This window comes from Parasteatoda tepidariorum, chromosome 8 (genome assembly GCF_982258835.1).
Source record: "Parasteatoda tepidariorum strain Cologne lab strain chromosome 8, Ptep-v5.0, whole genome shotgun sequence".
In the NCBI taxonomy this organism is placed as follows: Eukaryota; Metazoa; Arthropoda; class Arachnida; order Araneae; family Theridiidae; genus Parasteatoda; species Parasteatoda tepidariorum.
Window position 1 is genome coordinate 25235417 of NC_141762.1, and position 116479 is coordinate 25351895.

At 30.5% G+C, this 116479-nt stretch overlaps 3 protein-coding genes across 5 annotated transcripts; 2 read left to right on the top strand and 1 right to left on the bottom strand.

The window, feature by feature from the left end:
* The first annotated feature begins 2066 nt into the window (after positions 1-2066).
* On the top strand, positions 2067-22480 carry LOC107447178 (uncharacterized). Its single transcript, XM_043040698.3, has 6 exons — positions 2067-2355; positions 6245-6398; positions 11807-11980; positions 13470-13661; positions 15783-15982; positions 22290-22480. Exons 1-6 carry the CDS (start codon positions 2348-2350, stop codon positions 22435-22437), a joined length of 876 nt encoding a protein of 291 aa, XP_042896632.1. The 5' UTR covers positions 2067-2347; the 3' UTR covers positions 22438-22480.
* Positions 22481-31182: 8702 nt separating this feature from the next.
* Positions 31183-65874, top strand: LOC107447184 (uncharacterized). Of its 3 annotated transcripts, XM_043040699.3 has the most exons (6): positions 31183-31373; positions 47012-47106; positions 49239-49314; positions 54464-54529; positions 56500-56562; positions 62182-65874. In XM_043040699.3, exons 2-6 carry the CDS (start codon positions 47017-47019, stop codon positions 63297-63299), a joined length of 1413 nt encoding a protein of 470 aa, XP_042896633.2. In that variant the 5' UTR covers positions 31183-31373; positions 47012-47016; the 3' UTR covers positions 63300-65874. The 3 variants fall into 3 exon arrangements, with proteins under 3 accessions (XP_042896633.2, XP_042896635.2, XP_071036686.1); XM_043040701.3 differs by lacking the exons at positions 31183-31373; positions 47012-47106 and adding an exon at positions 48386-48529; XM_071180585.2 differs by lacking the exons at positions 31183-31373; positions 47012-47106 and adding an exon at positions 48386-48529 and having other exon boundaries at positions 56504-56562.
* An 8541-nt stretch (positions 65875-74415) lies between these two features.
* Positions 74416-76153, bottom strand: LOC147805948 (uncharacterized). Its single transcript, XM_087149498.1, has 2 exons — positions 75025-76153; positions 74416-74948 (listed from the first exon to the last, which is right to left on the bottom strand). The coding sequence occupies exons 1-2, from the start codon at positions 76151-76153 to the stop codon at positions 74416-74418; spliced, it is 1662 nt and encodes a 553-aa protein (XP_087005624.1).
* Between the last annotated feature and the right edge of the window lie 40326 nt (positions 76154-116479).

The window sequence follows — 116479 nt, forward strand, 5'->3', positions numbered from 1 at the left end:
TTTTTAACTACGAGGATTGAATAGAAATGGTCATTTATCTGAAACATTCATCCATTAATTTCATCCAATTAATTTAAATCATGAAAAAAAAACAATTTCTTATATTTTAACATTTTAAAACCTGCCATTATTATTGTAATCATGACTTTCGTGCTAATTCATATTTTTTTCTTTTAGGTTCCAATACTTCCAAGTTTCAACTGGTAGACGAAATCAATATTTAAAATAATTTCGTTGCATTGTAAAAAAATGAAATTTCAGTTTTACATAAAAGTAATTTGAATTTCAACTGAGTCAATATTTAAATTTGAAGCCTTATAGCTTTAAAAATTCAAGCACTTTAGACAACTATCTTCTAAAAATATGAGTTCCCACAAATCATTTTTTCAACTGTAGAACTCGGATAAGTGTCATAGCAAGAGGATTTAATTCAATCGATTAAAATTACAGAAGAATTTTGTATTTGAAACTTTTTTTTTATAACTTAAAAAAGGAAGCAATTACTGCCGAAGGTTTAATATTAAAAACTTCAGGTTGATAAATGAAGAACTCTACTAGAGAAAAAATGAAATGATATACATTATTCTTCATATAATATATATAATATCATTATATAATATCTTTATATAATAGTGAGGTTTAAAATTAATAAACTAGGTGGACCACATAACACCTCAAGATTGGGAATTATTACCTTCGTAAGTATTCAAAGAACAGCTTTAGGTTGAGCTATATCAGCCTGAAGTGTAAAATGTCGCATTTTAGGTTGATAAATTAATACTTCTAAAAATACAAAAATATATACTGGAGGTTACAAAATAATAACCTAAGATAGAACGTGGAACACCTCACGTTAATAAAAAATAATCTTTCCAAGTGTCAAAAAATACACTTGTGGTTCATTTATAATAACCAGAAGTGGAAAATGGCACACCTTAGCTATAAAAATATATACCTCAACAACTATATAAATCTATACCTGAGGTTGAAAAATAATTATTTGAGGTTGAAAATAATACACCTCACATTAGTAGAATATTACCTTTCCAACTGTTAAAAAAATACACCTGAGGTAGATTTATAATAATTTGAAGTGTGGAGCCTCGCTTGCCGAGCTGTGCAAAGCGCAGAGTTAGCGGGTACGAATCCCGCTGTTACCCTGGATGTATCTTCGTGCGGTCCTTATTATGCTGTCTTTCTACGACAAAGGTTTATTAGCCTAAGTTGAGCACATGAGCCTGCAAATACAATAAACTTGAAGTCTAAAACGACACACCATAGATTGATAATTAAATACTCCAACAAGCATAAAATTTGATACCTGAGGTTGAAAAATAATTAGCTGAGGTAGAACATAATACACCTCACGTTAGTCAAAAATTACTTTTCCAACTGTCAAAAAATACACCTGAGGTATATTTATAATAATCGGAAGTGTTAAATGAAACACCTTTGGTTGTTGAATAAATATTTCCACAAGTGTTAAAAAATATACTTGATAAGTAATAACCTAAGGTTGAAAGTGAAACACCTTAAAGTAGCAACTATCTACCTCTCCACAAATGTAAAATTAAACACCTCAGGTTGATACATTTATACCTCTGGAGGTATATTTAAGGTATATTTGAGGTTAATTTTGAGTTATTAATTTGCACTCTTTTCAACATAACGACGTATTTAAATAACAACCTCCCTTATACCTTTGAAAATACCTTATTTATACCTCGATTTTTTTCGTAAAGATAACGACCCTTTGTGACAAATAAGAGGAATAACTTTGTGATAAATAAAGAAGAATAAGTAAAAACTGTTGCGTAAAATTATTTGTGGATGTTCCCTTAGAGACAACAATATTCTTTCTGTATCTGAAAACAAATAACTACCCCAATTATTTGTTTAAGGAATATGATTGTTCTTTTTTATTATCATTATTCTGCATCAATTTGACTTTCAATATGTTTCTATTTACGAGTAAATTCTTCTATTTATAAGTACAAATATTAAGCTTTAAGACAAAAAAATAGATTAGATTTTCTTATTAAAAAAAAATGTGTGCTATGTATTCCGGTCTAGTGTAGACATTTCTTTTGCAAAGAGGAGCATAAGTTATTCAATGAAAAAAAACTATCTTTCCTACTATTAAAAACCACAAGTATTATTCCAATCTATTTTGAATATTTACTTTTAATCAATACTAAAAATTGAGAGTTACTATTAGTCTATGAATAATAAAAAAAGTAATTACTGTTTACAACAGTCGTTTCTGCTTTATAACTTCTTTAATCTTACTCATTCGATTTAAGGATTTATTCGTTTCGTATTTGATTATAGTACTAAGCATATTGGAATGGACAAGTAAGTCAATTAGTTTCGTTACTATGAAATAATTGCGGTGTTACTTTTTTAATTAATAGTTAGTAAAGAAAAAATTATTTTATAAAAGGCTATTATAAAAATGTTTCTGATAAATTTCTTTTTCCGATCTATTTTCATTGAAATAATAAACATATGAAAATAGTGTTTCTTAGTGAAACGTTCATGTTATAACTGTAAACAAGTATTAATATAAGTATTATAATATGCAAGCAAGTATTTATTCCTCTCAATCTGTGTTGATGAATCTCTGATATTAGGGCATCCTATTTTTAGGACTTTACCCTAGAATTATACACCAATATTAAAAGTACATCTTATACACGCATACAACATACCAACGTAACACTGTTATCAATTTATCAAATAAAGTTTGTCTTCCCAAGTCTGAGAAAAAAAATTTTAGTCTGACTAAATTTAATCTAAATAGTTATTCATATGCAAATTTAGTCATTATCCAACATACATTTTGCAAATTTTTAAATAATGATATAAAATTATTTTGTTTTGACTAATTGTTTAGAATAACTGCTGTTAGTTACAGGGATTATATAATAATTACCTTGTATAATTGTTGCGTAAAAAACTTACGCGTCAATTACATTAATTGTAATAAATAATAACTAATCATTACTTCTAATCAATTGCCTGTAATCAAGATTACAAGTAATCACGATAAAAAAATAATCATAATTACTCATTAAAAACGCTTATGATAAGTTGCAATCACAAGAAACGAGCACACGTCATCAAAATATATGATTACTACAAGCAATCGGGATTATAACGATGCTTACAAGTAATACTACTGTGTTCATGATTAGAAAGACATGATTAAAAAAGTAGCACATTTAAAATTTTATTTCTCAGTAACTATTCCACTGATTTTTTCTCAATTTTTTTATTTTCCCATATAAAATTACATTCCTTAACGGTGTGAAGATTTATGTATTTTACAGTTTAAAATTCTCTCTACGATTATTGAATAAAATTGTGAAAAGAAATAAATAATTGTTAAAAACTATTTTTTGTATGATGTTATCTTTGAATAAGTGAATTTTATAATTGTATGCAAAAATGTTTTGATCTGCGTGAGAAGTCCTCGAAATATGGCAAAATATTAAAAAAAAAAAAGCAAAAGTAAAATTAAGGGTCCTAACATCCAATCCCTCTGCTGACCAAACTATTGGGACCCATATTTCTCAAATTGTGTCTTACTATACATTAAAATCTAATGATGGTGTCGTAGTTTCTCAATGTTGAAGGTGAATTTTTATTGGCTGGAAAATCACATGGTAGGATCCAGTTTTCCGACATTAATTTTCATTATGGTTTGGTTGTCATCAGCATAAAACTGATATAAGTCATAAAGGCATTCCTTTCTTATAAATATTTTTGCATCCCTGATGCTGTTATTATTACGTTTTTGATTTTGTTTGTGGGAAAAATATACTTGAGGGTGCCCCTTGGCGAAATTGGCGATTTATGTTTGGCTCTATTCCTGTTTGCGCGGAACACCGTGGTAACAGGAATAGCAGCCAAAACATAATGATATTTCAATAAAACATTGAAAAATTTCAACAAACAAAACTTGCAATGAACCGAATATAAGCAAAATTAATAAGCCCAATAAAAAGGATTTTGAATTGAAGCAAAAATTAATGGAGTAGGCGCAGAAAGAAAAGGAAAAAAACAACACACTTCTTCATTAAGCGTGAATATTCTCAGATTTAGGTTAACAGAATTATCTAATAACAGTTAGATACTGTCTAAATTTATCATGAATAGAATGTGTGTACTTCCATCGCCACATAAATTCGACGAAATACGAATCGAAAATGGCGTCTGTAATACTGGACTAGCGGTGACATTTTTTTCTTAAATCCCTTTTTATGACTGCCCACATACCTTCGATCTTATTGACCAGATTCAAAAGTAACCTTACCAGCCGGTATCCAACGTAGAACTAACGGATCTCTGAAATTACATATACCGTTCAACATTTAAAAATAACGCTAAAATCTAAACCAATCAGAATCACGATTGGGTTTCAACATTGCCCAACTTGGCGAGAACCAAGGGGCACCCTCAAATATAGTCTACCCTTGTTTGTTTTCGAAATTAAGAGTTTAAGAGGATTGTTACTATTATTATTTTTGTTAGCATAACGTAATTCTATGTTACATTTTAAGATAAAGTTATTTAAATATGTATTTCTATATCTTATTAACCGTTTTACAATTATTATTCTTTGGAATAAATTACATTAATATACTATGATAGATTACGGTTTAAGTGATTCGTTAAATGAGTTAGAGCTTAACTTTGACCATCATGCACGAAGTAATGAATGCAAAATATGTTTTTTTTTAAAATATACATCCCTTTATTTGGGAAACACAAATATTAAATTACAGTTGTAAACTCGCCAAGTTTGTTATAACAACATACTTTCAATTTTAAATGTTATTTCAAAAAATGATTACTTAGAAAAATGATTTATGTTCACTGATAGATCTTAATAGTATCATAAAGGTGGGAAATATTTGGACACGGGAAGTGTCGGGACAAGTCTTTTTAGTACATATATTTTTAGTTGAATAATTTCAAATGTTTCATATCAAGAAACGGCAATTTTTACGAAGCAATCGTCGGAGTTGGTGAAAGTCAGGGCACAGAGGGTTTAGCCCTCTAGTATACAATATAATTTACGTACGTATATACATACTATATACGTTTATATGCATGCACCATTCAATAACAATGTACGACCAAATGTACATTTAATATCCGGACGTGTGTTCATACAATTTATGTTGTATGCATACAATATAGTAAAGTTGTATACATACTTATAAACAGTTGTATGCGTATGTATGCCTGCAACAATACATGTAAGTAAAGTACGAATGTAAAAAGAATTTATGTATGCATGTTCAGTGAGCAGAGAAAAAGATATCACCCTGAATAACTTTCGTTTATAACTAATTGAGCAATTTCATAAGAAATTGAACCACCTCATGAAATCCATTACCCAAACATAATTTCAAGCAACAATAATTTTTTATAATTATTTATTATTTTTTATCATTTAATTTAATTGGAGATAATAAAAAAATTTGAATTATGTTGCATAAATTTTTATACCATTTAACTTTAAGTATTTTTCTATTGCAACTAACTTTCAACAGCTTTCATTTAGTAGAAGCCGAGAAAAATAAAATTAATTTTAAAAAAAATTATTTGATGATATTGTAGAAATATTTCAATGGGACATTATTAATGTGATTAATAATAATAATGGGACATTAATAAATATTGTAGGGGCATTAATTGGATAGCTTTGCATTATTTAACATAAATCTAAAAATCTAAAAACAGACACATGTATACACATGTGTCTGTATTTAGATTTTTTTACATTTAATTTTAACTAATGAAACAAAACTAATTTAACTAATGAAAAACAATTTGAATGAAAATTAGCAGAAATTATGTGAAAAAACAAAAATAAAAAATGAGAAAATGTATAATTGTAAATTTATTTTTGCGAAAATACTAATTGCGGAATCGTATTCATGTAATTTTATCCGGAAAAAAATGAATAGCGAACCTAAAATACCAGATGCCTTATATCCCAAGATGATAGCGACACATATTGCTGGATAGAGTAAATATCCTCCATCAGTTTATTTCGGAAAATTAAATAAAAATGATTAAAAACCTATTTAAAATTTTCCTTCGACATTTTGAATCGAGCTAGAGGGAAAAAGCTTCTTAAAGGAGAAAAAATAAGCTTCCTTGAATATGACTTTCATTTTTGGATACTCAGAGGCTCTTAGTTCGTAAAACTCTTTTTTTTTCTTTATAGCTACGTTCCAGTTAACTTGGCCTATGACTTGTATGAATCCACTGAAGGCAGTAACCCTAACTTAACACCTGTTGTTCTTGTTCACGGGCTTGCATCGGACAGAAAAACATGGAAATATGTTGCTCCAATTATTGCCGAAGAAACAAAGAGAAAGGTTAGAATATGTGAATATATTTTAAAACCGATTGTAACTAAAACCGAAGAATATGTGAATATATTTTAAACCCGATTGTATAATACATATTATTGTTGTTTTTTTTAATCATAGAGCATATTTCGTATCGGGTAATCTTGTTAATTGTAGCGCAAGCACTATGAGCCCATAAATAAAAATGGCATTTATATGCTGAACTTATGCATGTAATATTCTATAAGGGAATAATGATTAATGAATTAATGGGAAGTTTATTGAAAAAAGTTTAAACAATCACCACTAGAGGGAGATCATCAGCAATCATTTCTATACATGAGTCTCCTAGAGCTCTAACTTTGAATTCTTACGATTTTTGGTTGTGGGGATTGAGAAAGACTTTCTCTGCTACGATTCAATCATATCAATCTCGGAACCTACCAATAGCAGAGTATGCCATGTACGGATTATATCTTCAAGCATATGTCACTTTCAACATTTGAGTATAGACTGTCATTCTTTCAGATGGTAGAGAACAATGGTTGACATCATATAGAGTTCTTTTTCTGAAGGCTGAACTAGATAAATAACTTGGCAATTACTGGCCAAACTGTCTCAATGTACACTGATGGAAAATTACTAAGGACGTATGATATTAGCAAAAATAGCAACCACAAAATTGAAGGTAGGAAAAGCGTAAAAATTACCATAAGTGCGAGTAATAATAAGACGTGTTTTGTGAATGCAAATTTTGGGTTGTCGAACTAGCTTGTCACATGACAGCGCTGGTATGAAATATAAAAGGTTTGACGCGTATTGAACGTTATTGTTCAAAATCAGAGTTTGAAGGGAAATAATCAATTGACGAACTTGATAAGTTTTCCGGACGTCCTTTAGTTGATTTTAAGCTTGGCTGTATTAGCGGCAAGATTAAAGAAGACCGAAAAGTAACAGATGTTGCCAAGGAGTTCGACGTCAGCCACAGTGTTGTTGCAAGGCTTTGAAAATCATTTCAAACAACTGAAATGTGTAGCAGTCGTCACGGGGCAGCTCGTGTTCTGTGTACGACGCCAGAAGAAAACAGGTACATAGTGCGTAGACAAAAGGGTACCGGCGCAGTACAGCCAGTCAGATACAAAATTAGTTTCATGCTGCTACTGGCAAGATAGTCTTCCGAAAAACTGTATCCAGACGCTTGCAAGCAGATGGACTCCTCGCCCACTCACCTATTGTGTGCATACCACTGTAAAGACTTCACCGTAGCGCCCATTTGCTATGGTGTCTTCATCTCAGTTGGAGTGAAAAGGACTAAGCTAGCGAACTAATCTCAGATGAGATACTACATGTAGTGTCATGGTGTGCGCTGGCATTAAGATTAATGGACACACATCCCTCTATGTGCTTCCAACTGGAACTATAACCGATCAACTCTGCATTACTGATATTCTGCTGTCTCATGTTTTCTTGTTCCGTGGTACTGTCGGTGATAAATTTCAACAACATGTCATCGAACAGTCACTGTCAAGGAGTGTGTGTAGAGCGATGATATGATGATATTAAACGCCACGTATTGCCATCACGTTCTCCAGATATGAATCCCATTGAAAATTTATGAGATGCTTTGGGAAGGAGTGTTACTCGTCGAGAATGCCTTGCAATAAACAAAGACATTTTGACATAGGAATTGAATAAATTGCCCCAACAGCTGCTGAATACTATAGTCCAAAGCATACCGCGAAGTCTGGGAACTTGCATCATCCTCCATGGTGCTCATATCTCCTATTGACACCTTTTGGCCTATCTCCTATTGGTGTTTGCTTTTTTTTCTTCATTTTCACGTTTTCGGAACAGAATCCTTGAACATATCTGGGTTTCAAAGCACAATAAATTATATATTTTTTTAAGTCCTAACATTCTCGCGTTCTTTTATTTCACTTAGTATTTAATTACGCTTAATTTTTCATGATTTAATTTTTATGCTCAATACAGCCATTTGAGATCAGCTCCTAGCAATTGTCCAGCTGTGTACTCAAATGAACTGTCACAAAAGCAATGTTGCATCTGCTATGTTGACAACGCCAACTATGTAAACAATAATTGAAGCTGTCTGCTATGTAATCAATACTTCTGGATATATCAGGACAAAGCCAATTTATGAAATGAGATAGTTGCTACAAAATATAACCCATTGTTCGTATAATAGAATAAATAGTTTTTTTTCCTTCACAAAATGACATCCCAAACCGAAATATAGCAAGGAGAAGAAGCTCAACTCTCCTAATATGTAACTAACGTGGGGAACTGTTCTGCTATACCACAGAAAAAATACTTACAGGGAGTGTAACATACTCGGATACATAAGAGCATTATTTGTACTAAGATCCTAAGCGTGAGCATACGAAACAAAGTAATAGTCCGGAGGTACGTCTCCTGTGAACCGGTTGGACAACTTGACATGTATAGTAGCGTATGCTGCTTCCCACCAAATGCTATTTTATTCTTTTTTTCTATTTCAAAGTATGTTGGCATATTTAATCAACATAAATAATGTATGGTAAAGTGCTGTTCTGTCGTACAAAAAAAAAATAAACGTAAGTGACAAAAAATTCTAAATTTATATATATTTGTCATCCCTGTATGATAAACTACATGCTGCAAAAAAAAAAAATTTCAAAAATAAGTTTTGCTTTATCTGTTCTCTGAAATTCTATTTCAGCGTTCATAGCGTTAGCAATAGAAAGAAAAAAGTTGTCAAGCTACTTTTCTTAGAATCTATCGAGAAGCACTTTCATTGTTTTTCAATTGCACTACAGTGTTTGTAAATAGTGCAAAAATGCAGAAAAAATTAACAAAAACTAAAGAGAAAGAACTTTTTATCTCCTTTACAATCCTTCCCCAACCCAGTAATGGGTTGGAGGAGGGTGAAAACCCGTTTCAAAGCACCTCTGCTTCTGGGCCCCTAAGTGTTGCTTTATCCTTTATGCACAAAGAACTGCACCAAGCCATGTTTAGATTATGTCTACCGAAGCTAACATTCTTCCCCTATTTATATTATTTGTCCAAAAATACAGTAAATTATCAGTTGATTACTTGCAACTCGAGAAGTGAAGTGTGTCTAATTACATGATTCAAATTAGATTTAATTATTTACCTACCTCTATGTCACGTCACGTTACCTGCGTTGGTTACGTCACACGTGTCTGTCGAACCTGATTAGCTTCTGAATCAACGAAAGACCAGCCATGACTTATCTACCATGATTGTTAAAGATAGTAATATGTTGTACAGTTGGTGTCACATGACTGTGACTGCTGCTGCTTTCATTTAATTTTTATTGTTTCACTTTGGTTTTTATGATGGCAACCTTCTTAAAATGTTTTGTGTTGATTTTTTAGTGTTCGAATTCATTAGGTTTTGTAAATATCACTAAATTTAGATTGCTTTAGAATTAATAAATGCTTGTTAAGTTTTAATTCGTATCTGTTTATTCATCTGTAGAGCTTGTAGTTCATTTGAATAACATTAAAAAGGCGTCCGTGAAATTTATCTGTTTGCTGCAATTTACAATGATCTTGCAAGCATCCAATTAAATTAAATTCATAAATATGATTACTCTTATTCTTTTGTTGCCATGGCAACTAGGACACGTTTCTTGCTGTCTAAATTTAATATCTAATGTAATGGATTAGATATCTTAATAGCTTCCTCTAGAACACTAAAAATGAGATGATACAAGATGTTGTTGTTAAATTTAGGAAATGAGCAAACCTGTTTACAGTTGGTTACATTCAAGTTCATTCATTGTAAACGGGAGATTGATAAATTTTGTATTTTAATTATGGACACCCTGTATTTTTTATTGTTTTCTAAAAAAAGTTCCCTCTCTTTTAAAGGACATTTTTCATGTATAACAAACTGCTTAGATCTATATAAGGATTTGTGACTTAATAGTTGGCAATGTAAATAAAATTACTTAAAATTTCAAAGGGTTACTCAAAATTTTAAGAGCTTTTTTTTTAGTAATGGAATTTTAAATGATTACTTGAGAGCATCGTATTCAAAGTTGTAATTAGCTATAAGTATTACGATATCTAGACGAAAATCTTTAACGAAGGCGATTTTTAAATTTTTTTTTTAAATAAAAGCTTTGTTAGAATCTCGATGTTTTAATTTTCTAAATTTCACTAAAATGTTACTTTGCGTTGATTTAAAAAAGGCACTTCAGTTTTTAAATCATTAATTTGTTTGTGATTCCCCTTTTTTGCATAATTACTCTTTAATTGTACAATGTTAAAAAAAAAAAAAGGTTTTTGCGTCTTTTTTTTTTTTTTTTTTTTTTTACCAACCAGCAATTTTTGTTGAGTGAAATTACTTTAAATCAAAATTTGAAGGACCGCATTTGATGGTGTGTTAAAATGAAAAATTCATATGTATAATTCTTACTAGACGAACGAATAAAATGTAAGACAGATCACTGTAATGCACGTTTTAAAAAGAGTTCTGTGTTATAGGGGTCATACAGTATGTACTAATAACCCTACGAGAAAATAATTTCTGTTTTTCGGTTGACTGTGGGGAACTGCACCAATGCAACCAGAATATGAACATTAGGCGCTACTATGCTATATAATGAGAAATTGTGTCGGGTAGATTTCGAAGGACGAGTGGGTGGTTTTTAAGTTCATAACTTTTAATGTTTGTCACCTGTTTTCACTATAAATGACTATCTATCTATATTATGAACTTCTTTTTCTATGAATGAATTTTCAAGAATGTACAAAACTAAGTCAAACCTCACGACATGAGTGCGGTTTTATTCGTTATGAAAAATTTTCAGTTCACTGATATTATACGAGTTACGCAAACTTTTAAAGTAATTAATAAAGCTCTAAAATTATCAAAGGCAGTAATGCCTCGAAATAATATTGAACATCTAATTACCAATGATAAATAAAAGATCTGAATCGATATTGTTTAATGAATTTATTTGAGTCCGTTGACTGAACAACTTGAATCATTCGTTTCTATTCAATTTTATTATTTATTTATTTATTTTCTTTTGCTTTTTGGTCTTTATATTTGGTGCAGTTTTCTTTATTTTTTCATGTTGAGTATCTGTTGAAAATGACTGATAAATAAAAAGATGTGGTTCTGCTTCATACCATGCTGTAATCCATTGAAATATCTATAGTAAAATAAATATTTAACTACGAAAAACATAGGGTTCATCCAATCCCCGATGCTTACACCTGCTATGACACGCCCAAACTTTATTTTCTTGTCAATCTGTAGCAAAGAATCGATGGACAAGTCAACCAATAAAAACATTCCAATTTAAATGTATTTATTTTAAATTAAACTTATCTATGTGGTCTCAGTACCGATATAACTGAAATATTTTATTATACTTATTGTTGTTCCATTTTTTTTAGGTCTATGCATATGATGCCAGAAACTATGGTGACAGTGAATATACTGATGATTTTAGCTTCTCCTTAAACGTCGATGATCTGTTTCATTTTATGAATATTATAAATGCGCATAAAGCTGTATTATTTGGACATAGCATGGGTGCCTACACTGTAATTAACGCAGCTCTTCGGAAGGTAAAGATTCATCTCATCTACAACAAACACTGTACAACATGAGAAATGTCCTTTAGATGATAATGTCTATTTTGTGAAAATTTTTGTCTGAAAATAAGGAAAGCGTTATTATTTTTTTACTCCGTACTATTTCGAAAAATTCACTTTTCAGATTTTTACGTTTGATAGCATACAATAACAACCACTAAGTGCAAAAGAACGGCGCTGTCTTTGACAGATCCTCACCAACTTTATAGTTACTTGAGTGAGATTTTTGTCAAAAAATTGTTTTTATCTTTATACTTGATGCTCTCAAAAAAATTGCACAGACTACGGAAGCATGATATGGCTTTCATGACTTTTCTTATTATCTGGTTTTCGACAGAAATATAGTAAGGGTGAAATGAATAATCAAAATGTATGGAAGAACATTATTTGCTTTAAAAGTACAGTTTATGTTCATGTAGCTTAAGAATAATGGTGGATGCATTAAACAAATATAAATTTTAATAAAAGTAATTTCTTGGTTACACATAACAAAATATTAGATAGACACACGGCCCCCGGCAACGTGCATGTCTGTGGCGAGGGCAGCGCCATCTAACGTTAAACAGTTAGAGCCATCTGTTGAGGTCTGCCACAGTAATTATGAAGTCGACAAGTTTCGAACGGCCTCCATATAAATTCTGTTTTATTCCTATTAATTCCGATTTCTTTGCCAATTGTATCAGTTCCGCATAACTCCTTCATTCTATTTGGAAATATATCTTGGCCTGATTTTTTACTCATTGTTACCACGATTATTCTTGTTTCGCTTTCCAAACTTTAGTTATTCATTGTTTCTCGTTAGCAACTTTACGTTTTATGTTTTGAATACAGCTTTGTGTTTATCATGCAGACTTGTTGGACGTTGAGAATGTTTGCCTTGTTTAGAATCTTCGAAAGACGTTGACATTTTACAACTAAGTACTTAAGTACTCTTTTTTAAATAAAGTTATTCCACTAAAAAAATCTGAGTTTAAAAGGTTTTTTTTATGTATAGAGGATTGTTTAAAACTAGAGGAACAAACTTCCATGACGAATACGGTACACTTAGGAGACACGGAATAAATTTGAAATTTCAAATAAAATCGTAAGGAGATAGAGGATTTTCAGGGGCTAACACAAGAGTACTGTCGACAGCGACGCACGCTCAAAATTATAAGGCGTATATATATATAATACTTTAAAGTAAGTCACGACTTTCCAGTTCATTAGGCTAACCAACGCTGGCAGTTTATTTGGTGCCTCGGACTTCATTCCCAGTGATTTTGAAAATGCACCATTTTCAAAACGCCCATTGTTCTTCAGTCCCCCCGAAATTTTATGAAATTTATCGATCAGTTTGTAGATTTTCTGCAGAATTTTTATATCGTCTCATTCAATTTCATAAGTAATCTACTTTTTATTCTTTGAGTGTTCTCAATTTTAAAATGATTGAAGTTATAAATTTTTATAATTTTGTTTTCAGCCAGACAGAGTAGCAATGATAATATCCGAAGACACATATGTAAAATCAGTGTCTCACAACTGCATTATCATAAGCAGAGATTACTTACAAGAACTTTCAAATTCATTTTTAAAGATTCCGAGCTATATGGATGAGAAGGAGGCGAACAAGAAAATTGTTGATGATATGTTCGCAGAATTATCCGAAGAAAATGTAAGTAGCAAAAAATGGAATATCTCTCTCTTACATCATTCATTTAGAAACTATGAATGGGTGGTCTAATGTAAACAATAACAAGCGTCCTTAAACCGGAAGAAATTTAGAAAATTTCCGGTGTATCCCTCCGCTTATGTTATGACTACGAGGCGATGTGTGAACAAGCCTAATATTCTATGCAGTTTTGTTATTGTAATTTGGGTTCAAATCTAAACATAATTGTACCATTCATAAGAGCTTTCAGAAATGTATTGATTCTCAGAGGTCGTAAGGACAAAAAAAATTTTGAAAAGTTAATATCACATTGTGAATAATTCTTAAGGTTTGCCATGTTTTGTATTTTATCCCTTACTTGGCTACATTTGAATAAAATGTCGCCAAAAATATCTTTTTTAGTTAGCCTAATTGGAAAATATTCTAATGATTATAATATTAATATGATAATGCTGAAGTTTAAAGGCTGAAAGAAAGAACTCGGTACATGTGAAATACTGCAAAAGATATGATGCAATAATATGATGGCGTGTTTTTTCAATCTGCGGCTTAAAAATATATCGGAAGCAGTAACCCGGAAGTCTTGAAAGAGCAATTTTACCACTAGCGCCACTACCCTTAGCTTTACACGATCGCCCATCCATAGTAAGTGATGTACTCGTGAGAGTTTACTTTTCTTTCCAGACTATCCTCATTGCGAAAGTGTATTAATATCAGTGCCCAGGTCGGAGACGGCGCAGTGATAACCTCTTTGAATCACAGGAAAGAGACGAGATAAGGCGTAATTCGTGCTCGCAATGATCGAATGCGCCATCTGGGGAGGAGATCGGTTCCATGTCTTGACCCTCCTCCCTTCCCTCTTCTCCTTCTCACAGTTGTTTAGGAATTGTACAGCAATATTCTTCCTTTAATTGTTTCGTAAATAATTAGCGAAAATATATTTTTTAAATTTCCACGACGCTTTTTTTATGAACTATATTCAATCTAGTTTTCCGTTCCATGTAGTTTCCTAACTTAAAAGTTTTTAATCTATTTGAAAATAAAGACAGAAACTAAAGTACTTCCTTCTTTATGACTCTCCACACGCTAATGGTAAAAGCATGCCAAGTGTTACCACCGATAGAGAGTTTTACACTACGCCACCGGTAGCTCTTTTCAATTGCCAATAGAGGCGTAATAATCTCACCGCATGTGATAAATTCGCGTATGCAAATTCAAAGATGCAAAAAAGAACTTTATTGGTGAAACGTATTTCCCAGCTGTAAGTTTGTCAATTAGGCTCTCCCTCGCATCTCCGAATGCGCATGCGGGAGTTTTTTCGCATGCAGTTAGAATAGCCCTTAAAATCTTTCTATTCTCCTATGAGGGTACATGTTCACAAGACCGATTTTTTTCAACATTAAACGTAAAATTCCACCACTAATATTTTAGATAGCTGTGATTCAAATTTTGTGGCATCATTTTTGGACAATCCCATAAGTTACTGATGGAGCACTCAGAATACAATCGACTTTTACGAGACACTACAAGAATTTAAAAGCATATTACTTTTACTTTTATCAGTATTTTGTAGTAAACACGCGATTTAAAGGGGTTAAATTTATGGTTATGTGTTAAATTGGGTTTAAATTTATAATAGTAGTAATAAATTATTTTTAAAGAAACCATTTCACCACTTTGAAATCTGAGAACTCAGAATTGATCAGTACTAGCAAATGAAGAAGAAGTTAGGTGATTATGGTTCTCAGTTCAAATCCCGGACAAGGCATGTATGGCCTTTCATTCTCTGTACAATGGGTCCTTACTGTGGGAGTAATGTGGCCCACCTAATATGGCGCCCCTGAAAGAGTGGCCAATACATCTGCCCTTATACACAGCTCTGAATTGACGAATGCCAACCCAGGTGGCTATTGGAAAAAATATTTCCTATAAAAAGTCCTGTGTAATCCCCAAATGTTTCTACAAAGTATTGACGTTCGCTTTATTTTCGTCACAACTTTTAAAATTTGTGTTAGATCCGTGGTAACCATGTATAAAGAAACTTTAATTTGCAATTTGTTTTATACTAAAATTGTTAAATTAAATTAATATGCAAATTAATATTATGTCTTTGTTCAATTAAAGAAAAAATGGACTCCTAAGGATATATTATACAAGCTACATTCTCCATTCAAAAGAGATGCTGATGGGAGATACGCGGCTAATTTTAACGAGAAGTCACTCTATCGAATCTATAGTGATCCTCCAAGTGTGCTTCTAGACCCTGTTGGCTTATACGAAGGACCTGCTGTATTTTTAATTGGAACTAAATCTGTGATGGATATGTAAGTTCATTGGTAACTTCAAGCTCAATTTACTTTTTTTTGTTGGTTCATCCATTAATAGTTTTTTTTATTATGATTTTAGTGTCAAAAGCTCTTCATAGCCTCGCCATCTCGGATTTTAGGATACAATTTTGATTTGTTCATTAGATATATATATATATATATATATATATATATATATATATATATATATATATATATATATATATATATATATATATATATATATATATATGTGTGTGTGTGTGTGTGTGTAATAACAGGGCTCCAACCCTGTTATTAGTGTTGTATTTAGCTTGAAATAATTGCAGTCATAAGCCATCAGACGTTCTAAACAGGTTTATTAAAGGTAGGCTGGCATTGCTAACAGTTGACGTCCACGCTCCCTACGAGAGGGGGAGTGGACAAGACTCCGGACAATTCCGGCACTGCTTATCAGGATCACATTATGATGAAAAGGACACGCAAAACAATGCGTTCTTAGGTTTTATACCAACATAGATTTGAAGTAAAAAGGCACATTCGTACATTCCTTGTATCCTTACGCATTAAGGAAAATCATTTCTGCTTCCTTATATGGAATTGAAAAAGGGCACGATTCTATAAATAACTCTTCCTTTGAAATATAAATCTATTTATATTTCAATGGTATGTTTTCAGCCTTGAATTCCCAAAATAGAATCTCTCTACGCTTATTCTTTAACAAAGACATTTTATGAAAACGAAAGAGTTTTAGTTCTTTTATTAATACAAAAGTATTTAATTCTTGTATTACATCCCCCCCAAAAAAAATTTTTGGTGAGCCAAAACAAAAAATTTAGAAAACTTTAAATTTAAAATTTTTAGGTTGGTACGAATGCTCCTTTTTCCCTACTACAAACAACATTTTTTCAATTATGTAAAGAAGAAAAAAATTATTTACAATGACAAAAATATTAAAAACATGATTATGCAATTTATCAATTTAGTAACTAAACAGAAAGAAAAATTAAACATTTATAAAACTAATCTACTAAAATTTTTTTTTTTAAATTTTTCACACAAAAATATACAAAATTTTTATGCAAAACAAACTGGACAACAAGTGTCATTTATTCAGAATTTAAGATTCTGTGTGGTTAAAAATATTTTTTACTTGATGAAATACAACTATTCTACTAAAAATTTCAAAAAAAATTTTTCACACAAAACATACAAAATTTTTATGGACAACATGTGTCATTTATTCAGAATTTTAGATTCTGTGTGGTTAAAAATACTTCCTAAGCTTTGATACATGTACTTTTTCAAAATTTTGTTTACTTAAATTTCTTTTTGTTTATTTTGTTTTTGTAATCAGTTTCTTGGACATTCTTCTTTTTCCTATTTTTCCTTTTGTTTTTTGGTTTTTGTTACCCTTTACATATTTTTTCGTCGATATTAACCTGATAATGAACGCATCCATTACCTAGATCTATCTTCGAATCATTTGAACTTTTTGGACATTCTTTCTTTCTATTTTTTGATGTTTACTTTTACTGAAACATCCTTAACATTCATTTTTTCGATGCTTACTTTTTTGAAGCATCATTCTTTTCTTTTTTCGATGTTTACTTTTTTTGAAACATCTTTTTCACCATTTTTAACCTTAACATTTTGAGAATTCTGCTGTTTAATGTGCAAAGATAAGTTGTCACTTTTAGACTCAGCAGAGATGATCAGTCTCTTACCAAATTGAGTAACAACTGGCCCGACACAATGAATAAACAAACAAAAATCCCTGCAAGTCTACAACCCTACTAAAGCATATGGTAAATCAGTATCAAGTATAAAAACTTTGCTGATTTAAAAATTTAGCCTATCGTAATAAGGGAGTCTCACAAATTTTGTTAAGTGTTAACTGTCCGTTTGTTTGGGTTTCACATTTTTTAAAATAGGAATATTTAGTTTTGACCAAGTCCGAAAAAGTAAAAGAATTTCAAATTTCTTTAAGTTTTTATTTATTTTTTTGAAAACTCTTCATTTTTAAGTTCAAAAGAAAGTTCTGAACAATTTAATTTTTTATGTGGTTAGATCTTGAAAAATCATTAGAAAATAAAAGTTTAAACAATGACTTAATTTTGTTTGCCGTCACTAATTTAACTGACATTTGAATCATATATTTTTTTTTCAAAAAAAACATTTTAAATGCACTAAAGAACAATATTTTATCATAATTTAAAAAAAAAATAAATAACTAAATGAACAATAGAAATGCAATCTAATCCTTAATAATATACTATTGAATTATTCATAATAAAATATTTAGATTACTACTCACATTTAATATTACTAAAATATTTAATCATAACATTAAGAAAAAAAAAATGAGAGAAAAAAATATATATCTACAGTAAATCCTTTCCATTTGACCTTCATCCATTTTTCGTTGACGAGAGGGAAAAAAAAATATCACTTTTTTTTTTCTTTTTCGCGCACTTGAATCGTAGCACTTCATGAATATTCATGATTAAAATTCGCGCACATTCACTTTTGTTTCCCCTTTTGAAGAAAACAATTCTTGTAAGAGACTAATTCATATTTGAACCAAAGTGACATTTCTTTTTGAGCACTAATGAACATCAGAACTCGATGGATGGGACACTGTAGGATCATCGGATGGGATACTTTCACTGGTTTCAGGGGACACTCTCCACGACGAGGTACAAGAAGTACGGGTGGAAGTAGTACGGGTGGAAAATCGCCATCCTTCCTTCCTTCAACGTTTTTTTCACTGCCAATTTTTTCCTCCTCCGGGGGTGATGGAAAATTTCCACGAAGCAGTCAAAATGGGTAAACTTCCTCCGCAAGAAGCAACTATCCTGTCGACTTGTAATAACAGGGCTCCAACCCTGTTATTAGTGTTGTTTTTAAATATTGCTGGTATCGACAACAATTCACGTCCCCACTCCTGAAAAGGAGGGGGAGTGGACAAGACTCCGGACAATTCCGGCACAGCTTATTTGGATCACATCATTATGAAAAGGACACGCAAAACTATGCGCTCTTACGTTTTATACCAACATAGATTTGAAGTAAAAAGGCACATTCGTACATTCCTTGTATCCTTACGCATTAAGGAAAATCATTTCTGCTTCCTTATATGGAATTGAAAAAGGGCACGATTCTATAAATAACTCTTCCTTTGAAATATAAATCTATTTATAAACTGCTGTTTGTAGAAAATGCAACACCATGAAAGAATCATCAGAATCAAATGAAATTTAATGCAGAAACGACTTGTACTGATACAAATAAATGATGAAATTTTCAAAACAAAAGAAACAAATTAAGCGTCCGAAATCAGTATTTGGTGCAGCCACCACGCGCTGCAATAAGTGCTGCTATACGACGTGGCATGGAGTCAAACAGATGTTGAATATCTGCTTGAGGAAGAGAATTCCATATCGCTTGTATGCGCAACCAAAGTTCGTCTTTGGAAACTGCAGGACGCGGATCACGAGTGAGACGCCGACCAACCATATCCCACACGTGCTCAATAGGCGACATATCCGGCGAATAAGCAGGCCAAGGAAGAAGTTGCATGCGTTGTGCTGAACAGAAGTCTCTAACAGTCCGCGCAACATGTGGGCGTGCATTATCCTGCTGAAAGATAGCTCCAGGGATGCCTTGAAGGAAAGGAACGACTTCGGGCTGTCGCACTTCACGGACGTATCTGTTGCTATTGAGATTACCCTCAATTCGTATCAAATTGGATCGTCCATGATACGAAATCGCACCCCAGACCATAACTCCGGGTGTTCGACCACTATGTCGTTCAATAATACACTCAGGAAGGCAGCGTTGACCGGCATAACGTCTAACACGAACACGGCCATCATGGGTCCACAAATTGAAGCGTGATTCATCTGAAAAGACAACTTGGTGCCAATCAGCTCGCCAGTCTCTGTGCTCAAGAGCCCACTGCCGACGCAGCCGTCGATGATCCGCCGTGAGGGGAATCCTGTATAATGGCACCCTTGCACGCAATCCACGGCGCAGCAGACGACGACGAATTGACGAAGCCGACAATTGTACACCTGTAGCAGTAGACCAATGTGCTGCCAGCTGCCTGGAGGAAGCTGTGCGATCATTCACCGCCATGCGGAGCAGGTGTCGATCATCGCGCTCTGACGTCACCTTCTGCCGTCCAGTGCCTGTTTTTCGAGTTGTTCGGTGCTCGTCGGTCCACTGCTTCCAAACTCGCATCACTGTGGAACTGTTCCGCTGCATACGAGCTGCTATTGCGCGATAGGAAAATCCTCCTTCTCGAAGGCCGATTATCCTCCCTCGTTCAAACTCCGTAAGTTGCTTGAATTTCTTATTCTTCCGTCGTGGAGGCATACTCAGGTCTCACTAAACGTTTGCCACTAACAAATAATCATAGACTATTTTCAACGTCCCGCTACAGCACTTTATTTATACGCTTTCAGCATCAATTCAGAGGGCGCTGCGCGCGCCACGCACGCGCGATGGCTCTGAAACTTTATTAATTTGCATAATATCCTATAATTGACATTTGCTGCGAATTTCATTTGATTCTGATGATTCCTTCATGGTGTTGCATTTTCTACAAACAGCAGTTTATTTCAATGGTATGTTTTCAGCCTTGAATTCCCAAAATAGAATCTCTCTACGCTTATTCTTTAACAAAGACATTTTATGAAAACGAAAGAGTTTTAGTTCTTTTATTAATACGAAAGTATTTAATTCTTGTATTACATATATATATATATATATATATATATATATATATATATATATATATATATATATATATATATATATATATATATATATATATATATATATATATATATATATATATATATATATATATATATATATATATATATATATATATATATATATATAAGCATTACCTTTATTAAATAAAAGATAAAGGTAACATTTTGTTTTATTAAATTAGAAGAAATAACGGCTTGAAATGTTTTAGAACTACTATGAAATTGTTTTTCTCTGAAATGTAAAGCAATTAAATTAGTCATTTAGTAATTGTGAATAGGTAATTTACTACTTAATTTTTGAAAAGAAGTTAGAGTTTTCGAAAACTTACTTCGGTTATTTTTTAAAATAATAAAACCAAATATGGATGATGCTCAAAAACTTTTAATTCAGAACTCAAAAATAGTTATTTATCTAAGATCTCAAAACCGACAAATGTCTCAAACCGAACTACCATCGAGAAAGGCTGATTACAAAAATGTATTAATTTTTTTCTGCAATTAGAATTTTTCCTATTCCTCTACACTCTTTTATTTGAGCTCAGTCGAAAGAAGAGAGGCCACAAAAAACAACTTCATTAAATAAGAGAACTTATTTATTATCATACAGAGAAATCCATCAAAATATGAAACAAGTTGTAACTTTAGGTATGCCACTAAAAATTTAGCCATTGTAAAGAATCAATACACACAGCATTTGATGTAAATGCAAAATAAATAAATAATTCTCCATTGCATCTGCACTCACATGTAAACAATCATCCCAAAAACAAAACAGAACAACAAAAAATTTAAATTTTTGCATTTATATATAAAAAAGCCTCTGAACTGGCTTAGAAGTTTGGTGTCCCGGGCCAGTGGTTCACTTGCCCTATCCATTTTGTCTGCTGCACTTTCGTCATTGCCCAGCACCGATAGTGTCCACCTTCAAAAATGTATGAAAAAGAAATAAATGAAAAAAATAAGAATTTGTCTCACATTATTATCTTACTAAGCTTTTCAAACATGCCTTGATTTAAACGGCCATATGAGCTAATCAAAAAGGAGAAAAAATTTCCCCCGATCATAAAAATTGGCGATCGAAATGGGCTGCAGGTGGCGTAGAGCAGAACTCTTTTCCTATGGCAACACTTCACATGCTTTCCCCATTAGCGTGTGGAAAGTCATAGAAGAAGGAAGCACGTTAGTTTCTCTCTTGATTTTCATATAGATTAAAATCTTTTAACTTGAAAAACTATATGGAACTGAAAACTACATTAAACATAGTTCTAAAGAAAAGTATCGTGGAAATTTTAAAAAATATTTTTATTAAATAAAAAGGAAAAATATTAAGAAAAGGAAAAATATCGTAGTACATTCCTATACAACTGAAAAGAGGAGGAAAGGGAAGGGAGAAGGGCTAAAGGCATGAAACCGGTCTCTCCCCAGATGGCGTATTCGAGTGTTGCGATCGCGAATACCGAAAATGTGACTCATTGTAACTAATTTACATCATTTTTTTAATGTTTCTACTTCATTAATAATTAATTTTTAGTATGTTTTAGGAGGAGCCACATGCCTCACATTAGAGGACATTTTCCAAATGCTGAATTCATTGAATTCGAAGGAGGTTACCACAGTCTGCATGCACAGTTCAGAGAGGAAACTGCCGATACAGTCGTGCAAGTTTTAAATAAATATAATATCTCATGACTTAATATGATTGTTACAATAAATAAAGTTATATTTGAAGATATTTAGTCGATCTTCTTGAATTTTTACACTATATTAATTTTTGAACTATAAACTGTGTTTCATCAAAGCGGTGGTGGAATGCAGGCCCCTCTTCCCCACTGGGCACTATGGGCACGTGCCCAGGGCCCCGCGATCGAATGGGGCCCCCTAGTTCCTGCCAGATTACCAAATGATAATCGATACATTATTACCGAAAAACATTAATTTTGAAAAATCTGATGATAATGACTTACTACAATACCTACGCTTATTATATTAGCTTTAGTTTGCCGCATGCGTATAGCTATACCTTGTACAACATAGCTTGAACTTTTTGACAGATGGGTCAGTGATGGGAAACAGAAAATATCTATTGGTGTAAAAAATGTGTTGGCTAAATATGTGGCTGTATGTATGTTTTAAACTATTCAAAATAAATAAATTCATTCGTCAATCAATTTTATTGCACTAGACATAAAAACATTGGGTAGGTAAGAAACCATTGTTTTCATTTTTTCTATTTAAATTTTACCTCGAAGCAATAAAAACCACTTAAGACTTTCGGAAAATGCTTGAGTCCTTAACAGGTACTTTTATGTTGTGTGTCTATTCTTATGATTATTATCAATTTTTAATATTATTAAAATAAGAAGATATTGTTCGTCGTTGCAAAGTTATATCGATTTCAGATTTGACATCTGTCAAAAAGAAAGATCAAACTAATAAATAAACAGGGTATAATACTCCACTCTCTCTCAAAAATGAGTTTTTCCGATATTAGTATGTTTAGGTTAATTTAAATACCTATATGTAAGTATAAGAATACAATTTTAAAAAAAATTATTAAATTAAAAAAAGAATTATTTGATGCGGTGTGGTTTATGTCTTAAAGAAACCTATTCGAACGTCATTCGTAATACCAAAGACAAAAAAGGGGAATTCCCGATTCCCGATCGTCGTTTGACTTGACGAACGGGAATTCCCTTCAAGTATTTGTCTGCGATGTTGTGGCGTTTGTTTTGTTTGTAGTTGTTAGTTTGTTACTGACTGTGCTCGAGCTCTGATAAAAAAAATAGTATTGTTTGATTAAATCGTCGTTTTGTCTGTTTTGTGTTAGCGAATATTTTCGTTATAAAATTAATTAAATAGTGAATTATAATATAAAATGTCGAAACGGTCATATCCTAGTGGATCTGAAAAAAGGAAAAAAGCTCTACATCAGAAAGAAGTAATTGAAAAGTTACCAAAATTAACATCATATTTTACTACTACTACTGGAGAAACTTCTGTAAGTAGCAATCAACTCATAAATGTTCCACATGATGACACAGCTCAATTACAAATTGCGGGAATTTCTAAACCTTCATGTTCCAATTTTGAAAAAGAGATTGAATCAGAAAGCGACTATTCCTACGACGAAAGTGCAACGACTTCAGTGACTTCACTAAAACCGACAACTCCAACTGTGTCAATTGAACAGCAGTTTTCCAACACAGAAGAATTAATATCGCACGATCCCGCCGATTATTTTCACGAAAAGTTTGTTGAAATAAATCGCGAAATTTTAATTCGTAAGGGACCAGTATATTTTCAAAATAAAGATTCTGACTTTTCCGAGGCATCCAGAACATACAAAGATGGTAATAAATTAGTAACGAGATATTTCAACAAAGCATTATTTATTCGCAAATTAAAGAACAATGAAAGCGTCGAAAGAAAATGGTTGCTGTATTCGCCTTCCAAATGCTCTGTATTTTGTTTTTCATGCTGCTTATTTAACCCAACTGATGTTAATCTTTGCTCTCGGAATGGATGTAATGATTGGAAGCATATTAATCACATAATTTTAACACATGAAAATAGCCCAGCGCATAAGCAATCTATGATGACTTATCTGGCACGAAGTAAAGCGGTTGGTAGAGTAGATATAGACTTATTATCTCAACATCAAAAGGAAGTGGATTACTGGAGAAACGTACTTAAACGGATTGTAGCTGTTGTAAAATTTTTGGCATCGAGAGGGCTTCCATTTCGCGGCGACAATGAAATCCTAGGATCTCCAAATAATGGAAATTATTTGGGTTGTGTGGAATTATTGAGTGAATTTGATCCATTTCTTGCAGATCACTTAAAAAAATTTGGGAATCCTGGAAAGGGTAACATTTCTTATTTATCAGCAAATATCTGTAATGAGTTTATTGAAGTAATGGGAAAACAGGTTCTAAAAAAAATTATAAATGAAGTTAAATCAGCAAAATATTTTTCCATAAGCGTTGACAGTACGCCCGATCTGTCTCATATTGACCAGCTAACTTTCATCATTCGATACGTAAAAGACTGTGTTCCTGTTGAAAGGTTTTTGAAATTTATACCTATTAAAGAACATAAATCTAAGTATTTAGCGGAGACCATCTTAAATTTTGTCGGGAAAGTATAGTGGTCTACAAACAAGAATCAAGGAAAAATGTGAATTTGCCACCTTTATACCATGTGCAGGACATTCACTAAACTTGGTAGGTGTCCATGCTGCTGGGTGTGTACCGGAGGCATCACAGTTTTTTGAAATAGTTCAGAAAGTGTACAACTTTTTTTCGGGCTCTACCCACAGATGGAATATGTTAACAGAACATTTAGGTTCAAAAAAAGTTGTTAAGAGTCTTTCACAAACCAGATGGTCAGCCCGAGCTGATGCAGTAAGTGCTTTGCATGGGGGTTATAAAAGAATATTAGAAGCTTTAATCACCATCGCAAACGATACTGAACAGGCACGAGAAACAAGAGACGAAGCCCTTAGTCTGTCTAGAAAAATGGGAAATCTAGAATTTATTATACTGACGGAAATCTGGAGCACTATATTGGAAAGAATAGACAAAACAAGTAATTATCTTCAGAAAGAAACAATAACACTGGACGTTGCAACCAATTTGTTGACTTCACTTTATGATTTTATTACTAACCTCAGGGATAAATTTGATAACTTCGAATCATCTGCCAAAGAAAATAACCCAGAATACAAGGATCTATCTCAAAGAACACGACGTAGAAGCTCACGGCAGAGAGTTTTTTTGATGGCTCTGCGCCATCAGTCCAATTGAATGGAAAAGAGCGATTCAACGTAGAAACCTTTCTCCCAATAATCGATACCTTGAGTGTTCATCTAAAACAGCGACAAAGTTCATATGAGATCGTCAGTCAACGTTTTAGTTTATTTTTTCACTTAAAAACTCTGAATTCCGAAGAGATACGACAAGGATGCAAAGAAGTTTCTCAAATCTATCACGAAGATGTAAATGAAAAAGAGTTAGAAATAGAATGTCAACATTTAGAAGAATACTTAATAAATGTTCAGAGTGAAAATGAAGCATCTAACAGTGTACAGGAAGTATATAATCTATTAAAGCAAAACAAAATTGAAGACACATTTCCTAACGTAGAAATTGCATTGAGAATATTTTTAAGCATGATGGTAACTAACTGCAGCGGAGAACGCTCCTTCTCCAAATTGAAACGAATAAAAAATGAATTAAGAAGTACAATGCTTCAAGAGAGATTAAATAGTTTGTCGCTGATGTCCATAGAATGTGATATTCTCAATACCATAGATTTTGAAGAAGTGATTAACGATTTTGCTCATCTTAAATCTAGAAGGGTACCTTTGCAATCAACATAGAATTAATCTAAGGATTTTAAGTTAAGCGAGTTACTTTTGTAGATTATTTTTTATATTTCCTATTTTTTTATAGCTAGTAACTAAATAAAAATAAATTTAGAACCTTGTTTGTCTTTCTTTATCTATTGTAACTAAATAGTGTTTTCTCAAGGTCATAGGGGCCCCATGATCCTAATGTGCCCAGGGCCTCAAATAGTTTAAAGACGGCCCTGGTGGAATGGTTCAGTGTGAGCTAACTCAACGGAAAGTGGGCAAACTCTACATAAAGCAAAAATATTCTTCTTCTAAATTGTTCGGTTCTGACTTCTCAAATCTTAAAGGGGCCCAATGCGACTCACTGCCTTGGTCTCACGTGTAGTTTCTAAACAATCACACGCACGTCTAGGGCAATCGCATGCAGTGCAAAGAGACCTTTCCCCTCTAATTGCCGTCGAGAGAGAAGGAGAACCTGGTTTGTGCGTTTTCCATGATAAAATATATATTTCACCAAATATGATATTTTACACAAGCATAGCAAAATAAGGGATAATACTCAAAACATGGCAAACCTTACACTTTATTTATGTTTTGATATTAATTTTCTTAAATTTTTCTTAGGTTCACAACCAGTTAGATTTTGTAAATTACGGAAAAACTCATAAAAATGGTAAAATTATGCGTAAATTTAAGAACAAATTACAACAATAAAACTTCCTGAAATATTAAGTTTAAACCTATTCACACATCTACTCGTAAGCGTAACATAAGCGGAGGGATACATGGGAGTTTTTCTGAATTTCTTCAGGATTTCGAAAGCTTGTTATTGTTTACAGTCAACTACCCATATCGTTTGTTTTAGCTAAGAACTCCTCCCGCCACAAAGTCTGAGACCGTCTGGTGCTATGGGAACAAGAACAGCGCATTTTAGGGAAGGGAGCTTCACTCTGGGTAGACCGAAGAAAGAGGTTCCCTTTCTCTCACCAAAACCACTCTAAAATTTTGATCCCGCATCCCTACTTGAAATAGTCATACTTCGTTATCAAAGTTACAGCCGCAGGTCCAGACGAATGTCTGGGGGAGTTATTATTTTAGACCTATACCTATTCGTGATCGTATTCTATACCTATTCGCGATCGTAACTCTCGAATACGCCATCTGTGGAAAACACCAGTTCCATGTCTTGAGTCTTCCCCCTTCTCTCTCCGCCTCTTCTCAGCTGTATAGGAATGCACTACGATATCTTCCTCTTTCTTAATATTTTTCGTAGTTGATTTTCCAAAGTATTTTTTTTAAATAATTAGTTTAAATGACACTTTCCTTTAGCACAATATAGTTTTCAGTTCCAAATAGCTTCCGAACTTAAAAGTTTTTAATCTATTTAAAGATCAAGAGAGAAACTGACTTACTTACTTCTCTTGTGACTATCCATACGCTAATGGTGAAACCATGCTAAGTGTTGCCATAGGTAGAGAGTTCTGCTTTACGCCACCTGCAGACCATTTCGATCGCCAATAATATTTAGTACTTAAGATGTATTTTAACTTTACATTAACAATTGTTGTGTTTTTTTTTTTAGTTTGGTAAATTTTAAAAATAATTTAATAAAAATAAATTAAATAAAATTTTATAATAAAAAATTCTAGTAGTATCTAAATACCCTAAATGAAACTAAACTGTTGCTGCTTCATATTTTATCTATCATGTTTTTATTTCATTTTATTCACATTCACTGTCAAGCAAGTCCATACGGCACTAAGAATAGAAAATGACTTACTCAAGTGGACACTTCTCCCTTTCTTGTATCAGATGGTGAGATGTCCACGTCCCCGTTATAGCCACGATGCTCTGGCTATAGGATTTTACTTTCCGTAAGCTTCCTGTTATTCTTTAAGTGCGACCGTCCTCCAAAAACTTCAGATACCTCCTACCTTTAGTAAAACAATTCTCTTCGTAAGAGAGATTCAGTAGCTAACTAACGACGAAATGCGTTCTGACAACATCGTGTATACATCTCAGATGTACTACTCGAAAGGGCTATGCTTAATATCTCCAACTTCCCTATCCAAGACAAGAACCTCAAGCAGATCACATTTGTTTCTTCTCATTCACGTCTTTTCAGTTTTGAAAATTGGTGCCTGTTTTTGAGCGCTGGAAAAATTTCGACTGCTATTTCCATTCAGTATGGATAGTTAACTGAATACAAACAATAACAAGCTTCCTAAATCTGGTAGAAATTTTGAAAACTTCCGGTGTATCCTCCGCTTATGTTATGCTTACGAGGCTATGTGGGAAGTAACTAAACATTCCAGGAAGTTTTATTAATGTGATTTATGTTTAAATTTATGCGTAATTTTACTATTCATAAGAGTTTTCCGTAATTCATAAATTCTAATTGGTTATTAACCTAAAACAAATTTAATGAAATTATAATTGCAATATAAAGTGTAAAATTCGCCATGTTTTGAGTGTTATCTCTTATTTGGTCATATTTGTGTAAAATATCACTGTTAGTCATTTTTTGCCCCGCATCTTGCAGGGCATAACATGCTTATAGAAATATATAATGAAAGAATTGAAATCTATATAAAAGAATCTTTAGCAAGAATTTAGAATGTGTCACTTAAGAAAATTGATACTTTACTGGCATGGCTAACTCGAAATAGAATGGAAAGAACTGTTGCAAACGTAAACAAATGCTTCAACAGCTAATCATGATCGATATACACACACTACGTCACTTGCAGATATTCCATTGGTTTTTAACCGCAGTTTCTACTACGGTATGGCAACAAGGACATGGTGACCACTGAGCAATTAGCTTGTGACAATTTGATTGGATTTTGCTTGTCACTCTTGGTAGCAAGAATTTGGCACGTTATCGTTTTTTATTAGCAGTACAATAAAATGAAAATTCAAATGATAACTTCGCTGTTACGATTGTTTTTATATGAATCTCATTTATTACTTGGTTATTTTATAAATCTCACTTAGTTATAAGGAGAATTGTTTTCAAAATAGTGAAAAGTAATAATATTTTTATGGATCTAAAAACATTTATAATCGACAATAACATTGAAAATGGCAAAAATTCTGGTTAGTAAAAGTTTATTGAAGACTAGTTGAATACTTTTAAATTCTTTCATGGGGATAGACTAGATCTTTGATTATAGATTATTTATAGTTGTGTTTTACTAGTTATGCCAAATGCGCGTCAAATGAGAAGTTTAAAATGTGTTTACTAATTTTTAACAAGGAACTGTTTTAATAGAAAAAATTGCAGCACTCACAATTATCTTGTGTGCGTTTACAACTACATATTTCTTTAAAGAAAAAAGTAGTATTCTCTATTTTTTTTTCTTGTATAGAATTAGCAATCAAGAAGATGATTAAAAATTTGAATTATATTCATTATAATAAATAGAAGAAAATATTAGCAAAAGAAAAATTTTATTATAATAGTGCGACAAATTTATAGACATAAGAAGGAAGACTAGAGCCTGTTAACACATGGATTAGTTGTATAGTGCAATAAATAAATAAATATATAAAAATAAAACGGACTACCCTGAATAACTTTTGATCCTAATGATTGAATCTTCACGTTCTAGGACTCAATCTTAATTGTTCAAGAGGGTGACTTCAAATATGCTATTTAATTAATGCAGACAATATTTTAAGTTTCAAAATCAGTCACAAAACGTTAAAAATCAGTCACAAAACGTCGAATATAAAATTGTATGATATACAATTTTTTACATTCTTTTAAAGAATGTAATTTTACATGGCATAATCTAAGCGAAATGGTCGAATAGCTCCTGCGAAATGTGGACTGCGCTGCATTGCAGCTTTATACAAATTGGAGGGACAGTCAAACTTAAACACTAAAATTTTCTTCGAAATGAAAATATGCTGTAGAAATGTAAGAGAACGAGAACATGTTAATTATGTTTATGTTATTTAAAAACTAAATCTTTATTTTAAAAGAAACATCTATTTCATAAAATCGAGTATTTTTAAATTTTTATGGTCGAATATAGAATAGTTAGATAAAAAACTATGTCATAGAAAATAACATTATTATTACATCTCCATCAAATAAATTAACTCTACGGTACAAATAATGATTTAAATGCACATTTTTTGTTAAAAGAAAACTTTAATTTGTATTTTTGACAGAAAAGCTGTATTTTTGACAAAAAATCTTGATTATAAATAATTTGAAGGTTTGTCATAAATAATTTGTGGCAACTCTGTGCAACATTTTCCATCATGCGATCTTTAACTTGATGATTCTTCTTTAATGTTCTAGAAGTAAAGATTTGCTGGAATTTTTTAATTCATAAAATTTTTCAATTCTCTCCTAATCAAATTGAAGAAAAATATTAATTTGTAATGGCTAAGGAGTTTTAACCTATTTAGCTAAGTGTAACTTTTTTTAAAGCTAAAATTGGAATTATTAAAATTGAAATTGTGTTCAGTTCCTTATCTTTAAAATCATTTTAATTTTATGAGCAATTTCTATTTATAAATATTTATATTACTTATTTACTTTATCTTGCGTAAATCCTATGTGTTTTTGTTGTTTAACATTGATACAGAGTAGGTAAATTCTTTAATATTTTCGAATTTGTTATTTTAAATACGTAGTCATTTAAAATATTTTAAATACGATGCAGAAAAAAGTACAAAATCAGTACATTGATCTCTTTAAAAGTGACTGTAATTAAAATTTTACTATTCTGTCCTCATAAAGGATAATTTTACATTTTTAAACTAGAAAAACAAAACTAAATTCGATAAATCATTTTTTATCTACTTTTATATAGTCTCTCTAAGTAAGGAAAATTTAAATTGTTTGTCCATTAAAAGCTAGTTTTCTATACCGAATATTCTTCAAGTTTATTTAATATAATCGTCACTACAAAGCAGCACCAGTTACAAAATTCCGTATTTTAGCGCAGTTTTTTTCATGATTCTCACTAGATGGCAGCATCATTTATCATATTTTTGTATCTAACTCTCCTCCTAACACCCTAAAAACTTTACAAGCAAGCTGTAAGCGTATTGCAGTTGGTAGCTCCAAAAATACCCGCCAAATTAACATCATCCGAGATGTAGCGGTTAAATATTTCTTGATTTCCTGTTTACTTAATAATGTTTTTAATATTAAATACATTTTATTATTATATTTAATATTATGCATTTAATATAATATATTTCATTCAACGATTTTATTCAATCACCAGATCTAGTTACATTTCTCCCGGTGAGATTCTTATTATTATAGTTTTCCTTAAGTAAAGTAATGCAATGAGTTTATTAAAAAAATAAAGTATGATATAAAAAATCTTAACGATAGTTTTCGGATAGGATTAATTAGTTGAAATCAATGCAGTTTGTATTGTAAGTTAGCAGGATTTTCAATAGGTTTTTAAGGCCCTGAATAAAACATTTTGATGTTTTTAAATCTTATGGTTGAGCTAAAATGGATCAGTAAGGGGCCGTTCAAAAAGAACGTACATCCCGAAGGGGGGGGGATTTGCTATTTTGTACGGTTTTGTACTATGTGCAGAGGGGGGGGGGTATTATACAAAGTACGTATATTATAAGCATACACCAAATTTAAATTTGACTTTTTCCTACGCATGTATTATACATCTGTTTCTTTATCTTTTTTCACACAGCGACCACTTGTTAGAATGAGTAAATCAGTTCTCAAAAAAAGTTGTCTCGCAAAATAAAAAATTTGCAACTTTCCCCGAAACTTTTTCTGGTACTGATAAAGGTGGGTGTTATTGTTTAAATAATTTAAATGACTAAATTATTTTAAATAAATATTTAATTTTATTTGAAACATAATTATTTTAATTTTTATGAAAAAGGGGGGTAGACTAATAAAATGTACATACTCTAGGGGTGGAGGTAAGACCTTATGTATGGTAATGTTCGAAGTGGGGGAAGGGGTTAAAATTTCTAAATTTTTGTGTACATACTTTTTGAACGGCCCCTAAGACAAAGTAGATCCAGTATGTACAGATTAAGCAGATCCAAATCATTCAAATATTATGATCTATATGTTAATCCACTGTAATTTAAGTGCTTATTCCTAAAACCACATGGGGTTTAAGGAATAAGCACTTTTATTTTTAACAATTACGGGTATATTTCCATATCATGATATGTCACCCCAAATACAATTGCCAAGACTCTAAATTGATTTTAAACGTGAAAATTTTTTTTAAAAAAAATGTAGAGGTTTGCCTGGGCGTGGCTTTCAGTTATACCCTACAAGTTAGCCCCTATCTGTGATTTTTTTTTTTTTTAGTTTCTTGCAGTCCACTGCCCGTAACCTGCAAAGACTTGGCGATTATTCTGGCATTAATCACTATACAGAAATCTTTCCACAAGCACAATTTATTAATAATTTAGAACATTTGAAATATAGAAGTTTAAAATTCCCGATAGGGAGGAGAAAAATCTCCGTTCACTTATGCATGCGTGATATGTTACTTCGTATTCCTAGCCTTGAACCACTGATTACAATGCATATACACAATGTCGAAAAATGACATAAAAATGTAGCTAACATTATAAATTATTTATCTAAATTAATCTTAAATACTACAAGCAATAAAGCCTAAAAAGGAGAACTAACAAAAGATTGAGAAGCATTTAAATGGTAAAATAAGCACAAGGAATCTTTTCTTGATATTGTTTTTTAATAGGTTTAATCCCTTGGAAGAAGTAGTTGTTCAATCTGTTAGTTCTTATAAGTTATGCACCTGTTTATTGCAAATTAGACAATCTGTTTCTTTTATTATCTAGCGTAGTTTGAAGAAGGTTTGTGCTCTAATCGGAAAAAGTGTTTGCAGTAGTTTTCTAATGACAAATGATCATAATTGTACTTTGGAACAAAATTTAAAATTAAAAGTGATTGCAAACGTTTTGTGTTGAATGTTAAAAACTTATGATTTTAATATCATACAGGCTGTGAAAAACATTATTAAATTTATTTAAATATGAGTTCTAAGTGGAGCAAGTGATTTTTCCCCTAATTTGAGAAATTCTGTTCATCTCAAGAAAGTCTATTCTCTTATGCAAACTGAAGATTTATAATGAGATAAAAAAAATTTCCGATTTGCATAAATCTAAAGAGAAAATTTCAATATTGTGATCTGTGGCAGAATAATCGCCAAGTCTTGCCAACTACTGGGCAGCAGCCTGCAAAAAACTAAATAGAAAAAGAAGGAAAAAAAACATCACAGAAAGGAAACAACTAGAAGGGTTTTAATTAACCCTAATGTAGCCTAATGTTAACTCGTAGATAAGATATCCCTTGATGGCAAACATACTTTTCTTATTCCTTAGCAGAAGGTGCTATTGCCAGTACTGCAGCATGTTGTGTTTATAGTTTGAGTAATTATAAATAATGGCTTAAAAAATCTTCCTTAGATTTACATAGATATTTTTTACTTCGCTATATGTAAGTGCTTATATTATCAATTTTGAATTCCTCTTTTTGACTTACATGGTATCACTGTTCTTATTTATATTTTTTGTTTTTTCTCTTGGTTATAAATTTTTCCTGGTTGCTTTTGCACATGGTTATTTGTTTGTGAGATTTTTCTTCCAAAATTTATATTAATATATTTTTTTTGCCCTCTTCTGATTCTGGTTAACACCTTGCTTCAGTTTAAGCAATACACTAATATAAGGGTGTACAACCTTTTTGAGTGAAGGGCCACATGCATAGCAGATAGACCAATGAAGGGCCGCATGACAAAGTATTTATTCAGACATATTGACAGCAATTTTTATACAAACATCATTGTTCTAGGCACTAAATTCTTTTTTTCAGTTAACCTTGTAATATCGTTGCATAAAATTAAATACTTTTAAATTTTTAAAATTAGAAACTGCGAAACTGATTATTTAGGAAAAAACAGGATCAGAAAATCAGACACAATTTATTAGAAAAAAAAAATTAGATAAATTGAAATAAACTTAAGGGAAATTCATGATTTTTTTTTTATCATAATACAAAAGCCCATTTAAACATAAATTTTAGCGTTAAAAATTTTTTTCATAGAATTAAATTTTTAAAAAAATATATATTCTAGTAATTAAAACAGGGTTGGGCTTTTGACGTCAAAAAGTGGTTTTTGACATGACAAGGGTATAATACTGGTTTAAACCGTCAAAAACTGAAGTTTGCCCAGAAAATATATAAACTTCAAAACTACCAACAGTTGCCATGCATTATATTGAAATTTAATTATGCTGTAGGTAATCAGCAGGTTTTAAAATATTTTTTAATTCAAATTAAGGTAAAATAACAGATTTAAAAATCTCAGAAATTTATATTCAAATGCATGTGCAGAAAAATTTTGCACAAAAATTGTTTAAATATTTTGAATATTTTGAAGAAAAAAAAATTTTTTTTTTTTATATTTAAGAAAATTAAAAGTTTATTACTATGCATTTTTGACATATAAGGAACATATAACTAATATTTATAAGGAACTTACAAGTTATGTTGTATAAATACAAACTTGATACAAATGTATAAAAAGAAATTTTTTAATGTTATACCGAATATCTTTATTATCCAGTATGTTAATTTGAATTTAAAAGTAGTTATATTTATGAATAATGATAAATATAATTCATATTGTTTATTATATTTATTTATAATTATTACACTTATCATTTTAAAATAATTTTTTTCTCTTAATTTTTTTTTTCTCCACTTGTATTAAGAATACAAATAATGCATATCTTGAAAGCAAGAAGTAATTATTCAACAGCTGAATATGTAGATATTCAACAAAACTATATAGTATTCAGCAAAATGAAATTCACAACTATTTGGATAAACTAAATTTTCAGCACAGTAAATGAATAGGCTGAATATACTGTAAATCGACACTAACTACTCTGTGTATTTAACAGAAAGCACTTAAATTTAAGCACTAAAACACTAAATTTGGTTATAAATAAATTTCTTAATAATATTACTGCAGATTTTCAATAACACATGAAAATGAATACATAATATTACAAAAGATGTGAGTTTTCAAAAGTACAAGAGTTTGGTTACTATTCAAAATATAAGTGTTTCTTCAAAATTTATTTTTTCTAGAACATATTTAGAAACACTATCCTTTATAAAAAATATATCAATTTTATGTATTAATTAAATTTCACATGTAAATATAGGTTTTTGACAGTGAGGTTTTTGACGTGAGGTTTTAACCATGGTTTAAACCGTCAAAAACCTGCCAACCCTGAATTAAAATAAATGCAAGTTAAAAACTTTGATTTAAAGAAAGTTTATAGGGTTAAAATTTTTTAAAATTAAAACGATTAAGATTAAAAATTATGAAAAAAAGCGATCGAAGAACTACATTGCGATTGGGTGCGGTGCGTTAAAAACTATTTAATTTCAAATTTCCGAATTTTTTTAATTTAAAACAGAATTCTTTTTTCTTTTTGTTTAGATTGGTGACGTGGGCCGCCTATCGAGGGTCGGCGGGCCGCATGTGGCTCTAGGGCCGCAGGCTGGGCAACCCTACACTAATAATTCTAATGTTAATTTTAAATGCAAGAATAATCGTTCATTAACATGAAAATCTTTTACTGTACTAATATTTTTTTAAATTTCTTCTTTTTAAAATACATATGATGAATTAATATTTAGAATTTCTTTTTAAGATTTATAGCAAACCATTCAGGGTTGGGTTTTTGACGTCAAAAAGTGGTTTTTGACATGACAAGGGTATAATACTGGTTTAAACAGTCAAAAACTGAAGTTTGCTAAGAAAATATATAAACTTCAAAACTACCAACAGTTGCCATGCATTATATTGAAATTTAATTATACTATAGGTAATCAGCAGGTTTTAAAATATTTTTTAATTAAAATTAAGGTAAAATAACAGATTTAAAATCTTAGAAATTTATATTCAAATGCACGTGCAGAAAAATTTTGCACAAAAATTGTTCAAATATTTATATTTTGAAAAAAAAAAATTTTTTTTTTTTTTTTGATATTTAAGAAAATTAAAAGTTTATTACTATGCATTTTTGACATATAAGGAGCATATAACTAATATTTATAAAGAACTTACAAGTTATATTGTATAAATACAAACTTGATACAAGTGTATAAAAAAATTTTTTTAATGTTATACCGAATATCTTTATTATCCAGTATGTTAATTTGAATTTAAAAGTAGTTATATTTATGAATAATGATAAATATAATTCATATTGTTTATTATATTTATATATAATTATTACGCTTATCATTTTAAAACAATTTTTATCTCTTAATTTTTTTTTTCTCCACTTGTATTAAGAATACAAATAATGTATATCTTGAAAGCAAGAAGTAATTATTCAACAGCTGAACATTTAGATATTCAACAAAACTATATAGTATTCAGCAAAATGAAATTCACAAGTATTTGGATAAACTAAATTTTCAGCATAGTAAATGAATAGGCTGAATATACTGTAAATCGACACTAACTCTGTGTATTTAACAGAATGCACTTAAATTTGTATTGTCTTATGTTAACGAAAGATGTGATTTTTCAATAATACAAGATTTTGGTTACTATTCAAAATATAAGTGTTTCTTCAAAATTTTAAATTTATTTTTTCTAGAACATATTTAGAATCACTATCCTTTATAAAAAATATATAAATTTTATGTATTAATTAAATTTCATATGTGAATATAGGCTTTTGACAGTGAGGTTTTTGATGTGACGGTTTAAACCGTCAAAAAATGTCACATGTCAAAAACCTGCCAACCCTGAAACCGTTATACTCCATTAGACATGTGCAAAAGTTGCAGACAAAAATTAGAGCATATATTGTATACAATATTACAAAAAGATATAAATAATAAAAAATGTTGTAATTCATCAACAGCCAACAGTACCACACATGTCAGGTTTCGTTTTAGCAATGTGGCGAATAGCAACAGCTGTAGATCATGTAATTCAGTTGCATTGGTGTGAAGGTGCTCAGAGGAATATTATTATTTCTCAAATTAATAAACTATTATTTATCAAACAAGACCAACTTAACAATGGAAGTTGAAAATTTTTAAGCTAAATATTTGCAATAATTTTCCAATTAATGTCATTAGTCACTTTTTGGCCTAATTTAAATTTTAAGTTAAAATTTACTTTGTGAGATTTACACTGCCTACAAGTGCCTAAACTATATAATGCAATATCTTCAATCCAATAGTTTGGAAAGAAGGCTGTTGATATTGTGATATTTGTGTACATAGACCTGGATAGATTCTTTTATTTCTTGGTTTTTATATTTAAATTTTTTTTATTCTTATGCTATTATTGATAGTGTAGGGTCCATCCAATGGCAAGCTTTTGCTGTTCACCAAGTTGCTATAACGAAACACCACACATCTTTCAAAGATATGTATAGTGCAGCTTTCAGAAGAACTCCAGACACTAGTCTTGCGTCGTGGTTGGTACTGTGGTTACGAGGAGAAGTCACTTCGAATAGGGGTGTGGGTGAATAGTTTTGTCTTGATCTTGGCAAAAGCCAGCTTGAGTAAACCAATCGACACCTTTATTCCTCCTTTGCGCCCGCATTAGAAATGTGCTCTCGCTTGTTACCATAGCTGCAGATAGTCCCAGACTTTTAGTCTGGAGGAGTTCTCCTCAAAGCTACACTATATTGTTGTTGGCTGCTGATGAGTGACAACACTTTTTATTTTTTATAAATTTTTGTGTTTATGGTATATTACATATCTATATTCATGTACCTACATAATTAAAGAAGATATAAATTGATATATATATATAAACTGCTGTTTGTAGAAAATGCAACACCATGAAGGAATCATCAGAATCAAATGAAATTCGCAGCAAATGTCAATTATAGGATATTATGCAAATTAATAAAGTTTCAGAGCCATCGCGCGTGCGTGGCGCGCGCAGCGCCCTCTGAATTGATGCTGAAAGCGTATAAATAAAGTGCTGTAGCGGGACGTTGAAAATAGTCTATGATTATTTGTTAGTGGCAAACGTTTAGTGAGACCTGAGTATGCCTCCACGACGGAAGAATAAGAAATTCAAGCAACTTACGGAGTTTGAACGAGGGAGGATAATCGGCCTTCGAGAAGGAGGATTTTCCTATCGCGCAATAGCAGCTCGTATGCAGCGGAACAGTTCCACAGTGATGCGAGTTTGGAAGCAGTGGACCGACGAGCACCGAACAACTCGAAAAACAGGCACTGGACGACAGAAGGTGACGTCAGAGCGCGATGATCGACACCTGCTCCGCATGGCGGTGAATGATCGACACCTGCTCCGCATGGCGGTGAATGATCGCACAGCTTCCTCCAGGCAGCTGGCAGCACATTGGTCTACTGCTACAGGTGTACAATTGTCGGCTTCGTCAATTCGTCGTCGTCTGCTGCGCCGTGGATTGCGTGCAAGGGTGCCATTATACAGGATTCCCCTCACGGCGGATCATCAACGGCTGCGTCGGCAGTGGGCTCTTGAGCACAGAGACTGGCGAGCTGATTGGCACCAAGTTGTCTTTTCAGATGAATCACGCTTCAATTTGTGGACCCATGATGGCCGTGTTCGTGTTAGACGTTATGCCGGTCAACGCTGCCTTCCTGAGTGTATTATTGAACGACATAGTGGTCGAACACCCGGAGTTATGGTCTGGGGTGCGATTTCGTATCATGGACGATCCAATTTGATACGAATTGAGGGTAATCTCAATAGCAACAGATACGTCCGTGAAGTGCTACAGCCCGAAGTCGTTCCTTTCCTTCAAGGCATCCCTGGAGCTATCTTTCAGCAGGATAATGCACGCCCACATGTTGCGCGGACTGTTAGAGACTTCTGTTCAGCACAACGCATGCAACTTCTTCCTTGGCCTGCTTATTCGCCGGATATGTCGCCTATTGAGCACGTGTGGGATATGGTTGGTCGGCGTCTCACTCGTGATCCGCGTCCTGCAGTTTCCAAAGACGAACTTTGGTTGCACATACAAGCGATATGGAATTCTCTTCCTCAAGCAGATATTCAACATCTGTTTGACTCAATGCCACGTCGTATAGCAGCACTTATTGCAGCGCGTGGTGGCTGCACCAAATACTGATTTCGGACGCTTAATTTGTTTCTTTTGTTTTGAAAATTTCATCATTTATTTGTATCAGTACAAGTCGCTTCTGCATTAAATTTCATTTGATTCTGATGATTCTTTCATGGTGTTGCATTTTCTACAAACAGCAGTTTATATATATATATATATATATATATATATATATATATATATATATATATATATATATACATATATATATATATATATATATATATATATATATATATATATATATACATATATATATATATATATATATATATATATATATATATATATATATATATATATATATATATATATATATATATGGTTTTTCAAGTTAAATACATAGTTTTTGTCATGCCATGATAAAAACCCAAACTTGTTTGTTTAGTCACTCTGTGACCCATAGAAACTGTTATTTTTGCCCTATAGCTGTCTCACAAATGGTTAACTCAAAAACTCCCGTTATGGATGACATTGTATTTGATGTTTTCTATTTAATTGTATTATTTTCAAACTTGTTTTTTTTATTATATATGGTTTCATCACTCAGGGTTCCCACGGTCCTTAAAAGTCCTTAAAAACTGCTTAACTTTTATTTTGGAAAATAAGGGCCCTTAAAAGTACTTAGTTTTGGTACAAGGTTCTTAAAAGTGCTTAATTTCTCAGCATCACTATAGTTGATAGGGACAATTTTTCAGTTCAATGTTTTAAAACAAAAAGTCATTTTTTTATCACCTAGAATTAGATCATGCACGGAGAGTAAAGCATTTTAGAGAGATAAGAAGTGATGTGTGTGAGATGGCTACTGGCAAGGAGAAGAAAACATGTCTTTTAATTAAGATATTGGTTCTTTCATTAATATATTCTGCCTTTTGCCTCTAATGATACTCTATGAAAAGAGTGCTTTTTCGGGGGGTAGTTCTAAGGTACTTAAGTAGTAGGCCCACGCTGACCTTCACAATTGACAGAATTCAAGAAATTCAGTTCTACTGGTAATGCATCTGCTAATAGGAATAAAGTAAAACCCTGAGAAAAGAAGTATGAGAAAAAATTTTTGATCTAGAATCCATAACGAAAATTATTTCCAAAAATCTTGAAAGAATTAAATAAATTTGTATAATATTTCAGTGTGTAGTAAGTAACTGTAAATTTATAAAAAGCAGCAGCATTTTTCAAAATTCATGATTGTATTAAAAATTAGACAGATATGTAATAAACAGGGTTTGAAAAATCCTATCTCACCTAGGTTTTATGTCAAAAACCTGAGATTTATTGAGTTTTTGAAGAAACACCAAGTTTTTTTTCAGAAATATTTTTAATTTTTATTTCTGAGTTCTAAATAATGTATGATTTGCTCCTAACAAGAAAGTTAAATATTAGGTAACTATTTATAACTTGTTTTGCTGCAATGTAAATTTTTTTTTTGAAGTTTTAGATTGTTACACAGCTGGATTGTTATTGTTTTTGTTTCTTAAGGATAAGCAGGATTGTTACATAAAAATTTAAATCTACTCAATTAAAAGATCACAAACTTTTTGTTATTAATGTCGATTAGAATAAAATTCTAACTTAGATTTTAATAATCATTTTTCTCAGTTAACATTGCAACTTAATATACTGTTTCTTTTTTTCTTTTTTATGTATTTTTTAAAGTTTCCATTCAACTTTTGGTTGCTTTAAAATTAGTAAATGTTTTTTGTCAGATTGTTTATTAATATTAAAGTTAATTCCTAATATCAGTTTTGGCTTGAAATAATTGTAAAGCTCATCTTAAAAGTAAATATAACACATTTGCTGTTGAGGAATAATTTCAAAATGGTTAAGTTACACTTTACTTTCAATATGTTTTTCATAAAATTTTTCAGTGGAGTTTTTCAAAACTATTAATTCACCATCAAAATAAAATATCAAATTATAATAATATTAGAGAATAATATTAAGAATTATACTGGATGATGAAGAAATATTACAAGTAAATGTTTATAAATTATGAAAAAATAAATAATTTATAAATATTTGTTAATTAAGTAACCTTACCAATTTTCTAGCCATAGGAATGCGTTGATACATTTGAAAAACAGGGTTCCCACGGTCCTTAAAAGTCCTTAAAAACTGCTTAGTTTTTATTTTGAAAATTAAGGGCCCTTAAAAGTACTTAATTTTGATTCATGGTTCTTAAAAGTCCTTAATTTCTAGTATCACTAGTTCCTTGGAACAATTTTTTTATCTTCGGAAAATATCCACAGTTAAAAAGTACGTCTTTCGCCTAGAATGAGACCCTGCATTGAGGGTAGAATATTTTGAATGTGTGTGAGGGTAGGGGTTACAAGCAAGTGGAAGAAAGCACGTCCTTATTGTTTTTTTTTTCTTTTATTAATTTTTTCATTAAAATATTTCTTTCTGGATCATTCTGAAAGAAAAAAATTTAGTGTGGGGAGAGGGGAGCGTGATACTGCAGGTGGGTAGAGGTCTTGACTTAGACAGTACTTAGATACTTTATCAACTGAAGACCTGCATTGACCTTCTTCATCCATAGGATTCGAGAAATTCAATTCTTCTGATAGCACACGTGGTAGCTTTGATACTTCATTCAAATGTGAAATTGTTAGAAATGCCCAGGAAAGTGTGTTTTTAATGATTTCTGGACACTTGATAAAAAGTATAAGGAATGGATCAGCATCTAGTGATCGTCGCAAGGCAAAGTGGATTTTTTTCATCGTATCAGATTTTCTTCTGAAATTGAATTTTATAAATGACTCATTTTTTTAATATTAGGGATATTACGAATATTCGGCGAAGTATAATTTTAATCAGGAAAATCATTTTCGTCGTTTTCTCATCGACACTGTTTTTTTAAAAAAATGTTTGCTTTCTGTTTTCACTTTCGCTGGGTTATTTTATTTTATAGCGCGACATTTTAACAGCGTTTCTGATATATTTTATCTCCACTTTTTCTTTTAAAGTTATACAGATAATTAGATAACCGGTAAAATAGAAAATTGATTTTCTACGTTGTAAGTTTTATTTTAAGAATTTAGGAAAATTTTCTGTTTCTCTTTAGCTTTTTTGATTAATTGTGTTTTTTTTTTATTTATTTTGATAGCATATTTTAAAGAGCTTCTTTTTCGTCATTTTTTCTTAAAATCCGACAATGGGAAACACTTAAAGTGTATTTTTCAACGTTAAATTTTTCTTATAAAAATTGAGAACGATTTTTTGTTTTTATTTCGTTTGACTTTCCCATTTTTTTTTTTAAAGCTCTTGTTTTTGTTATGATGCGGCAATTTTAAAGAGCGCTACTCTTAGACATTTTTAAATCGATGTATCGCGACTTATCGACTTAATGCACATATCGGCTGGCCGATATAATTACTTTTATTTAAGGCGATGCATCAGGAATCTGATTTAAGACGCTCGCGGTTTAACGTGCGAGTATTCTTGCCTAATCGATGTATTGCGAATTATCGACGTAATGCACAAATCGGCAGGCCGATATAATTACTTTTATTTTAGGCGATGCATCAGGAATCTGATTTAAGACGCTCGCGGTTTATCGTGCGAGGATTCTTGCCTATGCTAACGCTATCACCGCGCTGACGAAGACTATTTTGATATCGTCTAGCTGCGAAGATGTTGATTAAATTTTTAGCTACGAAGATGATGTTCGTTTCGTGATATTGAGTAACGGCATCAGCGTTGTAATATAGAACGCGATGCTTAGTTTCCTTATGCGCCATTTTTGACCTTGGCATTTTACGTTTCTTGAAGATTATTTTCAGCGGGACTTATCTTGCGTTCGCTGTGCGTTTTATTTTGACTTAATATAACGTTTTAAGTAAATTATTTTCAGTGAGACTTTTGCTACTTAGCGATCTTTGCAATATTTCGTCACTTTTTTTACTGTTAGGATTTAACGTTTACTATTATTTTCAGCAGACCTACTGTTACTTGGCGATCGTTGCTCAATTGCTGTTACCTTAAATTTTCGTTCTGAACTTAATATATTACTTAAACGAATTCATGAATTAAAACAAAAAATTCTTTATTGATTTTTTTAAAAGTGATACAATTTAATGTTTTATATATTTTGTATTTAAGTAATTTATATTTTGTCACAAAAAGTAAATTTTTTTAAAAATTTATTTAATTCACGTTGCACCCCAGAGCCCAAGGTTAAGAAAACTGAGATGGGCACAGTAGGCTTTGGCCCTCTATGGGCTGTCGCGCCATTGAGTTCAGTTTTTTAAATATAATAATTTGATTAGTTTTTAAACCAATAAATCTTCAGTCGCTTTTAGTTTAAAAAAATTAGAACAAATTAATTTGCTTTTATTTTTAATGAAATTGAAACAGAGTTTGCGTTCTTTTTTTTCTTTTTTTTTAATTTGGTTGTTAGTTAAAATGACTAAATTTTTTAAAATTAAATAAAAAGTTAAGCAATGTTTCAACGCTTTTCAATAATTTAACAATAGTGCTCTTAAATATAGAATATATATATATATATATTTAAAAATTCCTTTAATACATGTTCGTTTAATAATTTGTCAGATAGTGAGTATTAATTTTAAACATTTAAATCTTTAGTCTATTTCATTTTCAGAAAGGAAAATAATAATAAATAAATAGAAAAAAAACTTACATTAAAACCATTTGACCATTAGTCAATACAACTTTATTTTAAATAAGTAATTAACAAAAGCCTAACAATGTTTCAAAAGCACATTTTTTCAACAAATAATTTAAAAAATTTTTTATTCAAGTTGACATTTTCTTTTTTTTTAATTTGTAATGTATGTAAAATATTTTGTAACAGTTTTATTATTATTTTTAGAAAATCTAAGTCGTTTTTAATTTTAAAAAAAATTAAAATAAAGCTTGTGTTTGTTTTTACTTTAAGGCAAGTCAATTCTTAAGACAGTCTTAAATCAATTCATCTTTATTTTAATTGAAAAAATTAAGCAATGCTATTGATGTTATAGAATCATTTTTTTTTTAGAATTAACATTTTCTTTTGTTATAAATTTATTTTTGATTGATTTAAAGATCTCTGATTGATAAATTTCAAACATATGTTAAATTGCGATACATCGCGATGTCTGACTGACGATCTATCACGATATAAAATTTCTTACAATGCTCAGGCCTATTTTTACATAAACAATAAAAATTCTTGAGGATTTTTTTTTTTTAAAAAGTTTGATCACTTTGTAGGTGGCCGTTTTATTTGGCCATATATTTGACTATTCGACCAATTCATTATTCCCTATTTTATAATAAGTAATATATACATATATAATCCATATTTGCATCCAATTTTCATTACCTTTGATTTATTTGACAAATTATTGTTTTATAATTTCAGACAATACTTTATTACGGACAATTTTTTTTTATCGTCGATTACTTTAGTTCCGTTAATATCTATACAAGACACAATGCTTTTTAATTGAATAAATTCTAATTCCTCAGAGGTGCAGTATTCCTTATCAGTGTAAGCATACAATTTTTTATAACTAGACGCAGACTATTTTATAAAGATTTTTTATCTTTTTTTATAAATGATGTTTCTGATTCCACTATGTTTTCTTTTTTTTCTCCCTTCATTCACAATAAATTTTGTACTTAAGGAATTATTTCATTTCATTTTCTATTTTTAGATATAGAATTTTTTCATTTTTATTTCAATTGATCATTACATCCTGCCTTGTCCTGTGTTTCAATATTTATGTTAGCACTTATTTTAACTTTCATTTCTGTTTCTTAGTTCCTAATTTTAATTAATAAGTTTTCCTTGTAGTTTATTTATTTTTTTCCTGATTGTTAGGTACTCAATATATTCTGATTTTAATCATTAAATTTTTTATATTTTGTGATTTTAATAAATCTTTAGCTTATTATAATTAGATTTTACTTAGTTTAAAATAATTGTCTTAACCTCAATAAACTTATATTTGTTAGTTTCTTTTTGTCTTGGTTTAGTATTAGTCACTCAAAATAATATTTTTATTAATTTAATGAATTTACCATCTTAATTTATATATTTCTATCGGTTAACACAATTTCTTTCTATTTTTAAAATAGAAAATTTTAATGTTTAATCTGAATTCTTTGAGTTTTTCTTTATATTCTTAAAAGCTATCTGAGGTGATTAAATGCAATTTAATTTTAATTAAATACAGATTATTTGTATTAAACATTTCTTTATTCAGTTTTTTTTTAATCTATTATTATTAATCTATGATGTTTTATTTGATGATAAATAATCATTTTTAAGGTCCTTAATTTCTACAAAAAAAGTCCTTAATTTTTTTGATAAAAGTCCTTAAAAGTGCTTAATTTTTGCTTTGATAAAAGAGTGGGAACCCTGAAAAATCATTTTGAACCCTATTATTAATATGTTTCACCGAGAACTATTAAGCATATTTAGAACATTATAGTTTGAAAATTATAAATCTTAAATATAATTGTATTTTTATTCTATAAAAATTTTATGAAAATATTTATTGCAATGAATTTAAAAAATATTTATATTAAGTTAAGCCTAATGAAAAAAAATGGAATGATTCAAGGTGCTTAGATATTAGTATGACCCGTTTTTACTTAAAATAGGACTCAATTTGACGTGACCTTGTTAAGAAAACTATTCTCATTCATAACTCTAATTCAACTTCTTAGTATTAATATTTTTTAAATATATACCATTATAAATGAAACATTTTGTTAATAGAGAAAAAGAATTTTTTTGGCATAACTGAATATTTACCAAGATTGGCCCACATCTGAATATGTGATGCATGTCTAGTAGCGAAATATAAAAACTTGTAATAATTTCAATATTTTTCCAAAGTTTCTTTATTCACTCTTTTTTTAATATATTTCTGCACCTAATTTTACAATTCAATTTCAATAAATTAATTAAAAAGGGAATACAAATAATTTTCATAGATGTCGTTAATCCTTAACAATCTGAAAATTTTTTAAAAATTGTCTGGTTCCTACTTTGACGAGCCCTGAAACAATTATTGAAATAATTTTATCAGTACTTACATTATAATAAAATTGTTATTTTTTTATTTTTTATTGTTGATTTTTTTTAAGAAAGTTAAATAATTAGCATTGTCACTGGTGGTATATATTTATTCGATGATAAACAATCATACTATTTTTAAGGTCCTTAATTTTTTTTTAAAAAGTCCTTAATTTTTTCAAAAAAAGTCCTTAAAAGTGCTTAATTTTTGCTTTGTTAAAAGAGTGGGAACCCTGTCACTAAATTTTCTTTTACTAGATGGATTATATTTTATATAATTTTAATTTTATACAGTAGAAAAACTGTATTATACAAAACTTGAGATATGTGTTGTAATAGAATTTTGTGTTATGATAATTTTGCACATCATTAAACTTATCTATCAAACATCGCACTGGAGCATATTTATCTGTTTTAAAATAATTTTTGAACACAGATTGCATTAAAATGCAAAATCATGCGCTTAAATTTTTCTTATTTATTAAGAGGACTAACAACAAATTTATTATTAATTATAATCACCTATTAGCAAAATAATTTTTCTTGTAGCTTGTTAAACAGTGAATAGTTCTTGTTTGTTTCAAAAATTTTTTCATTCTGATTTTGTTTGCTTACTCTAACAAAGTTTATGTAGTTAATTGAGATTTTTGTTTTATTTGATTGCAATACATAGATCTTCTACTGTACTTTTATACTTATGAGTTTTATAACTGCATATTTTTTAGGAACAATGAACTGTGACGATGATGAGTTTATAAAGGAGAGTATAGCAAAAAGCAAACAGCGTTTTTGCAATTCACTTGATAAAATGCTGGAAAAAGTTAGTTTTCTTTCTTTATTTCTTAACATTTTTTTTTTTTTGTAAATTAATTTTATATACGAATTTTAAAGTAACTATATTAAGAGTAAAATAGATATTTTGTGATGATACAAAACCCTAATTTTGTTTAGGTTAAAGTTAAGTCCTAAAATCTTAAAGAAAAAGAAAATTTTTTTGATTTTTTTAAATTTATTTAAGTTAATATTAAAAACTATGTAAACAAAAATATTTTCACATGTTTATTATGACTAATATATAAATTCTATTTAATGTAAATTTAATTTATCTTGTTTGAACCTGTTCATGACTGTAATATGGTTATTTATCTTAAATTACTTCAGTTTTGTTAAGACTTTGGGTTTCGTTTTAATGGAAGAATAATTATCATATTAGAGAGAGAGTGGTAATATTCTGTTGTACATATGCGTTTGTGGAAAGAGGCATTATAGCATTAATAAATTATTGTCCTTTTTATGTATAATTTCATATGTTTCCACTTAAAATTAAAAAAAAAAAAAAAAAATTATGTTTAATTTCTAACTTAATAAAATTTGCAATATTAAATTTCTCTAGACATGTTATGTTTAGGTAAGCTTTATTCAGGATCCACTCTAAAAATTTCAAATTATTAGCCTGTAAATTAGCCAAATATCGAAAGTATTCGCCAATTTTCTTAAGTCTTCGACAAATGTAAATCTTAACATTTTTTATGATTAATTTTTTTCCCCATAGGGAACTATATGGCTGTACTTTGTTTCAGGCTTATTTTATTTGGACACAATTCTAATTTGTTATGCGGCACATTTACTGAGAATTACTGTAACCAGATAAAATATAAAAAAAATGATAACTTTTTTAGAAAAATTCATTTTGAAGATCAAGTTATATATATTTTTCTTTCCCGTGAGTGCATTTGCTAAAACACAATTTTATTTGCCAAGTTTACGGTTTTATCGTATTTGGTGAGGTATATATATATATAGCAAATGCTTAGGGTGGGCCCTGCTTTTTTCTTTTTTTACGACAATGATCTCCACCTGATTGAGTTTGGTTAGTTTCCGATCAAATTTTGAATTTTGTGTCAGTAAATTCTGTACTGGGTTTATACCTAGAGTAACCGCTGTGGCCAGAATGGTTCTGAGGTATTTTGTAGTATTAATGAAAAATTTCACGTTTTTCAGAGTCTCTGTAACACATCTTTATAGTAAACACATATATAGCATAACGCATATTATAGTAAAATACTAAATCATAATTTTTGATATGTTTACTATAAATGTGTCAATTTTATGAAGAACTCTCTGGAAAAAACTACCTTCCAACTATACGAAGATGTCCAGGCGTGTCATTAAAATCTGCAGTTAAAACAAACTAGTGGCGCAATGTGTAAACAGATGACAATGTTCTCAAAAAGGAATTAAATGTAAGTTAGTATTAAGAAAATCATAGATGTGATACTTGTGCCTGTATTTATGCTTCTGTTTTTCAAAAGAAGTGTATTGATTTATGTAAACTGTAAAATAATGGAAATAAATCGGGTTAGTATGTGGCGTAACTACCACTATAAATATTAAATGCCAGTTCACTAGTACAGTAGGGAACCGATTATCCGGAACGATCGCTATTCCGGATAACTGATTTTTCCGGTTTTCTGAATCTCTACAAAAAGCAGTTTTTTTTATTGTTAAACTCAACTAAAAAAAAGAAAATATTTGGAAATAATCTTAAAAAGAAGAAAAAAACGATTAAGTAATACTATAATGGTTATTCCCAAAATGATGGCAAGGTAAACAAACATCTTTAAAAAAAAGAACGGAAAATCCTGAAATCTTAGGAGGAAAAACGAATTTTTTTGAAAGAAAATGGCTGGAAAATTTATCGAATTTCGTTCCGGTTTTTTGATCTTCCGGTTTTCTGATTTCCGGATAACGGGTTCTGTACTGTATATAAGACATGTTAACTTGAATCCATCTTGAGGTACCTTTTGATAGATGATGGTTGACATAGTCGATTTATAATTCCCCTCAAGTATCAAGAATTTTCTGTTTCATAATTGAAAATTAGTTTCTTTTTGTGTATTCTAAAAGATAATTAAATTTCTATCCTTAATTCTACAAATATTTATTTTTTAGTACGTAAAAATTAGTCAAGAAGGACATTGCAATGCTGAAGTAGATCTTAATGATTTCTCTGTATATAATAATGACGGTAAGAAAATTTTGAATTCTCTTTTTCTCCTGTGTTATACTATTGAAAACTTTAAGTTGAAGTTATTTGATAATAACTTGCTTATCAGTCTTGTTGTTTTAGTATATTTTAATGTTTATCTTCACTTTTACAGCTGTTATTTTTATTTATTATTAAATAAGTTAAGCTTTGTCTATCTCTAGAAGTGCTCTTTATGCTGACTATAAAAATAATTCAAAATGTCAATATATAATAAACAGGTTTTTTTTACTTATTTATTTTTTATGAGATGTGTTTACAATCTCATTTTTTTGATATTTGAGAAGTTATTTTATCATTTTACTGCTATATTATGTGCAATACTAGAGAAATATTTGTAGATTTTAATAAATTATTCAGATGGTAGGATTCACACCAAATTAAGGAAGAGAAAAGTTAAGCTTTTTTTTAAAAAAATATTTGTCTGTTTAAGTCCATAGAGTAGAGAAAAGTCGGCATATTATCTTCGTTGAATCTTCGGAAAAGTATTTCCAAGAGAGTTTGTTTATCATCCATATTTAGTGCAATGAAGAATGTATAAAAAATATTTGCTGAACATAGTTCTTTCATTAATGAATTTTATTTCTTGATAAAAGTGAGAGGAGGGGTAATAAAATATTTTACCATCTATTCTCAATTTTAATGCAACAAAGTAATAAATTTAATATACAATGTTTTTGAATTAACAATCTATTAATTATTGTGGTGATAAGATTTTCTATTTGAGAATAACTGCTCCCCCCCCCCCTTATATTCTTGTAAAGGAGGCGGTCACCTTTTTTACATTTTACATCGCTGGAAGGTTGATTTGTTATTGACATAATGAAGAATTTAGTTCATAAATATTTTTATTTCCAAATCTTCAAGTTTGGTAAAAAAAATAGTAAGGAGATATAAATAGTGGGGAGTATTATTGGTAATATCAAATGAAGAATTTAGATAGGAGCTATCAAGGCAACTTCAATATTATATTTCAGAATTATTAATTCACTTGACAATTTGAGGATATTTAACCTTTTTTTTTTTTTTTTTTTTTTCAACTTACAACAACTCTTCATCAACAATTCCTTAAAGTTTCAACAACAACTATTGAAAAAGAAAGACATTTGTAATATCTTTGAACATTAAATAAATGTTTTTAGTTGGGATGAAAGTAACATATTTGCCACTGGGAATTTTTAACCTTCCCTTAAATTTAAGGAATAAATTAATTAACTCAATAAGTTTGGATAGATATATGTAGTGTTTTATTATGATTTTTTATTCTTCTATTAGAAATTTTCCTTATTTTAATATTTAATTAAAGTTACACAATGATAAGCATTTTTCGAAAACAAAGACTTGTTGTAAAAATTGTATTGTTCAGAAATTAAGTAAGTTTATGAAAACTGTCGCTAAAAATGAAAGTCATGTCATGTTGAAGAAATTATTGCAATGCAATTAGTTCCATTTACTACATTTAATGTAACTGAAAGAAAATATTGAAATTCAAATTTACAGCCCTTTATTAAAATTGTCTATATTTGATTTGAATGATTGTTGTGATTAAATTCAGTAAATGGTTATGAGCTCTATCATTATCAAACTTTTGTCACATTCTCTCTTCCAAACGTAACAATAGTTTAAAAAAGATATTAAATAAAAAAGCATAAATAAAGCTTTGCGCTTATTGAAAATACAGATTGATTTGACAGATGATGGCATTACTCCTTTAATTTATCTGTCGCAAGTCATAGCAGTGTTATGCGTTAAATATAATCTTTAATTATAATGCGGATATTCCTTACAATTTATTTTTAATTTCCTTCATTTTATATTCAGTTTGAATGAATAGTTTAAGATTGTTATTTATTTTTGGATTTTATGTTTAACTTCCTCTTCTTAACGAGATAATTAATAATTATTTTTATTTTATAGATATAAAGTAGGTAGCAGTGCACTATATGATCTGTGTTTTTGTTTATTTACCAGTAAGAATAACTGTCTACTCTGTGGTTGTGTTCCACCAAAATTTTCAGGAAGCAGAGATCTGTTTAGAGAAAATTTGGTTCCGTTAACAGACCCTTCACAAAATATCATTTCATAAAAATGGACCCTTTTCAAAATATTTTAACCTAAAAATGGACCCTTCACAAAGTAATTTACCTTTTAATCGGACCCTTCACAATTTTTTTTATCTTCATTATTGTTTTGTTAATCGAATAAACCCTTCCCAGGAAAGTGGGGGGAGAAAAACAAATGTAAACAAACTAGATTTTGTCTTCGGCAGACGCTTCTTCCTTTATTCGTCCGAAATGAATGTTCTGCATTGAGCAGTATAGGCTAAATACCAAATATTTATATGTTGCATCGCTAATTTAGTAGTTGCAATTGCTGTTTATTTTTTAAAATTTAATTTTTTAAATTATAATCAGGGTTGGCAGGTTTTTGACATGTGACAGTTTTTGACAGTTTAAACCGTCACGTCAAAAACCTCACTGTCAAAAATGTCCAAAACCTATATTTATATGCGAAATTTAATTAATACATAAAATTTATATATTTTTTTATAAAGGATAGTGTTTCTAAATGTTCTAGAAAAAATAAATTTAAAATTTTGAAGAAACACTTATATTTTGAATAGTAACCAAAATCTTGTACTTTTGAAAACTTACATCTTTTGTAATATTATGTATTCATTTTCATGTGTTATTGAAAATTTGCAGTGATATTATTAAGAAATTTATTTATAACCAAATTTAGTGTATAGTATAGATTATACTAAAAATTAGACATTTTTAAAGATGAACATTAGCAGTTTTGTACATTAGACATCTTCTTTTAAAGAAAAATCTTTTTAATATTCTTTTAAATCTTCTTAATAATCTTTTTAACATAAGACAATACAAATTTAAGTGCTTACTGTTAAATACACAGAGTAGTTAGTGTCGATTTACAGTATATTCAGCCTATTCATTTACTATGCTGAAAATTTAGTTTATCCAAATACTTGTGAATTTCATTTTGCTGAATACTATATAGTTTTGTTGAATATCTAAATGTTCAGCTGTTGAATAATTACTTCTTGCTTTCAAGATATACATTATTTGTATTCTTAACACAAGTGGAGAGAAAAAAATTAAGAGATAAAAAATTGTTTTAAAATGATAAGTGTAATAATTATAAATAAATATAATAAACAATATGAATTATATTTATCATTATTCATAAATATAACTACTTTTAAATTCAAATTAGCATACTGAATAATAAAGATATTCGGTAAAACATTAAAATTTTTTTGTATACACTTGTATCAAGTTTGTATTTATACAACATAACTTGTAAGTTCCTTATAAATATTAGTTATATGTTCCTTATATGTCAAAAATGCATAGTAATAAACTTTTAATTTTTCTTAAGTATCAAAAAAATTTTTTTTTTTTTTTAAATATAAATATTTCAACAATTTTTGTGCACATGCATTTGAATATAAATTTCTGAGATTTTAAATCTGTTATTTTACCTTAATTTTAATTAAAAAATATTTTAAAACCTGCTGATTACCTATAGTATAATTAAATTTCAATATAATGCATGGCAACTGTTGGTAGTTTTGAAGTTTATATATTTTCTTGGCAAACTTCAGTTTTTGACATTTTTGACGGTTTAAACCAGTATTATACCCTTGTCATGTCAAAAACCACTTTTTGACGTCAAAAACCCAACCCTGATTATAATTTTACAGTGTTGAGCATTGTATGTATGTTTGCTTGAGCATTGTATGTTTTTACAATTTAAAAGCTCATTGAAAAAGTTTTTTTGCAATAATGGACCCTATTTGCGCAAATTCTCAAAAGCAGACCCTGGTTGAAAGAATGTGACTTAACGTTTATTTTATATTCACAAATTACAAGTAATTTTTTCTCAATTTTACAAAAACTGTCCTTTCACAAAATGTCTGGGCAGACGGCTGGGAAGTTATACATGTAGTATAAATTTAAAGCTTCATTTTGCTTTTAGGACAAAAACCATTTTTAAGTAATACTTATAATGAATGTGGATAATTTACCACAAAAGATAGTCAAATATAGTGATAAATGCTCCTCTTTTAAATGTAGTATGAGTGCACTTCAACAGTCTTTGAATCAGCTTTTGCAGTTGCAAATTCTTCAAAAGATGTTTTTGAATCTCTGAAAAACTCAGTTTATTATGCAAAAAGATATGTTGTGTTTGATTTTTTAAATAGTATGCTATACCTTTTTTTTTTTTTTTTCAAAACAAAAACTTGTTTGAAAAGTTAATTTGTAATGGAATTGTTGATGTCACATTGTTAAAGGAAAATTCAAAAACTTTTATACTTTTCTTATTTAATGCATTATCAGAGTAATTATAAAATGCTCATGTAGAAAACTTCTATAGGCCGCACATAATAGAAATATTTACTTGAAAATTAATGTTAAAGAACAATAAAAATATTTATGCATTTAAATAATGAACCACCCTTGAACTCTCAATGATCTTTTCGTTTTCGGGATAATTATTGAAACCAACTCTCCTCATAATTCTTTATTATTTGATTTTGTAGATATTTACTTCTATATGTGTAGTGGATTTTTATAGCTATTACAGGTTATGATGTCACAACATTAGTAATGTATAATGCCAAACTTTTAATCCAATAATATTTTATCATAAAAACCATCATATGCTTTTCTCTGCCATGGTGCTTAAAGAATGAGCTTTATACTATGTTATCTAATCAAATTTGTGACGTCAATCCTGAAATTATGGTAGCCATGCACAGGTTTCACTTAGCCTTGGTGGTCATTACCATTTTCAATGTAAGGCAACTTCTGCGGTTGCCCTTCTAATTCTGGTGGCTTTTGTCCTATCCCATAACAAAATAAAATATTGTGGTGCAAATTCCACACAAAATCAAAGGATGGTTATAACATCATTTGATTTTATTATTTTGATAATGTTTTTTAAAGCACAATTATAAACCAGAGATCCGGAGCCGAAAAAGTTTCAATGTGTCTTTATACAGTACTGATGAGTTTTCAATTTAGGAATTTTTTGTTTATGATTGTTTTATGCATTTTCAGCTTATGTGATGTTGTTTCTTTATTTTTATGCATTCTTATTACAGATTACCTGGAACAAATGAAATCAAAAAACTTTGCTTTTGCTAATGATTATTGTTTACCCCTGCAAGGTAATTTTAAATTTTCACTTCTGAATTAAACTCTTTTAATTATATTGAAATAAAACTCACAACTATTTTTGCGACACTTAGAACACATTTCTGGAAGTGACTTTGATTAAAAAACTAAACTAAACTCAGTGGTGCCTTTTGAGGGCCAAGGCCTACTGTGCCATCCCAGTTTTCTTGACCTTGGATGGCTAGAGCAGATGTCCCGATTGAATAACCAGCCGAACGGGGACGATAATGCTTAGTTCCCAAGCTAGCTTGGTGCTCATTTTATCGACTCGCTCAAGGATTGAAAGGCGAGTCGACTTTGCTCGATCTGTGGATAGAATCCTGGACCCGTGACAGATGATCATGATGCGCTACCACTTTGATTAGATAAATATAAAATTCTCTGGTTAATTATCAATATTTATTTATTTCAAAAGTAAAGTATTAATAAAAATATTTGATCAATAAAAAATTATGAAGAAACTCAATTATTTTATTATGGTAATTTGATTTATAAAGATATGTTTTCTTCATGTTTTTTAATAATTATTTATTTTAACCAATAATAAGAAACTTGCACACAAAAATTCCTTTTGATTACACGTATTATAAAAGCAAAGAATATTTATATTTTTTGTTCAGAAGGATCTAACTTATTAACTATGTACTTCCTATTCCAAATATTTGTATGAAATTATCACCATCAAGGTTTCCGAGAATCAATATATATTTTTATTTCAATCAGATTTACTTTTAATGTCACATACGTTAATCAAAACTCTGATAAATTATATTGTTAATGTTTAAAATTGCTTAATACTTTCGCGAATTTGTTAAGCCAAAAACCAAATTTATCAGTCAGCTAATGAAACATAAACTAATTTAGATCAAAAAAGATTTTTTTTAAAAAACTAGTCATAATAATTTTTATTTCTTTTAGCACAACAATTCTCTCATCAATATTTCTTGGCGCAAATTACATTCTTACTAAGTTAAAGTACTCATATTTAAGTAATCATAAAATTAAGTTGGTATAATTGAATTTTATTTTATTTTATAACCTTTGTCGAACAGCTGACCCAATTTTTGTGTTTACGACTATCAATATTCAACTTCGTTGCCTTGTAATTTTGAACCCTATCCAGAAGACAAGGGAATTCCTAGATCAATTATTAGGAGAAATTTGCTTTTGTAGAAGACTTTTTGATAGAAGACTTTTTGATAGAACTAATCCTCATTTGCATTATATAGAGAGGAAAATCACCAAAACCTCCACGGTTAGCCTAACGGCAAGGGGTCTCTACTCTCTAACCCATGATCCACCTACCACTGAGGATATTTTACGTAAGCACTAGTTATTGCAAGCTGGGTGCGGGCTTTATAATGATCAACCATCTCTAGGGTTCGAACCTGAGTCACCATCTCATGGGAGGCAAGTGCTATATCCCCTGAGCTATCACAGCTTTATATAATTAAATTATGTTTTTCAAATAGCTACTTATTTTATATACAGTTAGTAGAAATTATTATATAGTTTCATATCCCCTGTAACTCACAATTAGCTTTTTTAATTTTTAGTTTATTTAAACTTCAAGTAATAGTTTAATGCATTACTCTCTTATTATTTCTCTGGATAAAAGCTTAAATTTCAATGAAATTGGAACTTATAAATTATTTTAAATAAAACTTTAATTTCTGTATTTAATGCTAGGTTTGTTTTTGCTATATTTAGTTTTTTCTTTTCTTTTTATTCTTTTCTAACAGCTTTGTTTAACCCTTGAAGGAATTATGTGTATGCCTGTATCTAATTTTTTTTAATTATTTATGTATTTTTACCATTATTGTTTATTAAGACTAATGATAATTGTAATAATATTCAAATTGTAATGTAATTTTGTTTTTAAAAAAGTTTTTTTTTTTTTTTTTTTAAGATTTTAATTGTTATAGAGTATTAAGATACGTTTTTTAATGAAATATTTTTATAGACAGATTGGATATTAGAAAGAAACAGAAAATGTTTAAGAAAAGGAATGGAGTGTTATATAAAGGTAATATAGTAGTTATTCAAAATTTTCTGTCATAGGGGTACTTTCAAGTTTTTAGTGCATATTGAAATTATATTTTACTGTTATTGGTGGCTGTTTCACCTAAATTTAATAGTTCCAATAATAATTAGCTACTGCATTATTAAAACAGAAACAAAGTTTCCAAGGAAAACTATTTACAGTACAGAACCAGTTATACGGAAATCAGAAAACCAAAAAACCGGAATGAAATTCGATAAATTTTCCCGCCATTTTTTTTTTTAAAAATGTTTTTTTCCTCATAAGATTTTAGGATTTTTCTTTCTTTTTTGAACAATGTTTTCCTTACCATCATTTTGGAAATAATCATTAGTGTATTACTTCATAGTTTTTTCTTCTTTTTAAAATTATTTCCAAATATTTTTTTTAAATTGGTTTAACAATAAAAAAAACGGTTTTTTGTAGCGATTCAGAAAACCGGAAAAATCAGTTATCCGGAATAGCGATGGTCCCGATCGTTCCGGATAATCTGTTCCCTACTGTATTTAAAAATATATTGAACTTGAAATAAGCAAACATATTGCACTCTGGCGGACAATGAGACAAAGGAAATATCTTTGTGGATTCTATGCTGGAAAATCAACTAAAGATCAGATATTCTGTCCCCATCAGATTTTAGAGAACTCGATGGAATTTAACATTGAAACACATCTTTTTATTGATTTCAAGGCTGCTTCTCATAGTATCAATAGAAATTATCTTCTTGAATCAGTGAAGGATTCCAAAATAAATTCAAAACTCGTTAAACTGACGAGGCATACATTGAAAGATATAAAGTGTAAGATTAGGTTTCTGGGATCTCTGTCCGAAAATTTGGGCACATTTTAGGTGTTTAACGGAGAGATTCTCTATCCTGTCTTCTTTTTAATATTGCACTTGAGAGAGCTATTCGTGATCCGAACATCAATATCAGCCGTCGTATTTTTACTAGATCAGTACTACTACTTGCATATGCTGATGATATTGATGTAGTTGCTCATTCCCTTCCTGTCTTGAAAGAGGCATTTCTTGCCCTTAGGTGACTGCAAAACAAATGGGTTTAGTTCGTAAATGTAAAGAAAACAAAATGCATTTTATTTTTAAAAAACAGAGTCCCAGATCTCTGTCTTGAAATAGATTCTTTTAGATTTGAATCAGTTAGGAGTTATACTTACTTGGGTGATATTGGTAACAGATTGTCTTTGATAACAGAATGTCTTCTAAAATAAAAAACGGACTCTATCTGGCTTAATAAATAAAAATGTAATATTATTATTTTTTTGTTAAATACTTTTAAAGATGGGTTGACTTTTCCAGCAGAAATAGTTCACTTATTTCCTCTATAGAGGACTGCACTGGTTAGCTCTGCTTATTATTGAATTCTTGTGAGTTTTTAGGGTGTATAGCATGATTTGCCTCCAGGTGGTACCACTATTATAAGTTTCATAATTGAATCATAATAGTGATATTTATCTTAAATTTTAATTGTCTTTTTAAATGAAATTTTCGATTGAATTATGTGTATTTGATTTTATTTTTATTTAATTAGTATTGTTTTATCACTTTTATTAAGTATTATTTAATTCGTGACTGTTTTTATCGCCGGACTATTTTTTTTTTTTGTGACGTTCACTGATGTTACGCTGCTGCTCGTGGGAGGGAAACGGTCAGTCTAAGATTCATTTGCTGATATGTGGATAAAAGGTGGTGGAGAATAGCGGAGAGATTTGATGAACGACAGTGGTGAGCAAAGTTAGGCTGGAGCCTCTAAATAAGAATCGGATTGCCTGTCCAAGTGGTCCCATCGCTGAAAGTATGCTGATCCGCAGGTGCTAACTGCTGTACTAAAAGGAAGCCTGAAAAGAGTTTCAGTGTGCTGTCGGATCAGAAACTGGAGTGTTGATCTGTTCCACAAGTTCTGACTGCAATACTGGTGGGAATACCGACTCAAGGGATTTGGTTCATAATCTGGTTTGAAGTTTGATTTTAGAATAGTTTTAAAAGAATGATTTACCTTTATTTTTAATTGCTTTTATCGAATTTTAAGATAAATGTGCCTTTTATTTTTAATTGCTTTTATTGAAAATATAATTTCGTATTGCTAAAATTTAAACACGAAGTAACTAATAATTTGTACACATGTGATATCTGCGTAATAGCATTTGGAAGTGATTTGAGTTTGTTTTTTTTGGAAATATTTTGTATCAATAAATTTTTTTGTAAATGTTTAATGTTGCAAATAATTTCTTGATTGGTTTTTTTTCTAACCTGGTTAATACTGTTGCCAAAGTTACTATATTGATCACTAGATAATTTAAACCTGAATTTGAGAGGTAACAGTACACTGGCAAATAAGGCCATCTGTCTATGGGCTGAGAAGATTTATTAAATCTAGGTTTCTTTCTAGAAAAGCAAAGTTCTTAATTTATATAACTCTTGTCGGTCTTGACATATACATCTGAAGCTTGGACAAAAACAAAACTGGAAGATTTTGTGGAGTATACTTGGTGGTAAATGAAAGCAATTACTGGTGAAGGAGATTAAACATTGAGCTCTATGAGATTTATAAATAACCTGATGTTATTAAATTCATAAAAATAATTGGATAACCCGCATGATTTGAATGAATGATGACAATACCATAAAAGAGATATTGCTTTTTAGACTCATTGGGACAAGAAAGCGGGGAATGCTGTGGTTGAGATGGGCTGATTCGGTGGAGTCTGATTTTCTTGCACTTATTGAAAAGAATTTAGAGGTTAAGAAGAGATCAAAGATAAAACGAAAGTCGTTAAGGAGAAATCTTCAGAGGAAGGCATTGACCCACATTGGGCTGTCTAAAAATTGTACTGAACCTTCTGTAAATCAGACTTCTTTCCTAGATTTGCTCTAGATTAACCCAATAAACAAAAACAATACCTCTTAAGTTGGAAAGTGGTGAATTTAAGAAACTTCTGTTCATGTTGTCTTTTTCCTATATTTCTATTGCATTAAAAAGTTGATTTCTATCTAAAGTCTAATTGCTCCTCATGATTTTTAAGCTGTTGTTTTAAATTGTTAACAAAAATGCAAAGTTGCTGCTCCATTTTTTCAAGATTTGCTCCATAGATTTTATCAAAACACTATCATTAATCATCACTGTAATAATTCAATACTATTTTAAAACATATATTGAAGAAAATTCTTTTAATAAAGGATGGCTTATTTTAACTAGTTTAAACCAAAAAATAAACATCAGCCTTAATTTTTTTAAATTCTAAAACATGGTAACTGAAAAATATTTTGTGTTAGAAATAAAATGTGCTTACTCACTATTCTGGTTTTTTTAAATGAAGCATTAGAACATTGTACTAGTACTCTCGACCTTCACAGATGTTCAACCTGTGAACAGTCTTCAAGTCAAATTCTTACCGTACTCGTTGCAACATGTGAGGATTAATGAGAATGTGGTTGTGACCCCTCATTGTAAATATGTTAAATCATGTGGCACCAACACATAATCTTTGAAGTAACCCCATAAAAATTTTTGGGGGGGAATTAGTCTGGAAAGTGCAGTAGACCTTGTAAGAAGTTGATTGTCGTCATCCGACCCACATTCACTCCAACGATGAGGAAGTTTGTTAATTAGTGATCCGTGAGCTAATGGAGGTGCCCATCTTGTTAAAAAAAAGAAGAGATGAATATTATCTTTCTGTAATTATATTAACCACAGTTGCAGCATATATTTTGAAAACAACATCAACAGGGTTGCCACTCCACTGGGAAAACTTGGAAAATATAGGGAATTTAAAAATCACCTCAAATAACAGGAAAAATGCAGGGAATTTTGGTTTTTCTTTACAAACTGGGAAAATACAGGGAATTTAGTTCCTTATTTTGCCACGCAAAGCGTAATCTCCAGCAATTAAAACTAATAAATATAGTAAGCCCAATATAGCTCATACAAGTGCACAGTAATTAAATTGTTGTTTCCTCTCAATATATTGCGTATAATGTGTATAGGGAATTAAAACGCACGTGGTATATTTATGTATACATTCAAACCTCTTATATATAGTCATATTATTATAGTTATTTATTTATAGCCTTATATACAGTCAAACCTCAAAATCTCAAAGGGTAGGAAGAAAATATTTGAAAGATCAAAAATTCACGTTGATTAAAATTATATATTATTAACAGTAGAGTGAAAAAAAGAAACTTTTTTCTTACCTTCTTCGAAAATAGGAAGTGTTAGTTATTAGAAAACTCCATCGTTTGCTTTAGAGAAGAGAATGATGCATGAATGTTACAATTTCTAAGTGGACAATAATTTTATGTGTTATTTCTACATATTTTTTTGAAGCACCCACCTCAAATTATGTTTTTATGCTTGTGGTTTCCTTTTTCTTTTTTGCTTATAACCAAGCTTTATTTTACTCTTCGCAAGGTATCCACGCACCTGGAAAGTCATGGATTTTGGTATTGAACAAAATTTGTCATGAAATGTCATGATTTTAACTTTTTTTTTTTTTTTTTAAAAATCATGAAAAGTGAGGGATTTTGGTTGCCGAAAAATCTAATATTTAAAATGTAATGTACCCCCTCCTCTCAATTTCAGTGTTCCGATGTTCTGAATATTTGAATTTGTAACAAAATCCCCACATACTGTGATATTTTATTAAAATATAAAACGTTTTTATCCAGTCCTTTCAAAAATGAAAGAAAGAACATAATTTCTAGAGTGAATTATCTATTAAATTTCCCTGATTTCATATTTTTCATCTATTTATTGTTATTTTTTCAATGTAAAATTATAATTTAAGCTTTTTATATCACACTTACTTTTAAGAAGAAATAAAACAGGTTTAAATAACTACATCTATCTGACTATATGTAGTTATTTGCTTTTGTATTTTTTTTAGCTATTTTATTGCTTCATCTCTTTTTTTTACTCTGCGTTTTAAATTTAAAATCAATTAATATGAAGATGCAGAATATAACAGTTTTGGTTATACCTATCATTTCACTTAATGTTATTATAATGCTTTAAGTTATAGATAGTTACGCTATTATTTTAATTTCTTAAAGATAAGCAGAGTGTTACTTAAAAATTTAAATCTTCTCAACTAAAAGATCATTAGATTTTGATAATCATTTTATTCAGTTAACATTGCAACTTAATATACTGTTTTTAATTTTGTTAAATTTTTGGTTGCTTTAAATTTAATTCATGTCATTAGAACAATTATAATAAGAAAATTTTTTTTTGCACTTTACATAGTGACTTCATAAAAAAGATTTGTGATTGTACCTGTTATAAAACCTAGAAAAATGATTCGAAGTAGTTTATGTGCTAATCTCAAATGTAATATTAAGAAAATAGATATTATTTAAAAAGCTACTTGTTATGTTAAAAAGTTGTGCAGTTAATAACAGTTATGTTTTATGTAATATTTTTCATAGCTTTTTATTTATTTTTTCGACTGTAAAATAGAAACTATCGAAACTATAACTTTTCTACAATAAAGTACTATAAACCTTTATAAGACTTTCCTTGAATCATTTTTATATTGAATTTGCAAATGGATTGTTCTTTGTATTTAGTTTTCTTTTCTTTTTTAGGATATAGAAAACGAAAGCATATTTTAAGTTCGAAATCCAAATCTTTGAGAAGGAAAAAAAAGGACTATCAAAACTCTAAACCTAGCTGCAGTAATATTTCAACTGACAATACCTACTGTAATATTAATGGAAATTTACTTAATATTGATGATTGTTTTTCTGAAAATAAATCCTTCTGTTCAAATGACAGTGTACTTAATGAAGATTTAAGTGAGGATAACTCAGAGTCTTTATGTGAAAACAGTGACGAATCCAGTTATCATTCATCTGATAATGTAAATATTAATGATTCTTTCAAAACCCAACTAAAAGTAAAAAAGGAATCTTCAAAAGGACTTGATTTTTTACCATCAACTTCAAGAGGAAGTTTTGATAAAAATCAATTAGATTCAAATGAAAGATTTGGTAGCACTGGAAGTGAGGAATCAAGTTATCATTTATCTGATAATGGAAATATTAATGATTCTTTCAAAACCCAGCTAGAAATAAATAATGAATCCTCAACGGAACTTGATTTTTTAACATCACCTTCAAGAGGAAGTTTTGATAAAAGTCAATTAGATTCAAATAAAAGATTTGGTAGCACTAGAAGTGATCGAGGTTTAAGAAACTTGAATAATAAACTGTGTGAAAGAAAAATGGATCAAATAACTCCTGTTAACACTAGATTTCGGACATTAACTGCATCTAAAAAAAGAAAGAGATCTGATGAATCAAAAAGTTCTGAAAGTAATTGTCACAATGTTAACCGCGAATTATTAAGCCCAAAGCATTCTAACATAAATTATTCTGCTGTGAAAAAGTTTAAAAATAATCAACCATCGCCACAGAAATTTAATTCTTTTAATGATGATTCTGGATCACTAAAAGGTATTGAAGCCCTTTTTTCACATCATTCACCTATTGTACTCTCACCATTTACTGTAATGAAGCAATGTAAAAAGACAATGGTAACATCGAAAGATGATTTTGCATCCACCAATTCTAAAACTGTTCTAAATGGAAAGGAATGTGATCCACTTTCAACTCCATTTCAATTTGGAAACAGCAAGGACCATACTTTAAAGCAGAGAACTTCAAAATCGAAATCCTTACTGTTAAATTGTGCATCTGAGTAACATTTAAAATAAGCAGAAGAAATGTAATGGTGATAGTTTTCTTAAAGATTAACATTCACCTCAGCTCGATCAAGACGTATCTTAAAAATGTGATCGAAAGATGATTTTGCATTCTCCAATTCTAAAATTGTTTTTAATTGAGAGGAATGTGATCTAATTTCAACTCTATCTCAATTTGGAAACAGTAAGGACCATTCTTTAGAACAGAAAACTTCAAAATTGAAATCCTTACTGTTAAATAGTGCATCTGATGCATTTAAACGCAACATTCAAAATAAGCAGAAGAAATGTAATGGTGAAAGTGTAATGGTCTCAGCCTTAAGGTACTTTTTTTAGCCAAATTAAGTAAATTTTTTTAGTTTTTGTTGTTATAAATATTGTGCCAGGGTAGGGGTGCACAACCTGGGTCCGCGGCAGCAACCTGAACAAAATGAAAATATTTTATTCATTTATTATTTTATTTTATTTTTTTTGAAAAAAAAAAAAGTTTCGGAAATTTCTAATCCAAGTTTATGGCGCACCCTATCTCAATCGATGTAGTTTTTTAATTGTTTTTTTTTTTATGGTTAACGCTATGGATTTACCCTTAGTTTTGAAAATCTAAATATTTTTGATATGCTATTATTACGATACACAAATTTTTAATTTTAGTTACCATTTTTTACGCTCTTCTTGTGTAACAATTTCATTGTAAATCCAATGACCTTTCAGTAGTAATTGCTACCCATTTTACTTAGTTTCTGAAATCGTTTTTTTTTTTTTTTTTCTTCTTCCAAATCTGTATTAACGTCTTGAAAGCGATTAAACGCTTTATTTGCGCCAACTGCAGCTCAAATCTAAATTACTTTTTTCAGCAGTTATTGCTACTCATTTCCGCTTGGTTTTTAAAATTGCTACATTTTTAGCCCAATACTATTACGAATCGCAAGTAACACCTCTCATTTCGATAACCATTTTTTTATGTGGTTTATTTGTGCCGATTTTATCGCAAATCCAATTATTTTTCAATCGTTATTTTGGCAATTATTGCTTCATATTTCTACTGCAGCTCAAATCTAAATTACTTTTTTCAGCAGTTATTGCTACTCATTTCCGCTTGGTTTTTAAAATTGCTACATTTTTAGCCCAATACTATTACGAATCGCAAGTAACACCTCTCATTTCGATAACCATTTTTTTATGTGGTTTATTTGTGCCGATTTTATCGCAAATCCAATTATTTTTCAATCGTTATTTTGGCAATTATTGCTTCATATTTCTACGAGGTTTTCAAAATCCTGATATTTTTTATACGCTATTGCAACGCTTTCATTTTGTATCCATCATTTAAATAAAATCACTTTTTTGATGTGCTTTATTTATGCCGATTTCTTTGTAAATATAAAGGGATTTTTATGATTTTTCAGTAGTTGTTACTACATGATTTAAAAAATTCTGAAGTGTTTAGTACTATACTTTCACGGCATGCGAATTTTGAATCGCGCATGAAAATAATTACTTTTTATGTGCTTTATTTAACATAAATATAAGAGGTTCTTTCAAAACAGAAAATTTATCTTCATTTTTTTTTTTTTTTTGGTGTAAATAATGTTTAATTAATTGTTAATAAAGTATTGGCCATGAAGAGTTAAAAACAAATATCTTAATAGTTTTTTTTATTATTAAGGAAAATAGTTCCTTCAAGATCAATGTTTTCTTTTTCTTTCATCTCTCAACCCCTGCCTCTTATAAATTATTTAAAATAAATGCTTTAAAGTTGAAGTATATTCCCTATGTTGAGTCTTATTTTGCTCTGAAAGTCTATAATTTTTGTTTAATCATTTTTTTCCCTATAAACTCTTTTTTTACTCAATTTCAAAAGTATTTAACTTGCATTTATTTTAATGACTAGAATATTTAATTTTATGAACATTAAAAGTTTTTAATGTTAAAATTTATGTTCAAATGTATATTTGTATTATGTAATATGATAAGAAAAACAAGAATTTTTCCATTGTTTTAATTATTTCAATTTATCTGAATTTTTTTTTCTGGTGAATTTATTCTGATTTTTTTTCTTTCTTTTTTTTAAGTAATCCGTTTTGCAGTTTCTAATTTTAAACATTGAAAAGTATTCAATTTCATGCAAACATAATACAAGGTTAAGTGATTAAAAAAAACAAGTTCCTCAAAGAGGGATGTTTAGATAACAATTACTACCAAAAGTGGCTGTCAACATGTCTAAATACTTTGGAATGTGGCCCTTCATTGGTCAATCTGCTGTGCTGCGGCCCTTCACTCAAAAAGGTTGTGCACCTCTTATGTTAGGGTATTTTAATTTTTAAACCCTTTTGAAGATGTGTCCATTAATCAATATAAAGTTGCCACTATTTACCATGGAAGGTAAGATTCTTATAAATTTGGTATTGGTCTCATTTATTGTGAGATCCATGTTTGTAGCAGCAGAATTGAGAGCCAAAACAATTTATTTGCAAATTTGCATCCCTATGTTTATTGCTGGAACAAGTTTTTAAGTGTCTACTGCTTTTATGATTTGAGAATGGTTTTTGTGCAATAAAATCTGTTTATAACCTTTCATCTGATGATATCTTAAAATATTAAAATTCAATTCATAAATTGCATCAATGAGCAACAAAGGATTTTTTTTTTCTAATTTTGTGTCAAAGCAAGCTTAACTGATGGCCAAATTTATAGCCAAAACGTAAAAATTTGCCTCATTGATCTACGAAATCAAATGAAATAGACTTAAAAATTTAAATTTTTTCCCTTAGGAACAAGCATAGCACATTACAGAATTGAACCCGTTGAACCTTTTTCCTAGCTCCGAAATTTGACACAAATTAGATAGAAGAGAAATGGTTGAGAGCCTCCGCCCACAAGTTTTTTTGTGTAAAACTTCCGATGCTAACTTGCTTCACTTTGTTGCCAAATTTGATTTAAAATCAAATTTGAATTAAAATCTCCATATCACTGATTCAAAGGTTCTCATCAAGCTCATCTTAGTTCTAGTTACCTCATTGTCAGCCTTATAAAGTGAAAAGGGAATTAACCAACTTTTTGCAAGATTTTGTTTTTAATTCTCCAGAACTTAAGAAAATATTTTGCAAAACAAGGAGCAGTTGGCATCCCTGTATAAAATTGTTTTCTACTACATCCCCGATCACTGCAGAATTTTAGAAAATGAAAGGGTCGTCAAATCTGCTAAAAAGAAATCCTCTTCTCAATAACCTGGTCATTTTCCCAACTTTTTAATTGAATTATATAAAAAAATGTTTCCACGCATGTCCATGCACAATTGATACAAAGGACTAGCCGCCTTTAGCAGCCATCTAGGTCACTTTTCAAAATTATCTTGTAAAACACATAAACTCCAATGATAACCAAGCCGAATGCACAGCACATGAACATGACTATTTAAATATCCCATTTTCTCCCTCTCCTCCAATTCTAACACCCTAATTAGTTATGAGCAATATATTAACCAGATGTTATCCACGTCTGGCTGTTGCCTGTGGCTTTGCCTGCGCGGATTCAATTCAATTTCAACTTAAACTATTTTTAAGAGATGTCCGCTATATTGTCAAAGTTTATTTGATATCGAATTTTAGTTACAATATAAAATCGTTTTGGCCGCCATTGAATTGGTAGTAGGCAACATAAGTATTAAAATTATTTCCCTCTCTGTCTTGAGATAAGATTTAAAAATAAAAACTCATTGCAATTTGGTTATTACGTTCTGTTCTAATTCCTCAAGCACTTCTCAAGCCATAACTCTAATCTCACAGAACATTTACAGGGGTGCCAGGATGGGAGGTCACTGTCGGGCTCTCTTTTATTTTTTGAAACGCAAATAAAATTTGTCAATATTACACTCTTTTTTTCAAAAGCGATGATAAAAATGTGCAATAGTATTATCTCATATATCCATTCTACAATTCGTATATCTTCCAAAAATCAAATCTCCTTGACATTGAAAGGCCTATTTTTCAATCATTTTTCATGGAGCTCCTATTTTGGAGTTCAAACGAACTAGTTTCATCAAAAATTGAAAGCATCAATTTGCTCATCTTTAAAAAACCCTTGCACATTTCATTTATGAAAAAGAAAAATTTGAAAAGTGTATCAGTGAATAGGTAAATACAGTTTGGTTAGCAATGTCGGCAGATGTTGCACGAAGTTGGGGAAAAAAATTTTCATTTGTAATTACGTACTACAAAAACTTATCGTAACATTCAAATACATAAAATTTCTATGATTTACAGATTGCATAAGTAACACAAAGTTGAACATATAACTTGTGAAAGTATTTTTACCACTTCATATTAAAAAAAAATAATAATAATCTAGCATGCTTCTCACTGTTATTATTCATGAACTTTAGATTAAATAATATGAGTTTTTGCACATTTCTCGAGAAATGAGCAATGTGATATCAAAATTTTATTTCATTTGCATAATTTTTAAGTCAAATATTTCTTTTCTGCAATGCGAACGCGCAATTCAGTTTAGTGGAAATGCAGAAACTGTCAGAAAGAAAAAATATTTTTTCAGCCACATGTTCTTATGTCTATATAAATAGTTTATACTGGCAGATTCGGCTTTTCGTATTTTTAGAAAAACTTATCGCAGTTAAAAAATCACTTTTTGCTGTTTTGTATTTTTATAATGAAAATTTAATCCCTATTTTAAAATTAGTTTCACAGTAATAAAATTTTAAAAATTTTGCATGGAGAAAAAAATATTAAATACTTTTCTGTTGAAAAAGATTCTGATTATGACAATCAAAATATACAACATTTGAATCATTCATTTGGTCTAAGTTATCCCGATAAAATTACCAAATTTCAGCAAATTTTATCACATATAATCATTTTTGTTAATTTTACTAAAATCATTACCAAAGCGCTTCGGTGAATATCGCCCAGCTACACTAGTGTGCAAAAATGGAACAACTAGCATAACTACTAAACAGGCAGTTACAACAGAGGAAAAAGTCATTGAGAAGACCAATTACGGTAAGGTAAAGTAGAAAATTTGCATATAAGCAACATGGTGTATCGGGGGAGGGGGCATCTTGTAAAGAAATAAAACGAGCTGGAAGTCGAAGCTCAATATTTATGTTGCACAGTATACATCAGTATGATTTTTAAACGAAGTGAATTTGTTGTTACGGTGTGATATGGCCAACGGCGTCACGGAAGCATTTGTGGACTCCATCACCGAATTAATATATGTAGTTTTATAAAAGTAAATAATTTGAAACTAGCGAGAATTAAAAAGAAAATTATAGAAAAGTGGTACTGATTCGCTTCAGAGAAGCGTAAAAAATCGCCATACTATTGTTGACGCCAGTAGAGTCTTAATTACTTTCGATAATATGTGCATATTGAAATAAGCTCTATGAACTAAAAAGCAAAATTAATGCAGTAAGAGGAACTCTAAAAAAATTGTCATACTATTATAGACGACTATGATGCGTAATAAGTGCTGCAAAATTGAAATTTTAAAAAAAAATTAACTCAAAAGCTAAGTTAATGGAAAAAAAGATTTTGGGGATATTATTATTCGCCATATTGCTGATACCAATGCTTAATTATTATATGCAGTATGTATTAATTGACAAAAAAAAATGAAGCTATGTGCTAAAAAGCAGAGTTTGTGGAGAGAAGGTTAATTGAAAATTCGTTTAGGGATAGCGTAGAAAACCGCCATACTCAGCTGATGCTTAATTAATTTTGGTAATAGTATGTATTATGGTAATTGGTGCAATTTTTATAAGTAGCCTGCAATTTCCGTGTTTCAAAACATATTTTTTCCAGTCATAGTTAAGATAGTGTATTAATATTTTAATGAATTATAATTAAAAGAATTTTTTCCAGCGCTATTTATAAATATTTTAAATAGTAAATCGATAATGTAATGTCGATAGAGAAATGGTCACGCTTCAAATTCCTTTTTAAGGTCTTTTAATGATTCTATTTGTTTTTAAAATTTCTGCTTTAGTTTGCGGGCATTGATAAATGTATTCCGCTCAAAACTCAAATGTTGAAGGGTTATACAATAAGCATCAAATATACTAATGTAGGTATAAACTATTAATGGTATTTACTTACTATTACGTACTATTAATGCTATATATTTTTGGTAATTATTAAAACTGCACTGATCCGCGCACCTGGAAAGTCATGAATTTCGGTATTGAACAAAATTTGTCATGATTTTAACTATTTTTTTTAACAAAATCATGGATTTAGGTTGCCAAAAAATATAATTATTAAAATGGAATTTACCCCCCCCCCCCCAATTTCACAGTTTTCCAAATATTTGAATTTGTAACAAAATCGCCACTCACAGTCATATTTTATTAAAATATAATATGTTTTTATAATATTCTTTAAAAATTGTGTTCTTTCAAAAAAATGAAAGAAAAAGCATCATTTCTGGAGCGAATCATCTTTTTAAATTCTGTAATTTCAGAATTATTATTTTTGTTTTATCAATTTAAAATTCTAGGTGAAGCTAACAAGTCATTGGTGATGTTTTTTTATTCCTTTCCGATGAACTAAGTATCTTTAGAATATAATTCTGCAGAAAAAAAATATTATTTGCTTTTGTATTTTTTTCAGCTCCAACTCTTTTTTTTTTTTTTCTATTTTTTTTAAATTTAAAATCTAAAAATATGAGATGCAGAGTATAACAGTTTTGGTTATACCTGTCATTTCAATTAATGTTATTATAATGCTTTTTTAAATTTATTGTTGTTTTTTTATTGGAGAAAATAGTAACTTCGTTAAATCATGAAAAATTCTTGGAATTAGTCATGAATTTGAAAATCTAAAATTTAGCAGATACCCTGTACTAAGCAATTTTAATACTGATACTGTGGAAATAAGCGTCTACCGCCCCCTTGAACGAAATATGTACAGAAGAAAACTACTTGATAGAGGTAAATTTTGACCATCAGGTTGGCCGCGAGCAATATCATCAACTTGAAGAAAGAAAAAAATCAAACCAAGTGATGCTAAATAAAGCTAATCTCTATTCTGATGAGATGAATAACAGAAAAGATGTTTTTCGTAATATAATAGCATAAAGCCACTGGGAAAGGTAACAAATGATAATGAATGAAAAATTAATTTATTTTAGTATTATTAATTGAAGAGCCTAGTGGAAAAACCAGGTAAGTTACATTTTCAGATGGGCCGGGTTAAAAAAAGAAGAAAAAAAAGTAATCTTTGAACTATTTTATTACCAATTTATTAGAAGACGAGACTAGTAATATTTCTTTGTCTTATTTTGTTTACCACTGCCTAATTTAAAAATAAAAAATTTTGCAAGCATACTAAATACTCACGTGGATAGATTATGTTAAGATTAAAAAGAAAGCAAAAACAATTCTGTTACATTAAATCTGCCCACATTAATGCAACCACTTTATTTTCACTGATTCATAAATACCCCTGAAAGTGTCATTTACCTGGTTCTTCCACTAAGCACTTTAATTCGGAATGTGCTTTTCAGTTTTGTGCACGATTTCGTAGTATTGTTTAGTACAATTTAATCAGTGCCGGATTACCCATTAGGCAATGGCCTGGGGCCCCCAATGATTAGGGACCCCCTTAAAATGGTTTTTTTGAAAATTTTAAAAAATTAAGAAAAATAATGATTTTTAAAAAAAAAAAAAATTTATATATGTTAATAAAATGCGATATTTTTTTTAAAAATAATGTTAATCATATTTATTTATTACTTATTAAAATTTAATTTATTATTATTTATTTTAATTTTAAATATGCTTTCTTAAATGAAAAGATATATAAATACTTTTATATTTGAATAAATAAAAAAATATACGAGAACGTATTAATTATAAATACTTAACGTATAAATAACTATTCAGTACTACTTTTATTATTATAACAACAAAAAGAATCTAAATAAATACTCAAAATACCCGAGTTTATGGGTCACGTATGAGAAATATAAATATACTAGAGGACCCGACAGACGATGTCCTGTACACACGTCATTAATTGGAAAATTTCAAATTCTTTTGAATAAGCTGTAACAACTGGATCGTTTTGATGCAAATTTTTATTAAAAAGTTATCATATTAATGTCATTTTATATATCTAATCACAATTCGACCAATCGATAGCGTGTGAGTATGTGTATACTATCAGTGAAGTTAAATGTAGAGGTTGTTTTAAATCAAAACTTAAACTTATTTTAATTAAAGGTAAAAAAAAGAAAACTTAAACTATTTTATAACAGTTATATTTTTTCAATTAAAAAAAACTTTAGTTATCGTAATGCCATTAGATGTACAATATTTTTGGTTAATCCTTCAGGAGCAAACACAAACAAATTCCAGGGTTTTCCAACTCTGGAACACGCAACATATAATTGACCGTGAGAAAAGCACGGGTTTTCTAAATCTAAGCCACAAATTGTCATTGTTTGACCTTGTGACTTATTAATAGTCATAGCAAAAGCTAAGCGGATAGGAAATTGCAAACGTTTGAATTGTATAGGCGAATCTGAAGGAATCATTGGGATCCGCGGTAGAAGTACAACTTCACCTTGAAATTTTCCACTTAAAATAGTGGCTTCCGAAATGTTACCCATGATTTTTTTTATGACCAGTCGCGTGCCATTACACAATTTCGGAGCATTCAAATTTCTAAGCAAAATTATAGGTGAACCAATCTTCAATCGCAAATTATGGGGTGCCATTCCAGGTAAATCCAGTGAATTTAAAAACTCGGCAGGATAGTTGACAACTTCATCAGGATCAACAACAGTGTCAATCGATTTGAATGTAATTTCACTACCAGGCAATGATTGTTGTACTTTAAAATTGATTGCGTCAACATCTAAATTTTTTCCGGCTAAAATAGCTCGCTCACGTAGCCATGCATGATTAGTATAATTATGTGGCAAATCTGGAAAGATACTTTTTATTAACTCCTCTTTGGTAGGCACCATGTTGCAAAAATTCTGTGGGAGTCGAATATATTGTGTATCTTCATACAATTGAATTTTACCATTGCCAATGTCTAACAGTTGTTCGGAGAATCTTGACGCTAATGGATCATTTTGAAGTTGAACACGCATATTAAGAGTAAGGCATAATTTACTGACACTTCGCCACAGATAAGATTCTTTCAAACATGCGTTCATTTCGTCCGCATATGTCGCACGTGGAATGACGGGTAATATTTGTCTGAAATCACCTGACAGCAGCAGTAGAGCACCACCAAAAAGCCGAGTATTATCTTTGATATCTTTTAGGGACCTGTCGAGAGCTTCAAGCGAATGCTTGTGGGCCATTGTACATTCATCCCAGATAATAATTTTACATTTTCTCAAAACTTGCCTGCGTGAGTGCTTCTTTATGTTACCCATTGCTTCGGGATTGGTATGAATATTCAAAGGTAATTTAAGTGCTGAATGCGCTGTCCGTCCATCATCAAGTAAGGTTGCTGCAATGCCTGATGAAGCAATTGCCAATGCAATATGATTTTGAGATCGAATGCGTGCAAGTGTCAGTGAGATGAGGAATGTTCTACCAGTGCCACCTGGTGCGTCCAGAAAAAAAAATCCACCTTGTTGTGCTTGTATTGACACGTTAATTTGATCATATATATTTCGTTGCTCAGCAGTAAGCAATCGTTCATTGTTAGCAACAAAAGTAGCCAGAGAAGTCATATCGAACTGGTGTTCACGTTGAACGTCGCTGTTGATGATATCTGCCGCTTGGCGGATTGGCGCTGGCATGCCAAAATTTATGAGCGGCATGTTCGAAATAAGAATACAAATATCCTCAATCATTATTAATGCCTCGTTATATATTTCTGCGGAGAATTCCATACTGAGATTTTGATTAGTAATTCTAATCCGATGCAAAATATCCTCACTCATTGAGTCTTTATATTTATTCCACAGAGCAGATGCTTCAGACGGAAAACACGTTGTCAATATTATTGAAAATAATTGACGAATTTGCTGTGGAGATGAGCTCAGTGCTGTATCTGCAAGTGTGAGGTCCCAATGGTTATCATCCTCCAATAAATGTAACTAACGACACGCATCAAAGAAAGTGCCGTATAAAGTACCGCTGACTTTTCGCAAGTATTGGAAGGATGTCGGTCCAGGAACGTTAACCAATAACAAACGCAGAAAAAAGCATTCGCGTTGCTTAGGATGAACTGTATATAATCGTCCTAAAGTATTTGTCATAACTATGTCGGCAAATCCTGGGACTGGAGTGCCTCGTTTCCGTGGTTCACAACTTTTTGATTGTTTATTCCATGTAAAAAATTTAGGAACATCAGTATACATTAATGTCTTTGCAAATTCACCAACAATATCTTGTCGATTACAAAGGTTGAAAAATTCAGTAAGAGTTGCTTTTGGAGCTGTTAAAGCTTATTGTAGTGCATTCTGTTCTGTGAAATAAACACGCTGTCCATTTTCAAGATGCACAGCCAAATGTACAACAGCAGGATCCCTTTCATGTATAGGAAATGTAAAAATTCGCCAAATAGCTTCATTACTAATGTATCGTCCCATTTGATAATGTGTTATTTCGTCATTCTTATTTACATTTTGAACAGCAAATAAAGCTTTATCACTGCCCTTATGAACGTACTTACAAATGTACTTGATAGACTTCACCGAACTGCATAACTCAACGTTTATGTGTGTTCTTTATAGGTTTTGCACAGCAATGGTGAGTATGGAACCACCCAGCGATTATCGATGTCAACTCTTACACCGTTTGATAGACGCAATTCATATGATTGACCGCCATTGTCTACATCTCTACGACGATAAGATGGATAACCATCGATATTGGTGATAGTGTCAGTTTGACATGGTTTAGGAAAACGTTTCGTACATTTTCCATTATCCATACATGGTGACGTCATGTTGAGAGAACCACATGGATCATATTAGTAGTCATAATGTCAAACAATTCTTGATCAACTTTCCGATTTGGAATTTCCGCTGAAATAATTTTGTCAATTTCTTCTGGGCGTACTTTGTCCACCAAGTAATCAAAATATGCGTATGAGGTAACCCTCGTTTTTGCCATTCAACAGAATTAATGTCAACATTGTGTTTCACCAAATACCGAGTGATGTGTAATCAATTTCATCAGTGATTTCAATTTTTGTTTGAACACACGTGCAATGATATCATGGCGATGCATCGATGTTTGACCTGATATCAGCAAATTTTTAATTTCATCCCAGTTTGGATTACACGTAAATGTGATAAAAAGATCTGGTCGGCCGTATGCGCGTACGTAAGTCATGGCGTCTTGAATATATTCTTGCATATGACGCGGACTACCAACGTATGATGATGGAAGAATATATGCGGTACCGATGTTGTTGATATCATTCGTTGCATCTACATTACCGATTATGGCGTCACGCAAATGAATGTACTCTTCAGAACGAAGTTTCGCTTGATTAAATTTTATATAACGCAATCTCTCACTTTCGATTTTTACATACATATCAACAATGTACTGATGAAATAGCTGTCTGCATCGGAGAATGTTATCTTCATTTTCACGAATCATCAACCGGTATGCGTAGAAGTTCATCGCACTAACTTTCTTGATTAGTTCTTCACCTGTAAATAAAACTATTTATAAGATAAACAGAAATAATTGGTTAAAAAAAATTATAAAATAATCTATAAGTTGTGCCTGTTGTTGGATTCCTTTGTTTAATATTTAAATGATATCCATCTTCTCCTTCCCAAAATATCAACGGATATTGCAGTGCGTCGTAAGAACGATGATTGTCTTGACTTATTTGTATTGTATTATCTCTGCGTTGTATGCGAATATCTCGACGTTCACATGGGTTACCAGCCATAACAACTGCAACTTCATTAACAGTTGGAACATTATATGTGCCTGCGTGCTCTCCATAGGGCACTTTGTCTGCTTTAATAACAATGGCGTAGTTGTCGTTTTGCAGTCTGCTGGAAAGAGTCTTGAACAATCGTATCAATTGGTTATGATTTTGCAAGAACGTTTCCAAATTGTCGACAATTTCTCGTTCCTCCATCTGCTCTATATGGTTGTATACGCATCGTGTATGAGTTTGTTGCCACTCATCGCCCATAAAGTAAATTTGTAAGAATTTTGGATCGACATTAGGCATTGGAAGCAATGAACCAATTTGGTGGTACACTTGACCTTGAATCTTAAATGCAGATTCAAAATTACGACCATCCTCATTATGAACAATTTTTGTTGCTCCAAATGATGTCATTTGAAAGCAAGAATTGAATTTACGAATTTTCCGCAAAAACAATTTCGATTGAGATGCGGTTCCAGCTGATAATGTTTTTAAAGGTTCCGGTGGTGGATTTAACGGTGGAAGTGAAATTTTTCCAGATGCGCAACATAAACCAGGCGAATCACCTTTGTACTTTAAAGCATGACAATATTGACACTCGTTGTCCATGCTACCGATTAAGATTAGTGCATGTGACGAATAGTCTATTTCAGGGTCATATTCAAATGCAAGACGATTAAGTGATGCTCGTATCAATGCTCGATTATCTTGCATTCGCCGTTGGTCACGTTCTCTGTTTTCGTTGATCGCTCGTTGGCGTGTCTCTCGTTGTCTTAATGCATTTGCACAAAGACGTTGATTGCGTTGCTCTGAATTTTCATTTTCACGTGAAGATGCAACTTGATTTCTTAAATTCACATTATCCGTCAAGTGTTCTTCAACTGTTCTATTCAATCGATGATCATGGACTAATTGAGCGTTTCGAGTACGTCGACCAATATTTCTTGCTCTTCCACGAAGACGTGGCATTTCTTTGTAAAACAAATTACTGTAAAATAGTACATAAAAAATATGAGTAATTTATTGAAAATGATATTTTAATTAACTAACAGGACTAAAAAGATTTATTGTACCAAATTTTAGATAAAAAATTTGTAATTTTATTTTTTTGCTTTTTTTTATTTACTGTTTCAAATAAGAAATTTTAAATAAAAACAATTGAAAAAGTTTTATATGAAATCAATTAGCTTCACAAATAAATTTATAGGTTACAGTGGTTGTTAACCAACGCACGTATAAATTCAATCTAAAATTATAAAAAATACTCACTTCAATTCCGCACTGAATTTACAAAATGTGTAGTTTTTTACATTTTTAAAATGCACACTTCAAAATTCTACAAACATAATAATAACACGAAATTACAAATTCTATTCAACGACTCTTTTTCCTGCTCCCTATTAAATTATATATCTATCAAAACAAACTAAAAAAATATTTATAGAAAAACAAAAGTTTTATGACTTTTATTATTTTTATGCTAGTGAGAACCAAAACAATATGGAAATGAATGAGGGAAAACTGGATCCTACCACGTGATTTCCCGGCCAATAAAAATGTAGCGTTAAACATTTAAAGCTTTCTTGTTGGAAGTCGCATAAGAAGTAGAATTTTTTCCCACTCAATAAAAAATTAATTAAAAAAACATTGTGAATCTAAACCATTCTCGAATCCTTCTGAAGGTACACAGAAAATTTCATTTAAATCAGTCCAGCCGTTTAGGAGGAGTTCAGTGACATACACACGAACAGACGAAATATATATATAAAGATACGTATTATTAACAAGAAGTGGTTAGTTGAGTGCCATATCGTATCAACAAATATCAGCCGCGTTAACGCAAAAATGTCATCGAAAAAAGAGTTTTTGGAACAGCAAAGCCCCTTATTCCCTGTTACCTACTCTGTTGTTACATAACCCTGTACTTCAATGAATCAATAAAATAAAAAAGAAAATCCCTTTATTTAAATAAAATACTGTCCTTTCTATCAAAATTATTCCTTGCATCAATTTGTGCTGGTTAAAGATTTAATTGAAGAGCTGCAGCAAGGGAAGATCTCTTTTTTTCGATTCAAAGTTTAGAAACTGGATTATTTAACACCGAAGGCATCGAAATTATACTGTTTTGATCCATTAGCCTATAACATTTGCATAATGTTACAGGATAATCGTGTGTAAGATGCAACCCATGTAGATCTTAGTGTCTTAAAAAGCCCGTATGATTTTATTTCTCTTATCACTTATATAGTTGGCAAAACCGCAATTACGGGATCAGTAAGAGGCGTAACCAATCATGCATAAATATCCATAAAATGGATTGGTCAAGGGAATCTTGCTTTTATCGATAATAAATAGTTATAGTTCAGCAAAAAGTGGTATCTCCTTGTACTCGTAATTACATTTTTGCAAGTTCAAGCTAAAATTGTATTCAATTAGTTAATAAAGAATTGCCTATATAAGGTTTATTTAGTCACTCATGCCGTTATCCTTTGTTTCAATTTAGGTCTGGTTAAGTTTCAGAATAGCATAAAAAGCTGTATTTTTTTTATTTATATTTTTTTTCTTTAGAAATGCTAAAAACTGGCTGAAGAACCGCGATGGCTCAAGGGAGAGAGCATTCGCCTTCCAATGAGGTGAACCGGGGTTCGATCCCAGCGATGGCTGGTCGATACGAATTCCGCATCCGGCTTGCATCGACCACAATGCTGACGTGAAATATCCTCAGTGGTAGATGAAGACGGATCATGGGTTAGAGTCCCCTTGCCGTCAGGCTAACCGTAGGAGGTTATCGTTGTCTTGCTCTCCATGTAACGCAAATGCGGGTTAGTTCCATCAAAAAGTCCTCATCGAAGGCAAATTTCTACCAATACTTGATCCAGGAGTTGCCTTGTCTTCTGGTTTGGGTTCAAAATTACAATGCTACGTAGTTGAACATTAGTAGTCGTAAATCCAAAAAATTGAGTCGGCTGTTCAACGACGGTTATAAAATAAAATAAAATACTGGCCTAAAATAAGAAATTTAAAAATATATGTTTTTCAAATTGAATGAAAAAGAAAAATATTTCCGGAAGAACAGTGATTTTTATTATAACTCTAAATAACAGGGAAAGATGACTTTTTTTTTTTTTTTTTTTTTTTTTTTTTTTTTTTTACAAAAAATTTGGAAAATTCCTATATCAAACCTAAATAACCAGCCCTAGAAAGTCAATAACAGTAATCAGTTATTGAGATTCGATTTAAATAATTTTAATATCTGTTATAATTATTTTATAAAATTCCACCTTTTTTGTGAAACTTTTCCATTCTCATTCTATTATTAGTTTTTGCTCACAAAACCTAATATTTGATTACTTAATATTGCGGTAATTCAATATTGCATTAGTGAATTTTCAATGAATATTTGCTATAATCATGAATCATTTGAAAAACAATTTTCTTTCGTTGCATCTAATCTATAGGCTGAAATGCAACGATTATTGTTGAGCTAATCACAGCTTAAAAGTCAAAATAATTAAAAATATCCGTATAAAATTTAAATATGGTGATTAAATCTGTATTAAAAATATCAATATAATATTGTCTATCATTCCTCGGATTATGTATTCTAACAATACGGTATATTAAAACGTTTAAAATTTTATAATTAAAAATTTGCTTTTCTCTCAGAGTTGTGGTTTTTGGTGTACTCCTAAAACAGCGAAAATTTCGCTTCAACATTCTGATTTGGAAACTAAACACTATTTTTCATTGAAAATTTTCAACTCTCACGGAAAATACGGTTTTTTAAAATTTCTGAACAGTGTTATTCAAGAGGGTCAAAAGTTTCGTTGAAAAAAATATCTCTAAAGTTTCGTTTTAAGGCTTTTTATTTGGAATTATAAAAAAAAAAAGAATTATCTTGGAATCCGTTAACATTTTTTTATTCTTTGTTTTAATTTTTCGACAAGATACTACGTTGCCATCCGTAAGCGTAGCGTGAAAGAAAAAATTTGCGGGGTAACACGCTTTTTGTTTCTTTCCTTATTTCAATTTTTGTAAGTTATTTTTTAGAATATATATATTAAAACTCTAAGAGAAATACACAGAGAAGATTTTATAAATGTCTTTAATTTTAAGAATCATTCTCAGTATTTAACAGAGCGAATAACTGTTATATTTATAATAATTTAAAATTTTCCTGGTCACATGACGCATTCTGTTATGTATTCAGGGCATATTGTCAAACCATGAACAGTCTGAATTTTGAAATTTTATTCAAAGGAAATGGCAAAATTTCTCATTAAAGCCACTTCCGGCCAAGGTTAAGATTGATGTACGCAATCTTATTTAAAGGGATTGCAATGTAAAAATTTGATTTTTCTCGGTTTCTAAGTTCATTTTTAAACAAATAACCACTTCGCAAAGATTTTCTAAGTTCATTTTTAAACATATAACCACTTCGCGAAGATTTCATGTACGTAACTTCCGACATTTTTGAAAATAACTCAATAAAATGATGGAGATGGAAATGAGAGTACTGTTGACGTTGGTATAGGTAAACGAGTGTATAGTTAATCCATAGTAAGGAGGAAATCTTTTTTCCCTTTCAAGTTGTTTTCTTGGAGATAAGGATTCTTTCCTCTATATGAAATTCCTCTATCCCTCAAAAACTAACTCTCGGAGAACACCTGTTCCCCACAGGTGCACATTGTTAATTATCTTTTGGGTTAAAAATCGCTTTGGTGAAAAGTGGGAGATGTGAGGAAGTTGAGTTGAAATATGAGAACTCTTGCTTTTCGGAAAGCTGATAAATTTTGTTTGAAAATGAAATAGGAACTAAATCCTGCTTGTAGCGGTCAGGAAATGATTCAAATTAGTATTGTCATCTAGCACAAAGTTCCAGTCCAGTTTGCAACACTCTTAACTTGTCAGAAAAATGTCGCATTTTTGATTGACGATAAACACTGTTTGGAGAAGATTCAACTTAGAAATTGATTTGAACCTGTATTGGTATTAGACACAGTGCTTCTGATGGGCTTTGACAATTCCAGCGAGTCGAATAGTGGTTTTGAATTCTGATGGATAGTAGAAAAAATGCCAATAAATTCTGCTTGCAAAAGACAAGAAATTATTGATACTTGCATTATCATCACGCGTAAAGCTCCAATAGAGATTTCGACGCTCCAGCTACTTGGAATTTTGATTCACAAAACTTCTTATTCTGACCATTTTCCGGAACATTTAGATTTTTATATTTAAAATGATTAACTTATGCTCTTCTATTTCATTCTTGGAGAGTTATAAGATTCATGTAGGCAGATTTTAACCATCAAGACATGTAAATTCATGTAGTAAGTAGTAAGTATGGATCAGAAGGTGAATTAACTTATCAATAAACACGAATTCACGTAATAAACAAACTTAACAAGTTTTATTATTAAATATAACAGATCTGTAAAAAATGGCAAGAAAAAGAACGATAATTGTTTTTCTTTATAAAAAGCAAGCGCGTGGCTAGATAATGATTGCACGCGACAACTGGTAAACGGTTTCAGCGCAGTGTAAGTATTTAACGATAGGTGACGGTCGCCACACCATCTCCCCTTCTGGAAAAAAAATAATTAAAGTTCAAATTCCTCAGTTAGCCTTTTTGGGAAGTGTACTACTCGTCCAAAACGAGTCTTTTTTATAGCAGCAGGAATTCGATCATTTTCAGTTGGTTGTAAAACAGGAGCATTATGTACCAATTTGGAAGGAATATCTGGCGGTTCTGCTAAATCAGAACTATCTGAGAGTAAATGGGCTGGTTTTACTCTATCAATTGACACTACACAGTTTTTACCTTTTATTCTGATAGTGAAAGTTTTGTCGTTACGACTGTAAACTTCATAGGGTCCAGTGTAGGGTGTATGAAGAGTTTTGTTTGACGTATATTCAATATCATCAAATACGGTATTGTATTTTTTGATGAGGCTATCAAGTTCAAAAGAAGATTTTAAAGTAGTTATACTAGGTAAACTGTCTGTACTTATTTTACCTCTAGTGGAAACTGATGTTAATCTGTCAATCAAACATTTTCGCTTTAAATCGACAAGTATATCGTAATTTGACAAAAAATCTGCACCCAAAATAGGTCTGGAAACATCAGCTACCGTGAAAGTCCATTTGAAAAGACGACGTAAACCTAAGTCAACAGTTAAAGAACGTTTTCCATAAACAGGAATTTTGGATCCATTAGCAGCTACTAAATTTAAAATTGACTCTTGTTTTTTGCGTTCTGCAACAGATGGTGGTAGGACGGATATATCTGCACCTGTATCTACAAGAAATTTAAGACCTAATGTCTTCGCACAGATGATTAAGCGGCATTTATTTTCTTTGCCATAAACGCCTGCCACCAACGACGTCTGGCATCCTAGTTTTCCGACTTAAAACTACAAGGAGGAATGCATTTGTTTGCCCTGTCTCTAAACCGAAAGTGATACCAACACATCCGTGTTTTGCTATTAAAGCGATCACGACGTGTGTATTCATTCCTGTTTTGGCTACGACTACGAAATCTCAAAGCTTTATCTAGTTTTTTACTCAGTTCATTAATTTGAGTTTGCATGGTAATTATAGTGTCAGATAAACCAACAATTTTGTTTTCAGAGTGCAGTGTCGATTTTACCGTAGCAGAGTAAATTTCATTTGAATTTGACACATCGGCGATTTTATCAGCCATCATTGCTAGTTTATTTAATTCGTCAGACGAAGTACTAAGTATAGCTTGCATCTGTGTTGGCAGTCTTTGCAGCCATAACGATCTCAAAAATTTGTCATCCACACTATCGCCAGCTAAATCATGCATTTGGCGAAGCAATGCAGATGGGCGTTTATCGCCTAAATCGATATCTTGAAGGAGTTTTTTAAGTCGTCTCTCTTCCGAATCACTAAATACTTCAATTAGTCTATTTTTTAATGTTTTATACTTATCATTAACTGGAGGTGAAGTAATTATATCACTTACTTGCGCCAAGATTTCAGTTTCGATTGATGCAACGACAATATGGTACTTTGTACTGTCTTGTGATATTCCACTCGTAATGAATTGCGATTCGACTTGCGAAAACCAGATGATAGGATTATCTTTCCAAAATTGTGGACATTTTACTGCAACTCGAGCCAATTCAGTAGTGCCAGTTTCACTTTCATTCGTGTTCGGCATAATTCACAGTTCGTGTCACCAATATAAATTCTCTGTCCGGGTCACCAGTGTAAATTCGTGTAGTAAGTAGTAAGTATGGATCAGAAGGTGAATTAACTTATCAATAAACACGAATTCACATAACAAACAAACTTAACAAGTTTTATTATTAAATATAACAGATCTGTAAAAAATGGCAAGAAAAAGAACGATAATTGTTTTTCTTTATAAAAAGCAAGCGCGTGGCTAGATAATGATTGCACGCGACAACTGGTAAACGGTTTCAGCGCAGTGTAAGTATTTAACGATAGGTGGCGGTCGCCACAGACATACGAAAAAAATTATATACAACAAATATATATAATAAGACAATAAAGACAAAAAGGATAGAAAAAAGAGAGAGTTTAAAGAAGAAAAGTAAGCGCATGAGCTCATGAAATAAAATCAGGTAAATCCAAGGTAACTAACAAATGAAACGGGCTTCTGTACTTCAGTCAGAGCGCCCCATAAATTGATTTCCTCATCCTCCATGCACACTTCTAATTTCTTATTTTGTGATAAGGCAAGTTTGCATTTTTTGCTTAAAAAATTCAATTATTTTCAGTTTTTGGTGCTCCTTACACTATTGTATTTATATATTTTGCTTTGATTATATTAATATAATATTAGAAAGCACTTTTTGTCGGTTATAATCGTATGAGCTGATGATGAGATTATATCTTTTCCTTATTTTGCTTTCCGTTTCTTTTTTTGAACATTTGTTTAAATATTTCTTCTTCTCCTTAAAAAAAAAGTTCCTCTTTTTCCATATATTTTTAACTTTTTTCTATATATATATGATTACGATAGCATATTTAAACTACCACGAAATATAAAAATACTTTTGCCTACCTGCTATTGATTTATAAATTCTCATTTCATTATCACTTGGCACAACTATTCTTTTAAAGATCAAAAGTTGGCAGGTATGCCTACGACTTGGCGATAAAAATGGTGATAAATTCTGATTGCAAAGGCCAGGAAACGATTTGGAATTCGAATTTTTATCAGACACAACGCTTCAGTGGAGATTTGAGAATTCTAGCTACTCGGAAAGTGTACGAGATTTCAATTACTAGATTCTACACTTGAGGCGTGAAAGCGTAATGAAAGTAGTAAGACTGAAATTGATCTAGTTGTGCTGTCCATAAATTTGCGAACTCTTTCTTCATTATGGCATTATCCAGGCATGTTTTTTTTAATAACCGTCGTTGAACAGCCAATCCGCATTGGTGGAACTAACCCGCATTTGCGTTACATAGAGAGGAAGACCACGACAACGTCCCACGGTTAGCCTGACGGCAAAGGGACTCTAACCCATGATCCGTCTACCACTGAGGATATTTTCCTTCAGTACTGTGATGGGTGCAAGCCGGATGAACAATTCGTATCGATAAGGCATCGTTGGAATTCGAACCCTATTCACCTCATTGGAAGGTGAAAGCTCTATGCTCTGAGTCACCGCGTCTTCCAGATATGGTTTGGATACAACGATAAAATCGCATTAAATATCTACAGGAAAACTCGAAGATTGAGTTAATTATACCTATTTGGTTGCATTTTAGCGCTTCTTATAATTTATTAACTGGCTGAATTGGATTCAGTGATACTTATTCACTTGCGAGTTAATTCATGAGTTATTGCATTCGATAGAGCATGTTATTGAAATGATTTTGGTTCAAATGATAGCTTTTAACTTAGTCTAAAAAGAGTGTAATCACAGACTTGGCTACACAATTTTCCATTTTTTTCCCCTCCCAAAACTGCGTGTCAAAAACTTTTTTTGAAACACAAAACGCATCGATTCAAATGACACAAAACGTGAATCCTTTCTAGTAATAATTAAAATTATATAGCTGTTAAAAAGGCCCCATCATTACCTAACGCCTCTTTCAAAGGCCTTCTAATGGTAGAATGTAATTTGGTACTATTAAACGGGTAACTCTCGCCAAGAAAGAAGCCGCTTCTGATTAAAATTCAGACTGGGTTCTCTCCACACTCCTTGTCTTCTTCGAATTTAGCCAAGAATTTATTTCCATTAAGCAAAAAAAAAAAAAAAAAAAATCGCTGAATCCACCCCCCGAGGATGCAATAAAGATTCAAATTGTTCAATAGTTGAACGACATTAAAATATTGGGGAAGCAATTGTCCAAATCTTGATAAGCTAACATTTGTCGCCAAAAAGTACTATGCTGTTTGATGAATTCCTGACAGCCATGCCACTACCCAAAATGCGCGAAAGCCAGGTGCAATTATTTTTTGGCGGATTTAAGTACAGATATTAAGACATTATATGCCATTTTAATAAGTCCATAAGCAATAAATTATTCTATCATTCAAGAGTTAATTGTAGTCATTAGCTTCTGCGATAGCCTAAATCCCCATCAAACAGATACCATCGCCATTTTTATGGTTACACATGAATGCACATAGGGTAATTGAAAATGGAAAGAAGTATAATTGTGTGATGTGTAGTGTAAATTTCGTATTAGCTACATTGTACTTGGGGAGAAGTGAGAATAGTAGATGATAGAACATACTGTTAGATGTATAACTTAATCAAGTGTTGTAACAAAGGAATCTAATCGCATTCAGATTGCTTGTGAATGGCGTAAAGGTACTAATTTAGTAATGGTAATAGTTTTTAGATGCAATTATGAGGTATTTATTACTTGGTTTAGTATGCAATTCTAGAGATTTTTTATGACCTTACCATGTAATTTTACAAAACGGATATTATTAAATTTTATGGAAATCAGGATTAGTTGTTCATGAATACAGAATAATGAACATCTTGGTTAGTTTTAGTTCTATCATGTTTATACTATGTAACGTACTTTATTGCTGAAAATATTACATAATGGCTATATGTTTAATACTTTGTTTATTAATTTTAATATAATAATATTGATCTTCAAATGTATTTGAAATGAGTAATTGGGTAAAGTAATTAATTAGGGTTAAATTGTGACTTATATGTGGAGTCTACTGTCCATATAATAAAATATTACTTTATTTCGTGCTAACAATTATGTATACGTATTTTCTATACTTCAGCAATCATTGGCATTGGACTTAAAGTACTAAAACTTTTTAGTAGCTAGAAACTTTCCAGTAGCTAAAGGCCTATAGGCATTTTTTATGAAGTTTTCGCACATTTATATTTTACGAGGAGTTTTCATTAAGTAAAAATACATTGCATATAGACGGAAATACATTGTCTTATAGCGTATTTAGAAAATTATCTTTATACTTTAGCTGTTATTAGAAAGATTTCGAAGTTGTACGTATCACCTGGCACGCTTCCCCCCCCCCCTTAAATAAGTTTATGGAAATAACTTTTATATATATATATATATATATATATATATATATATATATATATATATATATATATATATATATATATATATATATATATATACATATATATATATATATATATATATATATATATATATATATATATATATATATATATATATATATATATATATATATATATATATATATATATATATATATATATATATATATATATATATATATATATATATATATATATATATATTTCGGACATTTACCAAAGGTCTAGTCATACTAGGTCTAGTAAAATGCCATTGCCCGGTATATATTTGCCCGATACTCCAGACAGTGATGTTTCTTCTAATCTATCGTCAGTAAGTATTAAAATATCGAATAAATGTAATTATATCCACTAATAAATTAATATCAAATCGGATGTAATAAATATTTCGGACATTCAACAAAGCGACTATGTGATTGTCAACATTCACCGGTGAAAGTCAACAACCACCGATTTCGGTCATTCACAGTAACATGCACATCATTTACATAATAACCTCATCAGTATATTTTTTTCATACTTTGCATAAATAGCATTTGTCATTCTATAGAATGCCTAGGTATTTTATACAATGCCTAGGGAAAGTATGTAATATTTCTCCCATTTCATACTTTGCCTAAAAGCATCCGGCATTGTATACAATGCCTAGGTATTCTATACAATACCGGCGTTTCATACTTTGCCGGTAACATATATATTTAAATTGCTGATTTTATTAAATTCCCGTTACATTGTTATCAGAATAGGTATTGAATCGTACTCTTAACTGAAATAATCAATTGTATTAGTATCCTAGAATTCAAAAATTGAAATCAGATAGCATAACTTTGAATTGTAACACTATAATTTTTTTTAATATAGATGAAACTGCTGAAAACATAAACGAGTATTGCTATCGATGTAAATACGAGCTTTATGAAATAACCTCCTCAAAGTTGTCGTGAAAAAATCGAAACATTCTTCAAAAAAATAAATAAAATGAAAAATAGTTATAAATAAATAAAATCTCTCTCAATTTTAATTATTCATAAAACTTGGAAAAATATAATAATGTATTGCAATCGAAACCATAACTAATGAGAATTAATCGAACATGAAAAGAGTCAAATTTACGTTGACTAAACGAGTTTGAATTTTGGCCCTTTAAACCTTAATTGTCTTTGTGCACCATTTTTTGTGAATCGGGACTTAATTGTGTTTGCGCACAAACATGTAAATAAAAGATTTTACACGTTTTAGTTATAAGTAGATAAATAAACTCGATATGTTGGAAAAGTAATATAATTTGCACTTTTCCTATATAAGATACGCCGAATAAAATTTATAATAAAATCAATAAAATTAAATCAATATTTGAATCGCGCCATGTCTGCACTTTATTACAATTTAATTTAACATAGCACAATCATTCACAGAGCCCGAAAATAATTACTAAATTAGCACCATCCATCAAAGTTCAAAAAAGATAATCATTATGCCTAAAATTTTAACTAACTCTTCAGCATTTACAGGAAAAACACACAAATCCAAAGCGAATGCAACAAATTACCATCTCGAGCTTGGGCCACCCTATCTGAAAACCACCACGAAAAGTTTGCTGTAGAGGTCTTTAGAACATCCACACTGCATAGAAGGCTGGAATAAATATGTCAATCCGAACCACCTTCATCATCTATGAGACGGAAAATAACGTATATGACTTTAATCGTTGCCCCATCCATCAAAAACGGAATAACAAATTTGGCTGCATTCCCTCGGGTTTCTGTTAAAACTTTCTTGGTGTAAGAATCTGTTTAGCATACACACTGGCGCTAAATTGTTGCTTTTTCAAGCCATCTTGGCTGTTTTTAAAATCAACTATTATTAATCTTTTTTAAAGCAAGCGAGCTTGCAGCTCAGTTTTGCCAATCATCAAAGCCACCGGCTCAGCTATTAATGATCATATGTAGTCGTTCTGAATCACGGTATTTTCTTTTTCATTAATCACAATCATAACTTGAGAGAGGCTAAAGGTCGAGCCTCAAAATAACATCCTAAGGATTCAGGAATTTTCTTAACAACGACAGAGAAATATTGCAGCAATTTGTCAAGCAGATCATTTGGAGCTTTTCCCTCAATCTGTTCTGCGAGTAGATCGTATTCATAGAATCTTTTTAGCGAGTCCGGTCACACTTCTGTTCATGTAGAGAGCATGTTGATGAGGATCGCACTGATGCGCACCCATTTTTTCTGGAACTGCTTATATTAGCAAGTACTTATGTCATAATGCGCGGCACACGGAATTCTTCAACTTCAGATGAAGAAACTGATTCGATCACAGCTGTCGCTTAGTCTCATGCTTTGTTGCCGAAAAGCGAGCTAATTCAACTAAAACGAAAAAAGAATAAAATTTAATTTATGGAACAAGGTTGTAATTATCTCAAAATATTAATATTTATTTTATTTGGTATAGCAATTAATCATACAATCTAGTCTGTAAAAAAACTCTCCGCTATCGTTTTCACTAGGCATATATCTTATCAACAGAAAATTTATTAAAGCATGTATTTTAGAATGTTATAAATCGGTATAATACATGATAGAAAATGACAGCTTTGAAAATTTTGCAATTTGTGGAAGTTTTATAAAGCAAAATATATTTTTTTTTTATTTATTTTGATTTTTTTTAGTTATAACTTTAGTCCTATTTACTATGTGATTTTAAATACTGTGCAAAATACTCCAAAATATTATCGAGTAAATTTTTAGGAAATGTACTATTTAATCGGTCATTTTAATATTCGCAGAGACAGATGGGGAATATATTGCCAAATATAATTTAAATAAAATATGTTTCAAATTGTTGGAATATTAAAGACATTTAATTTATTCATTCATTGATTTTGAGAGACTTAACTGTTCGCTTGTTACTTAATTATTTTAAATAGAAAATAATATTCGCATAAAATGTTGACATATTAGTTAACAGTTGATAATAAAACGTGTTTTGAAAAAAAATACAGTTAATATACTTTTTAAATACAGTTAGTATACTTTTTACTCACATATATAAATTTTGACGCTTGGGGACATTAGAATATGAAACATTTTACATCAGAAAAACCTACTTGGTATATATACAGTACCGCTCAAAAGTATCAGTACACCTAGAAACTTTTAAAAAAATGGCAAAATTCAAAGTGTCATAACTTCTTTAAAAATGATCAAAAATGCTTCTGCTTTAGCTCATTTTGAAGCTTAAAATCTCTACTTTTATGTACTCTAATTGTTTTTAATTAATATATTTTGCAACTATGTACAATTACACTCTAAACAATAATAGAAAATTGTATTAATTTTATGTGAAGTTTGACGCAATGTACGGGCACAAAGGGGTTAGATATTGTTAATTTTTATTATACCATTGAAAAGTTTGGACTTTAGCTTTCATTGAAGAAAAATTCCAAAAAAACATGTTTTTTGACGAAGTTATTGTCAAATAAAAAAAAAGGTTTTTTTTTCAGAATTTAAGGATTTTTCAGCAATTATAATGAATTCCGCACAGGAACTATTTAGGTTCGTCCTCCTACCATCGGTCTTCGATCCATTAACCAGCATAAATCATATGTGGAAAGTCCTTCATGAGCAGTGGCGAAAAATAGACAAGATAACATTAAAAAAGCTGATTGATCGGATGCCTCGAGTGTGTGCTGCAGTTATAATAGCGCGGGGAGGATATTTTGAAGAAAGCAAAATATGATGTAAAATATTTTTTCATTATTACATTTTTGTTTTCAAATTTTTTCTGAGAAAAATACGAAAAAATAAATTTCAAAATATTAAATTGTAAACGTTGATTCTTATTTCGTTATTATATTTTCCAAAAAAAAAAAGTTAAAATTGCTATAATAAATTATGAAATAATATTATCGAGAAATATTAAATTTTAATTTATTTTAATTAAAAAATTTTCATATCATATTATAATTACACTAAAATTCATTATAATTGCTGAAAAATCATTAAATTCTGAAAAAAAAACTTTTTTTTTATTTGACAATAACTTCGTCAAAAAATATGTTTTTTTGGAATTCTTTTTTTTAAATGAAAGCTAAAAGTCCAAATTTTTCAATGGTGTAATAAAAATTAACAATATCTGACCCCTTTGTGCCCGTACATCGCGTCAAACTTCACAAAAAATCAATGCAATTTTCTATGATTGTTTAGAGTGTAATTGTACATAGTTGCAAAATATATTAATTAAAAACAATTAAAGTACATAAAAGTAGAGATTTTAAGCTTCAAAATGAGCTAAAGCAGAAGCATTTTTGATCATTTTTAAAGAAGTTATGATACTTTGAATTTTGCCATTTTTTTATAAGTTTCTAGGTGTACTGATACTTTTGAGCGGTACTGTATGTTGCCGTGAATGACCGAAATCAAGAGATTATCCTCTTTCACCGGTGAATGTCGACAATGACTTAGTCGCTTTGGTGAATGTCCGAAATATTTGTTATATCCTATTTGATATTAATTTATTCTTTGATATTATTATATTTATTCGATATTTTAATATCTGCTGTGGATGGATTAGGAAAAGCGGGGCTCGGAGTTGAATGGGCAGCAGTACTTGATATTAAAAAACATTGACATAGGGCATACCGGGCAGTGACATTGAACCTTAAAAAAAAAATCAGTGTAGGGTATACCGGGCAAATGTACAATGGGCAGTGCACTTAATTAGACCTAATATATATTTCGGACATTTACCAAAGTGACTATGAGATTGTCAATATTCACAGGTGATAATTAACAACTACCAATTTCTGCAATTCACAGTAACATATAAAACATATATATTTTCCCCGTGTTAATTCTTGCCTATCACCGTTTATTTTGTTCTTCTATAGTTTTATTAAAACGCCTCTCATTTTTTTTTTAAAACTAGTAACTACATAAACCATTATTTAAGCTACATAAATTAATAATCATAATTAACACAAAAGTATAACACTGAATGAAATATTATGATCCTTTCCTAAAGTATAAAAGAAATGGACATATCCCTCGTAATAACAACTGAGAAATCTGTAAAATTTAGGAGAACACTTATTTTCTATGCTGCACAATAGTTCTGAACAAGAAACGAAAAAATGACTGTAGAATTTTTTAGTGCAAATGAACACTTTATTTTTAAAAGTGAACAAAAGTTCATTTGGAACTGAAGTATTAATAACTAGGAGGCTTCGCCCCCTGCTCGCTGGTGCTCGCCAACCCCCGGAACTGCTTTCGCAGTTCATTTCGGATGGCTTCGCAATCCGATGCTCGCTTTACTCGCTCATTGGATACGTTCTTAACGTCTAGCTTTTGTATACTCTTTTGAACACTGAAGTTCCGAAAACTTTTCACTGTAGAAAATTCTAAACCTGTACATTTCAATATTAATTTGAAATTGCATACAGTTCACATATTTTTCTTAATCACACTATTCTAAATTTCAATTGTTGAGAAAAATAACTGTTGTAAGTTTTGTTTTAAAGTCTTTCCCACAAAAGGGCTAAAGCCATGTGTTGTAAAACAATATGAAATAGTAGTCTGCCACTGAACGCCGGATGTAAAGCATCGGCTTCGCTAAAGATAATTTTGTATTTTTAATTCTCTGAATTGCGCCACCCTAATATGGAATTTGTAAAATAAATGTATATATTTTTTATTGTTGATGAAGCCCATCATTTTGCGTTTTCATCAGTGTTCAGAAGCAGAACAACTATAAGTTCTTTATTTTATCACAAAAATATAAAATGTATAAAAAACAAAGAGTAAGAAAATGAGTATAGTCATAGAAAAAGTTAAAATTATAATATAGTATTTATTAGTTAAAATAAAACTTTTTGTTTAAGTCATTGTTAACAATTCAAATTTCTCTGAAGCAATTCTAAACCTTAATTTTGCTCACTACGTGTTCTTGCGCGCCGAAGCCTATCAATTAAAACGTATTAGCGTTTTATATAACATGGATTAGCCATATGATGCTCACTACGTGCTCTTGCGCACCGAATCCAATCAATTAAAAATGAAAACTGTTGCCAGCGCGAGAAAAGAAATATCATCGGTTTTATTGATACATACATACGTACGTATTAGCGTTTTATATAATATAGATAGATATGGATTTAATAATAATTGTTGGAATTTGGTGTTTCATCACATTAAAGTCTAAACAACGTTACCAAAATTGATTAACTTTTGCCAATATTTTTAAAATCCCTCAAACACTGTACCCTTTTAAAACTCAATTTGTGAGGAAAAAAAACATATTCCACCGTCAAAAATAACACTACAAATATTAAATTAATTTAACAAACCAAATGGTTCTCTGTTAAGTTCATGTTAAATAATTATAGTATACTAGTGGGCTACGTCCCCTTGATTTTGCTGCTGCTCCCCAACCATCGCAGATTGCTATGAGATCTTTATATATATATAGATAGATAGATAATAAAACTATAAAGACAAAAAGGATAAAAGAAAACAGTGATAAACGAGGAAAAATAATAGTAAGTTTCACTTACAGCACATAAGCTGCAAGTACATAGAACTCATAAAATAGGTTAGAAATATGAAGAAAACAAGGAAAAAGATATCAAGATTTTTTAAAGTGCAGGAAAAATGTATTTAAATAAATACATTTATTCGATACATTTTTCAGAGAACAGTGTGTTTATTTGTATTTTTTAGCCAGAAACAAATTTTTACCTGTAAGTAAATTTTAAAAAATCTTTCGTTATAATTTTTTGAGATCAACCTCATGATAACTCGAGTTTTTCTTAAATATCCATAAAAGAAAGAAGCAAATTCCATCTAAACGGTATCCAACTGCTTTTTAGAAGGAAAAAAAAAGCCTTAACAAGTTTAAGTATGTTTGTATCCTTGACAACTTGGTAAACAATCAAGAAGAAAAAATAGTTCTAATCACAATTATTTTATGTTTATGTGGAAGAAAGTTCAACAAATCCGAATCCCACCTTTTTATCTTTCTTTCCAAGCTGCTGATCAAATAAAATCGCTTACATTTTTATTTGAATCATAAACGGGCCTTAAATTACAAAAGCAAATAATATTTAATGTGAAAAAGTTATATTTTATTGGTAATTTAATTATTTTTTGGAAATATTCCAGTAATCGACGTTATTAGTGTTCGGATAAAATCAGATAATAATTTTTAAAAAAAACTTATTTCTTACTTACTGAACTAACTATAGCTATGTCATTAAATTTATTAAATGATCTCTTCACGCTGATAAACATACAGAGCTTTAAAAACCAGGAATAAAAGTATTTTTAAATTAAGCATTAAGTAAATGAAGAGAAATTTTCGAAACATTTATTTGTAAATCAAGTAAATCAATAAGATTTCTTATAAATTTTCCTTTTTTTTCTCAAGAATAGAAACATGCAGAATAGAAATAAATCGATTACCTGGAGTCCATTATGTCAACCTTAAAATCTCTTTATATTAAATTTACTCGACGAAATAAAAAGACATAAAGACAACAAATAAAACTAAATTGTCAAAAATGCTATGTAAACAACATACTAATGGTACTAATAAAAAGGTTCTATATCACTTTAGCTGCCTCACGCGTTTAGAGTGAAATCTCCTTCATTCCACTAGTACCGAAGGGTATTCTGCTAAGTACTCCCACTGATAGTTTAATAATGCAAGACTCTGGTGGTCACAAGAATAATAGTCTCGCTCCATTTGTTTCCATGGTATCATGTCTGTTTATTTGCGTCCGTTGCTGCGCATCCATCTCTTTTTCATCTAGCCGCTTTGCACGATCAGTTTGAATCTTTTCCGAGTAAAAAGGAATAAACTTAAAAACTATACCTTATTTGTTGAAATTTCGAAAAGAAAAATGGAGAACTTATTTCTTAGTGAGCCAAACAGCTGTGAAGAAGAAAACTTTTCGAGGCTCACGATAATTTTCTTAATAAATCATTTTTGTATTACTTATATAACAATTCAATGGTTTTGTTGCTTTCTGTGATATATCTTTTCAAATACATACGAATATCCTTCGCAAGTAGTCAAATAAGCGTCACCCCAATTCGGGTGACGCGAACCGATCAGAAACTTCGCTGTCACTTGAATATGGGTGACGTGGCCCGATCAGAAACTTTGCTGTCACCCGAATATGGGGGACACTGCCCGAACAGAAAGTTTGCTGTAACCCAAATATGGGTGACGCGGTCCTATCAGAAACTTCCGCTGTCACCCGAATATGGGGACGCTGCCCGAACAGAAAGTTTGCTGTAACCCAAATATGGGTGACGCGGTCCTATCAGAAACTTCACTGTCACTTGAATATGGGTGACGTGGCCCGATCAGAAACTTTGCTGTCACCCGAATATGGGGGACACTGCCCGAACAGAAAGTTTGCTGTAACCCAAATATGGGTGACGTGGCCCTATCAGAAACTTCGCTGTTACTTGAATATGGGTGACGTGGCCCGATCAGAAACTTTGCTGTCACCCGAATATGGGGACGCTGCCCGAACAGAAAGTTTGCTGTAACCCAAATATGGGTGACGCGGTCCTATCAGAAACTTTGCTGTCACTTGAATATGGGTGACGTGGCCCGATCAGAAACTTTGCTGTCACCCGAATATGGGGGACACTGCCCGAACAGAAAGTTTGCTGTAACCCAAATATGGGTGACTCGACCCTATCAGAAACTTCCGCTGTCACCCGAATATGGGGACGCTGCCCGAACAGAAAGTTTGCTGTAACCCAAATATGGGTGACGTGGCCCGATCAGACACTTTGCTGTCACCCGAATATGGGGGACACTGCCCGAACAGAAAGTTTGCTGTAACCCAAATATGGGTGACTCGGCCCTATCAGAAACTTCCGCTGTCACCCGAATATGGGGACGCTGCCCGAACAGAAAGTTTGCTGTAACCCAAATATGCGTGACGCGACCCTATCAAAAACTTCGCTGTCACCCGAATATGGGGACGCTGCCCGAACAGAAAGTTTGCTGTAACCCAAATATGGGTGACGCGACCCTATCAGAAACTTTGCTGTCACCCGAATACGGGTGACGCGGCAGTCAACATGATATATCGTTAATTGTAAATAAAAATTCCTTTAATTTCTGTTTGAATGAACTTTCTTTATGAGCGTACTAAAAGTAGGTATTGAAGAATTTAAGATTTAAATAACTAGAGTTCTTGTATAATATGTGAGACGTCAGTCTTTGGTAAGTCTCGTTTGGTTTTCGAGGGTTGGCATTTTTGCTCTTTTTCACTCGTTTCTGTTCTCATAAAAACATAGACATATCTTATAGAAAAGATGAAGAATGGTAAGAATGTTTAAATATTTGAAATGATTAATGTGCATTGTAATATAAATACCTTTTAAAATTATTATAAATTTCGTTTGTAGAGCATCAAATTTGTGTAATATTAGAGGGACAGGAAAGTAATGTCGTTTCGGTGTACTTGATATTTGTTATCAAGATATTATTTTTAATCAATAATGTATTCACCCTCGTTAGCAACAACCTTTCAATGCCGGATCGAAAATGAATCGGAATGGATAGAAAAAAATGAATTGGTTTTTAAGACTAACGAATATTTAATGCGACAAAACGACATTACTTTCCACTCCTCCTAATAGTTGCCACCCTAAATCGCTCGACTATAATTTATTTGCGAATGAACCCACTAGTAATAAAGGACTATTAAAATTTTTTTGCTATTTAAAAATTATAAATTAAAGCTCTTAATTTTTAATTTGAAACTTTTAAATTTCCTATTTATAACTTAATACATTTTAAAAATCACAATTAAAACTGTTCCTCTGTGTTGCTGCAGAAGTCATGTTTGTGCCCCTTATTGTTGAGATACTATATACTTCAGATTTCGACCATTAGTTTAGTTCGCAGATTATCCTTTTGTATTGTCCAGCTGTGTCCGACTAACACGGACCCATGTATGTCCTACAACGCCATTCAACAGAAAAGAAGACATAACATATTTGAAACGTGACACGAAACCTGATTTAATAATTAAAATATCGGCTAAAAGAAGTGTCGCCAGATATTCAACTTGCTTAAAATAAATCAAATAATAAAAAGAACATAAGATAATAAGAAATAAGAACGGCAATTAGAAATTGCCGACTAAAATCGGTGGAGGGGAAAAAATCGAAACATTCCTAACCGAATTTTTTTTGAACAACAAATAGCTAAATTTGTTTATCATTCATCTCTAAAATAACATATTTGCGACTAGTTTCATGTGATTTCTGATAAATGGCAGCAGTAATCTTGCCAAAAGTACTGGGTCCGGGTTTAAACCACTTATTAAGATTTGTTTTTAAGTAATCTAGCCAGTTTGGGTCAGAATTTAATAATAATGACAGACAAAAGATTGAAAAAATAAAAGCTATCATAATTAGTTCAATTTAGTGTTATTCAATCTACCATTTGTGAAGCAACAGTCACTATCGCAAGTATATATTGGACATTTAAGACATTAAAGTAACCTACACATTCCATTATACCAACACCAATCTGTTAAATAAAGAAATTTAAACCACGCCAGCCAAAATTATTTTATGTACGCAATACAGTCAATTTAGATTTCTATTTACATGCCAAGGGTAGGATATTCGCGTGTCCGAATCATTCACCAGAGATTTAATAATGGCCAAACAATTCCAAAGCAACACCCAACTGTTTAATAGCAGCATTAACAACATTTAATCCTCAATAGTTCTATGTACGAATGTAATCTAGCCAACTTGTTTCTGAATTACAGTATAATGTCTGACAAATGACTGTAAAGAAAAAGGCATTATTCATTAATAATTTCTATCTTGAAATTTCTAGAGTTCTTCGCACTCTTTTTCGTGAGGTTAAATATAAGGATTCACCTACTTAAGGATCATAAAAAAAGCTATTAATCTTTAGGTGACGTTCGGAAATTGTAGGCCTTGGCTTAAAAAATGTGCGATTTACAAGCGAAAATCATTTCGACACGGCCATAAAGCTTATATCGCCAAATGTCACATCTCTTGTCAAATTATGACTTATAGACTTATACAACAACGTGTTTTGTAAGCATGATCTAAACGACGAAGCTAAATTCTATTCATTAGGTATATTTTCATCAAAATATGACCCATCTAGAGCGGGAACTATTGGCGCAAAACTTTCAGACAATAATATAGGTAGGTTTTTTCACATGTTCGGGCGTTCTGTGATGATTTATTGCTTTACCAACAATCATTAGATGAATTAATTAATGATTTTTCAGCTCAATGAATATGAAACATTAATTGGTATGATACGTCTCATTTTTATGTAAAATTATAACGTCTTATTTTCGGCAAAGTCATTTTGGAGATTAATTGCTGAAATTTGATCGAAATAACGTAATTAATGAATTTAATGATTGTGTAAAAGTTAATTAGCACCCGAAAGACCGCAGTTTGGTGAAAGGTTTGAAAATTGATTTGCATGCACGAGAAAAATAATGAACACTTGTGAACTGTGAACAACCAATAATGTGTTCATCTTTGAAAAATTCATGATATTAGATTCAATTATAATGGAAATTATAAGTGGGAAAGTATTAGATATGAATTTATAATAATTTTTAGGCACCACAAAGTAATAAATGCCCATGAACCTGATGAAAAATGACGGCCAATGATGGGAGCATGTTTGAAAAATTCATGTTCACAGATTTACTAATTACTATATACTTGTAGTAAGTAAATCATAAAAGTAAGTGATGCATGCAGTTCTTATTATCAAAGTATAAGTTAGGAAAATCTAATTGATCAACAACAACAAAATTTTGCACAAAAAAATTTATTAAATCTTTTCAACCTGATGATAAAATGATAACTAATGATGGTAATAAATCCATGCCTACAGATCTATTATTATGGATCTATGAAATGAAATTCTAATTAGGAAATTATTCGTTATGAGGTTCTAATTGCATAAAAATAAATTTGCGAGCAAAAGAAACTGATAAACGTCCATGAACTTATAGTTTCCTACTTCAACCAATTTCAAAAAATTTCAACCACTGATGCGTGTGTGTTCGAAAAAGAAATCACGCTTTAAATTTTTTTTAAATCATTGTGATCTATAGAGATGTCTAAGCTGACGTTATTTCATTTACTTGTTCACTGGAATTCCATCAATGATCACAGATGAACCAATAGGAATACGTTTTATTAAGATAGGAATACTGCCGTGTAATTGAAAGAGCAACATAAGTGCTTCGCGATTGATATCGAAAAAGTGGCTTGACAACTTTTCTCCTTCTGTTGCTAATGCTATGGACGCTAAAATAGAATTTTAAGCCACTGATAAAACAAATTTTATTTTTGAAAAAATATTTTTTCGTAATATGTAGCTTACCATATAAAGATGATAAATACATGAAATTCTCAGTTTTGAATTTTTTGTCGCTTATGTTGATTTTTCTATTGCACGGCAGAATATGAATCCACCAATAGGAATAATGCAACTAACAAGCTGCCATTCACAATCACAAAATCATGACGACTGATTCATTCCAAACAGTGATATAGTTCACCCTCTGGCATGGACGTCTCTATAACGTAAAAATTTAAATAGGAAAATACATACACTAAACAGAAATGCTTTCTTCATGATCTCACAAGCTATCAGCAAACAGTGTACGTTTTTATACTTCGGATTTCAATTTTCCAACTATTGCTTGTTCGTAAACCAAACTGAATACGAAGAAGTCTTCAATGAACTAAACTTTAAGTTGGAAAAGATTTTTAAAAAAACTTATACATATCCTGAAAGCATTTTAGAAGACTACTGTATTATAGTAATATTAATTTTTGTAATTCTAACGCATTACAATTAAATAATACTTAGAACTGTATGTAAATTTGATAGACTTTGTTTTCAAACTAAATAGAAGCTTTCGATGTTTCATATTTCGTAGAATATTCTATTTTGAATATTCTGCTGATTCATATACCAGCAAGAAAAAATGATAATTTATTTTAAGTAATAAGGAAAATCATATTTTTTGCAAAATGTTTATAACTTTTTTTTAAGGCAAGATTTTTCAGATATCAGTAGATGTATATCATTGTAATGCTTGTACTATACGCTCGTCTATGTGTATTATGCAGAGGCCTAATTTAAGGATTTCTTATATGTTATATCAGGTAGATGTAAAGAAAGCTTTTAAAGTACTACAATGTATGTTGTTATTTTTTATTTATCGTAATCACTTTTCTACAGAATGAGGTAGGTATTTTATTTACGTCGCACTAGTGCTGCACAATGGGTAACATCCCCGAGAATGATCCGAAGCCATGTCATCACAATTTTGTCCCTCTGCAGAGGGGATGGCTCCTCCTCCTCGACGACCTGCGAGCACTTTATAGTCTAACGAGGACCGATACCGCGCACCCTCAGTCTCTACGTAGGATGATCAAAGTGGTCACCCACCAGCTGACTGACCGCGACCAGTGATGCTTGACTTCGTTTCTACAGAATGAAAAAGATATCTCATTTGATTAATTTGAACAAGTGTGTCGCATTTGTAAATGCGGTCTCAAACTTTACCAAAGAATGTAAAATTTTGATAAAGCACCCATGTAATTTATTATGTCTTTCACCCTTGGCGGTAGCGACATTCACTGCATGCATATCATTCGCTATAGGTAAAAAAACTATCTGCATTAAAGGAGACACATTAATTAAGACCCCAAAACGGTTGACACAAGTTTTATGAACACATCGCTCCTGCAATTAGTATGTCATTGAGAGCAACAATTTTATCTTCATCTCAATTACCAATAGCTGCTCTCTAGAAAGAGGTGGGGACATACAAGAGAAACGATAGGTAAACTTAACTTGCAAGACATGCTGTTATTACGTTTTTGACCTTTCAAATAACGAAAAACTGAAATTCAACTAACAGAATTAAAGAACAACTTATTATTTAATCTTTTTCTGTGATGTGATGAGCCTTAATCACTTCTCCATATAACATAAAAACATAATGGTCTAAAACTGTTTCTCATAGTTGTCAGCACATTCTTATTGGTCAATAAATCACATGATATGGTTCTTTAATTAACAAAAATCAAGATTTCTTAGGTGGTCATCAATATAAAATTTATAAAGATTCTTTTTATCAGTAAATTTTTCTTTATTTCTTATTTAATGATACCCTCTGTAATATTTCTTCCTCTTTTCTTAGTAATACTCTGTTTATTATTACGTTTTGATTTTTATTTCAATTTAGATGGCTAAAATAAAAAGTGGTCTTTCTTTAATATAAATCAATATATAAAGTAAACTTATGCATAAGGCGTTTTTACCTTAGAAATACAATTACATAGAAATACAAACAGTTTATATAATTTTATTTTATTATATAGTAAATCTTAATTATTTCTCTATATAACATGAAAATATAATGGTTTTAAATAGTTTGCATTTTCATTAACCAGTAAATTACATGGTTTACTTCCAACTGTCCAACGAAGAAGATCCTGATTTATTATAAGTTCATCATTATTGAAATTAACAAAGGTTGCAGAAATACTTTTTACCTACAAGTTATTTATTTACTTCTTACTTAACAATGTTTTCCTGTAATATTTATTTATCATTGTTTCTCTGTGTTACTTACTGCTATTATTACATTTTGTTTTAATTTTAAATTAGAGGCTAAAAATTAAAAGTTTTATTTCTTAATTATAGAATAATCGCATGATATTACCTTATTGCATAACGCTTTGTGATAAACATATTTAAAACAGTATATAACTTCTTAACTGTTTTACTATTATTCAACAGTATTTAAATAATATTTACTTTTATAATAAGCTTTATGTGAAACTAGGACCAGCAAAAAAAATAAAAAATAAAATAAAATTTAAAAAAAATACTGCATACGAAATTGAAAAACATTACTAAGAAATAATTTTTCACACTATTACAAAATTATTTCTTTTGCAGAAAAGCGAGTTTTTCTTGTAACTAAAAAACTAAATTTTAATTTAAAAAACAAAATTAAAAATAAAACTTCAATAGTAATAAAAATAGTTTTTAAAAAAATATTCTAGCACTAATAGTACTAATGTTACCTATTCTGGAGGAAGAACGCGTAATAACTATAAATTATGGTTAAGATTATCTAGGTCAGTGTTTTTCGTCGACACCTATTGTAGGGGTTTTGCTGCTTAATTTCATAATCGTTTTTGAAGCCTGAGCAGTAATTAATGTTCTATAATCTCTATATTTAGCATGCAGGGTGTGGCAAACTTACTCAACTGAATGAAATTATTTGGCCTAAATAATGTTTTAGATCGACCAAAAAATTTATGTTTGGTAATCTGAATTCTTTTTAGTTTTAAAGACTTTGCTTATAGTTAAGTTAATAGTTATTAATTCTTTATTTGCTTTTGACGTGGCAGGCAAACATAAAGCTATTTCAGATGTTATTTTATTTTATATCTGTCGTTGAACAGCAGGCCCAATTTTTGGGTTTACGACTACCGATGTTCCGTAGTCGTAGACGACTACTGAACTCAGTAGCCTTGTAATTTTGAACCAATCCCGAAGACAAAAAAACTCCTGCATGAGCACCCCCAGAGGTATTGACTTGTCATGGAAACACGGAGGACTTTGCGACTCGACAGATTTAACGCGTATCGAACCCACGAACTTTTGGACATGGTCCCAGTGTCCTACCAACCAGTCTATCCCGGCCTTCAGAAGTTTTTGTCAATAAAAACATTGTTTGACTACTTGGTACTTGCAATGGTATCGTATAAAAGGAAATCAATAGTTATTAAAGCAGCTTTGGAGGCAAAGGTAACTGTCCTGAAAAAGGTAAGAAAGTGGAGAATACTCGTAGATGTTTTTAGAAACTAAATTGCCATAAAGTAAAGAGGTCAATTGAAACTCGATTAATTTATTTAGTTCCCAGGCAAAATGTTTTCAGCTAAGATTTTTATTCACATATATCAGGACTTGAAAAACTTTTCTTGTTAGGACCCTTCATCATACAGAAAACCGACGAGTTTCGTAACAAGATGCTAGCACCAAATCCTGTAAGAGATTGAAATTGTTGCCGTTCTTGACGAGTTTAAAAAGTTCAGTCAGTTTTAAACTTAAACTGGATACCGATACTGAAAAATATTGTTTGGCTCAGTGGCTCAAGGACAAACAAAATACAAATTCGTTGACAAAGGAAAAACATTTAATGCAACACAAAATATACATATAAACATACACAGAGTTGTTTTTTTGTTTGCTCTTTAAGGTATTACTTTTTATAGAACATTTTTTTTTTACTTTTTATGGAACATTTTTACTACTAAAACATTGCCACGCAAATATTTTATAAGTTTAGTTTTTTTATTATTTTTATTTCCAATGAGCTGCACAATCGGTCTTGCCGATAGCATGGGTGAGATACCATTGGTCATGTTAATTTGGACGTCTAGTTTCTGCCACACTAGATGGCAGCACCGAGACTCTATTTGGATGCTAAAGTGCACTAGGAATTTAATTTTGCCGGAAATGCCAAGAGCTAACAAGGCACTCCAGGGATCTTTTACATGCCGCATAATCATACGACATGGCCGCTGAGGACTTTCTGCATCCCGAAAATCCGGTGTCTGGGCCGGGGATCGAACCCGCAGACTTGAGCTCAGAAGGCCGACGACAAACCAACTGCGCCACCCACCCACTATAAGTTTATAAGTTTAGTAAAGACAGTCATAATTATTTTTAAAACTAATATTATCCGGTTATTTAGAGTAATTCTTCTGAAATAAAGCAATTAAACCCTGTAAGGGGTTAAAACCGTTGCCGTACTTGGCGAGTTTAAAAAGTTCAATCAGTTTTAATCTTAAACTGGATAGTGGAAATCATCAAATTTTAAATACCGTAAAGAATCAAATTTTAAATACCAATACAGAAAAATATTACCCGGAGACTAAGTAATTTCATAGAAATAAAGCGATTAAAACCTAGTGAGCGGTTGAAACCGTTGCCTTACTTAACGAGTTTAAAAAGTTTAACCAGTTTTCACTTAAACTGAATAATGGAAAATATTCACCAGATTTAAAATATTATCCAGAGACTTACGAATTTTACAGAAATAAAGCAATTTAAATTTTGAAAAATGAGTTGAATATGAACCAAAGGCATGATCGGAGAAGTACAAATTAAGCAGGCACCTAGTTTTTTTTTTTTTTTTTTTTTGCACGGAGATTCAAACTGTGATCACCACATCAAACAACAGGCTATTTATTACCTATGAAATCAATGACAATACAGTGAGATGCCTACAAGAAAGTTTCTTTAGAATATACATTGTATGAAAAAGAAGAAGAAAAAAAGCAAGCTTCAGGATTCATGTGTCAGTCTTTTACAGTAGAGTCCCTGAATTAGAGAAGTCTTACTTTACTGTTGAGATATTACATACTTCAGATATTATATACTTCAGATTTTGATCCGTAGTTTAGTTAGTATATTATCCTCTTGTGCCATCTGGCTAAGTCCGACTGAGACATGCCCGGTTATGTCCATTTAACAGAAAAGTAGACATAACATATTTGAAATGGGATACAAAATCTGCTTCATTATTTTGAAATATTTGCTAAAAGAAGGTGCCCCCAGGTGTTTAATCTGCTTAAAATAAATCTTCAAGCCATTAGAAATTACGAATAAAATCGGTCGTTTCAAATTGCTTGAAGATTATGCCACTCTGTTAAGCAGAAATGTTTGAACAAAAATTGAGTTAATTTAATTGTTTCTTGTTTTCCTCCCTGAATTTTTACAGTGTATAAATATATCAAATCTTGATATCTGGCATAATTTTGCTTGAATTTTTTAGAAAAATAAATAGAAAGAAAACAAATTACATCTTGAAGTAACGTAACTCCTTCTTCGAAAAGACTTTGTCATCATTCGAAATAACGCTTTTTAGCGATTTAATTCTATTTTTATACTCTTTGTGAGGTTGTAACTGTTATTCATAACTGTTTCTCTACTTTAGCCAACGAACTCTACTGTAATTTTGAAAATAGCCCCGAAGTTATTTGTGAAAATTTGCCACAAAAAAGCCACAATTTTTAGAAAATGAGAAGCCTTTTTTTAATATGAACTTTAATATGAACTTTATTAGATTTGAAAAATTGCTCCAAGACTGCTTTGTTTGATGAGTTTGTTGATTGATTTTTAATGATTTTTATTTAAGTGAAAAAATCTCGCCAAATTGTCGGGTTTTTTTTTAAAAAAAGGAATTAATATTTTTTTTTTAAATATTTATATGGTTTAAAGTCAGGACATTTCTTTCCAGCAAGATAGTATATAAAGTTCAAAATTGTTTGCATCGAGTTTAAAACTCTTTAACTGCGACGTTTTCTATACCCTTAAAAGACCTTGATCGGCCAGGTTCTCCCTTAGGCCTTCAAAGAATACATCGTTGTTAGACGATGAAGATGCAACTTGTGATAAAAGTTCTATGAAAACGTGTCTTTTTTGTGCAGAAAATGAAACCCTTCATTTCGATTGATTATGCAATTAAATTATTAAAATGACTTTTCAGGAATATGCCTTTAATTAATGACTATTAATCAAAAAATTAGTGTAGGATCAATCGCTATATTTGTGAATAATATTACTCCACCTGAAATTTAATATCGTCATGCTCGTGATGACATACAAGAATATATATCATTCTTTTTTAACATTCCGTTGCCCCTTTTGACTGTATTTGCATTGAATAACCGGCGTATAATTAGCAAAAGTGACTATTAATATGAAAACTTATTATTAAGGATAGTGCTATAATAACTACTTTCTGTTACAATGTTGTTAGACTAATTACTTAAAACCATCCCAAAATTTTATATGCTAGACATTCAATTTGGAAATGCAAGACCATATTGACATATGCTGATAACTTAATTATCCTGCAAATATATATTACAACCATCTACTAAGATAATTTTTTTAATTATTTTTCATAATTATAAAAAGAAAATATCACTTATTAAATCTAGTGCATTTCAGCTTGTCTGGATCTTTCAAATTAATTAAGAAAAATCTCCATAAATGTATTTTTTGTGTGTACATTTTAATTGATAAAACACATGCTGGAGTAATTATTAAAGTAGCTAATGTAATTGTTAACCAATTGCATGAATAAGATTATATTCACATATGCTGATAACTTAATTATGCTGAAAATATTTTTATAATCATTCGCTAAGATAATTTTTGTTTTTTTTTATTTAATTTTCTTTATATTAGAAAGAAAATACCAATTAAATCTATCTCATTTCAAGTTGTCTGGATCTTATAAATTAAGATTAAAAAATTTCTATTCATATTTTTTTCTGTATGTCTATTTTAATTGTAAAAGCATTTGCAACAGTAATCCTTAAAGTGACTAGTGTAATTGATAACTAAATAAATATATGAATAAGACCATATTTACATATGTTGATAACTTAAGTATGTTTCTAATACTTAGTTTTACATTCATTTACATAGTTATTTTACAATTTCTTAATTTTTCTTATATTAAAACAAAACATATCTGAAGGAAAATAACAGAAATTCAATCCATCGCATTTCATCATGTCTGGAGCAGGCTAATTAATTTTTGAAATTTTTAATAACTATTTTTTTTGCGCATCTATTACAGAAGACACCTGAAGAAGCTATTGAATTGTTAACTAAATTCATAATTATTATTAATATAATTGCTAATTATAATAATTAACATTGTTAATATAATTAACAATTATCCATTATTAATATAATTGTTAATCATATTAATAATGTAATTTGATTAAAATTTAACGTGATTAACAACATACTACATTGATGGAGAATTTCTGCTACCAGGGTGATGACAAGCCAGAAAACAATTGATAAACACAATAACGGTTGAGAAACAATTGATAAGCATGTTATTTAAATTAATAATGTAATTGTGGATTAAAATATACTACCTTGTTGGTTACTTTCTGCTACCAGAGAGCGGACAAATCATAAAATTGATTGTTTTATCTTTTATTACTTATGAAAGGGCAAGTCAAATTAAAATGGAACTGTTTTTAGTTTAAAACTCATCTTCAATTAATTCGTAGTATAATATTTATTTTAACGAATTTTAAATCTCATAAATAATTATTCGTAATTCAGAACGTAACTGTATTCCAACAATGTAAAAAAAAAGTTTAAAAGACAAACTATCATGTTAGAAATCTATTTTCAATACTTATTTCGTAAAAAAATATTAATTGAACAACATTAGTCTATTCAATATGGCATTTATTTAAAATATTTTGACAAATTAATAAAATCAATTAATAAACCTATTAATTATATGAACGAACTTTTTAAAATATTTTAAAGCTCGAATTTAACATTTCTATTAAAAACTAACATAGGTAATTAACATTTTGAACGAAGAAAAAGTTTTAAGGGCTTATTTTTTTTCATAAAAACTTTTTACTGTGCAAGAATAAAGTAAACAAAAGTCTACAATCTTGAAAAAAATTCAAAGTAAATATTTACTTTTCAAGTCAAATTTATTAAATAAATACCCTGATTACTGATGTGTTATTAGTATTTAACTAACATTATCACAGAAAGATCAATATGGGTGCGTCTATAGTATCGTCAGCCATGCGTTCACACTAGCCCTATGGTGGTGTCATTTGGTCCTTTTATCCTATTATTGGTACACAAGAAAATGCAAATCAAAAATGACATTTAAAACATGTAAAAAAAATATTCATGAATATTATGACGCCTTCTATTTTCTACCTTATTTAAAATAAAGAATAAAATAGTCTTAAAAGTAGTTAAGAAAAAGGAATTAAAGAAATTACTTTTTTTCCCATAGAAATCATATTTATAATTTACAAATTAACATTAAAATGTGTTGCAATGATTGTGTGTATTAGTAAAAAATTGAAAGTAATTTCTTGGTGCAGGAAGTAGGTTCATCTATTATTTTGCTTCCTTTAATAAGAAAGACATAAATTTTTAGAAAACGCCATTGTTGCTCAGAATAAATGCGATTGCTGGGATAACGCAACAAAAATGTGTTAGTCCTTGTTTTGTTTTTTTGAGGGGGGGGGGGAGAATTGCCCCATATACTGATGCTTTACTCTATACTGATCCTAATAAGCCGGTTGAAGTTAAATTTGTGTTCCACAAAAGTAAACTGAAGTGTTAAATAAAAAATATGTTATATTTCTTATTCAATACCTTTGGTATCTGATAAGGGTAATTTTTCAGACTCTTATTTAGTTTACAGTTGCTTTTCAAGGGCATTCATTTAAACGATTTCCATTCTATTAATTCTTTAGAGGTTTTCTTTTATTCTATTTTGACCAGGGCATACTTAAGTTTTTTTTCCAGTCTAACACCAGATATATTCATTTTATTTTTTTGTACATTCATTGCAGCCCTCAGCTCTGATTAAGGGGGAGGCCGCAGTATCCGCAATAGAATACCTGGTATACGGTACATAAATATTTAAAATTCACAACCTTAAAACAAATTCCCTTTCAATGAGTTTAACGAATTAAAATTAATGTGTAATTACTATTTAACGTTCTCAACACCTTAAAACAAATCCCCTTTCAATAAGTTAAAAGAAATAAAATTAATGAGTAATAACTATTTAGCGTTCTCAACACCTAAAGCAAATTCTCTTTCAGTAAGTTAAACGAAATAAGATTGATGTGTAACAACTATTTTAAGTTCTCAACACTTTAAAACAAATCCCCTTTCAATAAGTTAAACAAAATAAAATTAATGTGCAAGAACTATTTAAGTAGTTTATTGTTTTTCTAATTTCATATTCAAAAACTTGTTTATAATTGATTTTGTAAATTAAAAAAATTTCATTGATAAATAACTGTTTCTCTCAGATCTAAATAACTGCAAAATCGAAAAATTATTGTTTAGAAGTGAGTCGTGTTTGAAACATTTAACTTTAACGCTGAAATGTCACTGGTATTTCATAATCATAAATTTAAAAATATTAAATATATTATTTTTCTCTCGTTTTGAACTTAATTCATACAAAATAATGAAAAAAGCATGAAAAATATGTTTAATAAAAATTCTCCGTCAAAGGTTTAACAAATCAAAATTAATGTGTAATTACTATTTAACGCTCTCAACCTTGAAACAAATCTCCTTTCAACAAGTTAAATGAAATAAAATTAATGAGTTATTTTCAGATATAATTTATTTAGTTTAGATTAACATGTTTATTATTCACAAGGAAGACATAAATGTGTAATTACAGAATGTAAAATGAAAAATTTATCACTATAATTTTAAATTCTAGCGCCAAATTTGTTGTGTGAAACATTTAGTTTCATAAATCATGAAGAGGTAAATGGAATGTTTAATTTCAAAAAGTAATGAGAGGATTTCAATTTTAAAAGAGGCAATTACAAGATTGTCAATTCTGATAACATATTTAACTCTTTATAAAACAACCCGACTGCAGCATTTAAAAATAGTCAGCAATAGGTTACGAGTTCAACTTTAATAGATCTCTTCCTTTCCTAACAAGTCCTCTTCGATGGAAGAAATATTTTGAAAAATGAGCGAAGCTAGGCCCAGAGCAAACAATGCAATAAAAAAAGTCGCCTTTTAATGACAGTGGCTGGATTTAATTATAGGTCCGTGGGACATTCTGCGCACTATTGCCACGCATCCGCAGGAGTGGCGGTATAAATCAAAATCCGCCATTTTTTTTTTCTTACATTAATAATCGCAGCCAAAGCACTCTGAAAACTTACTTTTTATTGCTCGTGCCATGAGGCAAATCAACGACTGGTCTGAAAACAATAATAGCGCGGAACATCAATGAAATGAAAAACAGAAATTACGTAAATGAGTTGTTGATGGGTATGGTTTTCTGTTGCCCTAACAGAATAGTCTTTTAAAACCGATCATTCAGTGCGGGCTCTTAAAGTATATAATTTTTGTATGGGCTCATATTCAACATCTTATTCAAGAAGTGTTTTCTTCATTTTTTTTTATGTCTGGGGATTTAGTTGGTGATATTATAGTATTATAAAAATGATAATTTTCCTTCAAGTTGTCTTTGTGTAGATATTGTGTGAGTCATTTAACGACCACAACGAAGACATGATTCAAAAAGACATGATGCAAAAAGTTAGATTAATTCAACTCGAAATAAAATTATCACTAAAATGTTAAGTGAAAAAATATTTCCATTTGGAAGGAAACAAAATAGAAGGTGGTTATATGCATGTTTTTTTTTTTTTTTTTTTTTTTTTTTTTTTTTTTTTTTTGCACACATGCTCGAAAGTTAAGAAACAAACGAATTTTTGCTGATAACGTAATAAATAATGATCTGATTTAGGTAAAATTTTACAAGGAAATAAATATAAGTACGGCAAAAACAATTACTACAAACAGTTAGACGCGTACACCAGATAATGAGTTAACGGACATCATGGAAAAATTGTCCAAAACTGATGTAACAAAAGGGCACTTTTGGAGGGTTTAATATGAAGTAAAACAACCTCGACTAAAATGATGGTTTTCACAGCGAATTTTTATCTTTTTTATAAGGTTAAAAAATGTTTTGGTACAATAAATTGAACGTTTTGGGATAATAAATTCCATTCTTCCATAAGCTCTCATTTTGTGAAAGGCATAAGAATTCATTGTGAGATTGCATTAAGGGTGGCTTATATCCAATATTAAACCCTGAACAAGTGCCATTTTGCGACGTTTTTTTAAAACTATATTGCTGTAAGGACCATTACTTCATGATCTTGAGTTAGTGCCATTGCCTTCTTTTTAACATAATTTTTTTCGATAGTTTTACGTATTTTTATACAAAAAATTCTACTTGATTCGGATTCACTCTTCCTTGAATTATCAGCAGATCTGTGTTCGTTTCTTATTTTTTGGACATGACTGTGTAGTTATAAAATGATTTTATCGGATCAACATATAACCATTGATACGGTAGCTAGATTGACTGTACATAAGTATTCACCACTAAAAGATAAATGACTTGAATTTACTACTGTGTAATAGGGTGCTTTGGAGCCCAATCAACATTATTAACAATGAATGCAATTTCATTCATTAATCAATTATTGCGAATAATCTGACTGAACTTCATTTATCATAGCAGAGGACAAGTCACGTGATAATGTCAATTATAATCCTTGTTGCCATTGGGTGTTCCCAATTCCTTCTGCACTTTACTCTTTTACATAATGTGTCTTTTCGATGATATTAAACGTTGCTGCAGGTTTGTGTTTGCATAAATATAAGCACAGACCACACACACTTTTTTATAATCATGCATGCACATCTCTAATCAAATTAATGGTCTTAAGAACTGATAGGGCAATCTGATTTAAATAGAGCTGGCTCAAATCTCATTAAAAACATATAACGGAAAACAAATGATGCTGCTTAAATATCAAGTTCGGCTTTGTATTTCCACTGATTGTACATTTACTTCTCGCTGGGAACTTCTGTTTAAACGAAACACAATTGCAACCTTTCAACAAGTTGTCAAGTTTAATAACTGCTTTATTTTAATCAAAATGACAAATGGATACTAAATGTTGGCAGATTCAGAATAGAAAGCTTATTAATAATTTCTGATTCGCATACAAATGTATATAACTGAATTATTAGTTATAATATCTAAACAATTTAACATTGTATAACTGTCTATAATTATAAGTCTTTTATTATTAATGTACTAGAACTTAATGTCAGAAAATAGTACACAAATTTAATAATGATATTAACTCTTTGACATAATGCTAATGAAAAAAAATAGTTGCTTAACTAGATAATATAAATGTTTTACATCAAACAGTTTATGATTAAATAAAATATCAGATACGTTATGAAGAGGTTCATACCAAATTGATTGAATATTATAAGATTTGTTAGGAATCAAAGCAATTAATTTCAATTACGTAAAAAAGCATTTATTACAATATGCTAACTGGAAATATCTTTAGAATTGTTTCAAAACATGGACTTAATCCATTGACTACTGTGTACCTAGAGGTTGAAAAAGATACCTATTTCAATTTACAAACAGGAAATATCTTTAAAATGGTTCAAAACATAAGTTTAACCCCTTGACTACAGTGTCCCTGGAGATTGAAAAAAAATCATTTCATTATGCATACAAGAATTTTTAGAATTATTTCAAAACATGAGTTCAACTCCCTGAATACGGTGTCCCTGTAGGGTTGAAAAAAATTTAGCTAAATTGTCGGTCCTACACGCTCAGGGATACTTGAACAAACTCAGTCTGGTCTCGGATGAAATTCTTGGGTCTGTTTAACAAAATGCTGTCTTTTTGTTGCATTTCAAACAATCAAAAAGAAGAGCTCTCGGCTTTAAGACAATTAGGCAAATATAACTTTGGAACAGCAATATACTGGGTTTATAGATATAGATGTTTTAGAAACTATATCAGAGATATTCTGTAATTATAGCATTTATGAAAGGAGTGCCTGGTATGAAAACTATCCACCAAAAAGAAATAGGTATCTTATTTCGAAACATTTTTACTATGCACCATACTATTTACTATGCATCAAGCTTTTTACTGTACACCAATAACTATAAGCATAAGCATTTTAACATAATTTCATAGGTAATACTATTATAAAAACTCGTATGTGGGAAAAACTTTTTTAATTTTTTTAAATATATTTTTCGTGAAGGGGTTTCTCAAACGGTATTTAAGTTCATTCTTTTTGCATATGATGCCCTAGATTATTATTATTATTGTTGGATTGTGGTATGTGTAACTGCTACAACCCATCTCGTTTATAAAATAAGGCTTTATCATTAATTGAAACATCAGCAAACCACAGTTCCAAAACAAGAAGAGATGCAATAATGACAGGCGTAATTTCTTTTTGTTACAGTCAATTCTGACATTAAAATAAGAGATGACAAAGTGTGTAACACCTCATGGTTTTTCGGTGGCCGTGGGCGTTTGTGAGGTCATTTGATTTACGTTTTTAATGCGCACCCGCAGAGCAAGACAGATAGTGCCAGTATAGTGTCTGTCTTTCATCAAAATTGGCGTAGAAAGGTTGCAATTATAACGGTGCCGTTTCTGACTGAAAAGTTGGTAAAATCGTCAGGCATTTTATTTCTGACAGAATTAACTGTCTCATTTAACACCGTTACATGCATTTTTTTCCCTTTTCCTTTCTGGGCCATTAAGAAAATATGACAGGAATGTTAACTTTCTACAATGGAAAAATAATAGTTCTGGGGGAATGAAGTTGGATGTAAATTGCGCGACAATAGTTGTGGTTTTAGGAGTTAATTTTGAAGCTCCGAAGTTGTGATTTTCAAAGTTTAATAAGATTTTATTAACCATTTTTTTTTCACAAATAAACTATGGTGGATATTTTTCTTCCATTCGTCATACATTTTCATATGGGCGACTATTCTGAAGCTCCAAAGCTGAGATTTTCAGTGTTTTACTAAGATTTGCTTACCATTTTTGTTTAATTGCTTACAAATTAACTAGTGGTTGATATTTTTTTCCACTCGACAATATCTTTCGATGTGATAGATAGTTCTTCAGTTCCAAAGTTTTGCTTTTTTATGCATAAAAAGATTTTAATAACCATTCCTGCTTAATTTTTTTCACAAATAAACTATGATGGATATTTTTCTTTCCATTCGGCAATATATTTCGATTTGGGATCTAGTTTGTTCTGGAATTCCAAAGCAGTGATGTTCAATGTTTAATAAGCTTTATTAATCATTTTTGTTTCATTTCCCGCAAATCAACTAATGGTTGATATTTTTTTCAACTCGTCAGTATCCTTCGATATGTTAATTCTGCAGCTCCAAAGTTTGATTTTCAATTCTTAAAAAGCTTTTATTAACCTTTTTTATTTATCTTTTTTTCCTAAATGAAGTATGACGGATTTTTTTCTCATTCGGCAGTATATTTCAAAATGGGAATTTCTTCTAGAGTTCCATTGTTGAGATCGTTAATGTTCAATAAACTTTATATACCATTTTTTGTTTAATTTCACTCGAATCAACTATTGGTTGATATTTTTTTTCCACTCAGCAATATATTTCCATACATATAAAATTCTATGTTGTCACCCTATCACAAAGAAAGACATCATGTACAGAATTTAGAGATTTTTCAATAGTTTTATTTTTCAGAAGATTATAACAATATGATTATGCACCTAGAATTTCAGTTAAGTAATTTAACACTAAGCTATTCTGCCAGAGTTTGAAAAAGAATTTATGAAGCGGATATGAAAGGTGGGACTTATAAATTTTTTATCATTTTCAGAAATAAGTTTGGCTGAGATAAGTGAACTTAAAATTATTTAAAACTAAATTAATGATTTTGATGTAACAATATATATTCTGTATGCTATTTTTGGAAATTTTTACAATCCTTGAAAAAAGTTATTATCCTGGATGTAAAATATACATTTATTACATATATTATATTTTCTATATATATTTTAATTGAGTATAGCAATCAGTTTTTCAAGTTTCAGTTAAGGAGCGTTTCTAATTTACTCATAATTCTAATTTACTCATAGTTCTTCTTTTGAGCTAATGTCACGTACAGAAAAAAACATAACACAATATTAACTTTTGTGCTAGTGATTGAATCTTCATTTATTACGCTACAATCTTAATGTTTTTGTGAGTCTGAACTTAAATATGCTATTAAATTAGTGCAAACACTGTTTTAGACTGCGAAATCTGACACAAAAACGTGCAAATCTGAATAATGATACCTTTTTTTGACGGTTTTGGAATTTCGATTTATGACAGTCATAATCTGCAATCTGAAATATATATATATATTTCTAATAGTTTAGTCAGAGATTGAAATTTTTGGAAAAGTTTATAAAAGACCTTTACGTATCAGTAGATTCTTAATAGTTAAAGAAGATAGTTAATTTTTTTCGTAATTGCAGCAATGGTTTTTTCTGTCTTGAATTTTTTATATTGAAAATTCCTAATTATTATAATTATTTAATGATTGTTGAAGACTTTTGTTTAAAAAATATGCAAAAATTTTTAATAAATAATTATTTAAAATTTTTTTTTTTTAAAAATACGAAGTTTTTTTACAATAAGATGCAATACTAAATGCAACACCAATGCTTACCGATGCATTACTGCACGAAATCTAAGTTTCAAAACTATTTTAACTATGCAAACCTCGCAAAATAAATATTTATTGAAAAGAATCTAACACTAACTATAAAAAATTATTTAATACTTGTTGATAAAATTTCCAAAATTATAGAAAAAACATATTATATAATATTTAAAATTATATAATATATAATTATATAATATGTAATTACATAATATTTATAATTAGTTACATTTTCGAGCACGTGAATTCAGCGGTATTTTCCGCCAATTATTGTTTATGTGGAATTCTATTCAAATAACTTACATGTTCTGCATCTATTGTGGAATATCCAGAAGGCTTAAGAATCCACAAATGTTTCAGTGAAGATAAAATTACAAATTTGCTTATAATGTGCTTTTAGAAGCGAAGGTCTTGTTTAAAAATAACGTAAAAATTGCTTCGACAGTGTCTTTTATTTGGATATTTTGTTGTCAAAATATAAATTTAATTATAAAAGTACTAAACGCTTAAGAAAACCAAGAACTAATTTTGTTTTTGATGCTGCATTCAGTAGAGTTGGAAAAAAAAGGACCAGATTTAGAGTGATTAGAATCCGCAAATGTTTCAGTGAAGATAAAATTTTAAATTTTCTTATAATGTGCTTTTAGAAGCGATGGTCTTGTTTAAAAATAACGCAAAAATTGCTTCGACAGTGTCTTTTATTTGGATATTTTGTTGTCAAAATATAAATTTAATTATAAAAGTACTAAACGCTTAAGAAAACCAAGAACTAATTTTGTTTTTGATGCTGCATTCAGTAGAGTTGAAAAAAAAAGGACCAGATTTAGAGTGATTAGAATCCGCAAATGTTTCAGTGAAGATAAAATTATAAATTTTCTTATAATGTGCTTTTAGAAGCGAAGGTCTTGTTTAAAAATAACGCAAAAATTGCTTCGACAGTGTCTTTTATTTGGATATTTTGTTGTCAAAATATAAAGTTAATTATAAAAGTACTAAACGCTTAAGAAAACCAAGAACTAATTTTGTTTTTGATGCTGCATTCAGTTGAGTTGGAAAAAAAATGGACCAGATTTAGAGTGATTAGAAAGAAAAAAAATTAAGAGAAAACTGAAAAGGTTAATTTATATTATAGATTTTATTGTAGGATTTATCGTTGTAAAGTTCAATATAATAATTTTATAATGATCTTAAGTTAGTTTCAAAAATTCACTTTTGTAGTGGAAAAAAAGGGTAAATTGCTTAGAATAAGTTAGTAACAGATAAACTATTTAAAGTCAGAAGCAATTGGTTGAAACATAAAGTTTTATACATTTAAGAATATAATTTATTTTTGATAATGATATTCAAAGAAAGTTTATTTGTTTACAAGAGTGAAAATGTGCTAGCTTTTAACGTGTATTTAGGCCATTATAATTGTAGTTTGTAAATTATAAGTAAAATTTTATAACACTGTAAATTAATGTGATATATCTTTTTATTTAAAGAAATATGTTAATGAATTATTAGATATCATTAAATGAATGATCATTAAAGGAATAATTATTAAGGATTAATAATGAACCAATAATTATAAATTAATAATTACAAATCAGTGGTTTTTAAATAACAACATAGTCACTCGTCAAAAGTCAGAATGGCTTTCTTTCACAAAGCAAACCGCGGCAAGACGTGCAAGTAGAGAGTCAATTGGGTTTTTAAAGATGTTCACTAGGATGTTGAGCCATGCCGACTCCAGTGCCGTAACCAGTTGCACTAAATTTCGCAGTTGAAAATCCATGACGCCAACAATCCGATCGAAGGGGCCCTTAGATTCTGGATTAGGTTTAAATCCAGGAAGTTTGGTGGCCAGGGTAGTACTGTAAGCTGCTTCTGGTGCTATTCGAATTCACACGAACACTGCGAGCTGTATGACGCGTCGCATTTCCCGTTGGTAGATGCCACTATCATGAGAAAAAACAATTCGCATGTAGAGGTGGATATGGTCCGTAAAGACAAATGCGTACTTGTGGTGATTCATCGTGCCTTTCTGAATGATGAGTGCACCCTGAGAATACCGAGCAAACATTCTCCAGACCATAATGCTCCCTCTTCCTATCTTCTTCTGGCAATTGATGTGGGGTGTTTGCTTTTTGGCTTTTCACGCCGTATACGTTAACGTCCTTCTGTCCGATGGGGTATGACGATGACATGAAAGCTACCTGGCTCCACTCATAGGACATCCAGTTGTAGTACTGGCATGCAAATTCTAAGCATTTGTCCTCTGCTGCAGAGGACTGTACGCAACAACGTTCAGGAGACACTGTTGGTAGCCTTTGACTTATCTGGAAAGTCAGTTCCACAATGGTTGCAAGTCTATTTGCATGAACGATATTCGCAGCTACTATTCACAACTGTCATCTAAGGCCCATAATGCACATTCGCCACTTCACTGGTTTTGGGTAGGGCCATTTTGCCATGCACTGTATGCTTTT

Excerpts from the sequence above, each read along its gene's own strand:
- LOC147805948 (XM_087149498.1), bottom strand. The coding sequence starts at position 76,153 with ATGCCACGTCTTCGTGGAAGAGCAAGAAATATTGGTCGACGTACTCGA. Across the intron at positions 74,949-75,024 it reads ACAAAGGAATCCAACAACAG|GTGAAGAACTAATCAAGAAA; the intron begins GCACAACTTATA and ends TTTTATTTACAG.
- LOC107447178 (XM_043040698.3), top strand. Across the intron at positions 6,399-11,806 it reads CCGAAGAAACAAAGAGAAAG|GTCTATGCATATGATGCCAG; the intron begins GTTAGAATATGT and ends CATTTTTTTTAG. Across the intron at positions 15,983-22,289 it reads ACTAAATCTGTGATGGATAT|GAGGAGCCACATGCCTCACA; the intron begins GTAAGTTCATTG and ends AGTATGTTTTAG.
- LOC107447184 (XM_043040699.3), top strand. The coding sequence starts at position 47,017 with ATGAACTGTGACGATGATGAGTTTATAAAGGAGAGTATAGCAAAAAGC. Across the intron at positions 49,315-54,463 it reads CTCTGTATATAATAATGACG|ATTACCTGGAACAAATGAAA; the intron begins GTAAGAAAATTT and ends TTCTTATTACAG. Across the intron at positions 56,563-62,181 it reads GAATGGAGTGTTATATAAAG|GATATAGAAAACGAAAGCAT; the intron begins GTAATATAGTAG and ends TTTCTTTTTTAG.